General features: G+C 43.3%; 1 protein-coding gene across 3 annotated transcripts; it reads left to right on the forward strand.

The window, feature by feature from the left end:
- The first annotated feature begins 3,189 nt into the window (after positions 1–3,189).
- Positions 3,190–114,084, forward strand: RNLS (renalase, FAD dependent amine oxidase). Of its 3 annotated transcripts, XM_082222122.1 has the most exons (8): positions 3,190–3,347; positions 4,375–4,480; positions 7,533–7,675; positions 9,738–9,899; positions 76,640–76,813; positions 96,160–96,335; positions 101,368–101,539; positions 113,789–113,922. In XM_082222122.1, the coding sequence occupies exons 1-7, from the start codon at positions 3,227–3,229 to the stop codon at positions 101,488–101,490; spliced, it is 1,005 nt and encodes a 334-aa protein (XP_082078248.1). In that variant the 5' UTR covers positions 3,190–3,226; the 3' UTR covers positions 101,491–101,539; positions 113,789–113,922. The 3 variants fall into 3 exon arrangements, with proteins under 3 accessions (XP_082078248.1, XP_082078246.1, XP_082078247.1); XM_082222120.1 differs by lacking the exon at positions 101,368–101,539 and having other exon boundaries at positions 3,191–3,347; positions 113,789–114,084; XM_082222121.1 differs by lacking the exon at positions 101,368–101,539 and having other exon boundaries at positions 3,192–3,347; positions 9,741–9,899; positions 113,789–114,084.
- Positions 114,085–144,179: the final 30,095 nt, after the last annotated feature.

A 144,179-nucleotide genomic window follows, 5' to 3' on the forward strand; every position in this document is an offset into this window, starting at 1 on the left:
CTTGTTGCCGGATTCTTCAGCTGAGCCGGAGATCCGCTGCTTGGGGTCCCTGGGCCGAGTTGTGAGCACGGCCTGCTGAAGGGAGATCCAGCCGATTGCGCGACGGGGACGGCCGGGGCTCTCCGGCTAGGGCGCGGGGCTGGCTGGCTGGCTGGCTGGCGAGGGAGCAGGTGGGGAGGAGGCGGGGGTCCTCACTCTCTTAGGAAACGCACCCGCGCGCCCGATTGCCACGAAGTCCGAAGGGTGTGTGTGTGGAATTAAAAAGCAAAAACGAGATACGGGCAGGGCAGGCAAAGAGTTTTCTGCAAGAGGATGGAGGGCAGGTTGAAGAGAAAATCACTCAGGATGAGACAGTCAAATCAGCCATGATAAAATGGGCTCAGGATATTGGGTATAACATCATGTTTGAGGACTGGGAAAGGTTATGGACCACCGGAATGAAATTCACGGCATGTAATGCCTTGAAGGAAAATATTATGAAAATGATTTATAGGTGGTACATGACCCCAGTCAAGCTTGCAAAAATATATCACCTGTCTGATAATAAATGTTGGAAATGTAAGGAGGCTGAAGGGACATTCTTTCACCTCTGGTGGACTTGTCCAAAAGTGAAGGCCTTCTGGGAAATGATCTATAATGAGTTAAAAAAGGTATTTAAGTATACCTTTCCCAAGAAACCAGAGGCCTTCCTCTTGGGCATTGTTGGCCAGAAAGTGTTAAAGAAGGATAGAACTTTCTTTATGTATGCAACTACAGCAGCAAGAATACTTATCGCAAAATATTGGAAGACACAAGATTTGCCCACACTGGAAGAGTGGCAGACGCAATTGATGGACTACATGGAACTGGCTGAAATGACTGGCAGAATCCGAGATTTGGGAGAAGAAACAACGGAAGAGGACTGGAAAAAATTTAAGGACTATTTACAAAAACAATATAAGTTGTATGAATGTTAAAAATTTACACGATTCGGAAACTATAGCTTCAGCAATTAGATTTGGGAAACAGGAAATTATATTTTAAGTAAGAAAAGGTCAAAATCTAAGGTAATACTATGTTTAATTTAAGATATAAGTAACTGATGAAAAGTATGTTAAATTTAGAGGTATAGTATTTGAAAAGTACAAAATAAGGTACGAAACAAGGTAATAATTTGCTGATATCTTTATTATAAAGAATGCAGGGTAAGGGAGATGCGAGGAAGTCCAGTTAGTTATATAAAAATGTGTTGAATGGTTGGTTTTCTTTTCTTCTTTTTCTTTTTTTCTTTTTCTTGTTCTTTTACTTTTTTCTTCAGTGTATGTTTCTAACTTTGTATTTGAAAACTTAATAAAATATTTATTAAAAAAAAGAAGAGAAAATCCTTTCGCTTTTCTGGGGCGCAGGGAAGTCTCAGAGCCGGAGGTTGGGGAAGGGACCCCCTTTGCTCTGCCCTCTTCTCCCGTCTTAGATTTGCATGGGGGTCCCCGCCCGAGCTTGCCTGGCCACCGGGCCACACAAGGGCCGCGCTCTACGCGGCACACCTTGCTAGCCGCGCAGCTGTCCTCCGCGGCTGTGGAGGGGCCCTGCGCCGGTGCCCAGCCCCTCTGGGCGCCCACTGCGCTGCCAATGACAAGCGGGCGACGTTGCGGGCGGGGAAGGCGTCGCTTTCTTTCCCGATCCTTCATCCTCCCAGTCTTCCAGCCCTTTTTTGGGTTGGAAGCTCGTCTCGTTCGCCCTTCTCCTTTCTTCACCCTGCGCGCAATTTTCCTCCCTCGTCTCCCTCCCCATTTCTCCTTCCTTCCTTCCTTCCTTCCTTCCTTCCTTCCTTCCTTCCTTCCTTCCTGACTGATGGGCTTGGGCTCGGGCTCAGGCTCGGGCTCGGGCTTCGGCTTCGGGTCGGGCTCGGGCTCGGGCTCAGGCTCGGGCTCCGGGTCGGGCTCAGGCTCAGGCTCGGGCTCGGGCAGCCACAGCGTCGGCGGTGTTGGCGATCGGCGGCGCGGGGGGATGGCCCTCCCGGGGGAGCCGGGGCTGCTCAATGGGGTTGCCAAGGAGACAGGCCGGCCGCCCCCCGCCCCCCGCCCGGCGCCCCCCGCCGCACCGGTGCCCGTTATTGAGCTGGTGCGCGCCGGGCGCCCTATAAAAGCCGCGGACGCGCCCACCGCCGCCCGAGATTATTGGGGGGGCTGAGCCCCCCCAAACGAATTTTTGAGGGGGCTCGGGCCCCCTCAGGCCCCATGGAGTCGGCGCCTATGTGTGTACATTTGAGACACTGCTGCAAACTATGGTTTGCTCATCTCAAAGCAAGAAACATGCTTAATGCATCTGAGCTGTGAACTTTTCTTGGAACGTTTTAATGTATGTTACACTGAGTATTGTGAAATATTCTTAATATTGAGATGTGCCACTATTACATATGAAGATGCTTCTGTAATTTATATATATATTCTTTTTTTAAAAAATCGCATGCATCTTTCATTATATTTCTTCGTTTCCTTTCCAGTCAGGACAAGGCTGCCCAGGCAGTGGCGTAGCGTGGGTTGTCAGCACCCGGGGCAAGGCAAGTAATTTACGCCCCCTAACCCATGGATTTGTGCCCCCTAACCAGTGGATTTGCGCCCCCTAACCCTAACCCCCAGATGTTGCGCCCGGTGCGGCCGGCCCCCCCTGCACCCCCCACGCTACGCCACTGTGCCCAGGACCCCCACCCATGAGGCAAGGGGAGACAAGGGGACCCTCAGGCGGCAGGATGCACAGCGGCAGCAGATCCTCATGTAAATTTTCATTCCCCTGCTTCTTCCTGATTTTGATCTTCACTCCCCTCCTTCTGCCCCTGTGGGGAGTGGGACACTCTTTTGTGGTTTACCCCAGGTGCCAAAATGTCTTGGGCAGGCCCTGCGCCGGTAATTAAGTATGTAATTTGGTTCTGGTGCGCAATCCAACTGAACAGGGAGCGGGGTGTGTTTTTGCACAAAACAGGGTTCCTATGCACGCTTCCCAACTTGGAGAAATTCGGGTCCTTTTCCTGCCTCCTCCACCGACAAGGCCGGCTCTGAGGAACCTCCGCACTCGCAGTGGCACCAGGACCGGGGAACAAGCTACCAAGCCGCGGCTGCCTTCTCGAGGAAGCGGCGCGATCTCCCTCTGCCGGCGGCCCGCAGCGAGTCGGCTCCGCCTCCCAGTTGCACAAGCAACCCAGGAAGAGGGAGAGGATCCCACCCCCATCCATCCGCCGGCCGGTCCTGCCATGGCGCGGGTTCTGATTGTGGGCGCGGGGCTGACGGGCAGCCTGTGCGCTGCGCTTTTGCGCAGGGAGCTGCCGCAGCGCCTCCTGCGCATCGTGCTGTGGGACAAGGCGCGCGGCGCAGGTGGGTCTCTCTCGTCTTCGGCCGTAGTAGATCCTGTCGGGTAAAAGAATTAAAAAAATAAAAATAAACCGGGCGGGCAGGCTGCGGGATCTGGGAAGGCTGGCAGGAGAGGTGCCCGGAATAAACGCGCCCAAGTTCCGCTTCTCCACATGAGCACGCTGCAAAGTGTCCGCCCTAATCCTTTGCACCTTTACTCAGAGGCAAGTCCCGCCGTGTTCCTTGGGACTTGCAGGTAATTTTGCACAGGGCAGCGCTGTCCTAAACTAAAAATAAAATAAAAAGTTGAGCGAGTCCCGGCGGTAAATGCGTTAAGCATAGCACACACGGCTTCAAAATACGTCCTCCCATGCAGGGCTTATTTCCGAGGCAGCGTGCATTATACTCAAGCTTGGATAAAGGTAGAACTAATAGATCTGCGGCTGATTTGCCAGGGGAGCGTCAATGATTTCTGACTCACCGTTGTTTTAATAAAATGACGCACGCGCTTTCCAAATTAGACCGCAGAAAACTCGAGTTAACCGGACTCGATTTTTGTGTGGAAGGGCTGTTGTTGTGTTTTAACACTCTACATCGCTTAGGTATATGTATAGGTTTGTAGAGTCTGTCAGTCAATCAATCAATCAATCAATCAATCAGTGAGTGCGTGTCCTTTGCACCTAGCTGCATCTAGTGGATTTGGGGTGGAGGGAAAACACAAGAACCCTGAAGTCTGTTCTCCCCCGATATACACGATGAAAAATCCCATTCCCGACGAATCTGGGGTTGTTGGGTCTTTATAACTTGGAACCGGATTCCTAGGCAGACAGCTTTAGGCAGCAATCCTATAGATGCACTTATCTGGGATTGAGCTCTTAATTAAGCGCTAGGCAACAAACCATCGCCCCCTGCTCGGAATGACTTGACCATACCCCTGCCGCTTCCCAGTTACTAGGCGCCACTGGCTTATTTTGCCCCACGGAGGAAGCTGATTGGATACGCGCGGCTGTGCTTTAAAAAACTTCTTGTCTCCACGCACGTGATTTTTAAGGGGGAAGAATGGCTACAAGCCGCAGCACTCAGGATCCGAAATGCACGGCAGATCTAGGAGCCCAGTACGTCACTCGGATGCCCGAATATGCCAAAAAGCATCAAGGGTGAGCGGGGGAAATGAATGACAACGGGCTGGGTTTCTCTTTGGGGTGGGGTGGGGGGGTTCATATGTCAAGGGTAAGACCTGCCAATACTGTTACAGCAACCCGTGGTTATTGATTACATTGCAATCTACCGCTGAGCACCAATGAATGGAAGATTAAAGGGAATTTGGTAAAGTGACTTTTAAGAAGGAAAGTGACATTGCTAATGAAAGTACCTTAATTTTGCTAATTAGATCTTACTGGAACTCTTGAGATGGAATCTCAGTTGGCATTTTCTCTGTTCATGCTCAGCTTTTTCCTGTTTCACTTTTTGTTTTGTTTTTTAAAAAAATAAGAGGTTGCTTTAATTTTGTACACACTTGTAAGCTACAGTTGTGTTTCATCATTTGTGAAGCATTGGTGTCTGAATGACTGTGTTGAAGCATCCTAAGTGGCTCATGTAGGTCTTTTGCACATTCTTAGTATATGAAAGAGCAGTTGCAAATCTTTGTTAACATAAGGATACTGTGAAAGTTGAGATTTTCCCTCCATCAAGTTTAGTCTTCTGTTTCAAAGAGCAGGTAGTGTAAAGTTGCCAAGTTCTCAACCAGCTAATGCACCTATGCCTTTAGTGTGAGTAGCAAACAGTTTTAGCTAGCAGCCCTACCTATCTCCATTCTTTGAAAAGCTTCACCTGTTAATTTCTTGACATCAAAGTTCTGTGAAAGGTTTAAGAGTTTGGCAGCCTATTTTTGCCTGATCAGTTGGCATGTCTGCATTGATCCAGTGCCTATGGAAGCTCACAAGTAGTATTTGTTGGAAGAGGACTGTTCTCCTTACGACTGACTACAGGATTGAAGCAGTCCTCGGCAAATTGTCCTCCATGCATCTGGTAGGCTTACCTCGTGATGCTGCTCTGCCAATCGGTGCCTGTTGGCGACCATTTTACTGGCCTCGAACAATGCTATATCAAGTGCTTCAAGGTATTGTGGGAAACTTAAAATGGTGGCTCAAAGCAACCCAGCACATGGCAAGGGAGGCCCTAGACAGGTATTTCCCTTTACATACGGCACAACCCTGATCTAAATCACTTGCTTTTTAAAAAGAAAGTGCCATTTGTAGCTTTGAACACGGATCTCTGATGTAATTGACAGGTTTGGGCCCTATTTGTTCTGTTTCTCTGTACGTAGTGGGTAGTAGCTGCTGCCAGACATGTAACCAGGGCTAGCCACTACTACATCTCACACTAGTGAACTCTTCACGTTCACAAAACCATACCATTAAAAAAAATACAAACATTCAAAATCATAGATCAGCTAACTGTTACAGAAATATGCCTTCTTAGTTGCCTGCATAAACCTGACAGAATACGGAGGTTTTCAGCATGTTTTTTGAAGTTGAAAGAGAAGGCACCTGCTGAATCTCTGTTGGCAGGACTATTTTGTGGAAACATAGCAAAGTCTTTATGGCCTGAGGCATGCATCATTTCCTTTTCATGTTCTCCCATGTCACGTTGTTTATCCTTGTGTTTTCCTTCGGACACGACAGTGTGGTAAGAACGTGGGTAGCTTCAACAAGAATTTGAGTAGCTTCCATTCTTGGTAAGCTTGATAGGTGTGATGATGAGCAACTGTATAGTCATCTTTCACTAGGAAGAGAGAGGGAGTTGGGCACATTGACACCTGCTTCCAGCTGAAGATTGCTGCTTTATCTTGAGAGGCGGGGCAGGAGGGCTTGTTTTTCCCAACCAGAACATAAGGCAAGGGTGGGGAAATGTGGCCTGGACTCCCAACTCCCATCATTCCTGACCATTGGCCATACTGCCTGATGTGAACTGAGGTTCAACAACATCTGGATAGCACATATGGCCCACCACTGATGCATTGGGTGAGCTGTGCAGTCCCCTTACACCTGCTGTTTCCTTCCCATGGAACGTAGGAATATGTTATTTGAACTGGGCTGAAAAGAGTCTGTGCTAGAATGAAATAAATTTAATCCAGATCCTTTCATCAAGGAAAGCCAGAATCTGTGACTTGTGTAATCAGGACAATTTTTATTTTTATTTATTATTTACTTACTCACTCACTCAGTGGGTTATAAAAATCTCTCCCAGGGTACAATTGCCCTCCCAAGGCAGTGCTCAAGATTTTATAATAGAACAATAACAATAGGAGTACCCAATAATGTAGTCATCCAAATTAAGACCACATTGCATTCCCTTTAAACTGGGTGTGTAGCAATTAATTCATCACAGAAGAGAATAAAGACCTGACTAAAATAAACATATTTTGCAGTTTGCTTATTTTTTTCTTCTTACTTTAATCATTTCTACTGCAGTTTCAGATATGTTGCATCATTTGACCTGGTTTTACTAGTTGCAGGAGGATACTGGCCCTAACAGACCTTTGCCTTCTGAGGTTTCAGCAGGCAGCATTCGTGAACTTTTAGGCCTTTTTTGGGCAGCTGATTCCTGTATCCATGCCTGCATTCTGTGCATATCCAGAGGGATATTCCTCAGGCCTGATGTATTGTCAAGCATTGGGAGTGGCCAAAGTGGCCTTGTACCAGATGTTCTTGAAGTCCTAGCATCCTTGATCACTGGCAGTGCTGACTGGGGTTTGGTAGTTGGGGTTTTACCTCCACTGTTGAAGAAATATGCCTCTGAATGCCAGTTGCTTGGATCGCAAATAGGGAGAGTGCTGTTATTCCCAACCTATGGGAACCTATGGCTTCCCATAGGCTGACAACTGTCTTACATACATCTTAAGGGCAGCAGGTTAGCTTCATACACACACACAAGCACACATAAACCGGTCAATCAGATCTTAAAATTAGGGCTGTGAAATCGGTTCTTGGTAATTCATCTTAAGTAGCAATAGCTTTCTGGTGAATGCAAAGGCCATTGCTGCGCATGTGGATATTTTTCCTTTTGATTTTAATGGTTGTGGATTTGATCACTCAACTTTAAGTTGGGTATTTCAAACAGAAGCATCCTTTTGGGGACATAGTTAATACAGTAGCTATAGACAATTTGACATTGATGTGTTTATGCTTTTGTTTTGCTTGTTTTCAGCTTCTATGAAGATCTGCTGACTCACGGAGTGCTGCGGCCATTGACTGCCCCCGTAGAAGGAATGCAGATGAAGGAAGGGGCGGAGAATTTTGTAACACCAGAGGGAATTTCATCAATTGTGAAGCACTATTTAAAGGAGTCAGGTACAGACCTTGAAACAATGATCCTAAATATATTATTGTGGAAGCATGCCCCACATTTAAAAGTGAATCTTTCGGTGCAATCCTACACATGTTTAATAGAAAGCAAGCTCCATTGAGAACAATGCAATTTGCTTTCAGGCCATTGTGTATAGAATTGCATTCTTGATGTGTTTATGAAATCACATTTGGCAGGTGACATCTTACTATGGATAAACCCTATAGTCTATTTTTATTTGTTACTATAAATTCATGCTTCTCTTTCTCCACACCCACACATATACTAAAGGATGGTGGAACAGAAATAGAGCTACTGGATTTGGCCTGTCTATGCGTTATTGTACTTAACTTAGTTAAAAGATTTATCTCTCTCTGCATCCTATGCTCAGTTCAGCAAAGTATTGTGTGCATGGTGGAAAAGCAGTTTCTGGCCTTTTTCATTTGGGCTTCCAACCTGGTTATGATGATAAAACGGCTCCGGAAAAGCTGGTAGGTTCTTCACTCATAATTAAAACTGCAGCATCCACTGTTAATAAAAGTAGATTGCAGACAAGTAAAACATCTGCTGCAGCAGTTAAATATCCAGCCAAAGTGACCTCACCTCCCCATTGCCGTTTGCATAAGGAAGGTCTTGCAGCCCATTCTAAAAGCCATCAGGGATGTGCTACTTTGCCTTCCTGACTGCCACTCCAAGCAGGTGAGCAAGAGCTGGCTGGCTCTCTTAACCAAACAGGTGTCAGTTATGAAGACAGATTTGTTTCTTGGAGGATAGCTGCTTTCCTTACCACAGGCCTGAGATTAACTAATGAAAACCAAAGAAAAAGCTGTTGAACCTCTTCAAGTTGGGTTCCATCCAGTTGGAAAAAACAGAGCCCCAAATTCTTTCTGTTCTCTTACATACCTACCCTACTCTACCATTGCTTGTTTCAGTGTCCCAGACTTACACTTTGACTCTCATAGTCCACCCTCTGTGTACAGTAGTTCATGTCAGAGTAGAAAACCAGAAAGTTAATATATCACTTGTATTAGCTGGTGTGGCAGGGCAGACAGAAGGACAGGCTAGCAAGTGAGGTCCAGCCAGGAAGGTGCTGGGAGAGAAAAGAATATTTGCAGATTGTTTTTTCTTTCTGTCTCTTCACGGAGCAGAGAAGAACAGGTCCATTGTGATTTAAGGTGAGATTAAAGCCAAGAACCTATGGCATATTTAGCTGGATTATTTTCAGCTGCTAGAGGAAAACCATGTGAAAAGAAGGTCCATTAGTTGCAGTGGAGTTGCTTCAATGTGACAAAAACAAAGATACAAACTAATCAATACAATTTAAAAACAACAGTTATAAATGAAAGAGAACAATGAACAGCTACATAAAATACCACTTAAAGACCTTAGAAAATGTAAAGGTCTTTGTCACCGAAAAGGCATTTGCAACATATGTGTCTACTCAGAGGTAAGCCTTGTTGGGTTCAACAGCTCTTAATCATAGGGAAGTGTGTAAAATATTTCAGGCACTGTCCTCTATTCAGGAGAAAGTCCTGTTGAACGGGACTTGCGTCTCAGTAGATATGCATAGGAAGGCGCTGAGAGAATTCCCAAAGTGAGAACCTTCCCCTCTCCACTGTCACAGCCCACCTCATCTAAGATAGCCGAAAAACCCAGAGGAGGGCCTCCCTGGGGCAGCCCTTGCCAACCTGGTGCTGTAGTTTTAGACTACAACTCCTGTCAGCTGCAGCAGGGACTGGGACTGATGGAAGTTGTTGTCCAAAGCATCTGGAGGGCACAAATTTGGAAAAGGCTGCTCTGATCTACTGCACAAGCAGGTTTATGTGGGACTTGAGACAGACCAGGCGCCAATGAAGATGGGAAAGAAGTGGAGTCGCATGTTCTGCCAAACTGTGTCCAATCAAAACCTGCACAGCTGTGTTCTTACAGAGGATGAAGTTGCTGGACAGCCTTCAAAGGCATCTGTGAGTAAAGCGTGTAGCATCAGCCTTGATGTAACCAAAGCGTGGGTGATGTTTGTTTGTTAATTGGTTCAGATATCTCTTAGGTTCTCTCTTTCTTTCGAAGCAGGTGCTGATGTCTTCTATAACCACCACGTCACACAAATTTGCCTCAGAGATGAGAAGTGGGAGGTCTGCGTCAGTACAGGCTCCACGGACCAGTTTGACATAGTTATTCTCACCATGCCTGTCCCACAGATTCTTCAGCTTCAGGGAGACATTGTGAACAGTAAGGTTCCTCGTTTAGTTTTGTTTTATATACTTGTTTGCTAGCTTGCTATATTTACATCGTTTGCTTCTCACAAGGAGCTTAAAGAAGTATACGTGGTTGTCTCCCCAACCCCCCATTATATCCTCAAAAAAAAACACCTCTGCAAGGTAGGTGAGGCTGAAAATGGCTCAAGGTCTTCCAGCGAGTGTCATGGCTGACAGGATTTCCAGCCAGGGCTTCCATGCTGGCTGGCTGTCAGTTCATACTGGCGTTGTGAAGACCACAATGGTCAGTTATTAATGTAATTTATATGCGTTTTTATGTAGTGTAATATATATGGAAACGTATATCTGAACTTTGCAGACGTTATCGGAGACATGCCTCCATGCCCCCCTCTGCCCCAGCCATTTGATGTTAGGCATGTGGCAATTGGAGAGATGAGATGCCACGATTGAAAAGGGAATCTATGGAATAATATCCCTAGGGAGGCTCCGCTGGCACAGTCTTTGATGCCGTTTCTGCACCGGGCAAAGATCTTTGTATTTGTTGTGCATTCTGGCATGTGCTGTAAGCTCATTTGGGTCAGGTTTTGCCTGTTCTGCCGAAGTGTTTCGTTTTGATGCAGATTCCACCTTGGAATGGTTTTGTATTTCAGTTGTCTTTATTGCAAGCCATCCGGAGAGGTGCATTGCTTTTGTTTTTAAAGTGTGGCATACAAATTCTCTAAATAAATCCATAATTACTTTGTCCATTACATCTAGGACAACTGAAGGCATAATTGGCATTAAGGTGCCTGGACTGTGCTACTTCAGACTACAGGTACGGAAAGGGACATCTCAGGTGATAGAAAAATAAACAAAGAAAACATCCCAGCCCATAGAAAGCAAGGTATAGGAGTTACTAAGCATTCTCACCTAGTTCTAGCCACAGTTGCAGGGGAAATTGTAAGGTTTTTCCTTTAAAAAATAATAATCAAAAATCAGAATTTCAACATGCCCAGTAGAAAGATTCTTGGACCTGTTTGCTTGTGCTTTAGCAGTTTTAATCCTCTCTTGAGGGATGCTGGGCATGCAAATTCCATCCACTTTTCAAAATGAAAAAAAAAAATATAGATTATTGTTTATTTCCCAACAGCAAATTGAAGGATGGAGGATGAAACCTCCCCACCACCAAAGAGACTTTGCCTTGGACCCTAAAACTGAGTTAAACAGCCTTCAAAACCCTTCCGATTGAGGCATGCTGAGGCATGAAGCTCTGAATGGGGTCTGGACCTAATCTTGGGGGCAGTGCATAATTTGGTTTATCTTATCTGTTTACCAGGCCTCATAACAAAGGAAATGATAGTGTACTGAGTTGAATAGGATCCAAAATGCAGCAGTCTGATTGGTCCTAGAACAATAGGATCCAAAATGCAGCAGTCTGATTGGTCCTAGAACAATAGGATTCAGAATGCAGCAGTCTGATTGGTCCTAGAACAAGGCAGCAGTATGATTGATTGGCAAGAACCACCCAATCATGCTCCAGATAGAAGTGAATCCACAACCTGATTGGCTTACAGTAGAATTCCAGAATTAGCCAATCATGTGCAGCCCATTGTGTAAATAATGTATATACAGTGGTGCCTCGCAAGACGAAATTAATTCGTTCCGCGAGTTTTTTCGTCTAGCGAATTTTTCGTCTTGTGAAGCACGGTGTCGGAAAAGTTTTGGAAAAGCTTCAAAAATCACCAAAAAACTCAAAAAAGGCTACCACACCGCGTTCTATGAGTTGCTCCTCGAAGTCAAGTCACAACTGTATTAATGGTGTTAAGAAAAAGGAAACAAACTTGCAAAAAACGCAAGACGTTTTCATCATGCGAAGCAAGCCCATAGGGAAATTCGTCTTGCGAAGCAGCTCAAAAACCGCAAAACCCTTTCGTCTAGTGAGTTTTTCGTCTTGCCAGGCATTCGTCTTGCGGGGCACCACTGTAAAGCAGATACTTTGAGGGGACTTGCATTCATTCCTCCTCACCACTATGAGCTGAATAAGGAGCATGAAATCACTTTGCGACTCTGAGTATATTTCAGTGTGATAACTGGAAATACTGAGAGATGTGTAGTGATTTCTGTGGTTGCTTCTGTCGCTTAGAACTGAGCCATTGGCATATCCACATTACTCATCTATGTTAATTTTATTTTTGTTTCTCATTGTTGCTTTAATGACTTTCCTCTTGTGGATGTGATTCTGCAATTGAAGACTATTTCACAGGACACAGAATCCTGCAGCCTAATATTTATCCTGATCAGTTCGAACACATTCAAATGAATAGACTCCTTTAATGGGAAGACAAAAGCTACTCCCTTATTTATATGTTTAAGATTATTTTTACTTGACATTTACCTTTAGTAATTTCACCCTACATGTGCAAATATTTTAATTATTAAGATGTTTTTTCTCAAAATGAGTCGGTGATTTAAAAACAAAAAAAAAAATTGCTGTCAGTCAATGGCTATTGCCACTTTCCACGGAATGGGAGGGGGGAGATTTCGGAAACACAAATTCCTAAACATTCAGTTTCAGAATGCAAAAAGCCTGCAAGCTAAAACTTAAAAACCAGGAGCAGCATAAGTTTATCAAACTGAATCCCCACTGTGACACTTAACTGCCAGAGTTAAGCTTCAAAAGAACCAATGTTTTGACATGTTTCAAGTCTAGCACTTCCTTGCATTGGATTTATCGGGCGGGAGAAATGTTTGGCACTTGAAGGGTTACCATTTAATGAACCTGGAAGTGTTTCGCATGTTGCACTGGAACTAGTCTTGCAGGGGATGAGGCAATCCTCTTCTAAGCTGCAGTATTTTAAAGAGGCAGTGGATGGCAGCATTTTAATGGCCTTTGAAATGGCTAGATCAAAATGCCTTTAAAAATCAGAAGATAGGTTCGGTTTAGCTGTGAATAAACGCCAGCTATTATTTCAAGCTCAACTTCGGCCTCCAAATCAATGTTTTCTGCAATTAAAACATTTGTGCTGACTTCATAAGGTTTATTTAAAATTTGAAGGGGGAATGTAATAAATAATAGGAAGTTCCTCATCCACACATGTGTAGGGAAGTGGGATTTTAATTATCCATCACATTAACAGTGCAATCCAAAGCATGGATGCTTGGAAGTAACAGCCTCTGAGTTCAATGAGATTTACTCCCAGGTAAGTGTGTAAAGCAAGGGTAGCCAGTGTGAGGCTCCCCAGATGTTGTTAGACTGCAACTCCCATCAGCCCAAGCCAAACTGATCAGGGATGACCAGGCTAGCAACATTGTGTATAGGATTGCACTGTCAGCCACTACACATGATGAAGGGTGTCCAGACTCGCCCTTGATGACTTACAGCTCCAGCACAGCATTGAGGTTGAGGGGATGCCTGGTGATTAAAATATGGTGTTAGATCCTTGGCAGCTCATTCCCACATGCAGGTCACCACTTAACATGCTTACAACTGCAAAATTGTGTGTAAACAAGCACTAACAGGGCTTTTTACAGATTTTCAGATGGATTTCAGGAGAGTAGGAATTATTTTCAATTTCAATAAATAAACCCCCACCCCAACATTCCCCTGTAGTAACATAAAGGCTTTCCTGAACTGGGAGTGCAAGGGTGTCCCAACAGAAGTAATCACAAGGTGGGTCCATTCCTTAATTTTAGGGTTGGGGCATTCATTGGGTTCCATGGGCAGTCCCTAAATTTAAGCTCGCATCCTTGCCTGGCTCCTCTTTCCCCAAAGTTTCCCATTAAAATAACACTTTTTTTAGCCCTCGGTACCTTTTGGGGGGGTTTGGTTGGCATGTTCTGTTAAAATTCAGTAAGAGGCGAACTGCAAAGCAATAAAGGTTTGTCATTAATTATTATTAGTAGTAGTTGTAGTAGTAGTAGTATTATACCGCCCTATACCCGCAGGTCTCAGGACAGTTCACAGGATAAAATCACAATATAAAAACACAGAATACAGAATCAAAATAAAAACAAGAACAACCCAATAACACCCTCGGGGAAAAATACATTTTAAAAGGGCATTGAATGTCAGTCAACCAAAGGCCTAGTTAAAGAGGATCATTTTTACCTTGTGCCTAAAGGTGTATAATGAAGGCATTAGGCGAACTTCTCTGGGGAGAGCATTCCCCAACAGGGAGCCACTGCAGAAGAGGCCCGTTCTCGTGTTGCCACCCTGAGGTGCACAAAGAAGGGCCTCAGAAGATGATCTCAGGGTCTGGGTAGGTTCACATGGAAGGAGGTGGTCCTTAAGTTATTGAGGTCCTGAGTTGTTTAAATATACTTTTATTCAGAGCAGACTCATTGAAATTAACAGACCAAAGTTAATTATAGCCATTCATTTCAATGGGCCTTCTTTGACAACTCAAAGCCTTTTTGTATACTGGCAGATGTCTGTGTTATACTGTCAGTGAGTGAGTGAATGAATAAATGTCTTTGTGTCTTCGTTCCATAAAGCTCTACCTTTCCATTTTCAAGGCTTCTTCCCTCTTTTCCCCCCTCTCCTCATCTTCCATCCAAATCCGTGTCAAAATATTCCAAGTTTTGGAAACAGAAGAGACCCACCTCATGCCTTATTTGAACAATGTTATTTGGACTGGAGAATTTCGGATGCTAAAGCAAAAAAAAATCTAGAACTCTCCTTGGTGAAGTTTCCATTGCTCGCTCGCTTTGCATTAATGAAAATGCCAATGGGCATGATAATTCACATTTGTTCTCTGATGCCTTTTAGAGCAATTCCCCATGGCTTTGTTCCATACCGTTACACAACACAATTGTTCCATAGCACAGTCAGTTACTTGTAGAATCTTCAGTCAATTATTTTCCCTTTCCATTTTAATGTATGGTTGAGGGTGAAGTAGAGCAGTCAAGCTGTCGTCTTCACTGAGGAAAAGGGCAGAGGCTGAGGCTGGCTAATCAAGAGGAATAAGCAAGTGTCTTCTGTTTCACTCTGCAGCTTGCAGTTGTCCCAGCCGGCTATATAAGGATGCTGCAGAGTGGATCATCTTTTTTCTGATCAAGATGTTTGGGACTGCAACTCGCATTGGCTATGCTGGCTGGGCAAGGCTGTCTCCTATCCGTGTATACCCTCTTTCAGCTAACACTGCTATCAGAGTTCCCTGATAATAGTGTTAGCTGAAAGATGATAGTACCATACCACCAACACTTCAGATGTGTGAAGTGATTATATTGACTACTTGGGGTTGTATGCATGCATGCATTCCCTCCATTCGACAGTTTTTTTCCGTTTGTATTTTTTTGTTTTAAACAATATTTTTATTCACGTTTTTCACAATACAATAACAGCTACAAAAAAATACAAACAGAACAAGTAAAATATGGAGTCGTCTCCTAAAGGGTTTTCAGCCCCTATTACCCACAAATAGCCCCTCCCAGCTCTCACCTGGCACCCCTGTTTTTTCCTTCTAACATCTCACCCTGGGAGACTGACATTTCCCTGTCTTGCATCCAGGGTCCTCCATCAGCCATCCACCACCTGCATTAGTACAGTGGTACTTCAGGTTACATATGCTTCAGGTTACAGACTCCGCTAACCCAGAAATAGTGCTTCAGATTAAGAACTTTGCTTCAGGATGAGAACAGAAATCTTGTGGTGGCGGCATGGCGGCAGTGGGAGGCCCCATTAGCTAAAGTGGTGCTTCAGGTTAAGAATAGTTTCAGGTTAAGAACGGACCTCCAGAACAAATTAAGTACTTAACCCGAGGTACCACTGTACACAGTCCTTGGAACTTAGCAAGTGCCCCAAACATAGGACTCCAAAGGAAAAAAAGAATGTTTGTGTGACTGTCCCCTTTCAGCCGGATACGGTGTCACACACGTGAGCTTCCTTTTCATCCCTGCCTGTTCATCAAGAGTTAGCTTGAGAGAAGCGCAAGACTGCTGTAAGCTGTATTAAAACAGAAGCATGGAAAGCTGATATCTAGCATACCATCTGCTTTCTGTGAAAACCATGTTGTCACAAACTGGGGTGGGGGTGGGGGTGTAGCTGGGGGAAGAAAATCAGGACTTTTGAGCGCCCTGATAGGGAGGAAGCATAACTGGTGCTGTGCTGCTTTTATTGTAAATATTTGTATTTTTTTTAAATGTATATGATGTTTAATTGTTTCAACGATTTGTTTTTTCTATATTTTTAGCAATTCTTGTTTTTATCTGTAAGCGCTTCTTGTTTTTAGCTGTGGCGCTTTGTCCTGGATCTTAGGCAAGTCAATCGAAAAATCACTTTTTTTGCATTTTGGGGTTTTCCTTTAAAAAGCTCAACATTTTGGGGGGGTTTCCTGGGGGGAAAAGCTCAACCACCTTTGGGGTGTCCTGGTTTTTATTTTTGAAATATGGCAACCCTATTTAAATAATGATAATAATAGATTCTAACATTTATGCTTGCAAATGCAATAGACCAGACTACAAGAGAAAGAGAAAGTAATGTGTGGAATATGTCTTAAAACCTTTTACTAGGTGAGAGCCAAACTGTACCCAAACTGTAAAATACCACCTACTTCCTTAGGAATTTGTTCCTGTATAAGTAAGTGCTTCACTTGGGAACCTGGGTAGTATCCTTAATAGAGGGCTAGGCCAGGCCAGGACTGAGGAAACCCATGTTAAAAAACCTTATATTTCAAGTTCACTGGGTGGCCACATACTGTGTAGCCCACAAACAGGTTGTATGAGGGGAAGAAAATGGAGGGGCACTGCTTCTCCTCAGAGAAATGATGGGATGTACTGTACATGTAGTTCAATCACAAAAACGCTAATCTCCATATACAGCAATGTAAGGTTATTCCTCACTTCCTTCATACCTCAACAAGCATGCAGTTAACTTGAGTTTAGTAGGTAGATAGATAGAAACTTTATTTTCATTAGCCACTAGCTGTAGCGATAAAAGAAAATATACTGGGGATAGAGCTAAATAGTTAGCTATACAAAATACATTCTGGAGGTTTACATCAATACAAATGGCAGAATAGATACATGATCCTTTAGCCACAGAGGAAACATGTTGAGCCAATAGGCTTTCGTTTGATTAAAAAAAGAAAAGAAAAAAAGCTGAGGAATGTTAGAAAATTAATCAAATAATAGATCTTATTCTGATTGCCCCTGCTAATTTTTTTTTGCAGTTTTTGCATGCAATTAACTTGAGTTGTGTGTGTGTGTGTGTGTGTGTAACAGCCTATATAACATGTCTTGCTTCATCGTGGGAATTTCAAAAGGTGCCAGGCTGGCCTGCACAACCAAATGTAGCCCAAATGTATTGTAGCCTGCCAAGTCCTTAACTCCTGTTTTTGCAGGCCCAGGCAGGCAGTAAAAACAGGAGATTTATTAAGCTTCTAGTAGGCTGAATCCAGCTTTTGGGGTCACAAATTGTGCACGTCTGATACTGTGCAGGCATAATTTCTTATTGTTGTCATGTTCCAGCACCCCACACTTAGCTTGAGAGGCCTTCACTCAGCCAAAATTGTTTAATAAAAAGGTGCTAATGGAGCCAAAAGATAAACATTCCCATGCTTTTATAACACTGGTGATTTGCTTATTCCAAGCCCTTATCAACCCAGTGAAGTTTCTGTAGCAGTACATCTGTATAACATTTGCCTTTCTGAAATCATCACGCCATTTTCCATACTGCCATGATATGAGGAAGTATGTCTTTAAAAGAAGTAAGCTTTTTGTTGTTGTTTAGGTTGCTTTTCTATAGAGTTATTTTCTGCTGACTAGTAGGCAGCTAGAGATTTGCACAACTTCATAATTGTCCTGGGAATGTCAGAATCCAGCTTCTAATGTGAAGCCAGTTTGGTCTTTCAGCTCTGCATGCGTTTTCTTTCTTTTTTAAAAAAGGAAACACTGAGCCCTCATTTTGAGGGGGGGGGGAATAAGGCGGTTGGCTTGCGACATGAAAGCAGAGTCTGTTTTAAGATCTATCATCATCAGTTCATTTGCATTCCACTTTTCTACAGTGATGCTCAAAACGGCTCATTACATACCAAATGAGCAATAATAAATGTAACAATTCATTAAGAACAGATAGAAATAATGTCAATAAATGCAAAAAGTAAATAAATCCATACAGAAGCAGTAGAAATAAGCTAACCTAATTTAAAAGCTTAAAACTAAACAGAAGAGAGAATATTATCCAACAGGGAAATAAAATGGTAGCATTCAAAATGTAGCAGGCAGGTGGGGGTGAGTCTTTATTCCCATAGGACATTCCACAGAAGCTCACCACAGTTAATTTGCATATTTTGTATGGTAGCCTTATCTCCTAGTTCTGAGATCTCTCTCAACCATTTCCCCATCTCTCATCTGCAGGTGTAAAGATTGCCAGTCCTTCTTAAAAGTTCACCTGCCCTCACAGTTCAGAAACTGCCATTGAATGGATGTCTTTCTTACATACAAGCCATTGCTGTTCCACAGGGACACTGAAAGGCTGTCAGATAACATCACATATTTAAGCACATAAGATTACTGTCATAATATATGTACTATATAGTTTATATGTGCTAAACTATATGATGAAATTGATTAGTAACACTGAACATTGATTCACATAGATAAACCTATCTAGTGAATCAACATTTAAGGTTACTAATGAATGTACTGTGTCTATTTTAACTTACTTTAATGGAACACAGGAGGAACAGTCGTGGGAAATTATGAATCATAATAGTATCCAGAAACATTTAGGATGACTGAAATTAAGAGCAGAAATTATCAAACATCTGCATGATACAAACAAACAAACCTTTTCCTACAATAATTAATGAATCATCTAATACTTAAACAGGTAGCCCACTTAAATAGCTTTTCCTTTGTTGTCATTTTGGCAAACTTACCAGTTACATTGGCAAAGAAGAAGAGTTCCCCCGCAAACTTGCTTCCTGCAGAGAGCATAATAAGGTGGTTAAAGCATGTGGTAGATCTTAACATTATGCAGACCTTTAATAGTTTCAGTTTACTAAAGGTATGCTTGTCTGGTGCAGCCTATGCTGGAATTTAACTGAGGTTGTCACACTGTTCTGAGTCTTTATTCATTGCTGACTGTGTCCTTGCAACAATGTGGGTACATAAATTAATTAATTGTGTGTGCAGCGAATCCAACAAGGATAGGCTGCAGCATGGTAAAGCTTCTTCGAGTGGGTGTTGGGGCCCAGTCCTCCTCTTTCTTGTTGCTTGTTCCAGCTTAAGTCTTCTGCCAAGGAAGCACTACATCATGCTGCCAAGCCTACATGTGTTCCTGATCACATGAAACACATGAACTCATGTGCAACATTACTACAGAGGCATGATATTTTTAGATCTTGGGCCCAGAGTCTCCATGAGGAGGTTGCTCTGCATGTCAGTTGCCATGGGGAATTAGCACCATACCACTCAGTCTCAATTTGGATTAAATCAGCGTGGGTTTAGTTGCAGAACACCAAAACAGTATCGGAGAGGGAAAGGGCTGTGTGGTTAATACCACCAAAATGGTTAGAGATCATAAAATGGTTACTTGGGAGTAGAATGTATGCGTAAGCACCAGCATGCCTGGACTAATGGCTTACAGTTGCTGCTTTGCTTCTGTGATAGGGATAGATTGGGAAAGAGAGACTTAGTTTGCCTACCCATGTGTTAAAGCAACCCTAAATCCCAGGGACTGGATCCGGCCCAATCGCCATCTCAATCCGGCCCGCAAACGGTCCGGGAATCAGCGTGTTTTTACATGAGTAGAATGTGTCCTTTTATATAAAATGCATCTCTGGGTTATTTGTGGGGCCTGCCTGGTGTTTTTACATGAGTAGAATGTGTGCTTTTATTTAAAATGCATCTCTGGGTTATTTGTGGGACATAGGAATTCATTCTTGTGGGTTGTTGTTTTTCCAAAATATAGTCTGGACCCCCACAAGGTCTGAGGGACCGTGGACTGGTCCCTTGCTGGAAAAGTTTGCCGACCCCTGCTTTAACAGAAGCAGAGTGGGATGCTAGAGATTTGGTAGGCTGAAATGGAAGCTGAAAATTCAGTAGTGAAAACTAATAGAATGGAGGAGGTTTGGCTCCCATTAGAACAGAAAGGACAGGGGAAACTGAGAAATGGGGGTGGTTAGGGGGAACCAGGAAGTGGAGTGCTGTTACTTGTCGCAAGAAGAGGAGACTGAGTAGAATCAAGTTTCCCAAATTCCCCAGTGACCCAAGAGTTAAAGACCATGATTTTATGTCAAGGTTCCTAGAGAGTCTATGCCCAGGTTCCTGGATGTCATCCACAAGTAGATATGCCTTCTTAGGTTGCCTTTAGTCTTGTATTTAATAGATAACTTGTGTTCCTTAGAACCCCCCACAGATGGTTGAAATACTGGGAAATGACCTTTAAGGAAAACGCATAGCTTTTTGTCCCACCTGTAAAGGTCCTGACTAACCAAACAGGGAAGGTAATGGAGTGAACGAGGCAAAGAATGGACTTGGCTGGGGTTGTAGCATCCTCCACACTTCCCTTGGGCTGACTGGAGCAACCCAGGAAGGCTGAAAATTTTTGCTGCCTGAGGGGAAGGTCTACCCGAGCAAAAAGTGTCTGGGGGACAGGACGGTTTCCAAAATGATAGGTGGGTATGCAGAACTCTGGAGGCTGTGTACTTCAAGGGGTCAAGGGTGGGCTTTAGAATACCTGCTCAGGTTTGTGCATGGCCTTCTTTTCTGGTCCGTAACCGCTGCACTGAAGGTCCAAGGTAAAAAACCAGATGGGGCAGTTTTCCCCACTCCCTACCTCTGCACCCATGGCAGAACGTACAGCTGAATGTGGTTTGGGGGTAAGTGTACATCACAAGACCATGTCTAAAGCATTATGTATTTTAGAACCAACAATAAGGACAGGGAAACACAGCTCGGATATTATTAGATGGAAGTACACAATCATATTTTCCATAATTAGTTAGCTAATTATTGGATGGGAGACAAAAGCTCTGTTACAGCAACAGTTCTTGTGTAACATGTAGCTACTGCATTCACAACTTTGCCTTCTAATTTCTGAGTGATGTAGAGGCATCTGAAAAAGATGTTGGCAGTTTTGACACTGTAACAAATCAAAACTGTTCGGTTTTGGTCTTTTTATTCTCGGACAAGGCACACGTGTTCCATAAATTACGAAAATAATTTCTGAATTTCCTTTGTGGTATTTGTATGCTTTTATGTCTTCGAAGTCTTCATGGTGATTGATATTCTGGAATTCATTGATATGACGCTTCTTACTGTGTTACATTCTGCTCCTTATCAGGCTTTCGTTGTTGGCAGCATTTTTCTAAATAAAAATTCCCCCTAGAAATCAAGCTCCTGGGGACAATTCCCACAACCATTTTGGTGGACTGGTTTCAATCTAATGTGTCATCTTTTTATCAGCCTATGTGGAACGTGGGCTTTTTGTGAAGTGAGCATCTGAGCATTCCCCTGTGGCCCAAGATCTAAATTCAGCACACCACTCTAAACGCCATAAAAAGACTGCAGATGTTGTAATGGTGCAGTAGATTGGGATTAGTGCAACATTAGGTGCTTGAGAAATAGGATTAACCCTGAGGATCTGGGCCCAGTTCAAGGAACCCAAAGCTCATCTATAGTGTTGTTTAATGTGAATAGTAAGCTTGTACCCTCTCCTACTTTCTCATATGCTCTATTTTTCAGAGTATCCTTAGTATGAAAAAATCCAGAGGGGGTACGTGTGGGAAGGCAGTGATTTGGTGGGAAACCTCATATGGATGAGGGAGAATTAATGGAGGCACAGGACGCCTACTGTTTGCATTAAACAGGAAGTATGGATGAGCCCTGAACTGATTGCTTCTCCATACCCACAAACATTCAATACAAGATGACCAAAACAGCTTGCTGTGACAGCCCGTGAACCTGCTCTGTTCGTCCTTGGTGCACTAACCCGGAGGTGCCCTGAGCATACTTTCGGATGTGGAAATTCAGTGTTGTTTGTCCTGGCTTCTCGTGCATCGTAGAACAGTAAAGGCAGGGGGATTATTCAGGCAGAGTTCCTGCAGCGTGTATCTGTGTGCCGTTCTTAGCAGTTATTAAGAATAAGCACTGGCTATTGCAGTTATATAATGTGTGTGGCTGCAGCTTGGGTCAGTTCATCTTGAGCCGAATCAGGGCACATGTGGAGACAATCTGGGCAATTCTCTTCTGGTGCCTTGAGACGGAGGGGAATTGCGACAACGTAGCCGCTCTCCGAGTCCTCTGAACTTGTCGCTCTTTAACGAAGGGATGCTTTATAAATATTTGAAATTGGGTAGAAGTGCAGTGGCACGATAGAAGAAAGTGAGCTGTCTTTAGAGAGGGGGGAAATTGGTTGGTTACACAGTGATCAATGCTGACGACCGCGGTACTTGTCAGAAGCCATACTAACCATATTAGGGGATGTATATGCCTCCCATCTGTTGAATTTTTAATTTGAATATAAAGTTGTGGAATTTTTCCATCCATCTTGCATGCAGCCAGTATTTACTCTACCGGATTATTATTATTTTTTCAACATGGAAAAAGAATGAACATCTTGTTACGCAATGCCAGGAGATAGGGCCCTCAGAAGACCTTTTCGCCATCAGAGAGCTTTATCTGATGCCTTGAAGAACTTCCTTCCAAATGAATAAGATTCACCAATTCATGCTAAACTCAGGCAATCTGAGATGAAAATGGACTGTATAATTAATGCTAGCGTGCCACGCTCTGTGTGCTTACCAAGGACATTGCTAGGAAAATTATTCCATTATTTAGCATTATAAACCAATTCCTCCGAACCACCTCAGCTGCTCATGCATGCAAGCTTTCATTTCCACAGCGCCGTTCTCTTCAGCAAATGCTGTCTCATAAAACACAACAGGAAGGAAGGAAGTCTTTCCACAACATAAAATAAAGCTGTGCTTTAATTTCATCTTGTTTTCACATCAAGCATCAGAAATGAACAATCGGAGAATCGCTTCTATGATTGTTCTTCTGTTATTCAACCGCACCCCCCACTCCCAAATTTATATCAAATCTTCTATGCCCAAATTTCCATCCTTGGGAAAAGTTGCGAGAGAGTGAAATGGTAGTAATATATGGGTGAGAGAAACATTTTACAAACTTAGGTAGAATCCCAGAGCAAATGGCAGAAAGTTGCAGGGTGGTTATTATCACTCAATATTTCTGTTGTACATGTTAGCATAATTAACAATTGTAGTCCTATAACCGTTTATCTGAAGTCAATGCCCTTTGTGTTGAATGGGCTTTAGGATTGAAACTTGGGGTTACAATTGTATCTCTTTTACCTGGGATCTGTGCATGTTTTTGCAATTCCCTAAAATATTATTTATTTATTTAAAAGAAAAACCTATTTTTCTCTGAAAGCTTGTACAGTGGTACCTTGGTTTAAAAACAGCTTAGTTTATGAACAACTTGAATTAAGAACTCTGCAAACCCGGAAGTAGGTGTTTTGGTTTGTGAACTTTGCTTTGGAAGCAGAACATGTTCCGCTTCCCGTCAAGTGTGTTCCATTTGTAAATTGAGTACCCCACTGCTATGGGAAAGAACACCTTGGTTTAAGAACGCTTTGGTTTAAGAACAGACATCCGGAATGGATTAAGTTCGTAAACCAAGGTACCACTGTACTATAATGTCTTTTCCTGTTTGAAACACAGGAATATAATTGTTGTAATTTTATAAAATTGTCAAAATTAGATTTCTTCTCAGTAGGGCCTTCTCCATGGTGGCACCCCAGCTGTGGAATGCCCTTCTCAGGGAGGTGCACCCGGAGCCATGTTTATGGTCATTTTTATATCAAGTGAAGTTGTTTTGTTTTGTTTTTAGATTTTTCTAACACATTCTTCAAACAGATATTTAAAACTCCTTTTCCGAAGTTTTTTTTTTTTTTTGCTCAAATTGTTTTGTGCTTCTAATATGTGCCCTACTGTTTCTCTTTTTTATACGTCTTGCGTGTGAGAACTGCATGTGGCATAAAATGTCACAACCTATTAGTTTTATTATTTATGTATTTTTATCAGTATCTTCAAGTTGGGGACCTGGTTTTAAAGGTGCAAAGAGATTATGGAAAGATTGCTTATTTCCAAACATACTTCATAATTTACAGCTCAGCCATATATGTAAGAAGTTAGATTTGTTCTTTCTTTTTGGTCTCCTGTGAGCTATATCACACAATGCAATGCATTTTTATTTTCTTCCTGGTTTGTAATACTATTGAAAAATAAATCCATTTTTTAAATTTTATTGCCGCAGGTTAAATTTCTCTGAGACTTGCTTCCCAAATATAATTCTATCATTTCTTGGATAAGTCAGTCTGATGGTAATTTTCCCATTTAAAAACAATTAATGACTTAGGACCTTGATTCATGAAAGATAGCTTCACATACCGTATTTTTCGCCCCATAAGACGCACTTTTCCCCCTCCAAAAATGAAGGGGAAATCGGGGTGCGTCTTATGGGGCGAATGCCTGCAAGCCTCGCGCGCCCGGCAGGAGGTCCCACCGGGTGCGCGAGGCTTGGGGCGGCAGCCTGTCGCTCGAAGCACGGGGAGCCCTAGGGAGGGCTCCCCGTGCTTCGGGCGAGTGTCTGCAAGCCTCGCGCACCCGGCAGGAGGTCCCGCCGGGTGTGCGAGGCTTGGGGCGGCAGCCTGTCCCGAAGCACGGGGAGCCCTAGGGAGGGCTCCCCCTGCTTCGGGCGAGTGTCTGCAAGCCTCGCGCACCCGGCAGGAGGTCCCACCGGGTGCGCGAGGCTTGGGGCGGCAGCCTGTCGCCCGAAGCACGGGGAGCCCTAGGGAGGGCTCCCCCTGCTTCGGGCGAGTGTCTGCAAGCCTCGCGCACCCGGCAGGAGGTCCCGCCGGGTGCGCGAGGCTTGGGGCAGCAGCCTGTCCCGAAGCACGGGGAGCCCTAGGGAGGGCTCCCCCTGCTTCGGGCGAGTGTCTGCAAGCCTCGCGCACCCAGCAGGAGGTCCCACCGGGTGCGCGAGGCTTGGGGCGGCAGCCTGTCGTCCGAAGCACGGGGAGCCCTAGGGAGGGCTCCCCCTGCTTCGGGCGAGTGTCTGCAAGCCTCGCGCACCCGGCAGGAGGTCCCACCGGGTGCGCGAGGCTTGGGGCGGCAGCCTGTCGCCTGAAGCACGGGGAGACCTCGGGAGGGCTCCCCCTGCTTCGGGCGAGTGTCTGCAAGCCTCGCGCAGCCGGCAGGAGGTCCCACCGGGTGCGCGAGGCTTGGGGCGGCAGCGGACTGCTTGCGCGCACCTAGAAGCTTGGGGCGCGCTGAGCTCAGCACGCCCCAAGCTCCTGGTGTAGCGCAGCGATCCGCTAGCCCTGGGAGAGCCCCGCGGCTCTCCCAGGGCTAGCGGACTGCTTGCCGGCACGCAGAAGCTTGGGGCGCGCTGACCTCAGCTCGCCCCAAGCTTCTGGATTAGCGCAGGGGTCCGCTAGCCCTGGGAGAGGCGCCAGGCTCTCCCACGCTAGCGGAGACCTTGCCGGCATGCAGAAGCTTGGGGCGCGCTGAGCTCCGCACGCCCCAAGCTCCTGGTGTAGCGCAGCGCACCTGGGGGGAAAATAATTTTTCCCCCTTTATTTCCCCCCAAAAAATCTAGGTGCGTCTTATGGGCCGGTGCGTCTTATGGGGCGAAAAATACGGTATATCTATCCCAATCTTGAAATCTGCTTCTCAGTAGGGCCTTCTCCATGGTGGCACCCCAGCTGTGAAATGCCCTTCTCAGAGAGGTGCACCCAGAGCCATGTTTATGGTCATTTTTATATCAAGTGAAGTTGTTTTGTTTTGTTTTTATTCTCCCACAACTTTAGATAATTTCTGGTCTTAGTCTGTTTATAGGCTGTGTATTTTCAGTCATGCTGTAAAACTGGTTTTATTGTTATCTCTGCTGTAATTTTTTTATGATACAATTTGTTGTTTTATGGTATTGTATTTTATATTGGTAGCTGCCCAGAGAACACTGTTATTGAGCAGCCTAAATAAAATCCTTAAATATAATTTTCATCAAGATGCTATACATTTATTTATTTTTAGTCCTATGGATATATTCAGCCAACACACCTTTAAATCATGTTAGGTCCTTCTGTTTGCACCCTTCAAAACAGGTCCCTAAATTGTAGATGTTGAAAATATAATTAGATTAGTGAAGGTGGTACTTTCTGAGGCAGCAAAATTACTGTCATTTCTTGTTATGACAAAGGCTAGGTTCAGACTCTCATATCTTGGTGTAATAACCAGATAGGAACAAGTCTTGGGCCTCCCACAGCCACTTCCTTCCTTTTTTCCTGGCACGTCTGAATAGAGGTCATAAATCCCCAATTAACCATAGTTTCCCATTTGGTACAAACCTCAATATTAAACCATGGTTTAAGTTGGTTTAAGGTTCTGACTTGTTCTAAAACTGGTAACCACATAGTATTGAAGTTTTAAAGTTTTGAAACCAATGGTTAATTAGCACTGGAAGTATTTAATCATAGCACATGATGAAATGATGAGGGTATAGATATCTCTCACAGGCAAAACTAGTGTGTAATATTTTATAATATTTGGGGGTCTCTAAATCACCCCCAGTACTCTGTTGCATTGTTTTTAACTGTATTAGCAGTATCTCGTTGCTCATATAAAGTGATTCATCGCTTACTGAATTAAACATGTGTTGTGGCGTCCTTACTATGATTATTTTAAAAATAGAAACTAACACTTATTTTTATATGTTACTTGTTCCATCTATGACATTTATAGTTACAAACAGTCATGCTTTTAATTATCAGTTGATCAAAATTATCATTGACAAGATTTATTTATGATCATAGATCATTTTACTCCTAGACTCAGAAGCAGTAATAATGTTTTATTTCCATATGATTAAGACCAGACATCCCCAACCTTCGGCCCTCCAGATGTTTTGGACTACAATTCCCATCATCCCTGACCACTGGTCCTGTAAGCTAGGGATCATGGGTTGGGGATGCCTGATTAAGACTTTCACTAATTTATAACCACATATCTTTTGAAGTATACTTAGGAGATCAGTTAACTTTCTTGTGTCCCATGGAATCCTATACATATCTATTTGGAAATAAGTCCACTCAGTTCAATGGGACTTATTCTCAGATAGTATTTATAGAACTGCAAACTACAGCAACACTTTGAGCACTTATCAATTGATGTATAGCCATGCTCAGTTTTTCTGTTCATTGTCTTTTTTTCTTTTATGTTGCTTTTCCAAACTGTCTGTTCCTGTAAAACTGTGCAACCTTTTTCTTCCTTTTGCATATAATCAGAGGCTGTACTAATTATTATTATATGTGCAAATCTGTTTTCCTTCACTTCCGATTTTTAGATGTGTGCTTAAGCTCCAAGCAGGCTTTTGGTTTCAAAGTGGTCAGCTGCTTTTCTGCTTTGTTTTGTTGTCACTGCCGTGTGTTTTAAGAGTGGTTTAGGTATAATTTGTGTGTATGCGTGTGAATTTATATTTTATACTTTTACTAATGGTTGTTGATACACAGCAGAGTGCGGGGAGACGTTGGGATTTGTCAGCTGGTTTGAATACAAAGTTTTTTATAGGGAAGTCGAAGGAACATCTATTTAATAATAGCAATAAAATGTATTTATTATTCAGTGGAAAACTGAAAATTGGCAACCGTTTGCAGAATCCTTAGGCAAGCTGAAGAAAGCATCTCCCAGGGCAGCAAGTGTTAAAATGAAGGCTTGTGTTAACTTTTTGGAGCCTTAGGTTTTGAAACATTGTGCCTGTACAGCTATTCCCATAGATTTTGCCTCATATATACAAAGACGGGTGGCTGCAGCTTCTTAGGGAATGGAAAGCTGGGAAAGGGGATGAGGTATTGCTGAGTCATAGCTTTTGAAATCTGCAGAGCTATATGCTTTTGTTCTCCAGCTCCAGTTTTAGATGTAAAACTGAAGGGCTTTCCAATACAGTATTTGCTTCTTGCTTTTCTTCTGAATTTCACGGAGGAAGTCACTGTACCATTTAACTTGGGCAGCCATGCATCTCATCTGTAAGCTCAATTATATCAGTTCTTCCTTTTGGTTTGAAATGATAGTGCTAATTGGCAGCTTTGTTCAAGGTTTCCCTAATTTCTCATCTTGCCCCGGCAAGAAGGCGTGATTATCTCCAAATGTATTTCCCCCCCCCCCCAGGCAAAAGGTAGCAGTGTGTTCAAAGTGACATGGCAGGATTTTGTATTGTTAAGTACTGCTTTTAATTCTCCCACTCAGTTAGAATCAACCACTTGTTTGGTTTTAGTTCTTCGTACTAGAGACGAGGTACCATATATTCCAGCACAAACACTTGCTCCCATTAAAAGTTTGGGTGTTTTGCACACACATGGTTAGATTTATTTTGAATCTTCACAGTGAGCAGGTGAAGAAGAAGAAAATCTGTTTAGGATTTTTGTTACACACACACACACACACGCACGCACGCAAACGCAACACAATAAAAACCAATGTAAAGGCAGGAACAAAGCAAAAACCCAAATAGAACTTGAAAATTTGATTCAGCAATGCTTGGAACATTTTGTGTTTGGGGTCCCTGTTCAATACCTGATTCTTCAGGTCTGTTTTAAAAGGTACTTTTCTAAGTAGCAACATGTTTTGGATGTCCAAATCCAACTGGGGCCAGAGAAGTGGATTTCTGTGTGCATGTCCCTTGCTGAATGGGGATCCACATACGCCAGTTCATTGTTCCCTTACCTGATGCAACAGCCAGAGCCAAAGATATAAAGAAAACAAAGTCCTGATTATTTTCACCATGGTTTGGCTTTGCATGGGCCCCATCTCCAATGTAATCACTACTTTGTAATCACTACTTTGAGCCCCTGAAAAATGTCGGGATCTTGTATCTGCTTCTCTGTAGAATCTTTCCCATTTCATGTGAGCAGGTATCAAAGGACATGAGTTTTCTTTATGCACACACCTCTATGCTTACGTGCCTTATACCGTCCAAACAAACAAGACATATTGTACTTAAGTATCCCAAACTTTTTTCAAGGTGTTGCTGTCTTTTGTAATTAGTGAGCAGGAGACTGGGAACGGTGCAAAGGAAAGCACACTTTTGCTGTTGTTTCATTCCTTATTACGTTTAATTTCTTTGTAATAAAATGGAGTTTTATGTACAGGTCAGTAGGTTTATGCACAGTGAATTCATAATGGCTTCCCAGATGTTCATATTTAACTAGCAACCATATTCCTGAAAAGAGCAATGCATTCAAAGGTTATCTCCTTGATTAATTACTTCAACTAGTCGCTACTTTCAGCTTAGTGATTTTTATAGTCGGCCAGAAAATTTAACCGTATAGTTACCCACTTTGCAAATTGAGGCAACTGTGCCACATGCTATGGCTAACACAATAAATACATGAGTCTTCTTGACATTCGTGCATTGCGCAGAGTGTGTCCATCCCATTGAGTTTTTGAATGTGTATCTCCCCTCTTTAAGCCCCAAAAGATGCGTAGAGGAGGGGGGCAATTTGGAGCACGGATGTGGTGTGCGGGGAAAGGGTTATACAAACCAATAGTGTGTATGTAGATGCATTCCTCAATGTTTGGAGGAGCTGGGCCAGTCAGAGTAGATGGGCAGCATGAGAAGGAGCGTGTGCTTAACTCTTCCCTTGCACCTTGTAGCTCTGCTCAAATTTGCTCCCCGTGCACTTTCATTGATTAGTATATACCAATGCCAGCTTTTGGGAAGGTGTTCTCAGAAATATCCTTTTTAACTATCACCACTGGGGCTGGATCTACATCGACCCTTTTAACATTATTTCATCCTAATAGAACTACATTAGATATGTCATTTTAAAACTTTTAAAACAGGGCATACTTGTTAATTAAAACGTTTTTTACCTTGGTGGTCCGGTCCCCCCCGTCAAATGTAAGTAATACCCGGCCACATGATTTTCCAAAATGCTGATTCTTTCCCTGCTGGTTGCTCTGCTCCACTCTGGGGTCACCTTTTAACCCCCCTCCCCCACCGCCTCTTGTCTTTTGTTATCTGCCCTTCAAATACCAATGGAGGGAGGTCAGAGTTTTAATGCAGTAGAAAAAAAAGGTAAAACACTACCTAGGGACATATGATCAGTGTTTCACCAATACAGCAGCATAAGACGATTAAAAAAATAAGTGATAAAAAGACAAGTTAATAATGTATTACGAACGTATAAAGTAGGACGTCGATATTATCAAAACCATTCCTTAACCCTTCCTTAACGTTAAAAACCATGAGTGTAGATCCGCCTTGGGTTGATATCCTCTAGTCCAGTGTTTCTCAACCTTGTGTCTCCAGCCGTTTTTTAGACTACAATTCCCATCATCCCTGACCACTGGTCTTGCTAGCTAGGGATGATGGGAGTTGTAGTCCAACAGCAGCTGGAGACCTAAGGTTGGGAAACACTGCTCTAGCCAGTAATATGCATTATGCTCCTGCTTTTAAAAATACTACCCAATGGGAAGGAGAGCAGGCTGATCAGCAGTGAGGCACAAGAACCAAGCAAACGGTGGGTGCATGTATGAACTTAATGGATTTGTATCCTGCCCTTCAGTCTAAATATTTCCACAAAGGCTGGATGGTGGCTTCTCTTTGGGAGGGCACACTTTCCACACAGCATGTTGATGTTTCCTCTCAAAGGTCTTTCCCAAACCGGCATAGCTGGATTTGTAGGATTAATTGCTTTTGAAATCTCCCTAGTCAGTTCCCAGTTCAGAAAAAATAGGGCATCTTCATTCAGCATTGTTTCGCTGCAAGCCCACCCACAGTGGAACTCTGGCAAAAATGAATATTTTTTATAAAATAAAATAAAACAAACACCCTTCAGGATGCTGAGGAGAAAGAAGAATAAAATATTTATTTTGGAGATGAGAAGAGTGGAAGTTGTCATGGGGCAGAGGAAGCGAGGCATTAGGGAAGCCGTCAACCTCCACTCCAGAGAGGCTTCCCGGTGCCCTCCTTGATAGATCTTGATGCGCCTGCAGTTTTCACCAACATCCCTCAGTACTGCAGGGCAGAAAAGGACAGTTCATAACCAATCAGGAAATACAATTGAAGCCTCTAAATACGGTTGAGGCCGTTTAAGTGGTTATATATAGTCTAACTGTCCTAATTCTGAACTTTTTCTGTCAGCTCCATGGTAATGAAATATTCATTATCTTTTGAAGTTTACATTGGACTGTACTTCAAAAACTATCAGCACATCAAATTATAATATATAACTGCTCTTTAAAAATCTGATAGTTGTAATCCTTTGTGAGATGCATTCCCTCCCCCCCCCCTCTTTTTGCAATTTCTTCATCAGTGCAGATGTTAGCAACTCACACGGGACAGCTAAAAATGTCTTTCATAAAAGCTACAGAAGAAAGCTGTAAATCATATGCTCCAATTAAAGGAGAAAAACCGAGGTTTTGCGGCTTACAAGACAGGCTCACAGGAACAAATTAATACAAGGCAAAACATATAATGCTAAGACTAATGCTGTCCTTCCTCGTTATTAGGGTCATTAGGCGATTGGACTTTTTGTGAGTTAGCATCAGTACTTTGGGGAACCTGTGGTCCTCCGGCTGTTGTTGTATACAATTCTCATCATGGTTGACATTTGGTCATGGTAGCTGGGGCTGAGGGGAGTTGGTATCCAACATCTGTAAGGAAACAGTTTCTACATCCATGCCACATACGACCCACACAGTGCACCTCAGAACCCCTCTGCAGCTTTGAAACTCCTTTTCACCTAGAGAAAGGAATAAAGCTTTGACCTAGCCTTAAATAAAACTCATAAGGAAATTGGTTCCTGAGTGACCATAGAATGCATTGAACAGGGGTAAGTCTATGATCTTGAAACTGCTGGCCATGGGGCTCCTTGGCAAGTATTGTTCCAGTCCTAACTAGGAAATATAAAATTGGGGTAGAGTTCAATTTTTGAAATTGTGTGTGCGCTTTGTTGTCATAATCACCTTTGCTGTTGTAATCACATGATACAGTTTTTAATATTTTTGGCAAGGCTGCTTACCTACTGGATAACATTCAGAATTTGTTGTCTAACTTGACAACAAAAAATCATCTCCTACTAGTATTGAATCTAGAACCACTTTCACTGCCAACAGTCATGTTAAAAAAAGGAAAAGAAATAGCAATTATGCGTCTAGAATAATTTGGAAATTAGGTTTGGAAATTACCGTATTTTTCGCTCTATAAGACATACCCAACCATAAGACGCGCCTAGTTTTTAGAGGAGGAAAACAAGAAACAAGAAAGCAACGCAAAGCCTCTTGAGCGAAGAGGCAGGAGCGCTCTGGCTGCACTCAAGAGGCTTTGCATGGCTATCCCTGAAGCCAGGAGAGCAAGAGGGATTGGTGTGCACCGATCCCTCTTGCTCTCATGGCTTCTGGGATAGCTGCGCAGCCTGCATTCGCTCCATAAGACGCACACACATTTCCCTTTACTTTTTAGGAGGGGGAAGTGCGTCTTATAGAGCGAAAAATACGGTAGGTTTTTGAGCCTTTCATTCAGTGTTTTTAATGCTTGAAATACTGTGCTGCTCCTGCTGTTCACTGAAAGCTGATTCCTTTAAAAAAACCAAAACATTTTTATTAAGCATGTTATCCCTAGAGGATAGTTACGTAATGGCTATAATCAGCACTATTTTTCTAGAAAAAGAGGTGCTGGAACTCACCATGAGCATCTCTCGTTCTTTTAGAATGCCAATGGTGCACACCTGAGAGGTGCCAGAACTGAGTCCCAGTGAGTTCCATCTGGGAAAAAAACCCATGAATCTATAAGTCACTCCTGGAAAGAGACAGATAAATGAAATTAAGAAGAGCTAGCTGGGGCTGATGGGAGTTGTAGTCCAACAACATCTGAAGGGCACCAGGTTGACCAAGGCAGCTATAAATCAACAAGCAAGGACTACATCAAAATCAGCCAATATTCCATACTCAGCTATTTCTTTTTACAGACAGGTTTTCTAAAAGGCCCCAGCATATAATTAGGGCCCACAGATGACAATGGTGAATGTGTAACTCAGGAGAACTTCTGTCTGCTGCAGCACAAACTATAGTTAAGGAATTTTAAAGCAGTCTGATGAATAGATGTAAAACCTGCTGCTCCAGAGCTGGTATTGGATTCTAGAAATTCCAGAAAGGATAGATTTCCTTCCCACTTACGCCTCGATATCCAACCTCTGAGGGACTGTGACTGCACACCGTGTTGGATTAGGTTGCAAAGCAACTTCTTTTGCAGAATCAGTTTGCACTTGTTTAGCTCATAAATGAGGGGGGCAGTGCACATCACTGGGGCAATGGAGCAGGTTGTTATTATCCTGCTTTGTTTTCTAAAAGTAGGACTAGTTGCCATTTGATTTTGTCTCCCTTCGTACATATAGGAGCTGACTGCTTAGTGGTAAAGAAGTGTGATACGTTTTTCAATGGGATGTAGCAACTAGCAGCAATTTGGTTGGCAGTGGATTTTACCTTCCGAGAGCATGAGTTATGATTCCTCAGTTTAAGAATGTGAAAACCTTCTCCAAGACTTAAAAAAACCCAACAACCTCATTCTCAATTAAGATGATAATTATTTCAGCCTTTTCCCAGCAATCAGATAAAGAGAAGGAAGGGGGGAAGCGGGAGACACAGCATCCATCTAGGATATATTAAAGATAAAATCTACAAATCTGCTGTAAAAAAGTACAGAATTAGATTTCTAAAGCATGTCTCAAAGCCTCTCAGGGCCATGTTAATTTCCTGTGGGCAGTTGTGTTGCATAGGAGAACAATGATCCTTTATGTCTTCATTGGATGGTGTTCTGTGACCCTCTTAAAATGCAGAAGTGCAATGTCATAATTTTGCATTGCTGCATGAGTATTCTTCTATGTGTATTCTTTTCCCATTTCTATCCTCCTAGCTTTTGCTTTGAATTATTTTAAGGATACTTCCAGTTACTTATTTATTTGACTCATCTTCTTTTGGAAAGTACCGAGCAACTTTTATAAGACTCTCAAAAGTCTCTCATTTAACAACAGATCACTCGCTACGCCTACGTAGCTTCAGCATTGCTGCACTGTGTAGCTGACTTTCATCTTAACAAAATAATTACTCCATACGAGTCTCAGACATGGAAACGAAAAGTTGCCACCCCACCATCCAGACATCTTATGAGGTCCTCCTTCCACAGTTCTGAATACCCCCATAGCATTGGATCAGAATACTCAATAAACTTTTACCCAGGCATTGGACTAAGGCTGCAGTCCTATACCCACTTATCTTGGGAGTAAATTCCATCAGACTCATGGAACTTGCTTGTGAGTAGAGATTAAAGGATTGCAAGCTAACTTAGCTATGACTTAAGTTTCAGTAGGACCTTCTATTCCAAATCAGGACCAAGGAAAAAGCCCCCCTAATTCCTCATACTGTAGGGTCCCAGTCTAGATTGGGGCCCCTATGGTGACAATTCATTTTTTTGTTGTTGCTAAATACTAAGACAGAACTATGAAGATGTGGCCGTGTGTCATTTGGCCTTCAGCAGGGCAGGTCATGCTTTGCTGCATGAGCAGTTCATTCCCCATGTCTCCACCCTCTACTAATCAGTTTAGACAATACTGAGCTGGACGGACCATTGTTCTTCCTGGGTGTAAGGCAGCTTCCAAGGTTCCTACCTATGTCAGATGTACCTGTTTAGGGAAGTTTTTAATGTTTGATGTTTTTAATATTCTGTTGGGAGCCACCCAGAGTGGCTGGGGAAGCCTGGCCAGATGGGCAGGGTATAAGTAATTTTATTACATTACATTACATTATTTTTATCACCTAGTGTGTGGAACTTGTCTACATAATCAGGATTCCTTCCACACATAGAACATGTCTGTTTATAGTCACAGCTGACTATTAAAATGTTTTCCATTGTTTTAAACGTGAGTTTATTTTATTTTAAATTGTACTATTTTAATATTTTGATGTTTGCTGCCCTGGTTTCCGTTGCTCAGAAGAGTGGAATAAAAAATTAATAATAAAAAAAATAAGTCACATGTGGGGAAAGTACTGTTGTGTTCAGGTACTGCTTCTGGGCTTTCCTTGGTTGTCTGGTTGGCACTGGGAGAACAAGATGCTGCGCTACCTGGTCCTTTGGTCTGATCCAGCAGGTTCGTCTTACATTTGTTGTTGTTTGTTTAAAGAAAGCAAAACTGGTAAAGATGTTGACATCTACCTTGGGAGTGCAATAAAATAACCATTCAGATTTAATTGTTTATCAGACATTACTCCATTGCAGGTGTGTCAAAAGTGTCCTGCGGCAATAACTTTTATAAAGGCCCCCGTTAGCTTCCAGAACAGCTTTCCCTGTATTCATTCATTGACGGTAACCTGTGCAATCATTGGTGCAACTGAGTAATTCGCTTTGCAAGAAAAAGAGGTTGTAGATTGATGCACAAAGGGGATGGCCTTAGGAGTGAACACTTGCAGAAGTCACATGAATGAGAAATGGACAAATATGCACATCCTCCCCCAAATGCTCACTGCTGGCTGCTGATCTTATGTTGCCTTCCCTCCGGCCTTTCCTCCACCTCTGGCTTGATATGTCCTCCCCTACAAAAATCTTACTCGGCTCTTATCACTTGGAATGACTCCATTGATTATAGACATAGATGGTTACCTGCCTCTGGTTGTTGTTATTCATGTTTCTGTTACTGTTTCATCTTCCTTCCTTCCTTCCTTCCTTCCTTCCTTCCTTTCCAATTATTGCTAACCCAGCCCAATCATAAATTTTGGTCGGATTTGGTATGATCGTCATTGTTTTATTTTTAGCTTTCTGGACCTTAGCAGATTTTCCATAGGATAATGGGAACCCACAGTGGTGAAGAAGAAGAAGAAGAAGAAACTCTTTTTAACTTGTGGGAATCCCAACATGAAGAGAGATTATTGTGTTCTCAGAGAGCTGTGTGGGTCTTGCTGCCCAAATATGTTAAAGTAGGCGTTTGTTATCATAGCTCCCCCCACGCTCCCATCGGTTGTTCTTCTGAAATCTTAATTATATGATTGCTACAATATGTACGGGTTTATCATGCTTTTAAGAAGAAATGGGACCTCTGAACTTAAAAAAAAAAGAGAAGTGTAAAGTGTTGTTGTATTATCTGTCTGATCTTATTCTGTTATTTATTGTTTTCTTGACTGTGGATGGGCTTCTTGTATAAGCTTTGTCCTTTCATGTTCGTTTTAAAGGGAGCTCCCACTCATAAACACAGAATGCCCAGACGTCGCTAGATTAAAAGAATGTCTTTCTGTCCAAACAGTCATCTTTTGTAGAATAAAAATTGGCTGTCTGATATTTAATGAACAGAGGTTTTACTTATCGTGCAAAAATAAGTGGGAGCACTTACTGCATTTCTGATCTGTTTACTTTCCAGAATTTAGAGAACATTCTGTCTTTTAAAAATTGCCACGAAACTGACAAGCGCCATTTCACAAACAGTACAGTTCTCATGCTCCACATGTGCATTTTTGGAGCACATGGAGCTCTAGCCAGTCATGGGCTTCCCTGTTCATAAGGATGCCAGGGCTTACTCACACATGAGTTCCATATGTTAACCCATTTTGTTGTTTTGTGTATCTACTAGATTGCAGGCCTAACAGCAGGGACAGTCTTCCTACGGATACTTGAAAGCTGCTCTGGATTTTATTTATTTTTTCCTGCAGCAGAGCATGGCAAAAAAAGAAAAAAGAACACTGAGTATTATTATTTTTTAGTACAAGAAGTCACTAGATCAGTCTTCATGCTCTGTGCCAATTAAGCATAATAAAGTATATTTTATTAAATGCAATAATTTCAACAAAAAGCACTGAGTTGTTAGGTAATAATTCTGCTTACTAATATTCTGTGTTACTGTAGCTCTTACAACACTCACAAGGTGGAAATACTCCTATTCCTATTTGCTTTTCCAACTTCATGGATAAGGGGAAATTTCAGCTGGAGGCTTTCAAGTTTCCACTCACAGCCTCTACATGAACTTTTGCATTTCTTTGCTTATCTGGAGTGATTTTCAAATTCATCTCCACTTGCACTGTATGTTGTCATACCTTAACTTGTTTGGGTGTCTTTTTAAGTGTAGCTTTCATTATTCATTTCCTGGTTTTTCAATGCTTGCTCGGTGTAAAGTGAGTTAGAGCCATGTTATGAAATAACCATTCATGTGAACGAGTGCTGGGATACCACAGCTACTTGATAATTTAAAGTAAGGGGAAAGCTGCTGGTTAATTCCTTTCCAGCCTAAAAAAGAAATGTCAAAAGTTTTCGTGTTTTGAATGGTCAAGCCCATTTTTCCTCCCAACTTCTTGAGATGTGGTTGTTCTTCAGGCTGATTATTGTAATAACTAAAGACGGGGAAAGCAATAACAAAAGACGGGGAAAACATTGCAGTGAAAGAAAGAAAAATCCTGATCAGTAGGAAGAAGTACAGAGTGAATGGAGCAATGAATGTATCCACTTAGATTAGCAAAATTCCATTTGGTTTTTCAAGCACCATTGGGGGAAAAGAGGTTGCATGTCCTGCATTGCTACTCAAAGCAGTGATGTGCTTCTACTGGAGATGCAGCAGTTATTGCAACTGGTTCTAAACAGTTAATTGCTCACAAGAGTGTGTGCCTTTTCAGGAGCCTTGTAGCGCCCGCATCAAACCCTAGTACTTTATTGCTATATTTGGGATCTGGGGGTTCTGGTAATTCCCTCCCCTTTTCCACTCTTCCTTGAAACCTCCTCCCATAGTTCAGGGAAAGGACTTCACTTCGAGGATGTCATAGGTTGTTAGCGCTCCAGAAGGCCAGTCTTGCCCCCAACAAACATTTCCTTTTTTCTCATGAACAGACACTCTGACTCTTAATCTCAGCATCGCAGCTTCGAACCCCAAGTTGGGCAAAAGATTCCTGCATTGCGGGAGGCTGGACTAGGTGACATTGTGGTCCCTTCCAACTTTACAATTCTATGACTCGGTGCTCAACGTTTCATCGGTACTGGAAGTTGAAAAGCATGGGCTCTCTGGCCATTAAGGGACAGGGTGGTGGGAATGCAATTTTGTAAAATGTAATTGTCTTTTGAAATCACAACCTGACGTGCTTCTCTAGGGCTGCCCTATTTCGGGGTAGCCCTGTTTCACTTCCTATCAGATAGCCATTAAAGAACATGATATCAAGCCTGAATTCCAGGCTTATGAAATAGTCTAGGTGGCTTTGGGGAGGACAGTCTCTCAGCCTAAAGTACGTCATCAGATTGTTCCAAGATAACCCTGTGCACACTTTTGAGTTCCTTGGACAAAGGACAGCATCCAAACAGAGTTTGAGTAATAGCAACAACTTATTGTGGATTTGGTGTCCTGAGGCCCTGCTGCAACTGGAAAGGCTGCATAATTTTCTAATTGTGTTTTAAAGTGCTTTGAACTGAAGGAATGCCAAGTCAATATTTGAAACCTGAGACTACTATAGAAAGGTGCAGAGACTAACTGTGATTTAATAATTTATGCAGTGGGTTATATTCTTCGCCTTCTCCTAATGCAACGATTCCCCCAGACAGCATTTACTCCTATTGTAGCTTTATAACTGCTACACTTTGAAGGGACTGTGCTAATATTGAGTTGTGTTGGCTGTTCCATTGTGCAGCCTTCCAAGGTATGCAAAAGGATCATATTCCTCATGACTCCTAGCACACCGAACCTTTCAGTTGCCACTATTTCTCGTAACCATATTTGAATATTGTCCTTCATGCAAAGAACTCAGAAGCGTACAGGGTTGTTCTATGTGTTGCTTTGAAGTTTGTGTATTTTAATACTTGAAAAAACGCCCTTTTGCAACTTCATTTAATGTATCTAGCTTAGCCATTTAAAAATCCTATGACATTGTGTGGCAATATTTTCCCAGAAGATTCTTGTCCTCAAAACCCTACAGGTACTGTTTTGGATGAGATGAAGGCTTCACAATGACACAGCGAGAACTTATATTTTAGTTCTCAAAATTAAATTAATATAAGGACAACAATAGTGCTCGATACAGCAGATTGTTTTGCTGGTAAATTACAATAATGAAATGTGAATATATTATGTGATTTTGTGCCTGCCTCCCTCCCTCCTCTGTTAGGGCATTTTAAAGACATAATTTTAAAATGGATGCTTTAAGAACATAATTCCAAAATAATACCAGCAAGGGATTGCTAATAGTAATAACATAATATGCTTAAAACTCTGAGAAGTTGCCAGCATTTTGAGTAGGTGCAGCTTCTAAATGCTTATAGTGTAATTCAAAACATCATTAGAGGGGTGAAACAATGGAATCAGAACTAGGTCATAAGGATCTTTTAAATATTTCAGTGCATCTGTTAAGGTTTACAGTTTGTCCATTAAAGGCTTAATCATATTGTACTTTTGGATCATTTACAAACCCCTGCAACGACTGACTTGCAGATTTATAGGAGACTTGTCTGACCAGGGGGGGGGAATACTATTAGAGAAAAGTATTTTAAAACACAGTTTCCCTACGTGGACATCAAAACTACAGATCTTAATCTACCCAGAAAACATGAAAGCTTAAGCACCACTTCACACATTACATTTTTTAATATATACCTGAGTAGTATAATACTTTTCATTCCTGGAATTACCAATAAAGTGGTTTGATCCTGTCTACGAGTCCCTTTCACGATCATTTGGCCTTGGGTGCTCTATGTCTATGAAGAGTCTTTGCCGCCTCTGGTAGAGACTTGCAGTTTTTCTCATTTCTTATCCCCACCCCCAATTTCTAATTTCTTATAATATAAGGCTTTTGTAAACATACAAACAGTAAACATAAACAATAAATCAATATTATTGATGTATGGACAAAGTCAATACAAGTAATTTAAGTATCTAGATCTGGGAACAAAATACAAGATAGTACATTTAATCAGGAGGAAAAAAGAGGTGGGGAGATGTAGAATTGAAACATCTCTGTAGCACGGCTAAAAAGTATTGTGTGTGTCCCCACCACTAACAATGGTTTGCATACTTTGTGTGCCACTTTGCACATCTAATTTGCATTGTGGTTGAGACAGGTTGCCTTTTTTTTTTTTTGCCACGTGTGGCAATTTTCAGAAGTTAAACACTTGAGTTATGAGCAGACTTCAAACAACCAGCTTTCTTTTCTTTCTTTTTTATTTTTTAAAATATTTTTTTATTAGTTTTTACACATATTCTCCAGCATAACATCCTTTCAAACATCATTTCGAAATTTTTGGCTACCACAGCCTAAGACTTCCTTCAACCTCAACTGATGGTTTTCTAAAGTCTTTCTAAGTATGCATTTTGTTACTATAATTATTGCTATAAACTCATATTTCCAATACATCTATTCTTAATTCTTTTCACAATAATTTATAAATTGCTCCTTACAAAACTTCTTTTAACCCTACAAGCAATGTCAGTTGGTTACAATTGCTTTCCAAATATATCCAAAACTTCTTCCATTCCTTTAGGAAAATTTGGTCCTGCTGGTTCCGAATTTTCCCTGTTAGTCTCTCCATCTCAACATAGCTCATCAGTTTCTCTTGCCACTCTTCTTTAGTTGGTGTTTCTTCTTGTTTCCATCTTTGGGCTAATAGTATCCTTGCTGCAGTTACTGCATATAAAAACAATTTTTTATCATTCTTATGAATTTCTGTACCCACAATACCCAATAGAAGGGCTTCTGGTTTTTTAACAAATGTATATTTCAACATTTTTCCCCCATCTCATTCTAAATCATTTCCCAGACGTCCTTCACTTTCTTACATCAAACAACCAGCTTTCACGTGGGCCTTGATTCTTGTGAATCCTAGCGCGCTAGGAATGGGGAACTTGTTGCCCTGACGATTGGCCAAGCTGCCTGGGTCTGATGAGAGTTGGAATTTAACAACAGAGGGTTGTTTGTATTTTTAAACCTATATAGGCCTTTTTCATATTTGAGCAATATTTGGCTATTAATCCATGCTTTTCCTATTTAAATTAGACCAGAGTAGTCCAGATCCCCAATCGCAGGGGAAAGCACTGAGATTGGTGTTTGTGGGTAGCATCATGTGGACTATACAGATTAAATAGGAATGGAAACAGCTGCGAGCACACCCCATGTTGTGGGGGGGGGATTTCTGCTCAGGGAATTGTCACATCCAAGTACATTTCCATCATCCACTTCCAGGTTGAGTTGGGAGCTGACAAGTGAATTTCCAAATGTATTTTGGTGTTTATATATAGTTGGATGCAAAATGCACACACCATATTTAACATTTAAGCAGTAGTTCCTTTGTGATCCCTGTAGGAGGTTACAGCACATTACACTATTTGAATGTGAATTCTTTTCTGAAGTCTCATTTGCCCCAGTTTGCCAAGAAATGATTCCGGGTGCATTTAAAAGTGCAAATTGCTTTGCAGGCGTGACGAACTCATTAAACCTTATGGCAAGTCTGTGGGATACAGATCATTAACACTCACATTTTGCATTGGTTATGAGCAAGTTTGGTTGTGGATATTCCCATGGGCCTCTGTTAGACAGAGGGAAGGGATTAACAGAAGGTCATGCTGTGGTTAGAACTTATACCTAAGCCCTCTGCAGAGCTTAGGTATTACAGTCCTGAAAAGCTAACATGAGAAGAAAAGGGTGGCAGGGCTACACGATTAGACGCACTCCTGCCATCATACAACATGCGCTGGCTTTGATTACTTCTGCAGCAGGAAACCTTTTCTACTTGTGAAGGCTTCCCCTTCAGCTAAGAACCCTGATCTTTCCAAGTTCAGAGGACAGTTCTCTGTTGGAAGTGGTGTCCAGTCCAAGGTCAGATTAATGATAAAAATAACTCCACTAAGGAAGAGTAGATAGGGGCCTTGAGGTTTTTCATCAAAAATGAGCGTATTGAGTCACAGACTTGACCAGGCACACAAATGTATCCCACTATTTCTATTTAAATTTTACTAATTGTTTCCAAATTTGCATCCATGCCTATAAATTAGCATGTGACAGTTTTATGCAAGTCTGTGTACTTTGTAACTCTTTATGGCCCTTTTAACAATATGTTGGTGGCTACAGTTCCCAGGATTCTTTGGGGGCAAGCCATATTCTTTAAATGTGTGTTAAATGTGCTTCTGATGTATGGTGTAGATGTGCCTTGTCTAGCATCCTATTACAGTAGTGAACTAGATGCCCGTGGGAGCTTGCATGCAGGACCTGAGTGTAGAGTTCTGAACCATGTGGGTTTAGCGCCCTAAACCATGTGGGGAGTCTACTCGCCTAGGGGTCACCTTCATTCAGACCTTCCCCTCCTCCATGCATGGAAGGTGGGGGAGGGGGTTAAAGAGGGGGGCTGGGCCTTCGAGTGCAGTCCTACTCTTCCCCCTACACAGTGGTAATCACATGAGGGGACAGCGAGTGAATGGGGCTTTTGTGTAACACAAATTCTACTGCAAGATGAACAAGAGATCTGATTCAGAGACGTCTTTGGAACCATAGTCTGGAATAATGGACCGAAAGGGTTGGGAATTCAATAGAAATGGAAGCATTTAAGGCAGACGGGTCAGTAGATGCCCAGTGTTCTCGGCAAAATCCATTTGTTGTCTAAGTGGTTGCGCTTTTGTGGCGCCTACTTTAATTAAGGCCCTGACAGGATTTCCATTATAAGCCCATGTTTTAAGAGGTTTATTGCTCGGCTGTAAAAATTTGCTCCAGGCGGCCTGTCTCAGCCTGAAAACGTTTTCTCAAATTTTGAAAAAATAATAATAAAACAAATTAAGTTATGCAAGTAAGGCTTCTGAGATGCTCGTTTTCAGTGGCATGTAACTAAATCAGCTCTCATGTGACACCAGTCTTGTTCTTCAAGCTCTAGAACAAGGAGGTGCCAGTGAAAGTGATCTGATGCTGTTAAAAGCATGGCTTGCATTTGCAAAAGTGTCTCGGTCCTGTGTACCTAAAAGACCACCCATCATCCCAGCCACTTTTGCTCTTGCTAAAGTCCAGACCTAGGCATTTTCTGAAAATCTTGTTAAACCGTATTTTTTTTATTTGATCTGACTTTTTGTGGTTAGGAATAAGATAGCTCAAGTAGAGATTAGAGATGCTTCCATACGAGACTGTTACATACAAGAATAGCCATACTTGGTTCATTCACATTTTATGTGGTGTCCAGTCATTTTTCTGCCATTTTATGTTTGATCCCCCACAATCATTATTAAGACTGCAGAAAATGTGGCCATTTATTTGTACAAAGAATAATATAGCCTGGCACAGTAGAGTGATTTCCATAGGTGTGTTCGAGAAAAACTGCAGTTGAGATACCCGGTGAGAGGATGGTTCAGGAAACCACAGGAGCGGGGAGTTCTTTCTCCCTCGGGTCCTCTTCTGGACTTGGCATCTGGTTGGCCACTGTCAAAAACAGGGTGCTGATCTAGGTAGTCTGATCCTGAAAGCTCTTTCTGTGTTCTTCTAGTCAAGTAATGGTGTGGATTAGAAATGTTTTACCATTTCCTGTTTGCAGTGCCAATCTGCAATGTCCCTTCCTGTATTACTTTTCTTTCAGAATTTGTACACTACTTAGAGAGTTTTATGATAAAGCGGTATATCAGGGGTGGGTAACCTGTGGCCCTCCAGATGTTTTAAGGACTCCAGCTCCCCCCAGCCCCAGGCAGCATGGCCGGTGGTCAGGGATGATGGCAGTTGGAGTCCAACAATATCTGGACAGGCACAGGGTTCATCATCCCTGCAAGATATAAATCTTTCTCAGTAAATAAGGTACCAGGTCCTGGAAGAAGGGAGTGACCCTCATGCTTTCTGTCCTCCTTTTATAACGAAGAACAGAAATTTACTGGTGTCTGCCTCACTCTGCTTGATGCTCAGGCCAGCTCCTGATCTGGGTAACAAGAGGGTCTCCGATTACTGGGAATATTTAATATTCAGAGAGATGTTTATCTAGCAAAGCCGGTTTTCTCAAACAAAGCTTTCACTTGCCCCCAAGATCTCAAAATGCATCTTGTGGAAATAGAAATTAGAAGTTGACTTTTAAATGTACAGTATGCACAGTACTTCTGTGCAAGTAAACTGGAATTCCACCTATGTGGGTTTTTTTATTTGTAAATTATACATAAGCTTTCTAACTGCTGCAAGCATCACCTCTATTATTTAATAGGCTTCCCTATCAATAAATTATGGAATTTCAGTGGTATGCAAATTCATATCAATATTTGGGTCCTTCAGAACTTCAGACCCCAAACACACTTAAATTATACATACTAATGTAGTGATACTCCACAAAAGTGTTTTCCCCCCTCGCTTAGATAGTACTTTCTATAAAGCTGTGCTTTGATCTGCAAGTTTTATTTCCCAGTATAAGGGCAAGAAAGGTGTGTACCAGGCATACTTTGTTTAAAACTGAAATGCCAATTACGCACTGTTTGAAATAGACACCTGAACTATAACCATTATTTTAAAAGGAAGGGATTTGTGGTATGTAATAAAGGTGGTGGGCCATTGGGTTAAAAATTTTCAGAAATGAAAAGGACTTGCACAACACAATAAAACGTTCTCTAGCGATGAGTAATCAACCCAAGGCTGAGATATGTGTTTGTGTGTGTCTGTGTGTATTTGTATGTATTTCCCCAGATTATATCTTCCTTTGCCGTTGCTTATCTGTGCCCCGTTCATTCTGATACATTTCATCTAGCAAGGGTCCTCTTTCGGTCTCTCACTAGAACCCTTCTCTGAGGCTACCAGAATACACAATAGGAATCAATCTCATGATTCATAGCCCCATGATTCATCTTCACTTTCTCAAACCAAAGTCAGTTTTTTTATGCTTGCTTTCTCATGGTGTGCTCCAAACATCTTTTGAGATGACAAGCCACCATATTCAGATTAAAGGTCTAACATGTTCCCCCAATGCCTAGTTCTGAAATTCTTCCTTTGTCCACCCCTTTCTCCCCCCCTTTATTTACCTCTTGTGACTAATGCACCTCTATTATTTTTTTGCTTGACGAAGCAGGTTCTTTTGGTGGAGCATATGAAACTGTGTTAACATGAACTATGGTTATTTTAAAATAAACTCACTTCAAAAGTAGGGCAGTACTTTTTATTAGGCAAACAAAAATGTCACAAAAAGATCTTCAAGTTTTCAAGCAGTCCACAACTCTTCATTAGACTAGACAGCTTCTTAAAAATAAAAATAAAAAGGTGTGGGAGAAGAGAAAAATGATCTGGTGATAAATCTATCTATATCTGCATCTAATAAAAGTTTTAATTTGGAGTGTGGAAGAGCTAACAGAAATTAGAGATTTGTGGACTTTGCTGTCCAGGGCGCAGTTTGTATTCCCTTCCCCTCATTACCCCATCCAACATGTTGAAATAGTTTTTTCTCCCTATCCCGTTGTTGTTGTTGGCATCACACAACAGATTATACGTTGTTCATCAAGCTCATATTTAGATTCAGGAATCATGTTCAACATAATCTGCTTCTTTTGTTAAGTAGATCGCTCAGCACATTCTCTTTTGTAGGGACAATGGGCCTTTGCAGAACTAAAGACTTGGCCAAGTATATGTGATTGGTTGCCCTTGTATCTAAAGATAAACAATAACATTTGGCTACAATAATGTCAGCATAACATATACTGTGTCGTTATTTTATGGATACAAAATCCTTTTTTAAAGCCAATACAACTTGTTAATTTGCCATGAAAACTGACAAAACGTAGGAAATGAGGAGATTTGCTCAGGGCAGATAAATGCAAACCCTGCAGGGCACATAGACTCTTACCTTGCATTTTAAAGGGGGCGGGGGAGTCCTTGTATGCTCTGTAAAAGAAGTTATAAACTGAAACATCTCCTTGTCCCGTCCCCCCCGTACAGTTGCTGTGAAATAAACTAACCTAGCCACTAAGGGTTTTAGCCAATGAGTGAAGCCAGAGCTGTGATTGAACCCATCGTTCATTCTCTCTCTGCAAAACTAGGATGAGGTCCAGAAGATCAAAGACTGTGGGAGGGGAATCCCCTTGGGGTTTTCAGTGTGCCATTTTTGTTCACTGTATACATGCTTCACATGTGGTTGAATTGTAGCTGAATAATTATGAAAGGCTTTTTTTATTTTGAGAAAGCAAATTAACTTTTTTTAAAAAAAGTATTTAGTTTAAGAAAGTAGACTTTAATTTACTATTCCGCCTTGTGCATTGGTGTACCAATATAACAGGGGCACATGATAATAAAGATCAATCCTAGAATACTTTCTGATGTCTAAGTTTGTTTAAGTTGCGAGTAGAAAATCCTGGTGAATAACGGAAGTAAGTTGTTTATTCAAAGTGCATATTTTCAAAGATTCCTGCAAATGCTAGTAAAGAATGGTTTTTGCCCTCCGACACACACTTTTTGAGTGTGGAAACATTAATATAGAGAAGTGAACAAACAGAAACAGCCAAAATTGAAATTATTTTTCATCTGTACGCTGTGTGGAAGATTCCAGGGAGATCTCAGTCTGTTGCTGTAATCTGGCTATAACTAGCATGGTAAACCATAATGATTCCTTTGGAGGTGAGGCATAGAAAATGGGTGAGTCTTACCCCCAACAAATTCAAAATTTTATATTTTTCCTTAACAAGAGGGGACTGCCATATTGGTAAAGATTTATTTTAAAGGGGTGGGGCCACAAGGGGGGAGGAGGAGTGTCATTTGAGGAGGAACGAGTTGTGGGGGACAAAATGCCTACCGCTATCTGACCCCAAGGGCCCCTAGGAAGCTAGACCCATCGCTGCTTCTTGGCCGTAGATTGCTTGGGGAGGGGAGAAAGCAAGGGACCCAATGCACATGCAGTATCCTGGGCCCAGGAAATCCTTTTAGCATTCCTGGTTGCATGCCTACAGATTCTGAGGATTACTTCTGATGTCAACAGTGGCTCTGCACTGAAATGACACTGGCCTTTGTCATCCCTCCCCTCCACTACCACCTTCCATGACACAAGCTAAGAGTGGGGACAGCTGCTTTCACCTTTATCGGTTCACTGTGGCAATCTTTCTTAGCAAAACTCCTCACTAGCCTTTCTGCCTGTGCTGGAAATGTGTGAATGTATCTCTCAGTAATTTAGGACATTTCCTTTCCATTGCTTGAAAGTACGAAAAATTAATGCGTTGGATCCAGACTAAGTCAGGATCCAGGTAAAATCAATGGGACTTAAGTCAAGTTTTGATGAATAACTTGTCCCATCTGTTGAGTATCGTGCAGCTAACTTGTAGGGCAGTCCTATACATGTCTACTCAGAACCTTGTTTCATTGAGTTAAACGAGACTTACTCCTGGGGAGGTGTGTCTAGCAGGGGTTGGAAGCCTGTTGCCCTTCAGATCTTGCTGGACTATAACCCCTGTTGTTCTCAACCACAATAGCTGGCGTTGATAGGAGTTGGGAGTCGAAAATCATCTGGAGGGCCGCCGGTTTCCTGTCTCTGGTGTTTCAGATTGCAGTCAAATCCGTTATAGGTATATAGCTCAACTTTCATAGGTGCAGCCATATACAACTGGCAGATACACAGAGTTGTTCATCACAATCTGCATCATGTCATGAATAATTATTATGCCTTGCTTAAAAGTCTACCCAATATCATTTCCAAGAAAGGTGATCCAATGGTATGCAATGCGTTCTGCAATCTTTTTCATCTTTTCACCTTGTTGCCAACAATCTTTCAGGACTGAGATCTGAGATGGACTGAAATATAATACGACCTCTAGAGTGTAGTGTTACAGAGGCTGTGTTCAGAGGATTACTATTGTAGAATGTCTTCTTAACATTTTATCTACCACATCACATTCTATTCAGAATAATGGATGATTCTTTCTGATCTTTTGATTTCCCACTCTTGTGGGAGAGTTTTGCACACATTGGATCCATTGACATTAGTGGAATTAACTTGGTCATCGTCGTTAATTTGAGTGGGTCTACTCTGAGTAGGACTACCATTGAGTACCACCCAAACTGTCTGCCTCCTGACTTGCCAGGCCAAACTCCTTAACCCACCATTTCCCACTGCAACAAGTTCCTGGCCCCATCCTATTTCTGCCTGTGCTTCCTGGAGCTGAGGATAGCATGAGACGTTTCTCAGAAGACCTTTTTTGTGGAAGAAATCTTTTATTTTTCTTAGCTAGAAAAAGTCTGCTTTTCATAATCTTCTCCATCATGTGCCGGGGGTGGGGGAGAGAGAGAGTAGATGTCATCCTCTCTGTAGGCCACCTTCCTCCAGTGTCGCAGAATGGCACTAGGTAGGTCCAGGGATTTTTGGAAGATGTAAATGGTAGCCAGACTACCAGCACAGTTGCTCCTGCTCCCACCTGCAGAAGCAGCAGCAGCAACAACAACAACCCCCAACCCTGAAAGGCAAGCAAACAAACAAACAACCTCAAGTGTGCTATTGTGACTGTTGTTGGTGAGACCTACTACTCTCCACCACTAGAACCAGGGCTTTTTTCCAGCCGAAACTCACCAGAACTCATATCTAGCACCAATTAGGTATGCACCATTGCCATTGTAAGAGAACAAGGGAGGCACTCATAATAAGTTCCAGCATCTCTTTTTCTAGAAAAATAGCACCTTTGGGATAATTTTTACTCCCAGCTGCAGAAGTTCAGGATTTATTTCTTTTTAACACATCAGTTTCTTTGCCCACAGATAGAATAGAGCAGGGGTTTTCAACCAGTGTGCCGTGGCACCCTGAGGTGCCCTGAATGCTGGTCGGGGTCCCACAGGCAACACTGGCCTCTGTCCCTCTTTCCTCCCCCTCCCCCCTTCCTCGCGTCTCTGCCTCCCCAAGGCTTGCACAGCTGTTCGTTGCAGCAGCCCTGGCTACAAGCTCCGCAGGCAAATGGTGGCTCTGGGGCTGGTCAGGGAGTGCTTGTTGCCTGGAGCTGAGGCAGCCTTGGAGTAAGCAGGTGAGGGAGCCTAGCAAGCTAGTCCACCAGCCCTTGCAGTTGGGAATGGACAGACAAGTTGAAGGCTGGGCAGGCGGGCAGGCACTGTGCTGGCCTTTCTTGTGCTTGCTGTGTGCAAGGCCTGCCTGGGAGCAGTGCCTGGGACCGGTGCTGAGGATGAGCCTTTCCACCATGCAGGCCCTGCAGCACCCACTGCTGCCACTGCTGCTTCCCAAGGTAAAGTGTTCACCTTTGGCCAGTCTCCATTAGACCACTAAGGCTTGGTGCATCCTCTTCCCAGGCCCCTGTGGGGCAGTGTGAGGAGGTGCCTCTCTTTGGGATGGTAGGGGCAGCTCAGACACCAGGGCAGCAGAGCCCAGAGGACTCCCAAGAGAGGGGAGAGGAGAGGAAGCTGAGAGAACACTGCACAAGGGAGGGTGTTCGAAAAGGGTGAGAGGCTGCCAGCTCTGCAGGCAAGGGGTGACATAACTGGGCTCCTGAGCCCCACAGGGGTGCCGCAGAAAGAATGCAGTTGGTCAAGGGAGCCGTGGACTTAAAAAGGTTGAAAACCTCTGAGTTAGAGAATTTTGTGAAGGCATTTGCTTACAGCTCTGTCACAGGCCTTCTGTCACACATGTGGACCTTGAAGGGCGCAAGCACAGAAAACATGACAATGCTAGAAGGCTGCTATCTGCAATATATTTAGATCACCAAAGATTCTCGAAGCCTCACTGGCAAATATTGCATATCCTTCATTAATTTCTAATGTACAAGCTTGAATAACTTGATACATCCAGTCACAGGTAATTAATACATATTTTGAGTAATGCCAATTACTTCCACTTATCTTATCAAATATCTTTCATCTGCCCAATCAGGGTGATGTGAAATTTGAGGAGAAAGCAGGGAGTTTAATTTCCATTGAGCAGTGCCTTTTGACCAGAGCAGTGACAATTGTTTTCTGTCACTAAATAACGGATTTCGGTTAACCCAGCTGGTGCAGCAGATAATGTGCTGGATCAAGGATATGTATGCCAGCTGGAAATACTTAAATATATTAATATTGTTATTATTATTTAAGCAATTTCCTAATATATGTCAAGAGAACAAACTGTACAGCGGATTAGCATATGCCTGCCAGCACTTCCAGTGTTTCCTCATGATTCACTGACTCCACCTTGAAGTAAACGGTTCCTTGGCCCAACACAATTCACTTGAGATTTTGCTTTCAAAGAAATGTAGGGACAGGAAAGAAAAAAATGTCATTTATATTCTGCCATAGCAATTCCCATATCTCTTTTAAAGACCGTGAAGTTATATTTTGTTTCCTGTTTCACTTTGTGGCCTGGAGTCAGTGGGTTTAGCCTTATAGTTATTTCTTGCTCAATTACTTGTGCGCTAAACAACATCAAGAGACTTTTCTAGTGCATTGTCCTTTAACTAACCTTGGGTTAGTTTAGGATTGCGCCAACCAAGGGTGTAGTTAGCCAGGGTTGCGGGTCATTGATTCATTATGTTTTGTGGGAGCAGAGTTCTAGGAAAGTCCCCATGTTGGCCCCCTACAACACAGCTCCCAATGAGTGATGATTTGCATTGACTTATGCATTGCTGCTGCAAAGTTCTCATATTAATTGCCCTCTAAGTAGCTAAAGAACGAGACTAATAGGTCATTATCTGCAGCACCCAAGATTTTTCCCTCAGGCAGTTTTGCAATTTTGCACCAGAATGTCCTTGCCAAGAGCATTGCCAAGGACATTCTGGGCTATCTAAAGGCTCTGCTCTCTGCCTCCTCCTCCCCTCTGGGGAAACACTTGAAACGGGCATCATTTGAAGGCAAATTGCTATTGCTTTGGGAAGGACCCTGGTATTTTGAAGCTGAGGACTTGTAATTTAATTTCTGCATATTTATGTCTCTGCCCTATAAGGGTTGGGTTTTTTTAAAAAAAAATAAATACCGTATTTTTCGCTCTATAAGACGCACCAGACCACAAGACGCACCTTGTTTTTGGAGGAGGAAAACAAGAAAAAAAATATTCTGAATCTCAGAAGCCAGAACAGCAAGAGGGATCGCTGCACAGCGAAAGCAGCGATCCCTCTTGCTGTTCTGGCTTCTGGGATAGCTGCGCAGCCTGCATTCGCTCCATAAGACGCACACACATTTCCCCTTACTTTTTAGGAGGGAAAAAGTGAGTCTTATAGAGCAAAAAATACGGTACTTCTGGGCTGTGTTGTTGAAACTTTTAAAAGCTGCTTTGCTTTGTTCTGCAAAACCCAAAAACGTTTTGCTCTGAGCGTGTGTTTGTGTGATTTGCTCGGAGTTGTAACTTATTCTCAGCAAAAGCCAAGCCTCTTGCTGTTTCTACCTTTGTCGTCTTCTTGATGAACTAAAAACAAACAAACCCATACCCTGATCCTGCATATATTGTTCATCAGAGCTCCAAACAAAGTAAGAGACCGAAAGCTCATTTTTGATGTATAATCTTAGAAGATTGTATAATCGTAGAAGGCGGCATGGCTGTGAGGAGGTGTGGAATGACTGTCATAAAGGAACGCTGCACTTCTGAATTTGCCACTACACTACCAGCACCAACCACTGGCATCCAAAGGTTGTTTTGAGAGGACATAGGACTCTGTGGGTGAGGGGTGGGTGAGAAAAGGAGAGAACCCAAAACTGACAGATTTGTTCCTCCCCCATCTGGGAGGTGGGTTCTCAGTCTTTGGCTGAGTATAATAAGATCTTCATTGCTTTAATCTGTTCCTGATTACAAACACCCTCAAAGTGAATTGCTTTTTTATGGTGTGAGCTTACATAGAACTCACTGTACCAGGTGTATAATGCAGACCCTATATCCAAATATGAAGTGGAATAGTTTTCTTAAAAATTGCATTCACAACCCCCCATGAATGTTTCTTAAAAACAGGAAGGAATCATTTTAAAGGGAAATGCCAGGTGGGGAAAATACACAGAGGGATTAATCAGTGGAAGTAAAACTAACCAGCCCATAATATTAAGGACATGTGATCATGAGGAGAGAGTCCTGCGTAAGAAATACTGTTTCTTATACACAGTGATATGTTCATGGGAATGAAAGTGGAGCAGCAATTGCAATGAAGGATCAGTACTTCGTTGGGTGGGCTGTGAGAGCAATATGCAAGTGTATCAAGACAGTGCATTAAGTGGTATACATTGGTACCTCGGGTTAAGAACTTAATTCGTTCTGGAGGTATGTTCTTAACCTGAAACTGCTCTTAACCTGAAGCACCACTTTAGCTAATGGGGCCTCTTGCTGCCGCTGCACCGCTGCTGCACGATTTCTGTTCTCATCCTGAAGCAAAGTTCTTAACCCAAGGTAATATTTCTCGGTTAGCAGAGTCTGTAACCTGAAGCGTATGTAACCTGAAGTGTATATAACCTGAGGTACCACTGTATGTTGTAAGAGACTTTTTTAAAAAAAGAAAGCATGACCAGAAAAGACAGGGGTTGACTATGCTTCGCTTCACAGAAGTGAAGAAAGATTGTTTTATGCTTATAGTATGTCTTTTGTGCTGCTCAGCCCATCAGCTGCTTCCCATAGTGTTTTGATGTGGTTTCGCTGAATCACTTGAGGACTTTAAGTGGGAGTAGATGTCAGCTCTTTGTTCTGGCCCCAGAAGGATAGGCTGGGTCAGATGATTTTTGTGCCTGGGATGCATTCACATGTGAACTTCCACTCTACCTGCTTCCCTTCCATTCAACAGGGCCCCACCCCACCCCACCCCACCCCAAAGAGTGGGGAGAAGTGGCTTCCAATCTGCTGGAGGTAACAAGCCATTGTTTTCACTTCAGCAACTCTGTGTGGTGCTGCTGAGAATCCTTGACAGTGTCTTGACAGTGTCTGTAGCACAATGGAAGCTCGGTTTGGAGGGAATCTAAGACTGCACTTGGTAGAAAGATCTGTCAATATTCTGACTCCAAAAAATGAGCCATGCAAAATTAATGTGGTGGTACATTACTGCAGATGTGGGAGGTCTATGGCCCACAGCCAAAATTAGACCCAACTTGGCCCATGAGGCCATTCCACAAATAACACCCAGTTGGCCCACACCTGACAGATGTGGGGGGGGGGCAGGTAAAGACACAGCTGCAAAGGAACAAGTGGGAGCCTTGGAATTCACACCTAATTGTTCATTGGTAAGAAAGGCATGTTGTCAGTGCCAATCAGCCAACTGAGAACCCCCTGATGTAGCTTGACTTGTGTCTAAGCCAGTCTGCAAAGGAAGAAAGGAAAGAATGGGGACCGCACTCAGAATGCCATTAAACTAGTACTTCTTTTGACATTGGGTCTCCTGGCGTCTTGCCAGGTGATTGACAGGTGGGCAGCCCTGCCTCCCTGTCAGCATGGTACATGGAGAACTGTATCTGGCCAGATCCTCTTACCCACTCCGGAATCACTGGGCCAATCTATGTTGTGTAGAAGCATTAAGGAAGCTTTGTGAATCTTGTGGGTATATTCCATCTCTGGATGAAACAGGAAAGCAAGCTGGTGTTGTGCCTACGGAAGATGGGATTGCCTTAAATTGTGATCCGCCAACCTGGGGTATTGCCCATATATATTTTTTATTTTCCCTTCCAGCTGGTCTCACAGTTGTTTTTGACTTCATGCTTTAGGCCACGTTCAGCCTGCTCTTCTCACTTCTCCTGCCCGGAAGACTTTTAAGCGTCCCACTGAGCAATGACATCAGGACGCAGAGATTCATCTGCTCGATTTCTGCCTTTGGCCCTATCTGGTTCAGAGGGAAAGAATACATAGATCTGGGTAGTACACAGAGGGCAGCCCACTCCAAAGCACCGTTCTTCCAGCATGTGAATGTTGGAACAAATGGGAAGTAAGCATTTTCTGCTTACATCAGGGACGGGGAGCCAAGTGATTTGAACCATTGTCCATGCTGATTGGGGCTCATCGGAGTTAGACTCCAACAGTAACTGGAGGACCACAAGTTACCCATCCCTGGTTTACATGGTGCAGAGGTTAAGCCAGGTGCCTTAGCACAGGTGTGTAAAACCTGAGATCTACCAGCTAGAGCTAGGTGCATGAGTGAATTCTCCTAAACCAAATATTATTTTGATCCCTCATGAGTGTGGAGGAGATAAACAGGTCGGTCAAGATCACTAGACGTGCCTTTGTTCTCTGACGAGGGAGGGGCCACCTCAGAAACCCAGATTCTCTTTTGTGTGACTTAAAAGGCTTTTAGTGCCATTTCTGCAAATAGTGTCATGCACGAAGAAAATGAATGCTCTTATTTCATTGTTCACCTCAACTGCTTGAGGCATGCTATGCTTTATGCAAAAGTTATTTGCTAAGTGCTTTGTAATTAAGATTATATAAGCAATGAGAGTTTTATATTTATGGCATGTACCGTGAAAAGGTTCATTGTCTAAATCTCCGCACTTCAAGGTAGGAAACAAAGCTGCCATGGCGTGGTCCAAATGATTACAAAGACCATGGAGTAATTCCAGCTTAATTAATAAATACATCCATGGGATGGGGGGGGGAGGCTGTTGCTATGCCATGCACCCTTTTGCCAGCACATAATCTTAAAGTCAGACTATTGGAATTCATAATTTTATCACTTGATAAAAGTGAACCAGTTACCCTGTTTTCAAAATGCACAGGACAGAATACAGTATGCGTGCACTTCAGGAACACAGAAAGTTGCCTTATAACAAGTTGGAGCATTAGTCCATCAACTCAATATGGTCTGCATTGACTGGCAGTAATTTTCTAGAATTGTCTCCCAGCCCTACCTAGAGGTGCCAGGGATTGAACTTGCAACCTTTTGCATGCAAAGCAGATGCTCTATGACCCATCCCCAGAGGAGAAGCTGGGTTTGCTAAAATATGAACTACTGAACCCCCTAAGCTAAATAGCACTCCTTCTAATAGTCAACTTGCGTCCAAAGTACCAACAGGATTGTAGCCAAAATGGGGTTGCTGAGAAAGAAGAGAGAGGTATCAGTATGCTGAAGGGAACCCTAAGTTTTACCAAAGCACAACAAATTTTTAACACAAAAAAAAAAACACCCAAGGAGGCGAGGACTGTGTTCAACTAAGTTCTGTTCAAAGTAGGCCCACTGAAATTAAGGAACCTAAGTTAGTCATGTCTATTAACATCAGTGGGTCTACTCTGAGTAAGATTAACATTAAATATAGCCCAAATTCCTAAAACAAAACCCCAATAAGAACGGAGCATAGTGTTTACCTACAGAAGATTGAGTGTTAGAAAGGGAAGAAAGTTGTGTGGTGTGAAATGCTCAGTTTGACCTCTTAATGCCTTTTAGCAGATATTGTTGGGCTCTCGTCATACCTGAACACTGTCCATGCTAACTGAGGTGGACATTGGAATTTTACAACATCTGGGTGGCCACAAGCTACCATTTCCTGAGTTGTTGCAACCTAAAGGAGGGCACAGCTGGCTGAGTGACTGGCTGGCTGGCACCCAGAACAGAAGGATTCCTATTATTAGGCGGTAATATACTTCAACGTTTTGTTACAGATCTCACTTGGAATGCTGGTGCAGGTACTTGCTGGAAGAAAGAAATAAGACATCAGACTATTGGATAGCCTGGACCACAATTTTTGTTGGCATGATTGCAACAAGAGCTGCAATTCTAACACGTGTGGTGCTTAGCTAAGCTCAGGAACTGCCTAGTGACTCAATTCGCTTATAGAACTAGGGGTTAGTCATGCCCGCTATACCCTTTTCCATTAACCACACTTGTTCTAGCTGTTTAGTCCTGTAGCACTCTAGGAAGTGTCTAGGAGCACATTAAAACCTAGGTCACAGCCATAAGGAGAGCCAGTGTGGTGTAGTGGTTGGAATGTTCAGCTAGGACCTGAGAGACTAGGGTTCAAATCTTCCCTTGGTCTTGAAGCTCAATGGGCAACTTTGGACTGAAATTGGGAGCGGGTAGCCACGTACACCACTTTGAGCTCCTTGGAAGAAAGGTGGGAAATAAATGGACCAACAAAATCTATATATCTATCCCTTTTGGGAGATGTGTGCATATGATTCTATGAAGCAAACCTTTGAATAGTTGGAAGGTGCAGCCTGTCAGATGGGTGTAATTTATGTTCCAATCTCTTGGCACAGGCAGGCAACCAGGGTGGCTCTCACCACCCACCAGTACAATGCCTAGGCTAACAGAAGAGCCATTTCTCCCCTTTGCATAACGAAACAGCATATTTATGAGCAGGGCCCTCCAAATCATTGTGATTGGATTTGGAGGAAGGTTTTTTCTGGTTAAGCATGAGCTTACAAGAAACTGCTATTGGGTGTCCTTGTTTTCTCCATGCACTTTCTGTATTTAGAAAGATGATTCATAATCTCAATACATGAAAGTTTACACAGCTATAGCTCTTTTTGCTGCACTTTTCAGAGGATGTACTTCACTCCTTCCCAAAGAGAACCGTGGCACGACTTCCGGTTCGGCGCCAGCGCTAATGGCTGCTCCCTCTCCGAGCTCCGGAGAGAGGACGGCTCTGCGAGTTCGGGTCTGACCCGCTACGGCAAGCGGGGGACCCCTAAAATCACAGGAACGGAGCCTGTGAACAAGGAGATTCGGTGGGCACCTGAAGCGCCCCCCTTTACCGCAGAAAGAGCCTTTTTAAAGGCTCCGGAACGACAACGGGGAGCGCGGTGCTGAGAATCGCTACCCAGCCCGCAGGGTGAAGCCGCGTCGCCATTAGTGGAGAGCGCCGATTCCCTTCCTGAACAATTTGGACAAAAAAGACCCGTGAGTAAGATTGAACCTCTATTCGTGCCAAAACTATCTGAAATTAGGCTGAAAACGGGAAAGGCGAAAATTAAGGAAGTCTGCCTTCCCCCGACTGCATGACAATTAAAGCAACGAAAGTTACTGAGCTGCATCCGTATGGGATATTGTTTTTAACTGCTTGAATCCGACATTTGGACTTTGACTATCCCCTCTAGCTTGCAGGGCAGAGGGGAGGAATAAGTGACTTTATAAGCTGCATGACCAACTGAAAGGAAAGGGAACTCTCTGCAGCCTTCAACCTGGCACAAACTGCTATTAGAACAAAGGAACACTGAACTGACTTTAGACTCTTGTGAAAGTAACAAAGTGGAAGTCTCATTGCTTATTTGATACAAAGTTTTGGGACTTTGTGGATACAATATATCAGGGAAGGCTGGGACTTTATTTAATGAGAAAGTGTTGCAATATACATATAGAAGCCTCCCGATAAATTTGCTTTTCAAATACTCCTTGCCTTTGTTTACGGACATTTTGATTTGCTCCCTCTAGAGGGTAAATTAAAAGTTGCTACGCTTCGGGACAGTGGAATTTTCCTTTAGGAGAAGGCTCTCGTGGGAAACGACCTTGGGATATGAGTGGCCCAGCAGATGAGATAAGCACGAGAGCCAAGACAAGGCAATATCAACAACAGCTACAGCAACACAAGAAAAGAGGCTCGATCTCAGGCATAACTCCTACAGTGACAACAGGACAAGAAAAAGGTACAGCAGTCTCCATGGATGCAGTGTCGCAAGCCCTCCTTAAGATAAACCAGTCTCTGGAGAATCTAACAAAGCAGACGGCAGAAAATACCAAGAAATTGACAGAGAATTCACAGAAATTGACAGACTTAACAACAAGACTTGACCTGAACACAGAATCTATAAATAGGCTTACGCAAGAAAATTCTGCCACACGACAAATTGCGGAGGAAGCCAGAACTATTGCTGGAGAGACCCAGGAAAAATTAGAACCGATTGCCAGGAAGGTCTATGACCACGACACAACTCTGGCATTGTGGGAACTACAAAGAAAAGAAAGGAATTTGAAATTACGATCAATTCCAGAGGACGAAGGAGACAATCTTACGGACTTTTTAACGAAAGAGTTTGCTGATTTCTGGGAAGACCTAGAGGAAGACGAATTTAAAATCACAACAGCATTTAGACTGGGCAGAAGACAGAACAGAAAGGCGCCGAGAGACTGATTACCTTGAGATCGAAGGAGGAAAGAGACAAAATTCTAAGACTGCACTTTGAAAAGGCCTTACAAATTGGGAACTCTCCGATACAGATCTTTAAAGATATTCCTAAACATATTTTGGACTTGAGAGCTTCTTATAAGGATTTGGTCTACCTGTTGAAGAAGAACACCATTCTTTTCAGGTGGGAATTTCCACAGGGACTGTCTTTTGACTATAGAGGGAAGAAGGTGAAAATAAAGACGATACAGGATAAAGACAGGTTCCTGCAAAGAAATCAGGAAGACCTACAGAAAGGAACTGTAGACCCAATTGCTGAGCAAAGGAGTGTAATTGACATCCTGAACCTTTCGTTTGGACAGAACCTTCCACCACCAACAGAGGAGGAACAACAACTGGGAGCTGTTGGAGGAATACCAGAAAAATAACAAGATGGCCCTGCAATTCCTTAGTTGGAATTGTAATGGGATGAACAGCCCTTTGAAGAGACGACAAATATTCCATATTTTGAACAGAGAACAACTGGACTTGATTTGCTTACAGGAAACCCATATAACCAGAGCACACAGGAGACTGCTTATGAATAAAAAATTGGGACAAGAATTTATTTCGTCGGACAAAGTTAAAAAAAGAGGAGTTGTGATTTATGTAAAAGAGAAGTGGGCTCCAAAAATGATGTTTAAAGATGAACAAGGAAGATATTTAGCGGTGGAGATTCAGGTACAAGGAGAAAAATTTTTGATAATTGGGATCTATGCGCCAAATGAAGGTAAAGCAGAATTTTTTAAAAAACTTCATGAAACTTTGACGGATTATTTGGAATACAATATGATAATTATGGGAGATATGAATGGTGTAGTTTCTACAAACATGGACAAGACACAAAGACTGACTCTTACTAAAGAAGGGAGACTCCCGAAGACTTTTTTCGAAATGACTGAAAATATGGACTTAATAGACATTTGGAGAACAAGGAACCCTCTTGAAAGAGAGGGAACCTTTTTCTCCCATGCAAAGATGACCTGGACCAGAATTGACCAAATCTGGGTTACTAGTGGAATGGCTCCAAAGATTAAGAAGGTAGAAATCTGCCCAAAAACCTGTTCCGACCATAACGCCGTGAAGATGGAAATGAAATTTACAACAACTGGTCAGTTTAGATGGAGAATGAATGACACCCTATTTCGAGATAGAGAGATCCACATGAAGGCCCAAAAAACTCTAAAGGACTATTTTGAAATCAATCTAAAGGGCGATGTGGAAAAAAGAGTGATCTGGGACGCAAGTAAAGCTGTGATGCGAGGATTTTTGATTCAACAAAACTCAATAAAGAAGAGAAAACAGAATGAGAAAAAGGAAAAAATTTTGGAAAAGATAAAAGAAGGAGAGAAAAAATTAAGATCAAAACCAAAGTCCCAGGAGATTTTGAGGGAGATTAAGTTGTATCAAACACAATATATGGAATTGATGAACCAAGAGATAGAATGGAAAATAAAGCAAATGAAACAAAAGACATTTGAGTCGGCAGACAAATGTGGTAAACTTCTGGCATGGCAACTTAAGAAAAGACAGAAATTAAATACAGTTACAAGTCTAGAAGTGGATGGAAAAAATATATCTAAACCCAACGAGATAAGAAATTGCTTTGTGAGTTATTTCAAAAAACTCTATTCCCAAGGATTACAAAATGAAGAGGACATAGATAAATTCCTTAATAAATATGGATTACAAAAAATCTCTCATCATAGCAAGGTGGAGCTAAACCAGAGAATAACAGAACAAGAGATAGAGGGTGCCATTCAGGATATGCAATTGGGCAAATCTCCAGGGCCAGATGGACTGACTTCCAGATATTACAAATCTTTAAAGGAATGGCTAATACAACCGTTGAAGGAAGTTTGTAACGAGATCTTAGAGGGAAAAAAGGCACCCGAATCGTGGAAAGAAGCATATATCTCACTCATACCAAAGACAGAGACTGAAAAGACTCAACTGAAGAACTACCGCCCAATTTCATTATTGAATGTGGATTACAAAATTTTTGCAGACATTTTAGCAAAAAGATTTAAAAGAGTATTGATGGAGAAGATTCACAGAGACCAAGCAGGCTTTCTCCCAAAAAGACACCTCTCAGACAATGTTAGGAACATAATAGACATTTTGGAAAAGTTAGAGGTGAATATAAATACTAAAGCAGTTTTGATATTTGTGGATGCGGAGAAAGCCTTTGACAATATTTCGTGGAGTTTTATGAAAAAGAATCTTCATGGGATGGGGGTAGGACAAGGATTTGAGAATGGTATGGGTGCAATATATTCTGAACAAAAAGCTAAGCTAATTGTAAACAATGTAATAACTGAGGAACTTAAGATAGAAAAAGGAACACGACAGGGGTGCCCAATTTCCCCATTGCTTTTTATTTCGGTCCTGGAGGTGTTGCTGAACATGATTAGAGATGACCAGCAAGTTAAAGGTGTACAGGTCGGAACTAAACACTATAAGTTAAGAGCGTTCGCAGATGACCTTGTATTGACTTTGCAGGAGCCAAACACTAGTACAAAAAGAGTGTTGGAAATAATCCAACAATTTGGGCAGGTAGCCGGATTTAAATTGAATAAACAAAAAACTAAAGTCTTAGGGAAAAACCTAACAGATATGGAAAAGAATAAGTTTCAAGAAGAGACAGGTCTGACGGTGGTTAAGAAGGTGAAATATCTAGGGGTTAATTTAACATCTAAAAATTTGAATCTGTATAAGGATAATTATGAAAAATGCTGGTCAGAAATTAAAAAAGATCTAGAAATATGGTCAAATTTGAGATTGTCAATGTTAGGCCGAATTGCAGTGATTAAGATGAATGTATTGCCTAGAATGTTATTTTTATTTCAAACTTTGCAGATTATTGACAAGATGGACTGTTTCAAGAGGTGGCAGAAAGATATTGCGAAATTTGTCTGGCAGGGCAAAAAGCCCAGAATAAAATATAAAATATTAACAGATGCAAAAGAAAGAGGGGGATTTGCCCTGCCGGACTTAAAATTGTACTATGAAGCAGCAGCATTCTGCTGGCTGAAAGAGTGGATGCTCCTCGAGAATACAGATATCTTGGACTTAGAAGGTTTCAATAATGCATTTGGCTGGCATGCATATCTATGGTATGACAAAATCAAAGTGCATAGTGCCTTTAAAAATCATATTGTAAGGAAAGCGTTGTTCAATGTTTGGATGAGATATAAAGATCTGTTGGAAAACAAAACCCCTAGATGGTTGTCACCCTTAGAGGCTAAGGCCCACAAGAAAGTTAATATGGAGGACGGATGGCCAAAGTATTGTGAGATCTTAGAACAGGATGGAGAGAAACTGAAATTAAAGAGCCATGAAAAACTAAAACCCAAAGTACAAGATTGGCTCCACTATTATCAAATAATGGAGGTTTTCAAACAAGACAGGAAAATTGGCTTCCAGGTGGAAAAATCAAAGCTTGAGACAGAATTGTTAGAACCCAATACTAAGAACTTGTCAAGAATGTATAACTTGCTGTTGAAGTGGAATACACAGGACGAAACAGTTAAGTCAGTTATGATTAAGTGGGCACAGGATATTGGTCATAATATTATGTCTGCTGACTGGGAAAGGTTGTGGAACACTGGTATTAAATTTACGGCATGTAGTGCTTTAAAGGAAAATGTTATGAAAATGGTCTATAGGTGGTACATGACCCCAGTTAAGCTAGCAAAAATTTACCATTTGCCTGATAACAAATGTTGGAAATGTAAGGAAACTGAAGGTACTTTTTATCATCTTTGGTGGACATGCCCGAAGATTAAGGCTTTCTGGGAGATGATATATAATGAAATGAAAAAGGTATTTAAATATACCTTCCTTAAGAAACCAGAGGCCTTTCTCTTGGGCATTGTCGGCCAATTGGTGCCAAAAAAGGATAGAACTTTTTTCATGTATGCAACAACAGCAGCAAGAATACTGATCGCAAAGTATTGGAAGACACAAGATTTGCCCACCTTGGAAGAATGGCAGATGAAAGTGATTGACTATATGACATTGGCGGAAATGACGAGCAGAATTCGTGACCAGGGAAAGGAGACTGCGGAAGAAGACTGGAAGAAATTTAAGATTTATCTTAAGAACTATTATAAACTTGATGAAGCTTAGAATGTCGAGCTTTTACAGAGAGAAAGGGTTGCAGTAATATAAGATCAGATTAAGAAAGGACTATGATGAATTAGGATGGGAAAGAACATTTATAAGTTGCTATAAAAGTTGGACATGAGGATGCAGAAAGGGGAGGTATGGGGAAGTCCGAGGAAAGAAGTCTATGAAAGGATATTTTGAAATTATATTTGTTTGTTTGTCTGTTTTTCTTTTATGTTTGTTTGTTATAAAAATTTTTGTAAAACTAATAAAAATTTTATAAAAAAAAAAAAAGAGAACCGTGGCACTCAGGTGTTTTGCCTTAGCCAGATAGCACATTGGATCTGGGAATATGTGGCAATGATATCACTGAGAGGCATATGCCTACGTAATATTTTTAGAATTAGGGTATTCCACTTAAGTTGGTCTGTATCAGAACAGCATTCTAGCTGAGTAATTTAGGATTTTATATGAATAGCTGCTTGAGTTTCTTATAATGTAGGCCAGATTTTGTTTTTCAGTTGTTTCACTGAACTGATACACGCACCTGAAAAGTTGTTGTAACTCATTATGTTACTTCATAAAACTCATTGCGACGTAATTCTTCGTGTCTTTTCCCCTGCTTTGATTATATAACTCCATAAATGTACTCTTTACACATCTTTCACGTGTCACAAACTTCAGGCAATAAACTTTATAGGAAACCATTCATGACGACAGTGATTTAGAAATGCCGCTCGTTAATAGACAATTGCCGTAATGTTCCTAAGCACTGTGCTCTTGCAAAGATAACTATTATGCTGCGGCTCTCAGTAGAAACACCAAAATGGAAGTTCAGCACATTCGAAGTGCACTTACATTTTTGCATATCTTTTTTTTTTAATTGCCATTATTGTGCAAGCCTTAACATGGCTGAATTTATCTGCAGTGCTGCCCTTTAAAATCTGAAGACATGATAAGGAAACTCGGCTCGAGGACCATGTCTTTCTCATAACCTTTGCTACCTCCTACGTAAGTATAAAAGCAGTCAAATGCTCTGCAGCTGGAAATGGCCTATGCGGTGGCAAGAAGCCAGCATCCTTTCACTGTGACAGTTAAAAAAAAAAAACCTTAATGATTAACAAATGGCTTCTTTTTTTTTCCTTTTTAAAGTCTCTTCTTTATAGCCTCCTCACAGATAGTATCTTAATAAGCAGCTTCTGATTCTCTGGTAGAGAAATCCCACAAAGGAAGGAATGGTTTTCTTGCTTGCTGACTTCATCAACTTTTAATGTAATGTGTAATTTTGTATAATTCAAGACCTCAGACATAATGCTGTATAGAGTTTAAGGCCTGTCAGGTTGAAACAGTGTCGCTTCTGATTGCAAAATGTCCTTTATTCTAAAGGGAAAGAAAGTATTTCAGGCTCGTTCTCACATTACGTTTTAAAAATACAGCTCTACCCTTACAAGTCGCAACAGTGTTCAAGGGCGGTTTCCTATGTTACGGTTTCGTTCTCACTAGTGCTTCTAAAAGTTTTCTCCATAACGCAAACAGTAATTCTCTATAGTCTTACATAAAGAGTATGTTTTTAAACTTTCCCTGCTTTTTTATGGATAAGCAGAATTTAAATTGCCAAAATAAACTTTTTACTTGTAAGACAAATGTCCAAAGTTGCTTATAGACATGGGTGGATCTGTTAATTTCGATTTCTCTCTGTTTCTCCAGCCTTAAATTCAGTTCACCACAGTTCCATTTCTAGATTGCATTAGAAAAGAAAATAATCATGAAAATTCACCATCATTTTAGTGTGTATTTGTTGTAATAAAGATGTTTGTGTGCAGTTTTGCCTAATGTACACATTCTTCGAAAGCAATGTACCCTAATATAATCAAATTGTATGTGTTGCTTTCATTGGTATACACATTGGCTGGAGAATTGCATTGCAAAATTCAGAGAAGTCTAAATTTTGAAAGAAGTTTTGGTTCATGTATTCTTTCGGAATAGGTTTGGTGCTATAGAATCAAACAGAATAAAAAACCTTACCTATCTCTAGACTTGCATGTCACCATAGCATGTGGGGCTTCGGACAACTGGTATCAGAGCAACCATCTCAAACTCACTCATAAAATTATGCAATTACTGTGCGTGAGCTCCCAGTTACCAACAATTTTGAATAAAATTTTGGCTACAATACAGTAAATAGTTTCATGTTCAATGGGCCTTACTTTTGAGCAGACATGCCTAGGATTGTGGTGTCAGTTATCAAATATTATTGTTACTATTTACACCCTTAATGACACACCAGAATAGCATATTTATTGTAACATGTGGAAGCTTTGCTTATATATCTGTTCAGTGCTAATGTTTAACTTGAGTTTTACCTAGTTTGAAATTAATTTGATTGGTGCACAGGAAGCATACTCAATGGATTTAGGCTGAAATCCTATACTGACTTGCGTGGGAGTAACTCCCACTGAACTCAGCGGGGCCTATGTCTGAGGAGACATGTATAGGATTGCCAAAATAGAAATGTGATACCCATTTAAAAAACGCACGTTCATGTAATCTGGCTGCAACTAATCGTTGTTTCTCTTCACCACATTTGTGCTCCTTTCATATGCCAACCCATATTAAGGATTCAAGGTATTGTGCCACAGTGTGTGGTGTACAAGGCACATGAAGCAGCAATCTAGCTGAAGTGAAGCAGGTTTGGGTTTCGTCAGTGCCTAGATGTGAGACATTCTGGGAAACCCATGTACATCTCCTTGAGTTCCATAATGGGAAGAAAGCCAGAGTTATAAATATACCAAATATTTCCTATGTGGAAGTGCTTTCGCTTCAGGAATCTTGTGGCACAAACTCTATGATTCTGTGATTTCTGAGAGTCAAATTCAGGTTTAGAGTACATCCACTGAAATCAATGGAGATTATGTTAATCACTAGCTGAAGTCCCATTTATTTCTATGAGTATAAAGGATGACTAAATCTGGATCCATCTCCCAAGTATAGTGGGAACTGCAAAATGCTTGAACATTGCTTTGTATTGTTCTTCTCTTACCTATTGTTGTGCATGTATTAATCCCCTCCCCCTCCCCCCGGTATCTTCCCATGCATGTTCAGACATGGCTTTTAGTCTCATGGGTAAATGAATCTCCTTGATCAAAACATTTCAGGAAGTTGCCTTTCTTTCCATTTCCCACCCCACCCCCTTATTCTAGACATTCATTGCTTCGCCATCAGTCTCATGGAACGGGGAAAGGGACTACATGTGTTCTGGTTTAACCCCCTGAAACAAGCAAGGGCTGTATCCGTCCACCCGGCAGCCTTCACAGTCTAGTCCACGTTGGCCAACAAGCAAGGGAGCAGGTGCAGCACAGCAACAAGATACTTATGAATAGCTGTAGATGATTCAGGCAAAGAGCCCAACCACACAATGCAAGGAGAAGGCATAAAATTCCCAGGGTCTCCAGCCAATTTAGCCGGGGGTGGGGGGTGGGAGAGGAGGATTCCTTTGCAGCCTGGAGTCTGTTGGATCAGTCAGACCCCATCCAGTGAGTCATCCCAAAAGAACATTTAATTGGGCACCACTTCAACAATCCTATTGCTAGTTATGGCACAATCGATGTTCCTTGTTTTTTGGAACATTCCAACTCCACGGAACTAACACCACATCTTTTCTTGTATCCCTTCTTCTTGGAATTTGGTCTTGGCAACCATCAGCTCCAAGGTAAAAAAAAGGTCAGGCTGCATAATCTGTCGGGGCAAATGTTCTTCTGAGTTCTGTTAAACAGAATGCCCACGCTAAAAATACCTATGTTACAGTTTAACCACAATTTCCTTTTTAACTTAAAACAGCAATCAGCAGCAGCTTCAAAATACTACAGCTTGTTCAGGCAATCTGTATCTAATTGACTAGTTTTAAATTCTTGGCCAAAGTATGATTTAGTCAGACACTACAAATAAAAGCATCTTAAACAAAACAGTCTGTTGAAGGAAGAAATAATGTATTTTTTGAACTGCATTGAACAGTGTGTGTGTGTGTGTGTGTGTGTGTGTGTGTGTGTGTGTGTGTTCACACAACCCCAAGCATAGGTATAAACATACAAAAGGAAAGTAACAAAATAAAAGGTGAACAATACAATTCTATGCTCCTCTACTGAGCAGTCCAGATCTGCCAGTCTCACTTAACCTTTCCTTGTGTGAATAGATCTAGCATAATTCAGTGCTTATAGTATCAGAGCTAGAGAACTGGGGACATCTAGGTTCAAATTCTCATGATGGTCAGTGGGGGTTGTTGTGATGATCAGATGAGGAGAAAGGAGGACTGCACACTGTACCTGAGGAAGGGTGAGATAAGTATTTGAGAAAGAAAGAAAGAAAGAAAGAAAGAAAGAAAGAAAGAAAGAAAGAAAGAATGAATTTCAGCCACCTAATATTTAAACCCTCCCCCAAAAGCTTTAGAATATCACCTCATCACCACATATTCCCCATATCAGATCAACCTTCTGACGTGAAAGAAGGGTAGTTCACCAAGCCCTAGATTTTTCTACTGATTCAAACCTCTGTTTGACAAGAAACAATCATGGGGGAAAGAAGCACAGAAGCAAGCATCGGGACTCTCTTCCCCTCCCCTCCTTTGGTTTCTAGCAACTGTATTCAGAAGCATACTGCCTCGGGCATGCAAAAGTTCCCAGGTTCAGTCCCCATTACCTGAAGTATCAGGTGATTTGGGGGACTTTGGCCTGAGAATCTGGAGAACCACAGCCAGCCTGAGTAGTAAACATTGGGCAAGGTGGGTAAACAGCCTCACCTGGTTTGCAGCATATCTCTGTGTGTAGGACATTAGAGTCAACTCATAACACTAGTGCGCTGAGAACTACGCTGGTTGCTAATATGCTCCCGGGCCAAATTTAAAGTTTACCGGTAGTGTATAAAGCCCTAAACACCAGGATGTTTGAGAGATCAGTTTACTCCCTCTATACCTGTCTGCTCACTATATGGGCGCACCTCATGGCTCCATGGGCACCTGAGGTTTGTTTCATGGTTATTCAGATCAGGTCCTTAAGCAGGCCTGTCCACTGAAGTTAGACAAGTACCAACATCATACACATTTCATCAGATGCTAGAAAGTATTTCTACAGGCCTTCCCAAAAGGTTCTGTCGACTCAATGTCAGATATCAGATTTCTTTTGGGAAACTGTTTTTAATCTGCCTTATTTGTTGTGTTTTTATTATTGCACACCACTAATTTTTAACTATGATTTTTTCCAAATACAGTGGTACCCCGCAAGACGAACGCCTCGCGAGATGAAAAACTCGCAAAACGAAAGGTTTTTTCGTTTTTGAGTTGCCTCGCAAGACGAATTTCCCTATGGGCTTGCTTCGCAAAACGAAGCTTGCCCCGGGGACAGCGGGTCTTCTCTTTTGAAGCAAGGGGCTGCGGGGAGATAGCGATCTCCCTGCAGCCCCTTGCTGCAAAAGACGTCCGAGGGAAGCGGGGAAGAAGCGCTTCTTCCCCGCTTCCCCCGGACGTCTTTTGCAGGGTTGCCGGCATGCCAAAGCCTGCGCGCGCTGACATCAGCGCTCCCAGGCTTCGCGGCGCTGATGTCAGCGCATGCAGGCTTCGGCATGCCGGCAACCCTCCGCCAGCAGCGGCAGCGCTGCCGCTGCTGGCGGAGAGGTCCGCGAAGCCTTGGCCGGACAGCTTTTGAAGGCAGGCGGGGGGGAGCAAAGACTTTCGCCCCCGCCAGCCTTCAGAAGAGGAAGGCTGGCGGGGGGGCAAAAGTCTTTGTCCCCCCTGCCTGCCTTCCCAGGGGCTTTTAAATCGCCCCGGACAGCGGAGAAATCCTCCGCTGTCCCTGGGCGATTTTAAAATGCCGCCCGCCAGCATTTTAAGATCGCCCCGGACAGCGGAGAAGTCCTCCGCTGTCCCGGGGGTTTTTTAAATGCTGGGGGTGGGAAGAAAAGCCATTGTCCCCCGCCCCCCCAGCCTTCAGAAGAGGTCCGGGGACAGACTGTCCCCGGACCTGGTCTGAAGGCGGTTTCCCTAGGAACGCATTAATTGATTTTCAATGCATTCCTATGGGAAACCGTGCATCGCAAGACGAAAAAACCGCAAGACGAAGAGAATTGCGGAACGAATTAATTTCGTCTTGCGAGGCACCACTGTAGATGAATCAATAGAGAGTGCATTGCAAAATGACCTGACCTAGTGTAAAGAAGATTCATACAAGGAACCTGTTTCTTCTTTTCTTTTACTATCAAGAGCTCCTTTATCCCTGGTTTCCTTTCTCCTTGCCATTTAATATGTTTCATTCAACTGATCCCACTTCCTACAGTCTCCCTTTCCTTGCTCATAAATGGTCCTTAATTCCCACACATACTACTGCTTATGAGGGGTTTTCCTGCCAGATCAAGGACATGGGTCTCTTTTTTTCTCCTTCCTAGCTCATTGCCCCATTCAGCTTCATCTTTGGTACTACCACTCTTATAAGGAATACAGGATGCTGCCTTACAGCACGTCAATCTGTTGGTCCATCTCACTCAGTACTGTCTACAGCAAAAGTGGGCGAACCTGTGGCCCTCTAATTGCTATTGAACTCCAGCTCCCATCATCTCTAGCACGGCCAATGGGTAGGGATGGTGGGATTTACAGTCCAGTTAATCTGGAGGGCACAGTGTTGGCTACCCAACAGTTCTCCAGGGTTTTAGACAGGACTCTTTCCCAACCCTACTTGGAGTTGCCATTTATTGAACTTGGGACCTTTTCCATGCACAATATGTACTCTTAACACTGAGCTACAGCCCTTCCCCCTGCATCTGGGATCCTTAGCAAGGTGAGACATACCTTGAACCCCCACCATGTGTTTTCTGCGTTCCTCTTTACAGAACCCGCCTGCCCTTTGCTTTCATCCAGTTACACCAACCTAGAGCCTACACACAAGTCATCACTGTCCTTGACCCAGCAGATGACTCTTGCTGGGCATTGTCCCACTGCTCTACCACTTCCAAGTCAATATTGGGTATTCAGGTCAATTCCTTCACTCTCTATAGAGAGTTTGTTGGTTCTCATTTCTTAATTTATAAGCGCTCAACGTGGTTATCTCCCAGCTCTCATGGTACATGGGAGTGTCTTCTGGCTTCTGCACATTGGAGTCCTAAATTTATCACTTGTCCATATTAGGATGGAGCACTACCATCTTTGTTTGAATGTTGTAGCATCAGGATGGCGGTTTTTCTTTCTAAGTCATAATGGGAGAGGTGTTGCTACGTCTGAATGATAATACAGTTTTGTTTTTAGTTTGTTTCAGGGGGAAATAGCCATCTCTGTTTCTTTGTAATTAAATTGCCAGTGGGACAGTTATGACCAAGGCTTCCGTTTATGCTCCAGTTGTGGTGGTCTGTTGCAAACCTTCTATCCATGACTTAATTAGCTTGGCTTTTTAGAACTCTCAGAGAGCTCCAGCATCTTGTACTCTGCGTGAGTGCAGTCTAAAAAAAGCAAGAGCACAACTCTGCCCCCAACACCCACACTCTAGAGTTGTTATTAAATCATACCTGCTTTGGGAAGGAAGGAGATATATATATATATTATTTTAGAAACAATGTCAAATCATCTTCCCTGTTCAAATTCAAACCAACAGACGCAGAATTCCCAAAACTGAAACTCTCACCTTGATTGAACTTGACTCACCTCACTGTCCTTAGTAGAAATCTTCACAATGCCAGGCATATAACTGTGCATTGTTATGCAATATTTCTGTTAATCTGATCTAGGCAATGGGTGAAAGACAACACTTAACGTGAACATTTTTTGTCTTTCATTCGAAACTTGAATGTTACGTTGACGTTCAGTTCACAAAGGCTTTTATTTGCTCAGACTAGATGCTAATAGGCCCTCAAACACGACCATACATGTACACTTTCACCTGCCAAATGACTTCTTAATAATGAAACATCACAGTAATGTAGATCCATGGGGAGGATATTGCATATTTTGTGTATATATATCTATCTGTTCCAATAAAAGGAGAAAGTTGGTACAAGTGCATTGGTAATTTGAATAATCATATAAACTTACTTTAAAAGATAAACCTAGTAGAGAATTGGTTAGTTTGGCACAGACTCTTTTAAGGGAAGTGTCTGCTTTATATCCTTTTTTTTTTTTTGTCACATTAACCATTTAACTGGTGTTTCACCTTGAGATTTAAGCCATGTTTCCAGTGACTATTCAGTCATGGTTATTACTGAGATAGCTAACGAAAGGTGAAGGGCACCATGGGGAGGGTGCTTCATTCAGAAGTCTGAGCACACGGGGGAACTCTATAAGATCCAGATTGTGCCTGTTCACAGATGATCAGCTATCCCATGTGAATGTAAAATGGTATTAATTTCAGCTTAGCCTTCACCTGAAACGTCTGGCACATGGAATACTGTCACTCAATAGTTCACAAGAGCCACAACTAAGGAAGTAGGACTTCTTAACACAACTTGTAGAAGGGGTCACAGACATGGCACCCATGAGATCTTTCCCTAGCACCCACAAGTCTTCTGAGACACACACACACACACACACACACACACAAAACTCACTGCTCATGAAGTGGTGAGGGTGGTTACATTTTTCTCTGTTGAAAAATACATGGAGCAGAAGCTGGATGTGCCACGTTCTTTCCCACTTCCTCTTTCCTATCTTAAGTGTTTTTCAAAGGTCAGATTAACTCCACAAGATCCGACTTTGACATAGATCTCTTGGAAAAGTGAAGTGTGTTTGTGTGCATGCCCCCTTATCTCTCTCCGTCTCTCAGTGAGGTTGATCCAGAGGAGGGGGAGATAAGCGGCCAGAGGGTTAAAGTGTGCCCAAAGGTCTGAAAAGGTTAGTCATCCCTTACTTGTAGAATTGAATGTAGTTGGACTACTTTGGTGTGTTTCGTATTTTGAAGTGCTGCGCTTGGTGAGGGAAATCAGATACACAGATATAGGCTGGTGGGGAGGGGTAATAATAATAATAATAATAATAATAATAATAATAATAATTTATTATCTATTCCCCGTCCATCTGGCTGAGTTTCCCCAGCCACTCTGGGTGGCTTCTAATCAAGTGTTAAAAACAATACAGCATTAAATATTAAAAACTTCCCTAAACAGGGCTGCCTTCAGATGTCTTTTAAAAAGAAGATAGCTGCTTATTTCCTTCACATCTGAAGGGAGGGTGTTCCACAGGGCGGGCGCCACTACCGAGAAGGCCCTCTGTCTGGTTCCCTGTAACCTCACTTCTCACAATGAGGGAACCGCCAGAAGGCCCTTGGTGCTGGATCTCAGTGTCCGGGCTGAACAATGGGGGTGGAGACGCTCTTTCAGGTATACAGGACCAAAGTAAAATTAAATCCATGGGTATAGTGGCTTAGCTGTAGTGAAAAGACCTCCGGATTGTGGGCAATCATGAGTTGATCGTAAGTCAGTAGTGTAACATGGCTGCAATAAAGGAAAATGCAGTTTTAGGCTACATTAATAGAGACATGGTTTCCGAGTAGCAATAAGTGATAGTCCCATTTTATCCTGCAGTCGTCACACCTCATCTAGAGTACTGTGCCCAGTTCTGGGCACCACATATTAAGGAATATATAGCCAAATTGGGGCAAATTAAGAGGAGAGCAAGGAACCTGGTGGGCGTTTGAAATAAAGTCCTATGAACTAGGTTAAAGGAATATTGAGGGGGGATATGATGGAAGTCTACAAAAACCTGCCCCGTGCAAGATGGCAAAGACTTGTCCTCAGCTGCCTCAGAGGGCATGCCTAGACCTCATGGGCTTAATTTACAGGAGGGTAGATTTGACTGAAGTTTTTTTTTTGGGGGGGACTATTGATGGTAAGAGTGATTTTACTTTGGAACCAGTTATTTATGGTGGCACCAGGTTGTAACTTCACAGGGTGTCTCTAAGCAGGAGTGGGTAGCCACCACGGAGCCCTTGTCTATGTCCCACTTTGGGAGAATGTTCAGTTCTGATGAGGAGCAGGACAACAGCCACAGCAACTAGGATGGTGGAATGCTTCATTCTATGAGGTTTGGGGAGCCTTCTCTCTGATGGCCTTCTGCTGACTTGTGAAGACATCCTTTTATTTTATCAATCTTTTAATTTTCCACATTGAGGTGTTTTTATCGAAGGACTGTTTTATCTGCCATGCCTGTGTCTCTTATATATATTTCTTCTTGTTGCTGTATTTTCTTACTGTGATTTTAATTATTGCAGGGTGCCTTGAATAGCTCATATATACAAGCAACAATCAGTTCCGGACTCCCATGCGTATCGGTGGGGCCCACGTCAGCCTACCCCGTTCCGTCGCCTTTTTGGTGACATTTTGGTGATGTTTTTGGGTCACTTCTAGGTTCGGCACAATATGCGTGTACATTGTTGAGCACATATTGGATACTCCTAAAACGGTTGCTGTCTGTATTAAAAAAGTGAGGCATAAATCTTCATATCAGGGGTGGGGAACCTCAGATCTGGGGGCCAGGTGCAGTCTTCCAGGCCTTCCTATCTGACCTTCTGGACTCTCCTCTGGCCACACAACCTCTCCCTAGGTCATGCTCCTCATCTACCCTGCTTTAGCCCCTCTTTTGATGTTGAAATGTGTTCTGAAGCTCTGATGATGGCATTTGCTTGCCTGGATGGAGGATAGATAGAGGTATATGTAGAAACCAGGTAACATACGGTACAAAGCTAACATTAATGTTTGTTGCCCCACTCACTTTTGCCTCTGGCCCTGGCCACCCTTGTCATTTGGTTCCACCCACCCTTGAATGATTGTCCCTTTGGTTGTAGCTCTTGGGCTAAAACCAGTTCACCACCCCTAAAGGTAAAGGGACCCTTGACTGTTAGGTCCAGTTGTGGCCGACTCTGGGGTTGCGGCGCTCATCTCGCTTTATTGGCCAAGGGAGCCGGCGTACAGCTTCCGGGTCATGTGGCCAGCATGACTAAGCCGCTTCTGGCAAACCATAGCAGCGCACGGAAACGCCGTTTACCTTCCCGCCGGAGCAGTACCTATTTATCTACTTGCACTTTGATGTGCTTTCGAACTGCTACGTTGGCAGGAGCAGGAACCGAGCAAAGGGAGCTCACCCCGTCACGGGGATTCGAACTGCTGACCTTCTGATCGGCAAGTCCTAGGCTCTGTGGTTTAACCCACAGCGCCACCCGCGTCCCTTCACCACCCCTGCATTATAATAAAACATAGGGCCCAGGACCTCAGGCCTCCTGGATTCTCCTAGCTGTTCTCCTATCTGCAAACCCCCCCCCCCCAAAAAGACACACAAAAAGCTACATACCTACACCCTCTCTTACTGCTTTTGCCTGGCTAAAATGTGTTATTGAACTGCAATAATGGATGGAGGATATACAGATGTCTGTATGGAAACCTTCTGACGTTTGCATAGCTTGAATGCATCCTGCTGTGGAAATATACGAATCACAGCCCTTGCTTCACCAGCTTTCACAACGGGCCCTGCCCATCATTGCCATGTAGCTCCTGGAAGGTTTCTCAGGAGGGAATACTGCCCTCAGACTGGGGGTAGGAGCGGAGGTTTCCTCACCTCTATAATAAAATTAATAACTGTTGGGGATGCTTTAGCTGCAGATTTCTTGCATTCAGCTGAATGAAATGGGGGTGGGGAGGGCGGACTGGGTTGTGTCGCCTCCCACTTCATTGGTGTATATAAAGTGTTTTAAAGAGTCATTAAACTTCAATGCCCGTGGGGTGAACGAGGCACCGATGAAAGGGTGAGTCAAGTAGTCAGGGCGGAGGCTGTGAATACAGTTGAAGTGCATGACAGCTATGGATTAGCAGCCCTTCCTATTGCCCTGTGGGGCTTGCGGCTCTGGAGTTTGCTTCAGAACCACTGCTGGGTGACGCGAAGGAGTGACAGCTGTGACTACCTGCAGATGGCACTGGTGATTTCTGCAATTTCAAGGAAGCATCACCTTCATTTAGAACATACAGTCGTACCTTAGTTGTCGAAACGCCCTTGGTACTTGTCCATTTTGGCTCCCGAACGCCGCAAGCCCGCAAGTGAGTGTTCTGGTTTGCGAACGTTCTTTGGAAGCCGAACGTCCGACAGGGCTTCCACGGCTTCCAATTGGCTGCAGGACCTTCCTGCAGCCAATCAGAAGCCGCGCCTTGGTTTCCGAACATTTTGGAAGTCGAACGGACTTCTGGAACGGATTCCATTTGCCTTCTGAGGTACCACTGCATTTGTCTTTGCCTTACACAATGATCTGGTGGATCCTTTCCCCCCGATGCTCCTTCATTTTTCCTAATGACTTTTTAAAATATAATATCACATACCGTTGCATTCTTTTTCAGGCCAGAACACTGTAATTTTCCTTTTCACAGGAGACGTGTGAAAATGTTGCCTGCCCAATGAATAGCACTCTTCAGAATACTGGCCATATTTTGGAGGACCTTAAGAAAATAATGGACTTATAAAACTTTGGGTGCCACCATTAAGAACATGGGAAGTCAGATCATTGCTGCATCAGCCTCAGGACTGTCTACACTGATTAGCGGTGCCTCTCTGTGGTTTCACACAGGGTATCTCCCAACCCTAGCTAGAGATTGAACCTGTGACCTTCTGCATGCAAAGCAGGTACCCCAAGTACCCCACCACTGAGCCTAAAGCCCCTCTGTACTGAACATGAACAAGAATATCTGTTATCAGGAAATACCATTCTGATTTTGTGGAATTTTCTCTCAATGTGCCGGTAGATGGCTCTGTTGAAATTGCTAGAAATGTAGACTTTTGCTTTCTACCATGCTTTAGCGAGGTAGTAACCAGCTAATGGTTTCTTACTAGGTTAGAGACTAGTTAGTCTCCTCTGTTCTTATCTGAAATTGTTTATTTGTCAAGAAATCTGCAAATATATATATATAAGCATGTTTCTGTGGGGGGGGGTGTTAGTTTTATGGTACCAACTGCTTTGAGGGTCCTTAGCAGGCGTGAAAGTGGAATAAATAAATGAATGAATGTCTCCATGTGTGTTTAGTCCAGGGAAATTACTCTGGAGCCATGTTGAAATGAAACAGCACTTTTAATCTCTAATCGTGAATGCACTGGTTCTTGTCCACGACTCACAATCTTATCTATACTCACAGCAGCATAGACATATATATTTTTGTACTCATGAACTCCCAGATCTAGAGGTCACCAAGAACTGAGTCTGCATTGTCAAGAATGTTGCTGATTAGTAATGAAAAGATTATTTGGTGCTTAAGATTGATATTTTCTGGAGTCCTTGTTCTAAATTCCAAACATGCAGATGCACACATGTGGTTGCATGACTTTTTAGTAATTTTTGCATGCAAAGGAAATCTACCTACGCGGGTAATTCTACTGAGTACAATATTACGTATGTATTGTTATTTATTATGGAAGCTTGAAAGTATTCTCCTTGACTACTTTTAAGGAGAAAGAGACTAAAATAAGACTCACATTCTTGAATTTATGTCTGCATTATAATAAGAGGACAAGGTCAGCAGCCCAGACCACTACAGCGGCCCACCACAGCAGGGGGATACAGTGGTACCTCGGGTTACAGACTCCGCTAACCCAGAAATAGTACTATTTCTGGAGTCTGTATCCTGAAGCGTCTGTAACCTGATGTACCACTGTACTTCCACCAGCAAATCTGAAAGTAGTTCTTTGGGCATGAATAATGATGTGGGCTCCTCACGGTTAACACACGGTGTTGTAGTGGTCAGAGTAGGACTGGGGAAACCCAGGTTGGAAAGGCCACTCAGCCGTTGGACAACCTTGGGCCAGGCACTATCGCGCATCCTAACCTGCCCCACAGGATTGTTGTGAGGATATAATAGAGAACCACATATGCCGCCTTGAGGTCCTTGAAGGGAAGGTGGGGTAGAAATGTAATAGCAATAATAACAAAGATTTGAAAGTACACTCAGGGACACGGCCTCTTGGGATTTCCTTTGAGTTTTATTCCTTGGGAGGAAATGGATTCCTATTTGCCTAATAACATTTTTGGAATGGGTTTCTGAATGGAGTACCACGTCTCTGTTCTTGAGTGGGCTTTTAGAATTTACTGTAAGTTATGAAATGTCCCAAATTAAATGTATTAATATGTGATACGATACCCTTTGTGAGATGTAATTCTTTTTCCTCTTCTCCTTGTTATAGCCATTAGCTAGTAATCCGATTACATATATTTTGTGGATGATACGATTTTATCTTGCAGGACTTTCCTCTTAGCCATAATGTGTTCTCAAGATTCTGTTGTGGCAAAGCTCTTCACACACACCCTTTTGGGGGGGGGATTCTGCAAGTGGCTTATATTGCCTCCCCACCCTTTGCTCTGTTTCGCCTCCGCTCGCATCTACCTGTCCCCTTCCCTTTCCATTTTACGCACAAGGATATATCCCGTGCTTCATAAAACGTGGCTTCTTAAGTATCCTTAAAATTGTCTGATGACCCTCTGTGTGACAGTAACAAAGACCCAGGACTACATTCGTGTTCTGTCATTTGAAACTATGCAGTGGCGCATGGCTTCTGCCGCCCGCAACCCCCCTCCCTTTTATTTCTAGGCACATATGAGTGCTGTTTTAGGAAAAGTCTAAGCGGCTTAACTATAGCATTATTTGCAGGTTTAATGCTCTGAGAGAAAAGTAATTGTCTAATTCCTTTATTTGTCTTTTTTTTTCTCCACAGTAATTAACAAAAGTCAAAGGCAGCAACTGGAATCTGTGAGCTACTCCTCTCGTTACGCTCTGGGCCTTTTTTATGAAGCCGGCACACAGATTGATGTCCCTTGGGCAGTACGGTACATCTCCGATAATCCCTGCATACGCTTCATCTCCATTGATAATAAGAAGCGCAATATAGGTCAGTGCTCCCATTATTCCCTTTAAGCACAGTAACAAAGGAGGGTGTAGATCATGAAGGGCGGGGGGAGAAGCGACTTAATTGAGTGTTGCTATTCTGAACAGAGCAAGTATTTAACTCCATGCCGTAGGGGATTAACAAAAAAAAAAGTAATGTCACATTTGGCCTGTAATAAAATGCACAATGAAATTAAGAAGGATTTTTAAAAATCATCATCATCATCATCACCCGACACATGGTTTATATTATAGCATTTTATGAAAGCAGTGTCAGAGATGGGTTAAAAAGAGAAAGAGGAAGAACAAAGGAAAACATCAAAACCCGGCTATTCCAAGAAATGCCCTGGTTCTGCTGTTTAAAGCTTTGATTTTTGTACAATTTATTCTACCGTCCATCCAGAATTTTACTACCCTTCGTCACTCCTGCCTATTGAGTATGCTTGGCTCCAGAAATGAAATGTGTAGGCATGGCTGCTGAGCCCAGTCCTGTGTTAGTGAAATGGGTGTGTGGTTAGCATGGAAGGACCATGACGTTTCCGTAATTCCATATATTATTCGAGAAGACCTTTCTTTCTTTCTTTTTTTTCTTTTTTTTCCTTTTTTTTGCAAAGTGCTGCTTTTGTCAGTGTTTCGGAATACATTGTTGAAAATGGCTGTGGAAAAGACATTGGGTGCCACTTTTATTCCCCCCCCCCCCTTCTAAGGCAAATGTCTTCTTTGGAGGAGGAGAGATTTTCATCAGGACTGTGGCATGGGAAGAAAGGTTTTAACACCCACCCACCTCGTTTCTCCTGTCGCAGTTAGGATGTGCTTCCCCCCAACTTCAGCTGCTCCTACATTGCAGTTTCCAAGACACGGTTAACAAACCACACATTTGGCTCTCAAGTCTCCAGAATTCTGCATTTTGCCACAGGTTCTAATGATGTGCAAATGGTTGTCGACATCTATCTGTCTCGAAGGACAGTGGCGTGGGCCCCTGAAAGTGAAGTCCTATTTCCAGCACACCTTCCTTCGAAGTCCCTCTAGATTGTATATTTTCAAAGGTGTCTTCTCGAAGTGAGTCTTGCCTTTTTCCAAGGCAGGAACGCACACAGTCCGCATGTTGTGTCTTAAGAATACAATGTATTCTTTCTGCAGAGGTGCTGTTGCAAAGGTGCAAGTGCAGTGGCAATTTGCACCAATTGGGTAGAATCTGTAGACATTCGAGCCTCTGCTCTTTAAGGGCACCGCTGTGGGCCATCTGCCAGGAAAGGCTGCCCTCTGCTCCTACCCGTTTCACCCTTGTCCCTTTAACTGCAGCATCCCTAATGAATGCATCTGTCATGTAGGTCATATCAGGAGGCCATGGGAGGTGCAGCCCACCAAGGGCATAGAAGGTCAAGATCTGGACCTTGACCTAAATCCAATATTGAACACAGGGCAATGAAGCATGAGAAGTACTAGAGTGATGTGCTTTCAGTTGCAGCCTGCTGTTTCCTAGATGGCTTTCTAAGTTGGCCTTCATTCAAATAGGGTTATATATACATAGCCATCTATGTCTATGTATGTATAGATCTAGATATAAATTACTTTATATGTTTCCCAGCCTTCATTTCTCTGCTCAGATCACTAAATAAAAATTGCACAGATTTAGTTTGGTTGTGCAGGATATTATTATTATTATTATTATTATTATTATTAGGCAAGCCCTGACTTCCAACAGTGTAAGAACCATATATAAGACATACTTTAAAAAAAAAATAGTAGTAGTATTTATAAATTTGTATCCCACCCTTCATCTGTAGATCTCACAGGGTGGTTCACAACATAAAATACAAGATAAAAGCACTAAATATATTATAAAAACAAGGACAAAACCAAATCAAGCCAGTAACACCCCCACACCTCAATTTATAACCAGAAAAATACAGTTATTAATAACTACTTTTATCTGTCCTCATTGTCAACAACAGTCATACTGTCTTTGTTTTATTTATTTTAGAGATTCATATCGTACCCTTCCATAAAATTCCCAGGGCATCTTCCCAGTTTTCACTTCAATCAGCATCTCTTGGACTGTTCCCCAAATCTTGCTCTGCTCTCCCAGTTGGCTTACGGTTTATGTTTGTGATGTGGGAGAGGAATTTTAACCTTCCATCTATTATAGTCTGCATTCAGTACAAAATCATGTGTGCTGTGAGGATTCTCACATTTAAAACATCTGAAACATGAAAATATATTAGTTATATTAAAGCATAGGTTAAGAATTGATATTTAAGGACATCACCTTTTTTCAGAAGAGGGAAAAGACATAACTTTTCTCCTGAATTCTCCATGGTTTGTCAGGGAATCTGGCTTGGCTAGCTGCTTCTTTCCTTTTCTTCTTCTATTGCCATCTTGGCATCAACCAACTTATGGTCCTGCGATTGTGGCAGCTGTGCTTGCCCAGATCAACCATAATCCTGCAAGGGCCCACCTCCTGTGGCCAACCTTGGCAGGTGGACAGCCCCACCCACCTGACAACGTTCTTGCAGGTGCACTTTGGATTCAGTCCACACCTGCAAATGGATATTTCTCTTCTGCAAACTGAGAAAATGCACAACAGAAGCTGCTAGCCACTTCTGGAACATTGGGGAGAAATATTTGGGGCTAATAGCTACGGTAATGGGATGGGCAGGTGCCTGTTAGGAAACTTGTATTGCCCAATGAAGTGCCAACTCCATTATTGTTTCTATTGTGTTTAATTAATAATAAACAAAACAAGAAGGGAAGGGGGAATAAAATGTCAGCCTCCGTTGATTGAACTATCATGCCATTGTGCCTGTATACATGTAAGCCTGATTTAACCAGCTGCTCCTGATGGATTAAGAGAAAGCCACAGTGTATCAAAGCATGCTCATCCTTCATGACACAGATTTATAAATTGAGAGTTGGGAGTGAGGTGGGGGTGGGGGAGAAATATTTGTTGGCAGTAATTTGTCTAAGATAACCAGCTTTCTCAGAGGGAGTGAACTATATAACTGTTATAAACTTTTTTTAAAAAAATGCTGAAGACCAGCAGTTGCAGATGAATTTCTTCCCACAAGACCTCATTATGACATATGGTCCTCCTTCTCTTTTGTACTCTGTTGCCCCTTGTTAACTCGGTTGAATTTTGCAAATTGCAACTCCGTTCCAAGAAAAGTAGTAGTAGGACAATGTGCTTATTAGCAGCAAAACAGAAATAGTTGTGATGGCAAGGGCTCTATTTAATCTCAGGGGTTTTATGAGATGGTTCCATATTCTCTGGTTTTTCTTTAATTTTAAAAAATAGCGATGAAATAGCTGAATGAGAACAGTAAGAGTGAAGGGGATTTTTGTCCTTAAGGACATACATCTTTTGCCATGTTTAATGAGCATTTCTGCAAGCCATGATGCTTATGATGAAGACTATCTAGCCAGGAATAGATAGATAGATAGATAGAGAGAGAGAGAGAGAGAGAGAGAGAGATAGATAGATAGATAGATAGATAGATAGATAGATAGATAGATAGATAGATGATAGATAGATAGATGATAGATAGAGATAGATAGATTCCCCAAAACTGTAATGCTCACAGTCATTGCATAGATATTATAGATGCTTCACATGCACAGGCATGTTAGCTGCCCTGTGCTCCCATTGGAAGGAAGATAAGTACAAGGGTATAAATAAGTGCTTAAAACTGAACTCATACACATTGTTCTCAGTCTGCAGTGCATAACATATTTGGCCAACTCTGGTGCACGAAACCCACAAAGAGTGGGCTTTGCCGAAAGAAGAAGCAAGCCATAGGGTGCAGACAGAAGGTGTCATTCTTCTTTGTCCTGCCTACAAGCTTTGTGTAGGCTTCTTGACATGGTGCCAGTTGTGTCATGCCAATATGCATCAGACAGAGCAGAAAACAGTGTTCCTTGCAAGGCTCATTCTCGCCTGGTGAGACTCAGTAGATCAGGGATGGAGAACCTGTGGCCCTCCAGAAGTTATTGAACTACAGTGATCATCATCCTTAACCACTAGACATGCTGCATACTGCCTCTCTTGTGGCTTGCTTTGTAGTTAAGAAATATGCAGGAAAACGTTTTCAGCTTTTTCAAGCTTGCTCTAGCCTCCGCATATACAGTTTCGTCTCCTCCTCCTGTTGCAAAAAGGCCTTTATTTACTTTGCCTCCATCAGCAGGTCACTCCACCAATACATTTGACTCCTCTTTGCTTTATCGGTTTGCTTTATAGCCCCTTTCGTAGCTCCTTTCAAGGCCACTAAGAAATTATTCACGAAGATAACGAAAGACGGAATAGGTCATCCAGCATTCTCTTTGCAGGACTCCCTCTGATATGTGCTCTATACATTAAGGCGATTCCAGGAGGAATAGAAGAAACTCGACAAGCCATGTGAATTTTTAATAGAAAAACCAAGAACAGCCCATCCGTTTGCAAAGTAGTACATTAACGTCAGTACTGACATTTCAGAGGAAATTCCAAGTTTATTTTTAGATTCGAAGGAATTTATTTTTATTCATTATTCATAGCTAGATACATCTTATTAAATCCAAAATGATTTTTCTCGATAGATATTTTAGAGGCACCCAGTCCGCTCAAATAACGGATTACCTACTTTCCAGGTTTTTTTCTTCTCACCCTGCTTGTCATTAGGTCTCTATTTGTGTGTGTCATTTTCCCTTACAGATTGCCATTCAGACTTTAATTCAGGGGTTGCCAGCCCTTTGGGGAGCATTTCAAATTCTGAAAGAGGGCTGGAAGTGCCAGTCACAAAATGGCTACCATGGAGGGTGCATGGCATATCACAAAATGGCTGCCACAGGGAGCATGGCATAATTCAAAATTAGAGAGAAGGGCACCCCTGACATCCTTATGCTTTCCATGGGAAGTTAGCTATGTCCTACTGGTCCTGATTATGGAGATATCGCGCTCTCTCTCTCTCACACACACACACACAGACACACACAGAGAGAGAGAGAGATCATTCCTAAGCACTAGGAAAAAATATACAAGGTAGCCACACCACCAGTCTCATTTCACAGAAAATGCATTAAAGTTTCCCACATATTTGCCCTGCAACTTCCTTTATAGGAGAGCTAGAGATTTTACTTATTTTTTTAAATGAACACTTGGGGTCTAGGGAACTTGCCCCAATGCTGCCCATGGGCACTGGGTTGGAGACCTCTGCTTTGTTGTTTAGGGGAAAGGAAAGGGGAGTAGTCAGAAATGGCATTTTTTCCCCTGCCATTCTCTCTACATAATTAAAATAAATTGCACTGGAGGCTAGCCTCTTATATAAATGCTTTCTTATTTATTTCAAAAATTCTAATCATGCAGTCTCAGCACAGTGGACTGTGAAGTGGCTAATAGCTTATAAAAATACAAAGTGCCACATAATATTCGTTCAGCACTTGCAAGGAATCAGTCCTTCACCATGGCAGCACCTACACTGTGGAACTCCCTGCCTATTGAGACTGTACTGCTTTTGATGCCTGCTAAAAACGTTTTTGTTTATGCAAGCTTACCTAGACTTACACATTTGATATGTATTTTAACATGCTGGGTTTATTTTGAAAAAGTTCAGACTAACTTTCTTTAGCATCTGATTTTATTGGTAAATTTAATGTGCATTTTATGTAAACCACTTAGAGATTTTGCTGATTGAGCCATATATCGATCCTGTAAAATAGAACAAAATTTAAAAAACACAATAAAATAAGCAGTATTAATTAAAACTAAAAAAAGAAAAGGCAAGCCAGCCATCTTCCTGAACAAGCAGGTCTTAACTTCCCATTAAACAGGACACGAATGGCAAAACCATTGCAAGGAATGAACTCAGGGCATGCGTCAGAATTTGCGCACCTGGAACGGATCGTTAGATCAGGACACAAATGCAACATTTAAAAAATAGTGAGCACAAGCCCCGCTTCAGTAGGGAGACTAATTGCCGTTGTTTTAGCAATATTTCAGGGCAAAACATGGATGGCACAGCGGATTCTATCTACGCTAAAAGACAGAGTGTTGTCTCTTACCACTTAAAAGTACTGAACACATGCTATGTGTACACCATACCATAAAATGTCTACTGTACCATAAAATCAAGTGGCTAACTGAAATATCTTTTTAAAAGAAACCTGAGGATGTGGTTTGGTCATTTTGCCCTTGGGCAATAACATTCATATGGTGAGAATAAGGATGAGACTTGAGAAACCTAATTGCCCAGGATCACATAAATTATGGTGTTGGGGGAAGGGCTGTTTGGGGAGGGAGAAGGGTTAGGCACATTGCACATACATTACATGAAACCTCACGCCTCTCACGTGAGTTCAGATGGCTTTAAAGGGAGATTATTGATTTATTTGCATGTTTACACCCAACATTTTTATATCGGATGTCAGGGAACTGACATCGGAGGAAAGGGAAGTGATAGGGCTCCCAGAGACTGGGAGAGAGTCAACAGCCAAAGCAGGGACCAGCAGGGGGAGCGCGGGGTCTCTGGAGGAGGATCTCAGTAATGCTGAGAGACACGCAGCAGCCCAGGCAGGAAGCAGAAGGGGAGAGAAAGGGGTGAGAGACACTTCGAGCGAAAATAGCGGGGAGGTGTCAGAAGCAACTGCAGGGAGACCTATGCTTCGCCGGAAGCTGTCACGTCGTGAGTCCAGGAGACGCGTTTCCGTTAAGGAACTTCTTTGCTGGAAGCGCTTCCGCAGACAGCCACTGTCGGACTCTACAAGTGACTAGAGCAGACATGTCTGAGGGGCTCTGTCACACACAGAGGTTTGTGGGGTCGCACAAACTCTGAAGGGGCACTATTTTAAGCACAAGCAGCTACTCACCCCCCTGATAGCAGTCCGACAGTCTCTGTACGCTGCCTGTGCAGGAGAAGGCATCATGAGCGACCCAGCAGGAGCCGGAGCCGCAGGGGGTGGAGCTGGTCCAAGCTTGGAAGACAGATACCGAGCATTGGAGGTCCAACTTGCGCTGCAGACGGCGAGGCTCGAGGAGAGGAGGGCTCAAGATGCAGACAAGAAGGGGAGAACCACTCAGTTCCCCAGAAAGGTACCAGGATTAGTGCAGAAGTTTGGGGGGGACCCCAAGGATTACCATGCCTTTAGGACTGAAATGCAATATGCCCTGAATGTGCAGTTTGATGAGTTCCCTGATGAGGAATCCCGAGTTGCTTTCGTAATTGGGCATCTTGAGAAGGGGGCGCGAGATTGGGTCCGACCCCTGATGGCAACGCACAACGATATCCTGAAGGACACTATGAAATTCTTTCGTGCAATGGATATCATGTTCTCCAGCGATATTGAGGAGGGGGTAGTGCGCAGACAGCTAATGGCTTGCAAGCAGGGAAGCAGGTCTGTCCGTGAGTACTGGACTGAATTTACCATGCTGATTCACAGATTGGGGTGGGATTTATCGGCAGCACCCATTCAGATGCTATTTGAAGAAGGTCTTTCTTCAGCTGTGAAAGACGAGCTGGCCAGGAGACCCAGGGCGGTGTCTATGGATCAGCTGACCAAATCTGCGCTGACCATTGGAGCGCGCCAGGAGGCAAGAGCCTTGGAGAGGCGGGAAGGGAGAGGGGAACGTTGGAAGGAGTTACGCATTCCAGACATTCCTGAGCCAGCTTTCCCGCCGGCAGAGCCGATGGAAATCGGAACAGCCCGCGCGCGCGCAGTTTCAAAGCCCAGTGAGGGGGCGAAGAAGGAGGGAAAGGGACCCCGGAAATGCTATCTCTGCCAACAGCCAGGCCACTTTGCCAGAGTCTGCCCCCAGAGGAAGGAATGGCAAGGGATGGTGGGAACTGTTGAGGGGGAAGAGCAGGGAGAAACGGAGCAGGTAAAAGCCAACGCCTGGTTGCCAGCAGGGCACTGCAGCCAGGCCAAAGAGCAGTGAAAGTGCCCCTGCCCCAAGTGCCAGTGCCAGAAGCTCCTCGACCTGCTCTAGTGATTGAAGTGTCGCTAGAGCTGCAAAATGGACACCCCCTAAAAATAAAGGCGCTGTTGGACTCAGGCAGCTCCTGCAATTTCATGAGCAAGGAGTTTGCTGCTGAACACCAGATACAGACTATCCCCTTAAGCAACCCCCTGCAGGTGACCACGATCGATGGCAGAGAACTGTTGGGAGGAGGCGTCAGCTTGCAGACCATCCCAATGATAATGAGGGTGGCAAGGCACACAGAACTGATAGCGTTTAATGTGGCCACCTTGGGAGGCGCTCCCATTATTTTGGGAATGAGCTGGCTAGCCCTACATGATCCGCTGGTGGGCTGGCATCAAAGAGTGGTTTCTTTCGGTTCCGCACATTGCTTAGAACACTGCAGGGGGGAAAAGGGGTCAGCAGGGGCCCAAGCCACCCTAGCAGGGACGGAAGTGATGGAGAAGGGGAAGGTGCCATCACAGTATGCTGATTTCAGCGACGTGTTCAGCGAGAAGGAGGCTGACCAACTACCCCCGCATAGGCCCTTTGATTGCCAGATCAATTTACTCCCTGGAGCACAGCTTCCTGTAGGCAGGTTGTATGCCATGTCAGACAGGGAGATGCAGGAGTTGCGAGCGTTCATTGACAAGAACCTGAAGAGAGGCTTCATCAGAGAGTCCAAGGCAGCGGGGGGTAGCCCAGTGTTTTTTGTGGATAAAAAGAACACGGACAAGCCGAGACTGGTATGTGACTTTCGGGCCCTAAATGCAGTGACAGAGCCGGTGGCTTTTCCTATGCCCAGGATTGATGATATTTTGACCAGGGTGCGAAAAGGAAAGATTTTTACTAAGCTGGACCTAAGGGGGGCGTACAACCTGATACGTATAAGGAAAGGGGATGAATGGAAGACCACCATGTTCACCCCTTTGGGGGCATTTGAATATCTCGTTATGCCTTTTGGATTACAAGCAGGCTCCGCGTGTTTTCAAGCCTTTATGAACCATGTACTGGGGCCTTTGCTCTACAAGAATTGCGTGGCCTTCTTAGATGACGTGTTGGTGTATTCGGAGAATGAGGAGCAACATGTGAGAGACGTCAGAGAAGTGTTGAGCAGGCTGCAAGCCAACAGACTGGGTGAAACTGGAGAAGTGTCAGTTTCATACCAATGAGGTGGAATTCCTGGGGTACCGCTTGTCAGACAAGGGGTTGGCCATGGACCCCGGCAAGGTTCAAGCGGTGCTGGAATGGAAAACCCCCAAGACTAAGAAGGATGTACAGAGGTTCCTAGGGTTTGGAAACTTTTATCGTAAGTTCATCCGAAACTTCGCTCACCTGACGGCGCCCATCACGGACTGTCTCAGCAGCAAAAAGAAGTTTGTTTGGACGGGGGAGGCGGAGCGAGCGTTTGAGGAACTGAAAAAGGCCTTCGCCTCTGACGAACAACTTCTACATGTGGATTTACAAAAAAAGCTGAGGGTCGAAACAGACGCTTCTGACAGAGCCATAGGGGCGGTGCTTCTTCTGCAGCCGGGGAAGGAGGGGTCCGAGTGGCGACCGTGTGCCTTCTTTTCGCGAAAGCTGAACAAATCTGAGAGAAACTACACGGTGTACGACCGGGAACTTCTTGCGATTTATGAGGCCTTCCGGAGATGGAGGCACCTACTAATTGGTGCACAACAGAAGGTGCAAGTGCGCACGGACCATAAGAATCTAGAGTATTGGAGAACTGCGCGAGTGCTCAACCAACGGCAGTTGAGATGGGCCCAGGAGTTCTCCAAATTTAACTTTGAGATTTGTTACGTACCAGGCCAGGAGAACGTTAGGGCGGACGCTCTCTCACGCAAACCTGAATATTTGGAGGGAGAGGGTGCACCCGAAGAGACCCATGTCATTCCCGAGGATCGCTGGGTGTGTGGGGCGGCATTGGTGGGGCTAAGGGAACTGATAGAGGGAACGGTGCAGGATGAATATGCCCAGGACAAACTCAGGGGTCTCAGGAGGGAGGGAGACAAACCCGGGGGTTTTGAGGAGAGAAACGGGGCGTTGTACTACAAGGGAGCGTTATACGTACCTGAAGGAGAATTGAGGGAAAAGGTACTCAAGCAACTGCACGATAGCCCCACAGCAGGGCATTTTGGGCAACACAAAACCATGTGGCTGGTTACCAGGGAATTCTGGTGGCCCAAGGTCAGGGAAGATGTGCGGGAGTATGTGAGAGGGTGTGACCGATGTCAACGAGCCAAGGGGGAGAGGCGGGCACCGGCAGGTTTATTAGAACCACTACCCACGCCGGAAAGACCATGGGAGGCAGTGGCAATAGATTTTATGACTGATCTGCCCAGGTCCAAAGGGAAGACAGCCATTATGGTTGTGGTAGACCTGTTAACCAAGATGGCCCACTTTATAGCCTGCTCACATGCGGTCACAGCAGAAGAAACCGCTAAATTGTTTGTGGAAAATGTGTTTAGATTGCATGGTGCCCCCTTGAGGGTGGTTTCGGACCGAGGGAAACAATTTACTTCCAGGTTCTGGAGGAAGCTCATGAGCTTATTGCATGTAGAGGTGAATTTTTCCACTGCCCGCCATCCAGAAACCAACGGGCAGGCGGAAAGAGCCAATGGTGTCCTCCAGCAATATTTGAGGTGTTATGTGAATGACAGAGAGAATGATTGGGTGGAGAAGCTGGCGTTGGCAGAATTTGCCTATAACAATGCGGAGAACGTGTCCACGGGAATGAGCCCTTTTTTGGCCAATCACGGGTGTCATCCCCGAGCCTTCCCAGGGGGGGAGGGGGAGAACTGGAGCGTTCCAGCCGCAGAACAGTTCGTTGAAGAAATGGAAGCGATCCATCGCCAGCTCCAACTTAATTTAAACAGGGCGAAGGAGGAATATAAGAGGCAGGCAGACAAAACCAGAAGGGAAGGAGAAAGCATTAGGGTGGGGGACCAGGTGTGGTTGTCCACCCAAGGGTTACCATTTAAAGGAGGTTGTAAGAAGTTAAGACCCAAAAGGCTGGGCCCATTTGAAGTCACGCAACAGGTCAACCCAGTGGCTTTCAGACTCCGGTTACCTAACCACATGAAGTTACACCCAGTGTTCCACAGATCATTGCTGTCACCGTATATAGGGGACAGAGAGGGGAGGGTCAATAGGGGACCAGCTATGGAGGAAAAAGAACACAGCTACCATGTAGCGGAGATTCTCGATTCCAGGTGGAGGGGAGAGCAAGTAGAGTATTTGGTAATGTGGGAAGGGGAGCCGGAGTCGGAAAACACCTGGGTCAGGGCAGAGGATGTAGATGACGAGGTTTTGGTTGAAACTTTTCATCAGAGATTCCCTCGGAAACCCCAGCCAGTGGCGAGGTTCCGGAGGGAATACTTCGCCACCACCGACGAAGAAGAAGAGTTGGAGGGGTTCGCTGATTCCGAGGTGGAGGAGGATTCAGCGAGTCGGAACGAAGACCGATGGAGGGAAATGTTCGAGACGTCGGAAGATGAAGAGGATTCTTTTAGGGGTTTCAGCTCCTCACCGCCCAGAGGAGAGAGTAGGGGCGGGGGAGAGGGGGGCCCTGGAGGGGAGGTGGATGTCAGGGAACTGACATCGGAGGAAAGGGAAGTGATAGGGCTCCCAGAGACTGGGAGAGAGTCAACAGCCAAAGCAGGGACCAGCAGGGGGAGCGCGGGGTCTCTGGAGGAGGATCTCAGTAATGCTGAGAGACACGCAGCAGCCCAGGCAGGAAGCAGAAGGGGAGAGAAAGGGGTGAGAGACACTTCGAGCGAAAATAGCGGGGAGGTGTCAGAAGCAACTGCAGGGAGACCTATGCTTCGCCGGAAGCTGTCACGTCGTGAGTCCAGGAGACGCGTTTCCGTTAAGGAACTTCTTTGCTGGAAGCGCTTCCGCAGACAGCCACTGTCGGACTCTACAAGTGACTAGAGCAGACATGTCTGAGGGGCTCTGTCACACACAGAGGTTTGTGGGGTCGCACAAACTCTGAAGGGGCACTATTTTAAGCACAAGCAGCTACTCACCCCCCTGATATCGGCCTTTCACAAAGTGACCAAGCTCTGATTCTAGGTCATCGTATGGACTGACCACCTCAACCAGGCCTGAAACAAATACCTATGGTTCTTTTAAAAAGGGTTTTTTTTATAGTCATACTGTTCTCCTTTTTTCTCTCTCTCTCACATCAATAAAATAAAACACTATGAACCACGGGGCAGAGATGCATATGGAAACTAGCACATGCTTCCTCAGTTTGCCCTAGAAATACCACTTCATTCACAAACGGGAGGAACTACCACTTCTAAAAGCAAATGTGGTTTAGTTTCTCAGCACATTCTGTTCTCTGTATCCCTGTGGAGACCGTGAACAAAAGTGTTGATTGTGGTAGGGACTTTTGGCATCAAATCCTTTTTTAAGTTCAGAACTGGGTAACAATCACCGATTCAATTTGCACAGAATGCGATTATACTTGGGCAAATACAGTTTGTTTGTGTTTTTTATATTAAAGAAAAATCAAAGATTTTAGAGCTTTCTTTTTTATTATAAGAAATGTCAGTTTCTGTGAGAACTTGCTTGATAACTTGTCAAAGCAGCATTTTAAAACAACGGCAGAATTATTCTAATTCTGTGGCTTTCTGTGCGGTTGTCTAAAAAATGAAGAAGAGCAGAGACCACTTATTCATGGGGGTATGGCATGTGGTGCCCTTCAGAAACTGCATCATCCCTGACCGTTGTCTAATGCTAACTTGGGCTGGTGGGAATAAGAGTCCCACAGCACCTGGAAAATGCCGCATTGGCTGCCAGTGGTTTATTCCTTCCCTATTTCACATGTGTGGGACGCAGGTGGCGCTGTGGGTTAAACCACCAAGCCTAGGACTTGCTGATCAGAAGGTCGGCGGTTCGAATCCCCATGACGGGGTGAGCTCCCGTTGCTCAGTCCCTGTTCCTGCCCACCTAGCAGTTCGGAAGCATGTCAAAGTGCAAATAGATAAATAGGTACCGCTCCGGCGGGGAGGTAAACGGCATTTCCGTGTGCTGCTCTGGTTCGCCAGAAGCGGTTTAGTCATGCTGGCCACATGACCCGGAAGCTGTACGCCGGCTCCCTCGGCCAATAAAGTGAGATGAGCGCCGCAACCCCAGAGTCAGTCACGACTGGACCTAATGCTCAGGGGTCCCTTTACCTTTATTTCACATGTATAAGAAATACTGTAATGTAAATGAAAAAGTAGCTGGCAAACACAGTAGCGAATTTTGCAAATAGAAGTTTCTTGGTTGAACAGACAAGGCATCCCTGCCTGCTTGACTTTAAACTGTTGTTTTTAGACCTCACCACTTTCTAAAACCTTCCTGAATTGCTGTATTGTTTCCCACTTTCATAGACTATGTATAATTTCTACCTTCTCCAGTCTCCACGGGAAGAGTTCTCACGTTGTGAAGTGTATTGAGAGAGACATTTACTCAAGCAAAACCTTTAATTCTTCATGATTTACAATCTGCTAAGATAGCTTAGACATTACTGAGCTCAGGTTTGTAGTTTAGCTAACAATACTGTAAAACCATTTTCACTGATACTTCTTTCCTTCAAACTTCATGGATGTCATGAGCACTTTTAATCATTAAGATTAAAAAGTTAAATCACTATAACTTCTTAAACATTTAATGCCTCTTTAACATGAACTTTTGTTTATCGTGATACTCCCAGACCCCTTTCTGGCAGTAGTTATCTTAAACTCCTTATTTTTCTTTAATTCTTTTTTTTAAAAATCCATTTTCCCATAGGCAAAATACATGTGAACAAAATTGTTTCTTGAAAATATGTGGGAAAGCATGCAATATCCATATCTGTCCATCCCAAAGTCCTTCTTTTATCAGAAAGAAGTAGCAATAACATAGCTACTTGTTAGCTATGTTATCACTTTCAGTTTATCCCGGTTTGCCATTTTTATAGCCTTCAGTTCTCTACATTTCCAGATCAGTTTGCAATTTTTCAAAAAGGTGTTCATGAAAATTCAGCATTTAATTCAAGTTTCTTATAATATACACATTTTTAATTCAGTGCTGCCATATTTGCAAAGCAAATATAATATAAATTCCCTAATATACAGTCATACCTTGGAAGTCGAACGGAATCTGTTCCAGAAGTCCGTTCGACTTCCAAAGCATTCAACTTCCAAATAGCGGCTTCTGATTGGCTGCAGGAAGCTCCTAGAGCCAATTGGAAGCCACGGAAGCCCCATTGGACTGGAAAAGTCACTTCCAGGTTTCGAACGTTCGGGAGCCAAAACGTCTGAGTTCCAGGGAGTTTGACAACCATGATACCACTGTATATTAGGGAATTTATATTATATTTGCTTTGCAAATATGGCAGCACTGAATTTTCACTAATATGTACATTATTATGTACACATCACTGGGGCAAAAACTGAACCAGAAGATTTGGAGAAGTGTGAATTTTAAAGAAATGGGTATGTTTTGTTTGCTTCATGTATTGTTTCAGAAAGTGTAAATTAGGTGGGTTCACCTTTAAAGGCGAATTAGCACAGAACAAAAATACTGTTCAACTGAGATTAGATTAAATGATTTCATTGATGTGCTGTAATCCTTCTGTGTTTCAGCTGATAAAATGAAAATGGAAAGCAATTAATATTTTAAGATGTATGACATCAACAGTGCTAATATATTTTTCCCTAACTTAAGATTCATAGCCCCCATTACATAGTATCAGATGTGGGCCAATTCATAGAAACAATTTTTTAATGGGATGGTTTGAAAACAGTCAGTGTAGCTACAAAAGTGCTAGAATCAGAACTTTTGGGAAACCAACTTGTTGTTTGCGTTGTATCTTTCCTCAAATTTATTTGACCTGTCTCTTTGCTTTTTTTTATTTCAGCACATGAGTCCTAAATACAACACAATAAAAATGATAAACCCTAGCTGATTAACTATATGAGTTTTAGCTGAATGGTTAGTTGATTGATCAAAGCTGTGTGGTTTTTCGTGTGAATAAAACAAATAATAGAATAGAGAACCTTTTTTGTTTTTGGACAATGCAAGCATTTGTCACAGCAAAAGCCACGTAGAAAAAAACATATCCTTTGCTCAAGAGGGAATTTCTCTACTAAGATAGCAGCTAATACCGACAGGTTTTTGTAAGTTATTTTAAAATATCAGCCTCCCAATTCATCGGGTAGCAAGTTTCTAGCCAGTCAAGACATGAATATACCAACTGAAACAATTAATTAACCAAATGCTACAACCCTACTAAATACACCCTGGACTTCTGACCAGAGGGATTTCTGGTTAGCATCAAGTGACAGTATTTGTAAACTGTCATAAAGGGGCTTTCAGTCTTCTTGCCCATGTTGGCTATGCAAGCAGCAGTCAATACAAGCTAATAGGTGATTGTTTTAGGGACAACCTAAAACTCTGTTGCCAATATTCGTGATAACAGCAGCTTTGAGGACGGAGTAGCACCCAGGCACGACAGGCTCCACCTCCCCAGCTTTATTATGGAGTAGTGACAGCCAGATTGGAGAAGTCCTTTTTATGTGCTGGAAGTCAACAAAGTTGACTTTTCCCAGTGTCATTGTGTATGGAGCGAGGAGCCACAGCACAGTGCTTCTTGATATATATTTCCATATAGTGACTCAGCATGTTCTAGTGTTATTTCCTGAGCAAATTCTGACTTGCTTATTTCTGTTTGCCTTTCCACCAGCATCTGTCCCGTAGGCTGTCAATTATTTGAAAGGTGAGCTCTAGTAGAACTGGGATCAGAATTGCAATGGAGCTCTTGAAACAAACCCATAGGAAGGTTCATATGGAATAATCACCTGCAAGTCAGGGTGCAAACTGAGAAACCTGTCTCGAGCAGGTCTACTTTAAGGAATTGACTAGATAGAAAGGCAAACAGATAAGGACGCTATGGGCTGGGAGGGAAGAGGGTGGCAGGGGCATGAGCAAAAATACTTAGAACAGTCCAGTGCAAAATCTTCATGAGGTTTCATTATCCCAAGAACTTTCCTCTATGCAGAATGCAAGTAGTATGATGGTCCCCTGGCAGAAAGACGACTATAAATGCAGTGAAAGGGCTGTTTGTTTGATAGTTACAGGGGAAAGACTTCTGCAAAATCTCTAACACTCTGAATAATTTGCATCAGAAACTGGGGGATCAACTGCAGTTTTTCTCCTTAGGTTATTTTCTGCCTTCTGAAGAAGGGATGAAAGGACTCTTTTTAAAAGCAAAGGGGGGGAAAGAATGCCTTATTCTCTTACATTTTAACTATACCAAGAAGAGGGGTGTGGGGAAACAGCCTAGCATGGATACAGCAGGGCTGGAAAACATCAAAGACATCTACTGCTCACAACCCATGGGGTGAATATGGTAACTGCTGAAGGAAAAGGAGGAAAGGAAGAGCAGACTTTTTTCTTTTCTTTTTTTGCAATATTTATCTGTCTCCCCATAGCACTGTTCTCTAGCCATCTACAACGATAAAACATTAGCATACAGTAACAATCAATAATTACAGCAGAAACCAATCAACTCATACACCTCAAATCATAACGTTCCTCCATCGGAGTGCAGGTACACCCTGGGAACGAAGAAGAAATCGCTCAGATAATTCAGTCAAGAAAAGGGAAAGAATCAAATTAGCAGGAGACAAAGCAGGAAATGTATGCCTATAAACATATACAAGAGAGTCATGAAAAAAAACGCAGTGGAAGAGAAGGATGAACAGGAGCATCAATATGACCCAAATGCCTTTGCATGTAGTTGGCAATCCTAACTGAGTAGTAAGTCCTATTGAGTTAAGTGGGGCTTATTCCCAGGTAGGTAGGGTTATGATTGCCGCCTAACTTGTTTCGGAAGCATCTAACCAAATTTAGTTGTGTTAGTCCAGTTCCTAGAATGTTACTGATTCATTCCTTAGTTGGCAATAATAAGTGAATGAATGGTAGTTGGCAATAAGCCGGAGGGCCATTGGTACCAAGATCTTTCCTATAGCTGAAATCACAAATATGGTACTTTCTTCTTATTGGCCTCTCTCTCTTTCTTTCTCTCCCTCTCTTTCTTCACTGTTGTGGTATCTTGTTTCTCTGAGTTAGACTCGCCACTGCTATTTGTTTATTTTCCATGTGGTATCGGCCATCTTTTCGGAGTGGGCAGTGATACTTCACCATAGCAAGCTTCTGGTTCCCAATAAATGACCCTCCCCTAGCCCTTGAGCGGTAACAATTTTTTTAGATTTGTTTCGAGACTGTCCTGGTGGTCAAACGCAACAGAACTGGGGCTGTACCAAGTGCTTGAGCCCTGTTTACATTTTGGCTCCAAACTCAAGCATGTTTGACATTTCTGAGTGATAAATGAGTTCTGTGCCTGAAATCAGATGAGGCACATGCTGAGCAAAGTGTAGAAAGAGCAGCAAATATGCAAAATACAGGAAGATGCACTCCTATTGTATCACTTTTCGTTTTGGTCAGCTTCTGCATTTCACCACACCACCATTTTCATGGAACTTAACTGTGATTCCCCCGCGCCCCCATAAAAACATAGCCCTTCAGAATCCGATTTCGCTTCGCGTGTTTTAGAATGTCAGCTTCTAAGAATAACCCTTAATTTTAAGAACGATCTTGCTCCAGTTACCTCAGTGTTAAATCCATCGCAGTTTGGGTTTCAGGCTCAGTCACACACAGTTCTCTGCTGCCATCCCAACAAAAAAACAGCTTCTCGGTTGCCGTTTCTTATTGCTGAGTGAGCACAGCATCCCTCTCTTCCTTTACTTTTACTAGGAAGCTTCCCATCTCCTCTGTGGTTCATTGCTCCTGGGCAACACAACCCTCACAGCACCCCTTTGGGGACGAGCTGAGAAGAGCTTGTGTTGGCAGATAAATCATTTACACATTGCACAAAGTTAGGCCCAAAGCAGCCTCAGGTGGCTTGGGAGGATTTTAGGTGTGACCTGCAAAAGATGTAAGAAAGAAAGAATATCTGAAGCTAGGCAGAGACTTGAAGGAGGTCTAGTAAGAATTGCTTCTACCCCTGGAAGTATCTCAGGGTTGCCACCTTGCAATCAGATTCATGGCATTAAATTTTCCACTGTAAAACATCCCTAATTCATCCTGCTAATGCATTCACCCAATGTGGTTAGTAGGGACATGGTTGGTCTGAATAATGAGGGAAGGGAGAAAGCAGCTGACAGGACTAGGCAGCAGGATCTACCACAGTCTCACTGGTGGCAGCACACTTTGATTTATTGTCTTACTACAATTATTTCTCCAAGCAACTCAGTGCGGTGCACATGGCTGTCCGCTAACCTGTTTTAGCCTCACACCAACTCTGGAAAATAGGTTAAGTGAAGAGAATACGACCAGTACAAGTGTTTCCCAATGAGCTTTGTGGCTGAGTAGGAATTTAAACCTGGAACACACTGGTCCTAGTCTAACCCTTTACCTACTACAACATATTGCATATTCCTGGACTACAACTTCCTTCATCATTGATCATATTAGGTGGGGTTGATGGGAAATGGAGTTCAGCAACATCAGGAGGACCACAGGTTCTGCATCCTCGGCACACTGTGTGCCTAGTGCTGAGCCTCTTCGGCTTGCCAATCAGAAGGTCAGTGGTTCGAATCCCCACGACAGAGTGAGCTCCCGTTGCTCTGTCCCAGCTCCTGCCAACCTAGCAGGTTGAAAGCACACTAGTGCAAGTAGATAAATAAGTACTACTGCGGCGGGAAGGGAAACGGCGTTCCTGTAACTTACGTCACGATGTTCCGTTGTGCCAGAAGTGGTTTAGTCATCCTGGCCACCCAGAAAGCTGTCTGTGGACAAACGCCAGCTCCCTCGGCCTGAAAGCGAGATGAGCACTGCAACCCAATAATCGTCTTTGACTGGACTTAACCATCCAGGGGTCATTTACCTTTTAGCTTTTATATACTTTAGTTACTAGGTGGTACATTCCTCTCTATATCGTCCTCAGGACTCTCTTTCTAAGCTACACCCCCTGTTCCCAAGCCAGAACTTTAGTGTTTTTGCCCGCTTATATTGTGTCCTTGAACTCCAATAATGCCTCCTGCTTGTGCAGATAGATGACAGACAGGGGCTTGTGAATATGTGAAGATACTAGCCCATTGTACAAAAGTAAAAAATACATTTATTACCTCTGGCATGTGGCCCTCAGAAGGGAATGCAGTCTTCAGGCTGAAAAAGGTTCCCCATCCCTGAATTAAATGTTGTTCAGAGAGAAAACAGGTTATAATGCTTACTTTGTGCTATCCATATTAACTCTTAGGGAGCTACTATGCCATTAGTTGCTTTTGGATTCCAATTGAAGCTGCGTTTAAGGTACAAAACAGTGCTGAATCTTGAACATAATTATTTGGATGCTAAATAATATATATATTTCTTTGTGTCTCTTGCAGAATCACCTGATGTCGCTCCATCTGTTGTTGTTCACACCACCGTTCCCTTTGGAACTAGCCACTTGGAGTCAGACAAGGAAAAGGTTCAGCAGTTGATCCTAGACCAGCTGAAAGATGTTGTACCTAGTTTGCCTAAACCAGCCAACATCAAGTGCCATAGGTGGAGGTATTCTCAGGTAATCTATAATAAAGGATGATAGCAAAATGCCCAAGTCCGATGATAGCTTGTTCGGGAATGTGAGAGGCGCACATGATTTTTATTCGAGCATGGCACTGGCTTCTGAACACTGACTCGCTGTAGTTTGTTCAGCATTTTGTGAGACATCTGAATGCAAGCCACCTACATAGCTCTGTTGTACCAGGATGTGGCCCCTTGCTGAAGCTCTGTGGTAGAGCACAAAGAGCCAGGGCTTTGTTATGAGGGCACATGATGCAGTCACCTCATTGAAGCTAAGCAGGTCTAGATCCAGGCAAAAGAGAGACCACCTACCAACACCATTTACAGCACTTTGAGTTCTGTATGTGTGGGTTTAGTTGAATGATTGGCATCTCCAGTTAAGTATTATGCCTGCTGCCAACTATGGAAAATGTGCAGAATTGGGCTAAGCATTCCGTGAGGTTGACCCATTCTAAGGTAGGTTCATACCCACCTTTTTTAAGAAAACCACCCTGCATGGCTGGAATTCCGTGCTGCAATGGCATCAGCAGCAATCATGGTGGTCAAGCGTATCACAGAGAGAGATCCTATATCCATGCACCACTGTGGTGTGAAAACCTGGTCGCACAGAGGGCCTGAAGTCTATTCTTTATTCTGCTTTATTCTTTCTGACCCTGTTAGTTCTTTGTTCTTGCTACAGGACAACTGAGCGTTGCAGGACAGTTACTTATCAAATGTGTGAAATGGAGCAGAGAAGCTATTGCTATCTTGGTTCCCCGTGTGAGTCCCTTCTGGAGATACATGCCCCCCCCCATCCCAGGCTGGGCCTCCAGCTAGCCAGATGCTGGGAACAGAAAAATGGTGCCTCTGACGCAATCCTGGTTAGCTGTTTTCCTATCTCTGGATAAAAGATGATAAAGGGAAATAGTATATACGTAGCTGTCAAATATGAGACACCTTGCTCTGGTGGCTGAAATGGCTGTTTTCTTCATATATGTTTCTCTTTTGGCGTAGCTCCTTCTCTTCTTCTATGCCTTCACATAAACAAATAGAGCCATAACATTTGTAGAAGGAGAATGAAATATTGGAGGATGGTTGGAGGATGGATGGCGGCTAACAGATTGAGGTTGAATCCTGACAAGACAGAAGTACTGTTTTTGGGGGAAAGGAGGCGGGCAGGTGTGGAGGATTCCCTGGTCCTGAATGGGGTAACTGTGCCCCTGAAGGACCAGGTGCGCAGCCTGGGAGTCATTTTGGACTCACAGCTGTCCATGGAGGCACAGGTCAAATCTGTGTCCAGGGCAGCTGTTTACCAGCTCCATCTGGTACGTAGGCTGAGACCCTATCTGCCTGCGGACTGTCTCGCCAGAGTGGTGCATGCTCTGGTTATCTCCCGCTTGGACTACTGCAATGCACTCTACGTGGGGCTACCTTTGAAGGTGACTCGGAAACTACAACTAATCCAGAATGCGGCAGCTAGACTGGTGACTGGGAGCGGCCACCGAGACCATATAACACCGGTCTTGAAAGACCTGCATTGGCTCCCAGTACGTTTCCGAGCACAATTCAAAGTGTTGGTGCTGACCTTTAAAGCCCTAAACGGCCTCGGTCCAGTATACCTGAAGGAGCGTCTCCACCCCCATCATTCTGCCCGGACGCTGAGGTCCAGCGCCGAGGGCCTTCTGGCGGTTCCCTCATTGCGAGAAGCAAAGCTACAGGGAACCAGGCAGAGGGCCTTCTCGGTAGTGGCGCCCGCCCTGTGGAACACCCTTCCAGCAGATGTCAAGGCGATAAACAACTACCTGACATTCAGGAGACATCTTAAGGCAGCCCTGTTTAGGGAAGTTTTTAACGTGTGATATTTTATTGTATTTTTGGTTTTTATGGAAGCCGCCCAGAGTGGCTGGGGAGGCCCAGCCAGATGGGCGGGGTATAAATAATAAATTATTATTATTATTATTATTATTATTATTATTATACCGTAATTTTCGCTCCAAAACACGCACTTTTTTGCTCCTAGAAAGTAAGGTAAAATGCCTGTGCGTGTTACGGAGCGAATGCACGGATCGGAGCCATGGCTGCCGTCAGTCAGGCAACGCGGGAGCCGCTTACACGCTCTGCGAGGCTCTCACTTTGCTTGCTTTAAAGCGACCTGGAGCCGGGGAGGAGGAAGGGAAGGAGAGCCATGGCAGCAAAGCTGGCAGCAGCCGCTTACACGGGAGGAGGGACAGACGCTAGCAAAAGTCCGTGCGCTCTCTAAACAGAGCAATGAGGCTGCAGAGGGACGGCAGGAAAGATAAAATTTAAGCAACCAGCAGCAAAATAAAACCAACCTCGAGCTATGAGCCAGCGCAGTGAAAACCAGGAAGTAAAAAAAAAGGTTGGGGAGGGCATGAGGGAGAGGGGAAAACTTCACAAATCCCCGTGTCTCAGCTGATCCGCTGGGACGGAGCAGCTTGTTTTCAGGCAGAATAGATTTGAGCATTGTCTGGGTCCTAGTGCCCCTACCCCTTTTTTTTTGCTCCATTCTATTGCTGCTGGTGGCTGCTTATTGTTCAGGTTGCAAGGAGGAGCGCTTTTACACAGCTAATGGCGAATCCCCTGCAATCAGTGGCGTAGCGTGGGTTGTCAGCACCCGGAGCAAGGCAAGTAATTTGCGCCCCCTAACCCGTGGATTTGTGCCCCCTAATCCTAACCCCCATATGTTGCGCCCGGTGCGGCCGGCCCCCCCCCTGCACCCCCCACGCTACGCCACTGCCTGCAATCCAAGTCCTCCTCACTTGCTCAAATCTATTCTGCCTCAAAACAAGGAGCGGAAGGAAAAGGCTGCAAACTGTTAAATGGAAAAAACCCCAGGCACAGGGCAAATACCTTAAGTATACCTTTAAAGCAACAGTGCTCTTTCCCTCCCTCCTCCCCGCTCAGCTCGCCGAAAAGCTGCTTCTCCACACACCCCACGTGTGCTCCTTGTCCCTTGAGTTCTTTTCCTTCCCTCCCCACTTAAAACGTGGTTACAAAGCACGGATCCACATGGATCCTCAGGATTTTTGCACTGGGTCACCCCAAATTCACCATCAGATCACATAGCATTTCCATGACTACAGCCTGCACCAAAAAACACACACGCACCCACTGTTTCATGGGGCCGCAATGGTGCAAAAACGTGGTTACAAAGCATGGATCCACATGGATCCTCAGGATTTTTGCATTGGGCTACCCCAAACTCACTGTCAGATCACATGTCTGTGGCCACAGCATGAACCATAAAAATCATACATCCACTGTTTCGTTTAGAATATTTTTTCCTTGTTTTCCTCCTCTAAAAACTACGTGCGTGTTATGGTCAGATGCGTGTTATAGAGCGAAAAATACGGCATACCGTATTTTTCGCTCTATAAGACGCACCTAGTTTTTGGAGGAGGAAAACAAGAAAAAATATATTCTGAATCCCAGAACCCAGAACAGCAAGAGGGATCGCAGCAACACAAAGCCTCTTCAGGGTAGCGGGAGGAACGCTCCCGCTGCCCTGAAGAGGCTTTGTGCGGCTATCCCAGAAGCCCGAACAGCAAGAGAGATCACTGCGCAGCGATCCCTCTTGCTGTTCTGGCTTCTGGGATAGCCGCGCATCCTGCATTCGCCCCATAAGACACACACACATTTCCCCTTACTTTTTAGGAGGGGAAAAGTGCATCTTATAGAACGAAAAATATGGTATATTAAGCAACTGTAATGTGTGTATATACTGTATGTGTGTGCAGATAATTACCAGAGGATGCTGATAGTTACCAGTTGTAAAAATAAAGATGGACACATATCTGAAGTGTCTAATTCAGGCCAGGCTTTTCAAAATTCTTTTTTTCCCTTTTCAAATGAAATTTAGCAGCCTAACCACTTAGTGCAACTCAAAATGCTGTGTGTGTATGTGTATAGATATAGATATAGATATAGATATAGATATAGATATAGATATAGATATAGATATAGATATATAGTAAGCAGTTAGTTATGGTTCTTCCATGATGCCCCATAACCAAGATTTTCAACAGAGGACATCATATCGCACAAGTAATTTCACAAGATGTTACAGGACAGGACCAGACATGGAGATAGACCTGTTAACACTCACAGTAAGCTGTTTGCTATTAGGTATGTTCATCACACTGCCCCTGAACTAAGTTAAGAAACTATTTCGTTTGTTTGTTTGTTTTATAAAAAGTCCAATTTTTAAAGACAGTACCCTCAAGTAACCAGCAGAAGAATAAACAATACCAAAAAGCAAAGTAAACAACAATCAAACTGCAAGATAAAAACATCAAGGCCAGCAAATTAAACAGCAGCTAAAAAAAAAAAAAGACAGTGAGAGGATCTAGATACATTAAAAGCATGAAAGAACAGCATAATCTTTGCCTGGCACCCAAAATATAACTAAGGAAAGATCCCAGAAAGCATATCTAGGGACAGGATTCCATAATTTGGCACCACCACTAAAAGGACCCCCTTGCTTGCAAGCACCTCCCTGCCCCCAGAAGACTGAAGCGACTCTGAAGATAAGTTAACGTTGAAAGTGGTGGTCCTTTACACACCCTGACCTTAGGCTGCTCAGCTTTAAAAATCAAAACTCTGATGAACATGAAAAATAATTTCCCCTGGAAACAGTGGGTATCTTTGATAACTCCATTTGCTTGTTTTCTTATTTCTCTGCTTTGTTTTCATTTTGTACTGTGCCTTATAAGCCATTATTTAAATCGCCAATCGTCTTGTATGCATTGGTAGAAAGGGGCCATATAAACCTAGCCGCTGAATAGTCAGTCACCTTTCCATTTCTGCCATGGCTCTGGAGCCTATGTTTTCGAAATTAAAAGAAGAAAAGTAAATTAGAAGCCACACTTTTTGGCTGATGCACATGATTCATACCCATCTTGTAGCGTGGGTTATCCCTTGTTCTTAAATGTTGCAACCATGACACATGTGCAACAGCCTCTTAGGAGGTGAGCATAGCCTGCCCTGAAAGTTGAGTTTTATCACTCGCTCATCTCCCCACTTTCATCTAGCTGCAGAGTGATCTGGCTCTGGGACTCCCTTTCTGTCGAAGGAAGGGGCAATTGAGCTTCTGCCTCAGCAGCAGAAGGCTCAAATGCCACTCTTGCTCCAGAGTGGCAGGATGCAGCCTCTGAACCAGCAAGAGGCCGTCTGAGGACCAGAGGTTAAAAATACTACCATAAGGTAATCTGTTTTGATCATAATATAATAGCAGCAGCAGCAGGATTTCCAGAGTGGTTATCATTATGGCAGCTAGATTTAATTACAAAGATAAAAACACCAGGTTGTTAATTAGGTTTATTGTGGTTATTATAATTCATCACTCGTGCTGCTGTAATGCCCACAATGCCTGCACTGTAATAGCTGGTTGAAATTAGGGACATGGTATTTAATTCCTGGAGCCCAGAGAGAGGAAGAGAGATGCACAACTCTGAACAAGATTCATGGATCTTAGGGCTACCATGGGGCAAAAACAGAGGGCGCCACTGAGGCAGCCAGTGCTTAACAAGTGTGTGTCTCGTAAATGTATTTGCAATTATCTGTTTGCCACATTTCAACTTTTAGGTAGGCATCTAACGTTTCAATCCTATGCACCCTTACCCTAGGAGTGAGCTTCTCTAACAAACATCATCAGCGTCATCACTTTATTTGTACACCGCCTTTCCACACAAAAAAGATGTTGTGTTGTCCACAACAACAAGAACAACAATACATCACGTAATCAACAATTGTAGGAATAATTTCACACCAACAGCAATAATAAAACAGCAACTTACAAGGAACATAAGAGCATGCAAAAGACAACATTTCAGTACTATAAATGTAGCAAGATTGCACCATCTGTCCACATCAAAAATAATAAGGGAGCTTTGAACAGATCTTTCCTTGGACCTAGATATTCTCTAGCCACCACTAATATTATTAATAATAATAATAATAATAATAATAATAATAGTTTATTATTTATACCCTGCCCATCTGGCTGGGTTTCCCCAGGCACTCTGGGCGGCTTCCAACAAAACACTAAAATAGAATAACTTATTAAACATTAAAAGCTTCCCTAAACAGGGCTGCCTTCAGATGTCTTCTAAAAGTTTGGTAGTTATTTTTCTCTTTGACATCTGGTGGGAGGGCGTTCCACAGGGCGGGTGGCACTACCGAGAAGGCCCTCTGCCTGGTTCCCTGTAACTTGACTTCTCGCAGTGAGGGAACTGCCAGAAGGCCCTCGGTGCTGGACCTCAGTGTCCGGGCAGAACGATGGAGGTGGCCTTCTGTGTCCACTACAGGTTAGCCAAGAACCAAGCATAGGGTTGTGTGGCATGCTACTTTAGGGCTAGGCATATGGCTCAGGGCCAAAGTAAATGGGACATGAAATGAATCTTTGCATTTAACATTTATGCAAACCTTATAATGCACATAATGACCCACATGCCAGATAATGTCCTCTGCATGTGAAGTCATAAATCACCTAGTGTTTTGGAGAATAAAGTCAGTAATATGATGGTGGCACATAGCTCCACTTCTCCTTTACATTTGCAGGTGAGGCAGTGTATGTGCTTTACCATTTTCTTGCTTTGGTAATGGACTGCATGAGAGCCAATAAACTGAAGCTCAATACATATAAGAATGAGGCATTGTTAGTGAGTGGTTCCCTAGACTGAATGGCTGGGAGGTTGTCTGCTGTTGATGAGGTTACACTTCTTCTGAAGGAGCAGGTACATAGCTCGGGGGTACTTTGCTGTCACTTGAGGTTCACGTGGCCTCAGTGCCGTGGAGTTCCTTCCATTAGTTTGGCTGGTGGCCCAGCTGCACCCATATCAGGACAGGGACAGTCTAACTGCTGTTGTGTATGCTCTGGTAACTTCTAGGTTAGATTACAGCAATGTGCAGAATTTAGCGGCCAGGTTGCTCTCTGAGGCATGACGCTTTGAGCATATAATGCCAAGCTTGGCCCACCTGCACAGACTGCCAATTAGCTTCTGGGCCCATTTCAGACTGCTGGTTTTGACCTATAAAACCTTAAACAGCTCAGGACTGCAGTGCCTCAAGGACCGCAACATGAGAATGGGCCTTTTCTGCAGTGACTCCCCATTTGTGAAATTCTCTCCCGGGGAGTCTTGCATATCTTTAGGTGCCAGGCAAAACCATACCTCCTCTCCCAGGCCTTAAGATAATTAAACTGTGACCTTTTAATCTGGGGAGGGGGAGAGAGATACAGTGGAACCTTGGTTCTCAAATGGCTTAGTTGACGAACAAATCTGCTCCTGAACGCCGAAAACCCGGAAGTAAGTGTTCCGGTTTTTGAACGTTTTTCAGAAGCCGAATGTCCAACGCGGCTTGGTTTCTGAACATTTCGGAAGTCGAACGGACTTCCGGAACAGATTACATTTGAGAACCAAGGTACCACTCTATTGTTTTGGTTTGTTATTATGGTATGTATTTCTTCTGTTTTTATATTGTAAACCACCCTGTGATCTTCAAGTAAAAGGTGGTATAGAAATTTAATAAATAACAATGGTGGTGGTGGTGATGATGATGATGACGATGACAAAGAGGTCTTTGCCTGCCCCATTAATTCACACATCCTTATATATTAGATGTGGCTGATTCATAAGAAGCTTATTTGTCAGCCATAGATCTGTCCCCATAGATGGCATTAAGTGAATGTAATTGAAGAATGCATTCTCAGAAAGGAAGCTCCCTACAAGAACTTTGCTTAAGTGCTATACAGTGGTGCTCACTAATTACCTTACAGCCATTTTTGCTTTAACATTCCAATCAACTATTGACACAGCAGCAAAAGGAGAAAATGAAGGGTGGACGTGGTCCCCCCAACCCCCCGAGGCTTTCAAGCGGGATTTATTCTTTTTGTTAATTCAGTACAGCCATTATGCCCTTCATATGGGCCAAATACAATCCCAGGATTAAAATGCAGACATTACAATTATCCATGGAAGATGTGGGATTAGTCCTCCCAAACTTCTATTGATACTACTTAGCAGCACAGCTGCCGTGCTCTATCCCATGGTTTAATTATGATAAGACAACATTAGCATCAGCAATCAAGGATTCCTGAGCCAGAAAGTCTTTTCAGCCATCATGTTGCATTGTAGTAGGACTTGGGGGAGGGCGGGATAGCCTGAGCAATATGGCCATTTCATACTTTTTTTATAAGCAGCGCATTTGCTGTATCATTGAAATTATATGTTAAAGGAGCCCACATTCCTAAAGCAAAGAGGTAGCGCCATTTAAAAGCAGACCTGCCTCCCATTCCCAAGCGTCAAGACGCACGTTGGCTTGGTCTCTCCTGCTGAATCGGAAGGGCATCTCTGCCACAGGTATCGTACAGCTAAAACGACCCTATGGAAGGGGATTTTGAATTAGGAAGTATAGCACTGTCAGCTAATAATAATCCTACATGGGCATTTCTTCCCTGTGTGTGTATATATATGTGTGTGCATACTTGCATAGTTCCTGGATTACAGGAGGGTTTGACTAGATTACCCTCAGCATCTTATCCAACTCTACAATGCCATTATTCTATGTACACACTGACGAGAAGATCCAAAGTGGCCAAAGGACAGAAGACCTCTTTTAACTCTCTTCCCCTCCATAGGATAGGGTTCTCTTCTGTCCATTGTTTGAATCAAGAATTGTAGGTCCAGAGGCTTGTGTCTTGCCCAGTTGCTTCTGCACACCTGTTGTTCACTCCTGTTGCGCCCTGCTCCCTTTCAGGTGGCCCTCTTTTGCTTTGTCCGTTCTCCTCCCCATTACAGTCCAGGAACAGGTGAGCTAGGCTCCCTAGTTTTAACTGGCTTAGAGCGCTAGTTAAATTCTTAACAGCAGAGGGGCTGGATTTTCCAAGCCTGAGGCACATGAGGTTTATTATCTTGTAGACAATTATTTTTCTTACGAATGATCGGAGCTGTTGTTGCTCGGTACCATCAGTTTCTTACTAAGGTTGATGCTTTGTGCTGCCCTGTACCTAGTGGCATACAATAACACAAGGGAAGTAGAGCAGTAAACTTGACATTTGTAGTTCAGCTGCACTTCTAAACAAATCTTTGATCCGGAAGAAGCAAACCCAAACGAAACAACAACAGATTCCAGGGAAGAGTCAAGTGGGAAACTTTACTGGGAAGATTTGAAGGGGGGGTTGCATTCTTCTTCTCAAGTTGTTGTTTGTTATTTTTTAAATCCTTCTCATTTGTTTTGCTGTCTTTCACTTCTACAGTACATTCTTTGGTCTCACTGCCAGAGGGATGTACATCTTTTGATCTACCTAAAAGAACCTTTACTCTGAACCAAGCGTAGATCTATGTCCCATTCCCCACCATCACCACCAAAAACATTAATAATGTTCATTTCTACTGTGCATTAAAATGGGGTTTGGTTGTTCAGATGACTTTTGCTCCAGTTGTTGTCATTTCAGTTGCCACTCTATTCTATTTCATCTAGTTTCACATTTCACAACACTGACACTCTAAGGCAGCTAAACAGCATCACAACCAAATACAGTTATTTGAAACAGCAACAACAAAATCAAAAAAGCAGCAGACCCTTCCCGCTAAAAAGCTCAGTACCATAGACAGAAAGCAAAAGGCGCCTTGCAAACACACTGTTTGTCTCCGAGTTCCAAAGCCTTGAAGCCACCACAGTAAAGGCCCTGCCCAGGGCAATTCCCTCCCATACTTGAAGTGCAAGAAGGCCTCCAAGGAATATCTTGAAGAGTAGGTAGGTTTATAGTGGAGAAGATGGTCCTTTGAGTACTCTGAATGGCAGTCAAAGATTAATGAATTGGGTCCCTTTAAATTGGGCCCAGAAAATGAACTGGGAACCAGTAGAGTTCATCACAATTGACATACAGTACAGTCATACCGTGGATCCCAAATGCCCTGGAACTCAGACATTTTGGGTCCTGAACGTGATTGTTCCATTTTGCGAATGTTCGTTTGGAAGCCAAATGTCCAACAGGGCTTCCGCGGCTTCTGATTGGCTGCAGGAGCTTCCTGCAGCCAATCAGAAGCCATGATTTGGTTTTGAAAGCCAAACGGACTTCCGGAACAGATTCTGTTTGAATTCCAAGGTACGGCTGTATATTCTCTGTGGTCCATCCTGCCGTTTGGTGGCCACATTTAGTACTAATTGTTCACAAGAAGTCTTCAGAAGCAACCATACATCATAGTACAGGATTTGAGTAAAGCATGGCACTGATTAGCGTCTCTAAAGAGTGATAATTGCAAGTGAATCTTAATAATGTAAGCCACATAATAATGGAAGTATTAATGGACATTAGGTGTCCTGATAAATATAATACAATTTTCATAGCGTTTGAAATTTCTGGATGTTTTCCCATTGTTGGTCAATATTTCTGGCAAAATGAAAAGGAATAGAAAACTGGTCTGAAACAAAAAGAAACCGAATTCAACAGAGAAAATTGCAGAGTTCTTCAGTTAGAGGGAAGGAAATCAATTGTACAAGTATAGGATTTGGGGGGAATACCTGGCTGTGATGTCTGGATCAAAGTCCTGCACAGCATGAACATGAGTCAGCTGTGTGATGCAGCATCAATACAGGCTAATGCAGTTTTAGCCTGCAGTTAATAGAGCCATGGTTTCCAATATGTAAGAAGTAAAGGCACCACTTTATTCTACACAGTTCAGAGCTCATCTGGAAGCACTGTGCACAGTTCTGCCTTCACACTTTAAGAAGGATATAGACAAACCAGAACAGGTTCAGAGAAAGGCAACAAAGATGATTGAGAATCTGGAAAATAAGGCCTATGAGGAAAGCTTGAAAAAAATGAGCAATTTGGGTCTGGTGAAGTCTGAGGCAGATTGCAACAGCACTCAGATACCCAAAGATTCTCACACAGAAGACAGCAAAGATTTGTTCTCTGCTGCCCCAGAAGATAGAAATAAAACTATTGGGCTTAAATTGATATAGGTGGGTGGATTTCAGCTGGAGAAACGTCTTAGTAAGAACAAGGCTATAGTCGAACCAGTTATCTAAGGGAGAGATGGAGGTCTTTAAGCAGAGTCTAGTCAAATCATCTAGCTATGGGTTTCTTGTACCAAGGAAGGGGTTGCACTAGATGCCTACAAGGCTCCACTGAGTTCGTTCATTCTTTTCCTTTCCTTCCTTCCCCTTGTTGTATTCATTCCTGGATACAACTGCCATTGCACTGGGGCATGCCCTGCCCCTGCCCTCCTTTCCGTGACAATGTGGAGCTGCGAAAGCTGATCCCAGAAGCGTGCGCCTGGATTCCTGCTGCACGTATGTTCTCTGCAGACAGATTGCTCCTAGGCACTGCCATAGATGCCGTGCCCCTTCGCATGTCCCTTGAGCAGCTGCAGCTTTGAAAACTGCAGTCTGGCACTGCGTTACAGAGTTCGGGAAAGAGAAATTCTCTCTCTCCCTCTCTCCCATTAACTCCTCCCACACACATACACCGTCAGCCTGAACAGGCAGGCTTACGGATCCATAACGATAGCCGTGGTAGCAGATGTCACAGTAGTGCTCTGCATGACTCATCTACTGTACTCTGCGCTCTCCAGAGAGTCCTGCTTTTTTATATGGGCTCGTTTGCGAAAGGTGGAAATCAGGCAGGCCAAACAGGCCACCACGAGCTGTCAAGTCTCGAACTGCTTACTAAAAGCACATCCCTTCCATTATTAAAGAAAGCTCAGCAGCCCACATATGACAGCTGGCTTGCAATGGCTGGAGACAGTTCTTTCCTCTCCCCCCCCCCACTGCCTTTTAAACAAAAAAAAAAGGCCACTGGGCATGCTAAATGTTAAAGGGAGCTGATACACATGGGGAGGAGAAACTTTGCTGGGTTTACTGCACAGTTGGTTCTTGGCTGCAGATCCTTAACCACAGTGGTAGAATGTGTAGGGGGAATGTCCATTGACTGTGCTGGGAAGGATGGTGCAGGAGGCGAGGAGAGAAAGACAGAGAGAGATTCAAAAGTCCTCTTTCCCATAGGAATGTGTCTGGCCCCTGATAACAGGATGTTGGATTAGATGAGCCTGGCAGGCTCTTCTTAGGCCATGGCTTAATTTGGTCACATCACTTTCCTGTTGGCCCCTGCTCCACTTTGTTTTCACACCCTATCTTCCCCTTTTCCTCCTTGTACTAAATAATTCCTTTCCCCTTCTTTCTCTCATCCTGCAGGCTCAGCTATTTGTTCTCTGTAATGGGTCAGTTGGGAATTTCCAAGGGGCTGCTCCCCCCACCCCCAGAATGGAAGAAAAAAAAGAATTAAATTGGACAAAAGTATCTAAAAACAAAATCCAATGTTAAATTTAGCAAGTTCAAGGCACTGTATACTTAGATGGTTTTTAAACTATGCTCATGGAGCAGCAGGGTAAGAGAAGCTCAGCCTTCTCTCACTGTATTTTCAGTTTCATGGCTCCTCCAGACAGTCTGTTGAGCATCCTGATTTGCTTGCACTAAGCTTACAAGGAAGTTGGATTGTGCCCAGTCTCTGCCTGGATACAACAATGAGCATTCTGATATGCTTTCAGGGCATTTGTACTTCTGGTTAAACATTCATTCATTCCACGCTTTTCAATGCATTTCCCCCATCACCTTCCTAACTGCAAAAAGCCTGCTTATTTTTTTAAGAGTGTATTTGTTGTGCTAGGATGGCGGAGTGCTTTAACCCACTTCAGCTATGCAAGGCTCAATTTCCCAGTATGCACTTCAGCCCTTGACAGCTTGGAAGTTCCCTCGGTCAAATATCATGGTGAGCCCTGACACCCCCACCTTTCTCCAGAGGAAAGAAAAGGGCCTGGGTTCTGTCTGTTCTCAAACTCCATAAACATTCAGCACACACACACACACACACACACACACACACACCAGTGGATGTCGCAATTGGTGTCAATAGCCAAGCATGCTACTTGGCATGAAGTGCATGTAATGTAAAGCCCTGGCTTTACATGGCTTTGTCGGTGGTGAGGATGGGTATTGGGCTTGATGTTACATGCATAAAGGAAAATGAAAATGCAGGCCACTCTAAATTATTCATTGATCTCAGTTAACATGATGCACAATCCCTTCTCTTAGTCTTGCCAGAAGATGTACATTTCAGTCAATATTACAAGCGTATCTCTGATTCAATAAATATTAGACAGCAACATTCATAAATATTGGCATCCATCGCAGTGAAAAGCTTAACCAGGAAGAGCATAAAATTGGACCTTTTTCAGCCATGTTGATTGCTTTGTCGTCACATGCAGCCATTAGCATCACCCACGTTATTCATTCCCTTGAGATTTTCAGCAGACTTCAGCAAAAGCCACTTGGGATGTTTCAGTTCACATATCTTGTCAATTTTTATGATACAAAGGCTGATGCTCTTTGTTAACAACTGCCTTCTAAATAAAAGTTTTGCAAAAGTTGGTGTTGCAACGCTTGGTAATAAACATGTATAAGATAAAGCAATAAATGAGTAAAATAAAACTGATTAAGGAGGAATGTCTCCATCAGTCAGGCTGAGCATTATGTTCCTGTGAATGTCTTTAGTTGTTAATTTGAATACGAAACAAGAATGCTGAGGTTTAAAACTTGGTGTTGGATTTGCTTTAAGAGTTGTTAGTAATGTTTTGCCTGCCTTACTTCAGTTCTTTTTTACAATGTATTTTATTGATGCTTTCTCATATTGTATTTACATTGTGGCTGTTAGCCGTCTTGAGCACCATTTGGTGGAAAACTGGGTACGGATTTTAACACATGAAATAAATAAAATATGCCTTTTATCTGCAAGCTAAATTCAGTTCAGAGTTGAAAAGGGTTAAAGGTTAAAAATTGTTAGTGCTGCCGGAGCAAAAGTCAAATGGCCCCTCTCGGCAGAATATGGAAGTGGGCCACCAAATGCAGTAGAGCAAGCAGCTAACTACATTTTGAGAAGGATGTAGAGTAATACACATTAACATTGGGGGTGAGGGCTGCTATTAGGCTATTAAGTCCAGTGCTTTTGTTCAGTCAGAACTCACTGGACGTCAGTTCCAGCACCTCTCAGGTGGGTGCCATTGCCATTCTAAGAGAACGAGGGAGGTGTTCATGGTGAATTCCAGCACCTCTTTTTCTATATAAAAAAATAGTACTGATTAAGTCTAACATTAACTAGGCATATTTGTAAGCATTACCAATGCCATTTTTTATTTTATTTTTTACAATAATTGTCAAACAAGGAATGCAAACCTACAGAAGCAAGCAGCCCAGTGCACAGACATTGTCTAGTAATATAGACTGCTACATGACCAATGCAGGATTTCTAAAAGCAGACTTTACAGGCTTGCGGGAGTTAATAATAATAATAATAATAATAATAATAATAATAATAATAATAATAAATTCTGCTTGTTGTTAGAAGGATTCAGCCATCTCAAGGCTGGGTGAACTTCCCTATGAGTTATATATATGGAAACAAGGCAGCATAGGAAGATATCTTGTACTGAAGCAGACCCTTCCTCCATATGGCTCAGTGCTGTCCATAATGCCTGGCAGGAGCTCTCCATGGTGTCAGGCTGGGGGTTAAACCTGGGACCTTCTATATAAAGCAGATGCTTTACCAGGACTTGCCGATCAGAAGGTCGGTGGTTCGAATCCCGATGACGGGGTGAGCTCCCGTTGCTTGGTCCCTGCTCCTGCCAACCTAGCAGTTCGAAAGCACGTCAGAGTGCAAGTAGATAAATAGGTACCACTCCGGCGGGAAGGTAAACGGCGTTTCCGTGTGCTGCTCTGGTTCGCCAGAAGCGGCTTAGTCATGCTGGCCACATGACCCGGAAGCTGTCTGTGGACAAACGCCAGCTCCCTCAGCCAATAAAGCGAGATGAGCGCCGCAACCCCAGAGTCAGTCACGACTGGACCTAATGGTCAGGGGTCCCTTTACCTTTACCTTATGGAAGAGGCGGCAAATGCAGAAGTATCAGGTGAGTAGGCAAGAAGGTAAACATGGGGGTCAAAGGAGGGAGGCAGTAGGTAGCCTAGGAAAAGGCATATGGTAGAAGTGATAGCCAAATGGAGAAGGGATGGGGATGAACAGGGCGGATGAGGCAAGATGTGCAGGAAAAGGCAGGAAGCAGGAGAAGGCTAAGAGTGCAGGAGGACAGAAAGCAAGGCCAGGAGGAAGGAAGAAGGGGCTGGCATTAGCTTGCTGACTCAGCTGTGGCTCATCTTTATAGCCATACGGCCATATGGCAGGCATCGCTTTAATTCAAGATAAAGTATTTCCGTATCACTTCTTTCATCTGAGTCAGAGGTTTCGATAAGCAGTCGTTGCTGTTTTGCCCTGTTGACATTAATCTGTGGATGTGTCCCTTTTATAAAGCCCAGGCAAATTCCATATCTGTAAACATATAAACAGCTATTTCCATTTGCATCAGCAGTAATCACAGTCTATGTTCCTTTTTATTTATATTGTACTCTCTTTCTGTAAACAGGTCTATTGATGCTAAAAGGAATCTATTCCACTCCTCTCCTAACAAAGTCAAGGGGGGTGGGGGACCACGCATGCAGTGTTTACTTTGCTCAGAGAAATGTAATGCCGTTTCTCACTGTTTAGAGAATTCCTTGACCATTAGCAAGTTTTAATGTACTGGATTTAATGTACTGGATTCGGACCACTGCTGTACTGGATTTAATGTACTGGATTCGGACCACTGCTTCTGTGCTCTCTTCAAATTGAGAGGTGTTTTTGTTTTGATTTTTCATTTTAATAATGCTGAATATATGCAAACCATGGCTCCAGCCAAATCCCAAATCCTGAACTGATTCTGGTTGATCCAGGATTTGGCCAGAGTGGGTTGAGGCAGCCCCAGGTCTCCCAGATCAATCTGTGCTTGTTTAAAGAGTCGGTCAGGAGGTGAGGTGAGGAAGGAATAGAAGGAAACACATGCCCACTGCCTCCTTCTCCCTCCCCCACCTACCCACCCAATGTTCAATTGTGGTTTTAAGCCCTAATTAAAAACTCTGCAAGCCCCTAATCCATTTCGGGCCCTGGATCAAGGTCAGGAACAGATTAGGGCCACTCAAAAGGGCCAAATGAGGCCCTGAATCAGATTAGGGGTATTCACAGCCATAATGCAAACCTGCACACTGATAACATGGCTTGTGGGCAGAGGCTTAGGCATGCTCTGTCCAGAGACACCTACATGGATGCCTTTTTTATCATCTTTTTGGAGCCAGCTGAAAAGCTTTTTATTTACCCAGACTTGCAAATTATACTTAAAATCCAGACTCTTAACTTGATTCATTCGCTCTCAGTTGTAAGGAGGTTTTTGCTACCGCTTATTCTTGTGGTTGCTTTTAATTGCTATATCTTGTCTTTTTAACACTGTTTTGTTACAAGTCAAACAAGGGATATTTTTGGTGGGTAGCTATATTAAATGATGATGGTGTTGTTGTAGTACTAGCTGTTGTAAGAAATCTCTTAACTGGAGCCGTAACCTATATAAGACATGGGGATTCAATCTTTCCAAGTTTAAATCTATTTATTTATCTCTCTAGTCATGCATCCATTTATTTACATTTATATCCCACCTTTGTTCCAACCTGAAACTCAAGGCAGCATTGATTGATTTTCCCATGGGACTCCCATGCAGAATCTTTTTGCACCCTGACCTGCTTAACTCTGGCAATCATGGGTGCTGTATCATGCAGCTTCAGACTGTGCTGAAATTGGTGGGCATAGAAGCCAACTCCTAGGAGCTGAGGTCCCTTCGTCCCCACCCCATAAAATATTTGAAGGGGCCACTCTCCCCAAAAGTTGAAGGGAATTCCCATTCAAATAGTATGCCATGTATTTTGATTGAATATGCAGGGTGGAACTTACCTCCCCCCCCCAATATTTTATTCAAGTTGGCAACCCATGTTGGTGGGTGCAGGTGAGGCACACCAAACCAACTTGGCTTGGCAGGTGCCAGTGCAGTTGGCTCACGTGTGCGGCAGCAAGCCATGTGCAAGAGAGGAGAATGAAAGACCTCCTTCAATTTCCCCATGAGATCCAGCGAGGAAGGTAAATTTACGAGTGAGTGGAAATGGCTTTGGAACCAGAAAAAGCAGGCTTCGGTACTTTGTATTTTCTTTGAGACAAGTATTGTGTGCTGCTAAGATTCGTATTGCCGATGTTCCAAAACTCAACAACATCAGTAGTGCAAATGTATTTTAGGCAGATGGCCTTCATGAATTTTATAGAGGTTTCAGTTCCTTTTCCCTTCTCATGTCATAAAGCATTTTACCATAGAATGAAAGAGCACTAAGCATGTTTGTTGTGATAGGTGTCAATTATTATTAAAGCGAAGGGACTGTTTCTTCCAATTAACACACGTCTTTCCTTGAGATATGAGTTACTCATATGTCATGCAATATAATGAATAGCTATTTATTTTTCTAATCCCCTCTGTGTTTTGTTTTTTATTCCAGGTTACCAAAGCTTTCCCTGGCAGTCCAGGACAAATAACTCTCCATACAAAACCGTTTCTTGTCTGTGGAGGTGATGGATTTATTCATTCCAACTTTGATGGGTGCATAGATTCAGCAATTAGTATTGTGCAGGCTTTGAAGTCCAGTTTGTAGGATTTTTCATCATTTGTTTGTTTGTTTCCTGTCCCACCCCCATGCCATCTTATTTCTATGACAAATTATACAATATACTAAAGCTTGATATATTTGACCTTCTTGACCTCTATTTTAAGGAAATAAATCATGAGAAGTCTTCAGACGTTTCACAGATTTATTGCAATAGTTGGAAATGTTGCTTATTTATTTGCTCTGCCTTGAAGACACTCACTGTGATAACTTTTCTGGCTTCACAGAGTGTCAGACATACATCAAAATGGTTGTATGCCTTCTGTCTTCACCCAAATTCCCCAGCTCTGGGCAAAACATTTCCACCAGTTTTAGATGGGTAAGGGGGAAGAAACCTTAGACTACCTCCTGAATTATTATAGGGACCAACCACCAAAGAACAGCAAGCCAGTGTGGTAAATGGGTAGTTGTGTCAGTCTAACTGGGATCAGTCACCTGTATTCACCAGTTTTAGCATCTTATGAAGTCACATGACGCAACCACCATGCTGGATGCAGTGAGGGCCTAGATGGGAGGCCACCTGGAAGACATTAGATTGAGTTCCACAATGGAACAAAGTTGGGATATACAAGCCATGGTGGTGTGGCTTTCCTGCCCATGTTCACACGCTAAAACGGTATTGCAAAATGTTCAAGTTGCCAAATCCTGGGGAAGCCAATATCATGACACAGCTTCTGTTTCAAAACATGCTTTGGATGTTTCTCTGTTGCACAGAAATGACACAAACCAGTTCTCTATGCAGTGATGTCAATGCAAAATGGGAAGGTGGTGTGGTGACAGAACAGGAAGTGCAGGGGAACTGATGAAACCTTTTCCTGTGCAGCAAGGTAGCATCCAAAGTCTCTCATAGTACCTCATGGCCTTGCACTTTTTTACAGAACCGTTTTACCATGTGAATGCAAAGGAACGTCACCTCATGGTGATTATTCCACCTTTTAAAATGGCCACCTAAAATCACTTTTGCCAAACAAAGGCCTTCTGAGAGAATTTAAAGCCCCTTTAAAGCCCTATACGGCCTAGGACCCTCGTACCTACGGGACCGCCTCTCCTGGTATGTCCCACAGAGAAATTTACGGTCTGCAAATAAAAACACCCTAAAGATCCCAGGCCTCAGAGAGGTTAGGCTGGCCTCAACTAGAGCCAGGGCCTTCTCGGCCGCGGCTCCAAGCTGGTGGAACGCTCTGTCACAAGAGACTAGAGCCCTGCAGGACCTGGCATCCTTCCGCAGGGCCTGCAAGACAGAGCTGTTCCACCAGGCCTTTTGTCAGGGCGCAGCCTGACCCCCTCCTCTGGCAATCTGCACAAAAATTTGCTTGATGGTTGCCATTAATTTGATTTTAATTTGATTTAATTAATGTTATAATGAATGTTTTAGAATGTTGAACTATTTTTATTGTTGTTAGCCGCCCTGAGCCCGGCTTCGGCTGGGGAGGGCGGGATATAAATAAAATTTATTATTATTATTATTATTATTATTAATTGTGGAATTGCATGGTTTCACTGAAGAGCATATATCAAGTATTTTGTGGCTTCAGTTTTCATTGCAAACTTCACTAATTATTTCCCTCAACATATTGCTTGCTGAAATATAGTTTGAGAATCACTGAACGAGATAATAATAATGTGTCCTAAAACAATTAACAGTTTGTGATTTTTAAAAAGGCATTACCCTGACTTATTTACCACTGTTCTTTGTCGTAAGCAGGCAGTGGCTTTGTGTGCACAGTATCTAAGGAATCTACTAGAATGGCAGAGCTATTCAGGCGGCAATTCTATACCCATTTACCTGGGACTGAGTCCATTAAACTTAGTGGGACTTACTCAATCATAGACATGTAGAGGAGAGCACTGTTACCCCATTACCTCTTTGATAGTGAATGAAAATGCTTTGCTTTTTCTTATCCTGTATGTTGTCTGGCCAACAAACAATCTGACCGTGCACAATAAGGAAAGAATTAAGAGGATTTGAAAGAAACTTAAGTCGATTTATGTTTCTTCCAGCAATCACATTTTACTCAAATTGTTATCTTGAAGTGTCCGCTAACATATACTCGCTTGCATTTGGGCTGCTGCAACTTTCAGTGTAGCAGACAAAAACAAAACCGGGAGACAATTGCAATAGCTCAGTTGTTTGCTAGATGAGTCTGTGATTCTTAAACTGTTGCACAGTCCACAGCAACTTGGAGGTTGCCTCTAAGATCACAATGGAAATAGAGGGAAATGCTGAAAAGCTTGCAGGTTGTTTGAAATATGGTATCTGCCTGTATGGTGAAAAAAAACAATTAGTTTTGTTGCTGATGGTGTTGAAAATGTGAAGTTGAAAAGCAGCTTGACTCTTCTGCAGCACAAGTGGCTACAACAGAAACCTCAACAAAACTTCAGGCCATGTGCCTGTTTCTCCTCGGTAATCTGACTGGTGAGGTAGGGTAGGAAGAACACAGTTCCTTGCGTCCAGTGTGTTGTGAGGAAAAAATGGCAGCCATGATAGCTGCCTCTTCCACACACTGTGTTCAGAAGGGAGGTGAAGGATTCCCACTGTGACTGACACATAACACACAATCTTGACAACAAACCTTGAAAAAATTGTCCTCCAAATTTATCGCTAGTGAACAGAAATTCAGAATTTGGAGACCATTTGAGTTTGGCCCCATTAAGCACTTCTATCGCCCTTCCCAGAAACACTTATGAGTGTGTCTTTTATTGAGAACACGTCAACCCATTTCCTTAAAAAAAAAACAACTTTAGGAAATTGACAGAAGCTAATCATTTTTATTTTTATTTTTAAGCATATGTGTGTTCAGCTGGGAAATGGGGTTAGTAGCTGCGTGATATAATGCATGTTGGCTAGTAAGCACAGCCTTTGCCGAAATAAAACTTTACGATGCTGTGTTGGAAAAGCTTAATTAACAAACTGTCAGCCCACATGTCCTGTTCAGGAGCTGAGGATGACAAATGATCACAAGTGAGCAGTAATTTTTTTCCACCTTGAATGTTTTCTGCAAGCAGGAAATTACCTTGCCAAAAAAAGAAGGGGGGTTGTAGAGAAGCTATTTTAACATTGTTAAAATCCTTTGAAAAATAAATGTGTTGTTGAGACCAGCATTGACATTTTGATCAGAGAATTTGGGGGCGGGGGGTGATCCTCACAGTGAAAGGAAAATTAATCTACTCATCTGCATTTACATGAAGATATTACATGTGGAGTGGAGCTGTTAGAGAACAACACATCACTCAAATTTTGAGAGGTCTGTGTTGGCTGCCAGTGACCTATCAGGTCCCCTTTCAGGCATTGGTACTAGTGTAAAGGTAAAGGGACCCCTGACCATTAGGTCCAGTCGTGGCAGACTCTGGGGTAGCGGCGCTCATCTCGCTTTATTGGCCGAGGGAGCCGGCGTATAGCTCCCAGGTCATGTGGCCAGCATGACTAAGTTGCTTCTGGCAAACCAGAGCAGCACACGGAAACGCTGTTTACCTTCCCGCCGGAGCGGTACCTACTTATTTACTTGCACTTTGACGCGCTTTCGAACTGCTAGGTTGGCAGGAGCAGGTCATGGGGATTTGAACCGCTGACCTTCTGATCGGCAAGTCCTAGGCTCTGGTTTAACCCACAGCACCACCCATGTCCTTTGGTACTAGTATACAAAGCCCTAAATGACTTGGAACCCAAGGAGAGCCTTCCTCCATATGCCCAGATTTAGGGAAGGCGGACTTCTCTCAGTGTCACCCCTGTGGGTGGCAAGAAGGACAGGAATGCAGCAGAGACCTTTCACTGTTGGAGCATCCCCACCTCTGGAAATCCTTTCCATGGGAAGTAAGACTGTCCTCTTCCCTGTCCACGTTCAACAGAAATTTGAAGACATTTTTATTTTTCCAAACTTTTGTAAGGAAATAGGTATCGTTAAGCTATGGGTTAAACATGACTGTCATGTTAATTTATGGACATTGGATATTGTTTTGTTTGATTTTATGTTGTTGACATAAAAATTTTATGCTGGAGCTTTTTTGTGATCTAGCAGAGCTCTCCTTATACTCTTCTTCTTAAGGAAGCCTGCTCCCATTTAGATAGCCCTGTCTTAGTTTATGTTCCTTGGTCACACTAGAATGTGACATAAGGTTCAGAGAATAAGACAAAAAGTTTGAAGCTGGATTTGATGTATATAAAAATCTGCATTGAAGAAGACCAAGATTCATCTGTGCCTCATAAAATTTCCAGAATCTTCTACTGATATTTAAGATATATTCCTTAAAGGTTGCAAGTTGCTCTCTGACCTGATGAAGGCTGTGTAGTTTCAAATTATAGATAGGTAGGATATACTTCTACAGATGTGCATTTTATTATTATTTTAAGGAAAGATACTTTATTTGGTTTTGTAATTCTGTGTTTTGTTTTATTTGCATGTATTTAGGTTATGGTTTGTATGTTTAGTTCTGTTTGTATGTAATCTAATATATTTGAGCTATGAAACTTCAAAGAATTTTGGTTTGGGAGGGTTAAAAAAGAGATTACCCCCAAAAAAATCAGGGTGGTAGAAGGAAAAAATATGGTTCTTGGTGTGGTACACATTTAAGATCAAAGCAGAGGAATAGAGTTTCCACAGATCCAGAAACTTGTGGTCTTAACTAACATCCTAGCATAGATTCGCTTCCAAGATATTTGTGGAAGATCAAATTCATTGGTGTCATCAGTCATGACTTCAGAGCAGAAGTCCAGGGCCCCACTCAGCCGAATGAGCTAGAGGTTCTGAAAAACAGCAAGGCTGGCTTAATACATTTTAAATTGAGTGAAATAATACTCAAAACCATCTAAAAAGCCACCCAGGTAAGACTATGAAATCCAGTGTCTAAAATCACCTCTGCTCCTATTATTTGTTAACTTTCATATTATTTATTTACTCTTAATTGTTGAAAATATAGATGGATTTACCATCTCTACACTGTGACATAGGAGTTTCATCTAGCTATTAGAGAAAAAAAGTAAACTAAGTCAAACTTAAGCTGCGGATGTTTGTTATTCTGCAAATGAACAAGGAAAGCTGTAATGTATGGACTGTAGGCTTCTTTTCTGCTAGGCCATTCGCAATGTATTTTGGAGGGATACCAAAGCTCATATTCGCTATTATAGAGGGGTGTTTATCAGTTGTGCATCAGAGCTGCATCAACTTGTCATCATAAATCTGCCCAACTTTCAAAAATGTTCAGAGAAACCAACTGGGAAAGATGAGAAATGTCAGAGAGGGTAAAAATAGAAGACGAAAAAAGATGAAAGATAGTCGGTTTTTAGGTCCTAAACAAGGCTTTGTGAGGGGAGATGAAAACCAACATAGGCCTCACAATGGATTTGGCCACTGAAAATCTTGTTCCCTAAAGTCTTGTTGAAGAGAGATCGTCTCTTACTGCTTTTCTTTTTCTTTTTTAAAAAAAGGGCAAGCAAGAAAGGCACTTGAAGCACACAATATGTACACAGTGACTTAGTAACTTCATCCAGGTTGAGGGTGCATGTCATGTTTTGTCTTAAGCAGGCCTGTGAATTCTACTCCAGCCTTGAAACTTGAGACATTTCACAGCATCTCAAATGTGTTACATGTGGTATTTTACACCACCAGCATCACTGAATAGAGCCACTGGGATGTCGTGGCTAGACTGCTGGGGTTCAAAGCCCTAATCAGCCATAAAGTCTGCTGTGTGACCTTGGACCAGCCACTCTCAACTTCACCTAACCTCACAGGGTGGTCATGAGGATAAAATGGAGAGGGAGAGAAGAAGTATGTAAAACCACCTTGAGCTCCTTGTATCAAAGGTAGAATATAAACGTAGTAATAATAATATAAATGTTTTAAGTGGGTTTCTACTATAAAAATAAGCTTAAAAAATAAAGCTTAGGGTTCCATCAAGCTTACAGTCTCTATCTGTGGTTTAATGATGTGTTTAAAAGCAGTGCTCATCCACACTGTCTTCTTCTGTTCACTGCCTTACCTCTCCTTACTAGGTACAACTTCCTGGTATGTCCTCTCCATTTAAACTAATAAATTATTCCAAATTGCCTGCAACAGACTATAGTCTTTTGCAGGCAACTTGGGGTATATATAGCACTGGTTCACATATATGTATACCCCCAGTTCAGTATATTGCATCATCATAACAGAAGTACTATACACCAAATATGGAATCTCCTTAACACCTTGCATAGACTCAAAAGCAATGTTTTTTCAAAGGAGCCAAGTCACACACTCAGCTGCTAGTCTTCAAGCAAAGAAAAATTAAGTGATGCACATTGTGTAAGCAAGCCACCTAACTTCAACCTAGCCCCCCACCACTCACTTAGGCTGTGTACACACTATACCTGTAAACAGTGCTTTTTTTCTAGCAAAAGAGGTGCAGCTACTCACCAAGAAGTTGTTACAGTAAGTGCCACACTTTTCAACAACAACAACAAAAGGAGGTACCAGTACTGTGTACCCTTAAGTACTTTTTTTTTGGGGGGGGAAGCACTGCCTGTAAAGCACATTCAAAATACATTATTTCCCTCAAAGAATTCCAGGCACTGTAGTTTATGCCTCACAAAGTTACTATTCCCAGCCTGAGAACCCAGTCTATACCTGGTCAGGTGGAAGCGAATTAAAACATATCTGTGTGATGGTTGCTCCAGTCAAGGATGTGAGGATAGAATTGACACATTGAGCCATTTCACTACTCTTACTGAAATCCTGTTGGTTTCCCTTGAAATTATTCCAATGTTTCACCTAAGGAGGGCCACCCCATTTTTTCTTCTGCTTTAGGTGAAATTTCAGGGACAATACCTTTCTTAAACATTAGCTCAACCTCGGTTAGCAGAAGCACACAGATTTCGTAACAGTTGTTCCTAAAATTGCAGATGGTTACAAACTGGCAAGTTCCTGTTTGAAAAATGCAGAACTGGGAGGCTGATGCGGCACAGCTCTGTGGCATTAGGTTTTGCGCGTCGCATCGTAGAACTAAATTCTCCCTCCCACCCACAGATTTAACCTCACAAACCAGAAGTGAAATAATGAAGAGTGAGTCTCAAATGCCTATCATTAAGGTGCAGTTATGAGTGGGCTAGACAACAGTGATTGTGTCTGGCGGATCAGATGATCTGTTTGAGAAAGAATAAGGGATCTTCTTCCTGAGCCTGTTTACTCTTGAGCTGGCGAGCAGACATTCAGGAGAAATCGGGGGGATGTGATTTCCTCCCCACCCCCCTTTCTAATCCTGGTTCTGATGTGCAGTTGGTAAGCTGCTTTGCTAAAATCCAGAGACATTGATGATGTCACCTTCGGCCACTGCTCCAGGCATTGTATTAGTTGGATAATAGCGGTTTGTTACGGGTTGCACTTTCAGTCAAATCAATCTGTATCCAGAATGGTACCAGTATACTATTTGGGAAAGTAGCTGATATTAAACTGGGCTGATAAAGCAGCCCTACATCACACTGCCCAGTGCCAGCTTTGGAATAGTTCTATAGTCCCTGAGCCAGCGAGGTTGGTTGATGACCACACAGGGAGATAAATGCTTATTATAATTTTAGTCTGGACCACTAGAGATTGAAAATTGGTGCTAGAAATGCATAATTCTTTGCTGTTGTTAGAAATTGCAGTGCAGCTTCAGAAATCTAGCCACAGGCAAGCTCAGATGAATGGTTGATAACACAGAGAAGTCAAGTGTTATGATCTGCTATCACCTGTTTCCTATCCCTCCTGAGTTCTTGACTATTTTCCTGATGCAGCCGTTGCAATCCTGCATGCCTGTGAACACACAGTTTCAGTATGACTCACACACACAAACATGCTCACCTAGGTGGTACCAAAGGTACTAATGGTCAAATTTGACATCTTGGCTCCTTGACAATATGTGTGAGTCTTTCTGAATTTGTATACATGAAGGTCTCACTATCGAACACAATGCATTCACAGGATATTGTTAGGCAAGCATTTGCACGATGAGGCAACAATTTCCATTGATTTCTATGGGGAAATTTCTAATGCGTTCCTGACCACAGAATTTTGATTCTGAAAAGGGGGTGGAGACAAGAAAACCCTGTGAAACCTTGCAAAAGGCAAATGTGGAAATGAAAAATTCTCTAATATGACCATTCCCTCCCCCTTCCTACCTCCTCCCTCTTTCTCTCCATGGTTTCTGGCAAAACGGCTATCGCGGACCAATAAAACACAAAAAGCAAGGCTTGTTTAAGGCTGCTTATTTGTGTACAGTACAGTGGTACCCTCGGGTTACATACGCTTCAGGTTACAGACTCCGCTAACCCAGAAATAGTACCTCAGGTTAAGAACTTTGCTTCAGGATGAGAACAGAAATCGTGCTCTGGCGGCAGCAGGAGGCCCCATTAGCTAAAGTGGTGCTTCAGGTTAAGAACAGTTTCAGGTTAAGAACGGACTTCCAGAATGAATTAAGTACTTAACCTGAGGTACCACTGTACTGCACACAGGTCCAGTTGTTTGGGTATCTGAATGTGCAGTGTATATAGTGAGGTTTGGGTCCTAATTCCTCAAGTTTGGATAAGTGAGATTTGGGTAGCAGGACCTGCAAGAACAAGCAGGCTTGCAGCCACTGTGTCAAAAAGAAATAGGCAAGGGCTCTGAAGAAAGGGTTATCTGCTGAGTAAGGCTGGTGCTATCCATCTCATGCCAGAGTAAAGCCTGCAAAAAAATTAAATATTCCCGACATTATATTTTGAGCTCCCTGCTGTGTTCGCCATCTACAAACATCTTATTGGGGGAGAGGAGATAACTGTCCCGTTGGATAAGCCATTCAGGGTTATCATTAAATTACAAGTGGAACGACGAGAGTGCATATAATCATAAAAGAAAATTGAACTGCATTAAAACGACCCATCCAACCACCCCCACCCAGCCCTCAGTCTGGGAGGATTAGTGCTAAAAGCCATTTCTGCAATCACAGACGATATCTTAACCCTTTGTACACTACGTGCATCCCACACATTTTAAACATCCTCCTGTTCTTGTCAGTGATTCACAGAATACACCAGAGAAATAGTGTGTAGTCCTCACATGGCATCTTAAATTGTCATTTTAGATTTATTTACTGGTTTATAAGGTTATTTTTGTTTTACAAGCAGTGCACAAAGTATCTCTGTAGCTTATGACGTTTTAATTGTGGCTTTATTTGTGTGTGTGTGTGTGTGTGTGTGTGTGTGTGTACACACACACACACACACAGAGATAACTATAGACACATGTGTTTCCTTTTTTGTATGGTGCCTTAGACTCCATATTGAAGGAAAGTCCAACTGATAGATTAAAAAGTGGTGTACAATAAATAAATAAAAGTCATACCAATAATAATAATATAATCCTAATACACGAATACAACCAGCCATATAGGCAGCCGAGCATATATTCGCACACACTAAAAGCAACCTTAACATATGAAGGATAAGGAGAATGCTAAGTAACAAAAGACTAGGGCTATGCAAGTATTTAATGAAGTATCTACAGCTGTACAAGAATGCATTCTGCCACATGCCCAGAGAGAGAGAACCCTGGAGTTTTGGTGCCACTACTGAGAAGGCTTCGTTTTAGGTACACATCAACCAACCCCGAGGGCAAGGAACCACTAACAGGACATCAACAGAGCTTCTTTGATTCCTATGATTATATAAGGATCTGGCTTCCTCAAGTATTGAGAGACGACAATGTTCCATTGTCCTTAGACCTGGAGATGGAAGAGTCTTTGTTCATTTCTGGCCTCCATTCTTTTATAGAGAAAGAGATCGTGCTTGACTCTCATGCATTCTTGAACTGTGGGAGCACGTACATCCACAATGCACTCAAAAGGCTGCTTATGTTTATAAGTGAAAATTTTAAAGGAAGAATGGGTTAAGCTGATGCAATTAAGGGACAGAAGTTTGTTTGTATCATGAATGTTCTGCTTAAGCCTAAGTCACAAGGGTTGGAGGGGGAGATGTTTTAAGCCTTGCTGCAGCCAGCATCTGTAATGCACAAATGACCTCTGCATGCATGCAGAGAGGTTTTGTGCTTCAGAGATCTTTTTTAGAACATAGTTTCGGTAGGACTGGATGGTACCTCTTGCATCACCTGCTCCTGCACTGACATGGCCTTCCTTCCTCATCTTTTATCTTTTCTGAACATGGTTGCATACTCCCTGATAACACCATTACAACAAACACATATCAAATCTTTGTCTGATTAGCAGACCGATAGCTTCTCAGTTGGGTTAGTTGTCGTGTGCACAACAAAGGATGCAACCAATGCAACCAAGTACACAATCTGCAGCTTAACTAAGGACAATGGAAGGTTTGAAAACAAAAATACAGTACACTGATTAAATAAAGAGGAAAACGGTGTTGCAAGTTGAGTAGGATTTAAGCAACAGCATCACACAAGAGCATCCAAACAAACAAGACTTAGATACGTGATTTCTCAGCTCTTGCAAGATCTTACCATGTAAACTACACAAAATTCTTATGTTCAGATATAACAATGCTGCTGTAAATAAATAAATGAGGGTAATGTAAGTAGTAATGAATTAAAATAATAGGGATTCACAATTTAAGAATTTGGTGCCCATGAAAAAATAAGATAAAAATGTACCGGTATATGTTATGATTTTATGATACTGTATAGGTGGGAAATTTCAAGCCTAGAATCAAATACAGCCCCCTCAGTCATCTCTTATTGGGACCTCAAAACTCCCTCTAGGACACAACCCTCTCCCAGGACCAGGGGCAGCTCCCTCAATGGGGCAGAGGTCCCACTGCTGCTTATGTGAGGTGATGGCAAGGCTGGGGCTGCACAGATGCACCAGCAGGAGTACTGGATTGGTTCTGCTGGTTCACCCACACAACACCGACCTTACTGCCTACCCCCAGTAAACAACAGAGATGCCAATTCCAGGAGGGTTTCGCTGTAACTTTACTGAGTGAGCCATTACACCAGGGGAAATTGCTTTGCAAAAATATGTACATAAGCCAAAATTGCATACCAAAAAAAATATGTGATATTAGACATGAGTATCTTAGAGCTTTTCTCCTAGCATTACTTTATGCTGTTATGTGTACTGCTGATGCAAAGCACTGCTCATCCAGGATAGAGACAAGCCGGCTGTACAAAGCCGGCTATACTCCTCCATTTCCAGCTTAACCAACTTAATGCAATGCAATGCAATGCAATGCTTAGCTCTCTTAACATGCCTTACAGAATATATAGGTCAGCTTCTGCTGGAGTCCTCTGCCTTGTAGGGCTAGCCCCAGAACAAAGCTGTACAACCCAATCTGCACCCCAAATGCTTGGGTCTGTGGTTTATGGCCCAGATCCAACAAAACAAGTTTCTGGGAAGGAGAACCCTGAGAATGGCCATGGGTGGGAGGACAGGGGAGATCATTCCACCTGGCAAGCTGAAACACTTGAACTTACGGCACAATCATAATAGCATGAAGTTGAATTTGTCATAACGTAACAAACATCCGGATCTTTGACATATTTCCATGTCCACTTGCTTCCAGGGACCAAACTAGATGTGACACCATTCGCACAATTAGCAATTACATTAAAAATAAAATTAAAGATGAGGCACGAGGTCCCATATCTGGATCAAGACCACAGTGGATTATGGTCAAAGGGCTGAAGTCCCTTTAAACCCTCCCACCAGAGTCTCCATCTGGACTAGGGACCCCTATTATTTACTTTCATGATACTGCTAATTGCTTGCAAGGTCAATTTGCTGATTGTGGTCAAGTTATGGCTGGTTGGGTTATTTGGACACTTGAGGCAGAAAATCCCCCAGGGAGTAGGGAATATAAAAATAATAAGTAACAATTTACTGCCCACAATCTGTTGCCTGAGGCAGCTAGCTCACTCTCTCTGCCCAGTGGTAGGGCCGGCTCCAATTGTTTGAATAGTGTCACAGCTTGTTTGGGCCTCAGTAAGTGAGCTTACAAAGACTGGCTCTAAATCTGCTTAGATTCTAAATATGATGGTAAATGGAGAACTAATTCGCATAAATTAAAACTGCTCAGATCTGTCCAAGGCAGAACAGAACTATTTGCATGTCGAACGCACACGTCCTGAATCAAGCATAGCACCCACACACTATGTCATATTCCCTTTCAACCAGGGATGGGGGGAAACATTTGAGTCAGTTCACACTTAAAGGCAAACCCCACCCCCACCCCACCCAATTTGTATTTTTCGAAACAGTACTTGAACTGAACCACAGCCGTCCTTCAAACTTGGCACTTCTCTAAATTTTGCAATGCACTTATACAGCCAAGTAATGTGTACAGAAATGCATATATTAGTGAAAAGGATATGGGGGGAAATGCATTATATCAGGGGAAATTGTTTTGCTAAAACATGTAAACTAGGCTAAAGTGCATGGAAAAACTTGTAACAAGAAATTCGCACAGAAATGCTGGTGTGTTTTCATGAGGACTACGGGGGAGGGGAGCCATAGACCATTGTTGGAAATGGGGAGAACTGAATTTCAGGTTAGAAAAATGAGGAACTGAGAGATACTGAAATTGACAGATTTGCCCATCTCTACTTTCAACACAACCGTGTGCCAGGACATGTGAATTGCGAGAGGGGCACAAAAAAAGCCTTGCACTTCTTATTTTTGAAGGGGAAACGAGCAAGGCCAAGAATCACTAACTAGCATCTTAACAGCCATCTTAACAACTACAACAACAAAAAACAGCTTCTTCTTTACACGCTACTCTAGAAGATAGACAGCTCCTCTTCTGCATATTAACTACCGACTTGCTAACAGTACTGTTCACATATTCGCTACCATAGGATGGGAGGCAATATTCACTGGGCAAGCAAATGCCTGCTTGCCTGTTCTGAAAAAGTTTGGCACACCGGTCCTTACTTGAAGTAGGGAACAGCTTCATGTGGTTAGTACTACTGCTGCTGCAACTTGGCCAGGAGAGCAGAAAGAAAGGTTGAGAAAAACATTGGCATCTTTGACAGATAACTCCTGAGCATGCGCAGAATTCTTATCCAGATATTTCTAGAGATTTTACATTGCACAGCATACAGGATTCACATTGCAATCTGAGGCACCATTCCTACACGGTGCGTGCACATAGTTACGACAGCAAAAACAGCTCAGCAAAAATTTTGCTTTCTTATTCTGGAAACTGGCCAGGAAGATGAACATTGGGTGTGCCTGTAAAATTCCGGCAAACCTACAACCCTGAAAAGGTGAGAATGGAGAGATGTGGTGGGGAAGGGAGGGAAGTCAAGCGAATCAGACCCTTTTACTGCATAGGGAGTGGCTTTATTTGCCAATGACGTATGGTGAAATAATGGGTTCAATGGCAGAGGATGTATGTGGAGTCTCTGTGCACTCACAATAACCAAACTTTTGAAGGCAGAGTCGGTGTCACTGTATGCTGCAGTCAGAGGATGTGGTGATGCATATTGTCATTGGCAACATCAAAAGCAGAAATTCAGAGGGGACAAGAAGTTTTAAAAAGAGCAGAGGGAAGTTAGAGACAGTCTACAAAAGTACAAAGAAATACAATTCAGCAAAAAATAATAATGATATGTCCTTCAGTCGTGCACAGCTCTGGCTATCCCAGGGGAGAGAGTACAGCTCTGCAGAATCAGCCCTGCATGCATGGGCATGGACAAACTGCAACTTGGAAACGTTTAGTTCTCGGGGACTCCTTTGAGTGTGCAGTTGTGTGTAGGGACTGAGGATGTCTATGGCAGAATTGGAAAGCACTGGCCCCAGTGCCCTTGGGGGAGCCTGCTGCTTGCTCCCCCACCTCATGCACTGTAAGAACAGCCCATTTATTCCTTGTCTTTGCTTCCTGTTGTTCAACCAATTGCAGAACTGTAAAAGAACTAATCCTTCTAGGCCAGCTTTCATAGGCATCTGCTTTATACCAAGTCAGGCCATTGGTCCATACAGCTCAGGGCTGCCTACGTTTGACCGGCAACAGCTTTCCATGGTTTCAGATGGGCGACATTCCCACAGCTGCCCAGAGATGTTGTGGATGGAACCTGGGACTTTCTGACACACATAGCAGATGCTACACACAAAGATGAGCTATAGCCGTCCCCAATTTTTTGTTACCTATTCTAATAGCATTTCTGTAATTCTGTGCCCTCCAGACATTATTGAACTCTCATCATTTCTGGCCACAGGCTGGGGCTGGTGGGGATTGGAGTCCAGCAACATCTGGAAGGCACCATATTGGCTCCCCCTACTATAGTTATTCCGGACGCGGGTGGCGCTGTGGGTTAAAGCCTCAGCGCCTAGGGCTTGCCGATCGAAAGGTCGGCAGTTCGAATCCCCGCGGCGGGGTGCGCTCCCGTCGTTCGGTCCCAGCGCCTGCCAACCTAGCAGTTCGAAAGCACCCCCGGGTGCAAGTAGATAAATAGGTACCGCTTACCAGCGGGAAGGTAAACGGCGTTCCGTGTGCTGCGCTGGCTCGCCAGATGCAGCTTTGTCACGCTGGCCACGTGACCCGGAAGTGTCTTCGGACAGCGCTGGCCCCCGGCCAATAGATGTGAGATGGGCGCACAAACCCCAGAGTCTGTCAAGACTGGCCCGTTCGGGCAGGGGTACCTTTACCTTTACCTTTACTATAGTTATTCTGGGATGGAGAAAAAAAAAGCAGCCCAGGCAAATGGTTTCAACATGCAAGCTAGTGGTTGTTTCGTTTGCGGTTTTTGCTTTGTCATTTGTACCGCAGTCCTCTGCATGTTTGCTCCAAGGTAGGTCTCACTGTGACCAGTGGCACTTCTCCTCCCCGGTGAGTGTGCAGTCCAAATCTTGGATAGATGAAAGAGAAGGCCTTTTATACCTTGCTCAGAATCCATGCCACTTGGCTGCCTGAGGTGAAGCTCAAGATGACACCCCCTTTCCGTTGCACCTGCAGGGTCCTCCACTACACCTGAGGGCAGTGGGCTGTATTTGGGGGTGCAGGACAGATCACGTGGCTTATGCAGCTCCGTCTTCCAGTGCCTTGCTGCGGCTCGCTCACTGCTCTGCCCAATACCTGTTCACTATCCATTCAAGCAGGACTGGCCCTACCATGAGGCAGAGTGAGACAGGCACCTCAGGCGGCAGTTGCTGGGAGATGTGGCGTGGTGCCCCCCCCAAATTAGCCTGCTGCCCTCTGTTGCAGAACAGGACACCACCAGAGTCCGTGTAAGGTTCAGCTTCAACTTACGTACATGGCAAGGAGAGGCACCATCTTGTCTTTCATCTCAGGCTGCAATATTTCTTGTGCAGGCCCTGCACTCAGAACAAATGCAGAAATGCAGCCAGCATTTGTCACATGAGCAGGTCATCACATGCCTGCTAGAGTGTGCAGCCTGGGCTATCCTATGCACACCCAGCATGTCTAATGGTAGGGCTGGCCTCGCATATCCCCTACTACTGAAATCTGGAAAGTTACACATAGGCACATAGACCATTCACCTGATCCAGTAAAAGCCAACTTTACAGCACTGAGATAATGCCTTCTATTGAACCCAGCCAGTTTATGTCCTTTAATCCAGGTTGCCTCAAATTTCACTAATGTGGTTTGTTGTTTTTTTTGTCCCTATGTGTCAATCTGAAACAATCAAATGCTGCACTGTTTTCAGACGCTCGCCTTTTTAAAGGGGGGCGGAGACACACCCTTCCTAGCCTTCCAAACGACCGTATCAGTTTCAGCACAAATCTGTTCTTCAAACGGCCAGCACATGTTGAATCTTGCTGTCCTCTGAGTTTACAGGAAGAGGCCTCGGATGGGTTAACCGCAGCGGAGCCAACCTTTTCAAGTCATTTAAGGAAAAGAAAAATACGAGTGCTTGCCCCACAATGAGTCGAATCGTCGCCGAGGCTGCAGGAAACCCTGACCAAATAAGTGGGGTGGGGGGCAGTCACTGGGTCCCTGTCTCTCTATCCCCCCACACCCCACCCCAGGCTAGCAGTGCAAGCCAGCAATGCTGATTCTTTATAAGAGAAAACGCAGGCTTTGGGTATCAGTAAACAGTCACATAACCCAGATTTGAAGCTGCTCCTAAAATTACAGCTGTGGAGCAGACATCCCGGCAGTACAACCTGCTCCTGCGTGCATTTCTCCAACTGCAGCCGAGTGATGTCATTCCTCACTCCTAGGGCTCTCAATTATTGCTATTCTTGTTGTTTTCATAACGTCTGGGAAGAAGCTGTCTGTTATTTTTGTTAGCCGAGCATGAGTGTTCTGTAAATTCCCACCACGTCGCTGTGCAGCTGACATATTCCACGTATCTCTTCGACTCCCACTGCTTTGGCTCAGAGGCTGGACTGCCTCCTTCCCTGGGTGGGAGAGGACGAATAATGCACAGCTTTATGGGAGCTGAGGATCAGCCCTAATGAACCCACCACCCCTTGGCAGGGTCACAAGATAAGAAAGCCCTGTTGTTTTTCTCTTCGTTGCTGTCCACATACACACACATTGCACACAAATTTCAAGTGTATGCTCAGGTGGTGAAACCGCTGCTCAGGAACTCATTTTGATCAGGGACCGCATTCTGAATTTAGTGAGGGCTGAGGGGCCATCTCTGTGGGTGGTGCTCAAGGCTAAACAAGGCTGTACGTGAAACGTGTCGTTGCATCTCACCAATCTGTTGTGCGTTTCTAAAATTCAAATAGCAGCAGAAGGGGTGTTAAATCTCCCTACCCCACTTGCAGTTTCGAATCAGTACTCTCACACGCACTGATTTGAAACGGCAATATGGCCTGGTAAGAGAAGCTGCTGTTGATGCCACACACTTGGAGGTAAGTCCAGTTGCGACCAAACTTAAGTCCAACAGAATTAACAGAGCAGGAGCTGGAATGAGAATACCACGTCCTTAAATTGGGGGGAAGTTGCTGGGTATAAAACAAACATATTTACTGACCTCCACTGCGAATACACTTTCAGTGTTTCTATGCTGCGATACTCTGTGTAGATGATGTGACATTTCTAATTATATAAACATGATTAAGGAAGATTACACCCAGCCTCCTTCACTTCTGGAACATGAATTGCCCCAGCAAGGTTTAACCATTAACACCACAATAAACCATGCGCTATAACTATTATATCTACAAAGACATTTGTTGTAGCTAGTGCTACACTGTGTTTAAGGAGAGGGCTGTATCTTTAACATGCTTTGCGTTTGCAAAAGTCTGAAGTTCAGTCCCTCACATCTCTAGAGTTAAGGTGAATAGAACGGGGTTAGGAGAGACCCCTACCTGAAAACCCAGAGAGCCCCTACCACTCAGTGCAAATAAACCGGGGGGGGGGATAAACCAAGGGTCTGACTCAGCATGAGCTATGTTCCTAAGCTAGATCAGGATCCTTCTCAAAGCAGGATCTGAAACAAGCCAAAGTTTCACATCCTGAATTAAGTGGTGACCATTGTTTGTGTGTGCTAACCATGGTTAATACTGCTACAGACATGATAGTTGGCAATAGTTAGAGACCCCTGTTTTCCTCACAGAGCTAAAATGCCCAAGGCAGTTTAGCAATCCCACTATGACTGCTTAACATGGTATGATATTGCTTTAAATGCGTAGTAGATATCAGGCCTTTCTAATATGACAGAATAACAAAGTTACCATTTTGGAATTTACTCCCATTTCTGTTCCTATTGAAGGGACACGGGTGGCGCTGTGGGTTAAACCACAGAGCCTAGGACTTGCCGATCAGAAGGTCGGCGGTTCGAATCCCTGTGACGGGGTGAGCTCCCGTTGCTCGGTCCCTGCTTCTGCCAACCTAGCAGTTCGAAAGCATGTCAAAGTGCAAGTAGATCAATAGGTACCGCTCCGGCGGGAAGGTAAACGGTGTTTCCGTGCACTGCTCTGGTTCACCAGAAGCGGCTTAGTCATGCTGGCCACATGACCCGGAAGCTGTACGCCGACTCCCTCGGCCAATAAAGCGAGATGAGCGCCACAACCCCAGAGTCAGTCACGACTGGACCTAATGGTCAGGGGTCCCTTTACCTTCACCTTTACCTTTACTATTGATGAGCTGCACACAGTTTCGCATGTGATTTTGAAATGCCTTTTGTTGCCAAAGTCAGGACCCCTCGCCACAGTTTCAGCAGCGGCGATTACAATTGCAGCAGCGGCAAAAGGGAAATAAAAGGAATGTAATTGGAAGTCAGTAACCTGGAAGGCTGGGAAATGCTGGGACATTTCAGAAACAGCCACAAGTGGCACGTTCTCAACAAGCAGAAAACAGGAAGTAGGAGGCCGTCTGCAGCTTCAGAAACCCCAGGAGGGAAGAATTCTTGCTGCTGACTCAGTTAGAATTTCTCATGGGTTCTCTCCCAGCAGAAAAGCATACAGCTGCCATAGCAACACCTTTCCCCTCTAATTATTTCATGCATTTGAGAAAATGTGCTCCGTACAGCAAATCAAAGCAAATCTAGTAGACTCCACTGATGAAAGGAGGAGATGAGGACCCCTCCCCTCCATCCACCAGCAAGAGATTAATAGTACATCTAACTGCAATGTATGCATTTTGCATCCAGATAATTCCTACACTTTTCTCGTGCAAAGACCTAGAGAGCAAGAGAGGGGGAAGGACAGGGGCAAAAGTTTCTTTGAACATCTGTAGATGATGTATGTGTGTATTGGGCACCCCTGGGACTTTTTTACTGCAAAGGATAAGGGTGACTTGCTTTCAGGCTGTGCTTCCACCAGAAAAAAAACTAGTTGGACCTGCATTCAGACAACGAACTGTCACTAGTAATGTCAATACATTAGTCACTTGCTGATGCTATGTGGCACTATTGATAGCAAGGTGGTTTTCTGACACAGAGCAGTACCATCAGTTCATCCATTATTCCTTTCATTTTGGATTAAACGGGTGATTTATTTTTTATTTTATTTTTTAGCTCCCATTGTGATCCAAAAAACACTCAGTTGGCAGGGACATGGGAGAGGGATTTCCCCATTGGAATGCCCAGCCTCTCCAGAACAATGCTATCTTTTTTAATTTCAAAACAAAAATGAGCAAAATTATTTTAGAAAGCTAGCAAGCAGAAAAATCTCTTGAATCCTGAGTTTGACTGGCAATGATGTTGGTCAACAGGACTGAGTTCTCCTTTTGGGGTGTAACTTTAAGTCCTAGGGCTGATTCATGCATGTGTGTTCAACACTTGATAACAGATGTACCAAGTGATGCCATGCATGTTCAGGTAAGTCAAAATACTATAACCAGAAAATGTTTCTATCACTTTCCAACTAAGTCAGTTCAGACACACCTTCAGCTGCTGGTCATCAAGTGCCAGAAAACTAAATGCAAGTGTAAACCGGAAATATTAAAGAGATGCTAGTTGATGTCCCTTTAGAACAGAAAGGCCATGATTCAGAACTCAAGTCACATATGGAGCTTTCCATGACATTGAAAAGGATAGGTAAAACTGCTGTTCGTACTGCTTTGCGCTCATTTGGAAGCCAGCAAATGGAACTGAATCCTAGGCTTGAGTATTCAAGTATTATCACCCCATGGTCCATCTCCAAAGATATTGTTAGATTCTCAAAATAAGAGGCACTTGTGTAGTTTGGTTGACATTTCCATATTGCTGTGACCCATGCTCTGAAGCCATATGGAACACAGCCTTGGTTATGACAACAACACATGCCTTAGTCACATCATAATTGGATGCATGTCATTTTATTATTATTATTGTGGAACTGGCTTTGAAAAGTGTTTGAAAACTTTCAGTTGACCAGAGCTGGGCAGGGGGAATTACAGCATGTAATTTATTGTTGGTCAAAGTATACTGGCTTCTAGTCCATGTTCAGGTTCAGTTCAAAATACTGGCTATTATTTTAAATGGCTTGGGGCCAGGTTACTTAAAGGGCCATCCAAGGAGGCCTCTAGATCCCATTGTGATCCAAAAAAACACTCAGTTGGCAGGGACATGGGAGAGGGATTTCCCCATTGGAATGCCCAGGCTCTCCAGAACAATGCTATCTTTTTTTTTATCACTTTGAGATTTTCTGATGAATATTTTAAATAAATAAATAAATAAATGGTTGCTTCTGCTTTTTGTAGTTGAATATCAAGATGTTGCAGGATATTCCTAAACATTGTGTTGTGGGCTACCTTGGGTGGGTTTTTGCAACTGAAAGATTAGATATGCACATTTGAGTTAATAAATAAGAGTGGCTTTACTTCCTGCACCAGTGCCACCCCTCCTCAAAAAGTTATGGCAATTGGCATGGGTAAATGTGCCAACTTCTATGCGGTTGGCCCATTCCTCACGTTGCCCATGTGATATGGGAAGCAGCTGCATAGAAGAGATTACCATGTTGTTGGTGTTTTAAGAGCTAGCTTTAACTGAGACCCGCTTTTAAACTGATGCTTCAGAGGTCCCTGGCCAAGTACCGAATTAAACTGAAGACCAAAATGTTTGCCCTCACACAACTGATTTTTAAAACAGCCGGGGAGCGGGGAGCAGAATTGGATCAGAACCATTAACCATTGACTCTTTCCATGGTCCCAGTTAGAATGCGGGGGGATAGAAAATTGCACTATTTCTTGTTTTGAAGAAAGCTGCACAAAGGCAAGCTTTATGACAAACCTTCACCTCTAGTTTGGCCCTTTGGGGCAAACAGCTTACTTAAAATCTTTATATATCCCCCTTTCTTCAAATCTGCATCATTTCCCTCATCACCCGTTAGCCAAAAGAAAAAAGAAAAGGTCTTGCAGCCCCTGCGACTGCTGTCTATTCTATTGCTCAAAAGGTTGGGAGAAATAGCAGGATGGGATTGGCGGTAATTGTTTACAGACAGCAACCCAAGTGGCATGGCTTGATTTATTATCGGCCCACAGGATTCAATCCCCGGGAAGCCAAGCTTTGTGCCCAGTAAAACTGGTAATTTTAGAAAGAACATCTGTTTGAAATGAATTTTTATGCTGATGACAAAAGTTGATGAGCAGACCCCTACATGTGTGTTGTGTCCATATGAGCACCACACTCTTTCTTGCCTCTAATGAGAAACATGTACAGCAGATCTCAAAAAGGAGGGAAACAGAGGAAACAGAGAGAAACAAAAAAAGGGGGAAAAATGAATATGAAAGAGTTAATCCCCTCCTTTCCCTGTTCCCCCTCCCTCTCATTTCCTCTGAATAATGAAATTAGTTGTTCCACGTCTCTTGAAGGACTAGTCTTGGTCTTCTTACAGAATAATACATGCTGAGCTCGCTGTGAGAATGCTCTTCCAGTGAACTTTAATCTCCACATCTGTTATAGAGAAATAACTCTTATTCCCAATTGGCCATTACTAGCAGAAGACTCGGAGTTCATCCATGCTTGTGTGTGTGTGTGTGTGTGTGTGTGTGTGTGTGTGTGTGTATCAATGTACTTCAGCCTTACAGGCATAATAGATTGTTAGTTGCTATTTATACACCTCATTAAAATGCATCCACAAGTTTTATTCTTTTCATTTGACAAATGGGAGCCCAGGCTCTCATTTTGCAAAAGGTGAACAGTTGACCATTATCCAGCATTACCCTTTGGAACGAAAGAAAGAGAAAATGACTATGAAGTGAGGGAGTGGGGGGGGGGGAATCAGTTGCTTATTGCAGATGTGCAAATGACATCGTGCAAAGACTTTCCTCGGGGCTCTGTTGCTTGATGTTGCTGCTTCGTGTATGAATTAACATTAAGTGTCTTGGGGAAATGGTTGCAGGAAATGATTGATAGTCGCCTAATCTTTCAGGAATAGCTTTTCACTTTCTTGCAAATTCTGTCCTTCTGGCCCCCTGCCAATGCTCTTGCCTTTAATTTGGTTTCGATGAAATGATTGGGACAGAGACTAAAGGCTCAAGTGATACGAGTTCAACTCAGATATTCTCGCTTACTGCAAAGAGCACTGACATGCCTCCTCTTTGTGTATCTCTTTTAAAGAAACGCTTTAAAGAAACATCTCCCAGACTGATTGGATGTGATTTATGATTTTTTAAAAACTGATTTGATGGCCTCTGCTCAATAGTTTAAAGGCTAGGTTCATATTTGATGGGTTCCGATCCTGGTGGAGAGAAAAACTATCTCCTAAGATTACAAAGGCCAGCCTTACCTAGGACTTTCAAAGACGGAATTGACATCCAGGGGGAATTTCCAAAAGGCGCTGCTTAGGCAAGTCAATCAAAATATCACTTCAGTTTTGGCACTTTTGTAAAAACAACTTTGGGGTTGGTCTAAAAAAAGCTCAACAACTTTTGGGCTCTCCTACTCCTCAGTGTAGATAATATTGAGCTACACTCAGTTTGTGGTCGCTGCCATTCGGCACAGACAGTGCTGAGCTGCACTCAGTTTATGGTTGCCATGACCCCAACGGGGACCCACAGGGTGCCCCTATTTGATGCAAGTCATAGGGACCCCCCTATTGGTGGTTTACCCTTAGTTGGACTCCCTGCAGATGGGTGGGAGTCGAGATATAACCTGGCTTCACCCAATGCCTAAGCCAAACCACTCACATCTGTAACCAATTAAGTTGTATCCTATTTGAACCCATAAACCTAAATACTCAGGTCCATGTGTTTATTAACCACTAGGGAACTGCAGGTCACAGGGCCTTGGCACGGAACTGAAATGGACAGATCCTTCCATCTCTGTGCTGTGAATTATCCTAGAGTCGGGTGCCGGGAACACGCCTACTTCCTCAATTGCCTCTCTGCTCAAGGCAACGATCAGAAGATGTGCAGCAGTATCAGGTATCTTTCATGTTGGCGCAATAGACCCTGTCTGAAAAGGCACTCCAGAGTTACTGTTCACCATCATATGAGTGGTTCCAGATTGAACAGAAGGGCTGCAGCAACAGTTGACAGAGCTGCGCCGAAGACATTTGCTGATAAGATGTCACCCACCCCCAATTCTACATACAGGAGCCAACCAGGCTGATATTGAATCACACTTCAACAGTGGCTGCCTACACAGCACCTGAGGGCAACAGGTGAGCTTTGGGGGCACATAACAGATTGCCTGGCATACACACAGCTCTTTCCTTCAACTTCCCTCTCCTCCAGCTGCCCTGCTCTGCCCAAAGGTAGAAACCAGAGAAAAGCTTTAAAAATGGAAAAGAAATCAAACTGATTAGCAATTGTTGATACTTCTTACAGTTTGGTAAGGAATTTTTTAGAAGTGAATCACTTATAGGAACATGCTTACCTTTATGTATGTATTTACTTTTTTATTTTTAAAAAATTGAAAAGCAATTTTAAAAAACCAAAAGGATGTTGTCTTTATTTTCAAAGAAAAGGAAGCTTTGCTGAAAAGCAGAGAAGTGATTTTAAAAATCAAAAGAGAGAGAGAGAGTAGGGAGAAAACACACAAACGGTGGAAAGATTTTCACAGGTCTCCATTTGTGTATATAAGCAGGTTGTCTTAGTACAGCAACATATACACTTCCAACAGCCATGATGACAGATGGTGACTCAAGCTGCTGTAATAAAACTGAGTGAAAAGCGGTGTTGGGTTGATGGGCGCTCCTCAAGCGCCACAGAGGCTTCAGATGTTGCATTATTTTTCGGTACAACATTGCAATTAGGAGGAAAATGCCAAATTAACATTTACCAAAACTTCGCTGATTAACAGTCTTGCCTAGACTTGCCTAGAGGGGTGGACGCTGCAGAGACGGGTATTTTTGTGCGATAATTGCTCCTGTGTCGCAGGCGTCTCTGCAGTTTGTCAGATGCCGCTAGGTGGAAGATCTAGCACCACAGATTTAAACTGTGGCTGCCATTGGAGTGCCAGCTCCCATCCTGTGAAGAGAGTGGGAGAGATGTGGTGGGGAGGAAAGTGGACGGAACAAGAATAGACCTGCAGAATAAAGAAGAAGGGACAGAGAGGACTTGCGCTGTGCATTCTAGGAAGTCGAAGAGTACCGAAACAAAACGCACCTGCCATTTAAATGACAGGTTCCAGGATAAAGGGCTTCATTAGGAGCATGTGGTAACAGTGGGCTGGTAAGAGGGTGAACTTATTTGGTGCTGAGTAGGAAAATAAAGCATATTTTCTAATATTTATCAAGTGAAATAGATACATTGGCTCAGCCTTAGCTATCAAAAGCTAGGATTGCACTAACTAACTGCATTGCAAACAGTGCCGATGCCCCTAATACCTTGATGGTTGCCTTGTTGCTTTACCCCCTAAAACATGTGTCAGACTCTGGGGAATTCTCTCCCTCCCCTGGTGGCCGCAAGGAGCAGATAAAAACAAAGAGTTCTTACTAATGAGTTTATTCAATCATCACAGCAGGAGACAAAGAGCGCGGGCTGCCTCCCTTGATGTCGTTGCTCCAACTGAGTTCCTCCTGCCTCCCTTCCTACCAACAGCACTTCCGTTTAAGGTGTCCGTCAGGGGCTAATTGTCTCTGAGACCTTTGCTCTTGCACCTTCAATGAACACCGAGTTCTGGGAGAAGGAGGGTCAGAAATACTCTCCAGTGATAACCTGTCAGCTGGCTGCTCTGTCTCTGTCTCCCCTGTCTCTGTCTCCCCCCCTCCCTTCTTCCAACACCTCCCAACTCTTCTGTTCACCTGTCTCTGAGCTGTGACCTTCCTCAAACCACTGCTGTAGTTCAAGGCTGTCTTCCACCCCTCTGGAAGCTCCAGGAGAAGGGGGGAGGCAACCTCCACCATTCCTCAATCTTTCCCCCTTCAGTCCAGTCCCTTAGACCCAACAGGTACAGATGACGACAACTTTGTGGGCAGTTTGTGAAATGTGCCTCCTTTTTCAGGGTATGAATAGCTTTATACAAATTCTCCCATGAACTGAGAACATAGGAAACTGCTGTGTAGCTACACTCATAGGAAGTTCTGCCTTATTGGGGACTGAACCATCACTGCACCACACCACAGCATACCTAGCCTAATTATTGATTTGGCACCGCCAAGCAGCAAGCTCAAGAAGCTGCCATCTCAACACATCTTAAATTGTTATGCGTCAACGGGGGCTCTGTTGCAGACCCCAAGCGACACTGCACTCGGAGGCCAAACAGCATGCATTAAACTTACAAGAACATCTCCAACCCGTGGCAAGGATGAGCATGCAAATCATTCCCCCTTACTTAACTTGGGTTTATTTTGCTTATCATCCATCTCAGTTCTGAAAGATAATGCAGAGAGCAACCTTAACTCTGCCACATTGGAGGTTTATTTTTGGGTTAATTTCTATTGTCCACAAGGCTCTTAAGTGACATGTGTGTGATAACAGCCTAGAAATGCAGTTGGAGGAGGTAGCGAGCCAGACCTCGTATCTGGAGCACTTCTTAAATGTCTACTTGTATTCATATAAATCTTGACTCTGTAAAAAGCTTCATTGTTCCCTATCCCTCTCTCTCTCTCTCTCCTCAAATTTAAATGCCAGCAATCCAGCAGCCTTCTTGAGTAAAACTATACAATAAAGAGCCCTTTCTCACTTTCCATGAACGGCAATGACGGCAGCATACATTAGTCTAATGGTTTATATACTGTAATGGCCTAGTAATGGGGATTTGGAAGGGGGAGTCACAAAGACTTGCCAGCCACACTGGTATATGTGGCAACTTTTCCAGCAAGGAATTCTCTATGCCTAGAGCAATGTCTTCCAGCTATGCTTCTGGGCTCCACTAGCATCCCCCAGGAGTGGCCAAAATGTTAGTGCCCACCATGCCTTGAGTTTACGTTTGGTTCATGATATTGGAAGCATACCCAAGATATAATTATCGATGTTGACTTTGCATTATGCAGATTGCTCTGGGGAACTGCCACATGGCTCAGTGGCTGAGCATCTGCTTTGCATGTTCAATCTCTGGCATCTCCACATCGGGCTGGGAGAGACCGTTGACTTGCAGCCCTGGAGAACCACTGCCAGTCCTTGTAGACATACTGAGGTTGGCAAACCAGTGACCTAGCTCAGTATAGGCCACTGGTTCGCCAACCTCAATATTGTCAGTATAGGCCACTTCCTGTGTTCCTTTGATCCAATTGTTAATCAGATTACTTGTTATCCGTTTTCACTTTGTGGGGTGGGTCCGGGACAGGGAGAGAGGGCTGGGGTTTTGTAGGGCTTCCTTAAAAAAGGGCTGGCAAAACCACCAGCCTAGAGAATGGACTTGCTAATTGTAGTCAGCCCTGCAGCTTTGAGATGTAACCCATCTTATATTCTAAAGAGAGAATGCAAGGCACTTTGCCCTCGGAAATTTCTACTTTTGCTATACTTGAAAAGCAGGCTTCTCTCGGCGGCTTCTGCTGCTAGTCTCTAGTCCTAGGCTGGAGAAGGAACAGTACTTTTAAAACCAACACAAAAAGGCATATTTCTCAGGTGAGATGCGTGCTGCAACAGGAAGAAGAAAGGAAGTTGCAGCCCTGCCAACCCAAGAGAGAAACCGTAGAACAAAACTGAACTTAGAACAAAACTGCAGCCTCCTTTCCCAAGAACAGTTTTACAGATGGCTATGATTTATTAATGTGCTAAGTGCCATCAAAGCATGACATGAAAAAGCAAGTGTGGTGATGAGTAGGTGGTGGTGGTGCCATCATCTGTCCTTTGTTATGTGTTTATTACTTGTTTCTAGACATCACCAGAGAGTACTGAAAAAGTGAATCACCCTTGCCCTTTTATTTGCACTTGGAGGCCGGTGTGCAAAGGGGTAGTGGGTGTGCCTCTCCACCCATGAGAAGTCCTGCATCCAGGCTCCATCAAGAGCCCGTGCATCCTCCTCTTTACTAGAAGTAAACTTAGGCAGAGGGAGAAGTCATGGATTTTACATGTAAACGGAAGTCGTGTATTTCTTCAGCAACCAGGTCAATTTGTCCACATTCGTCCTCATCCCCACAACTAGCTTTTAAATCAGCTAACAGAGGATCGATTCATTCTACCTCCCAGAAATGGTTCATTAAAAAACAAAATCAAACTTATTAAGAGCATAAGGTTCTCTCGCCTCCCTTACTGCCTCCTCAGTAATGCTTTTTAATAGTTTTAGGTATGCTCCGACTAGTCACATGTCTAGCATGTTGCACTTGTATGTCTTCCCAGCTACATCAAGGAGAAAGCAGGGAATCCACGGGTCTAAGCTGATACAGACAAACTTCAAAAAAGCAGTCATAATAGCCGGCGACAATAGATGGATAGACAGACAGACAACTTGCATACTGCCCTTCATCCGAAGGTCCCAGGGCAGTTCACAACATAAAAATACAAAATAAGAACACAAAATACACAACAGATGTGCCAACTCTAGGGGGCAGAGGTATCATCAGCCCCTACAATATTGAATGGGTGGAGAAAGCTGAGCCACTGAGCTTAGTGTGGCACAGCATCAAAGGCAGGCTGCTCTTGAGAATGAGACAGGAGGAGTCGCCCAGCGCCACACAGCGTCAATGGCTGCAAGGCCTCCTCCCAATGACACGCCTCCCCTGGCGAGGCTGCGTGATGTGACATCACAGGCACACAATTCATGGTGCACATGTGATGTCACGTGTGTGCCCTGCATCGCTGCACCCACAGTCTTCAGCCTGAGGAAGATAGGAACATAGGAAGCTGCCTTGGAAAAACATCAGACCTCAGACTCCTGCAGAGGACTTTCCATTTCAAAGAATCTTGGCTTCGTGCAAACTTGGTTTAAAACAAACAACGGCTAGTGGCTCTTGCTGTAGAAGGCAGCTTCCCAAGTCCATGGGATTCTTTTATGAGCGTGCTGTGGGTGACCCAGTTTCATAAAAATTGCCACATGATTTCAACCACTTCTAACCTGTAACTGTATTCAGGATTCAGCTTTGGTCATGCTACCGGTAACCCACATTTAGGGTGGTTTGCAATGGTATGACAAAAACGGAATCCCACATGTGGTGGAATGTGCACATGACAAGCTTGTCATGAGCTGCAGGCGTGGCTGGAGTTAACACAGGGGTCAGCGTTTTCTCAAATGTTTTCGCATACAGCGATGAGTCAAATGACTGTTGGCACGCGCACACACATGGCTTTATCATAAATCTTCCTACAAAATCAGAAATGTTCCTACAAGACCTCAGGTGGGCCAACACTGACACCAGTATATGCCACTGCAGAACATAGGGCTGAAGAAGAAGTGTTTGGCTTTGATATCCCGCTTTATCACTACCTGAAGGAGTCTCAAAGTGGCTAACATTCTCCTTTCCCTTCCTCCCCTACAACAAACACTCTGTGAGGTGAGTGGGGCTGAGAGACTTCAGAGAAGTGTGACTAGCCCAAGGTCACCCAGCAGCTGCATGTGGAGAAGCAGAGACGCGAACCCGGTTCCCCAGATTACGAGACTACCGCTCCTAACCACTACACCACACTAGCTCTCAGAAATGTCTCAGAAATGTCCTAGCAGCACAGCATAATGCATTTATATCTATATACATGGTATGACATCAGGCATGGTTGGTCTGCAGACAAGTCTGGATGCAGTGATTGCCAATGAGTATCTCATATATATATATATATATATATTTGCTTTCGTAGATTTTCACGGGTATAGGAATGCAGGTTTTGGTGTCTTCGGGTGTCTTCCCGTGTAAGAGTCGGGGTGTCTGTGCGACGTTTCGACGAGGTCTCACTCGTCATCTTCAGGCTGGTGCTTTCGGCTTCTTGTTACTGGAACAGAGCAGAGTCTGGTGTTTGAGTTCCTATAAATACTGTTGAGGGGTGTGGTGTATAGCCTCCAACGTTCTGGGCAGAGAGGAAGTTCCTAGATTAGTGTGCCTTTTCTTCTTTTGTTCCTTAATTACTTGAGGGATATCTTGGGTGATTTCATGAGTGATATTCTGAATATCACTGGGTGGGTCATTAATTACTTGAGGGATATCTTGGGTGATTTCATGAGTGATATTCTGAATATCACTGGGTGGGTCGTTAAGTGTAGATTAGTTGCTAAAGCTCTCGTGTCTTGACCTCTTGAGCTTGTGAAGAGTTTTTCTGAGAAGATGGCTGTGCTGCATTTAGTTGTGCTCTGGCTTGGCTTCGTGTATAGGGGCGAGCTATGGTTTTGTGCCTTGTGCCAGCCAGATCTGTGTAGGGATTGCAGGGGGGTGCAGCATCCGGAGGTGCCACTATAGTTTGGTTGCTGGATGGAGTCTGTAATATGTCTGTGGAGAGGGTCTGGGTTTGGGTCTGGTGTGGTTGATTGGTGACGGCGTTCTGTGTGCCTCTGGTTCTGGTGTCGGTTTTTGTGAGAAACACCCTCACAACATGAACAAGCGTGACGACACGTCCCGCCTGCCAGACATCTGGAAATTAGCCCTCCCCACAAAAACCGACACCAGAACCAGAGGCACCCAGTGATATTCAGAATATCACTCATGAAATCACCCAAGATATCCCTCAAGTAATTAAGGAACAAAAGAAGAAAAGGCACACTAATCTAGGAACTTCCTCTCTGCCCAGAACGTTGGAGGCTATACACCACACCCCTCAACAGTATTTATAGGAACTCAAACACCAGACTCTGCTCTGTTCCAGTAACAAGAAGCCAAAAGCACCAGCCTGAAGATGACGAGTGAGACCTCGTCGAAACGTCGCACAGACACCCCGACTCTTACACGGGAAGACACCCGAAGACACCAAAACCTGCATATATATATATATATATATATATATATATATATATATATATATATGCTTTCGTAGATTTTCACGGGTATAGGAATGCAGGTTTTGGTGTCTTCGGGTGTCTTCCCGTGTAAGAGTCGGGGTGTCTGTGCGACGTTTCGATGACGAGTGAGACCTCGTCGAAACGTCGCACAGACACCCCGACTCTTACACGGGAAGACACCCGAAGACACCAAAACCTGCATATATATATATATATATATATATTTGCTTTCGTAGATTTTCACGGGTACAGGAATGCAGGTTTTGGTGTCTTCGGGTGTCTTCCCGTGTAAGAGTCGGGGTGTCTGTGCGACGTTTCGACGAGGTCTCACTCGTCATCTTCAGGCTGGTGCTTTCGGCTTCTTGTTACACCCTATATATATATGATATGTGTGTGTGTGTGTATCTCCAATAGCAAAAAATATTGGAAGTAGCAGCTTCATCAAATACAGAAACACTTCTTCTTTTTACTGTTTAGGGATCCTTCTTTTGGATCAGCTTCAAGCCTATATCTAGTCCAGAAGCCACCTACAGCAAACATTTCTTGCTGCCCCCTCTGGGACTGAAATATTTTTGTCTTACAAGGCCTCTCAGAAAGAGAGAAAGCAGGAAGAGGGGTGTTTTGGAAGGTCA

Source organism: Podarcis vaucheri (assembly GCF_965113315.1).
Source record: "Podarcis vaucheri genome assembly, chromosome: 5".
Classification (NCBI taxonomy): Eukaryota; Metazoa; Chordata; class Lepidosauria; order Squamata; family Lacertidae; genus Podarcis; species Podarcis vaucheri.

Bases quoted from the DNA above. Each gene is read 5' to 3' on its own strand.
- RNLS (XM_082222120.1), top strand. From the start codon at position 3,227: ATGGCGCGGGTTCTGATTGTGGGCGCGGGGCTGACGGGCAGCCTGTGC. The intron at 4,481-7,532 runs GTGAGCGGGGGA...GCTTGTTTTCAG, and splicing joins TATGCCAAAAAGCATCAAGG to CTTCTATGAAGATCTGCTGA. The intron at 76,814-96,159 runs GTCAGTGCTCCC...TGTCTCTTGCAG, and splicing joins TAATAAGAAGCGCAATATAG to AATCACCTGATGTCGCTCCA.